The following is a 142856-nucleotide window of genomic DNA, read 5'->3' as shown; positions in this document are numbered from 1 at the left end:
AGTGAAATAATTCTCTTATGGCTAGTGGAATAGTTCTCTTAAATCCCACGCTATTCTATCATCGCTAGTGAAATAATTCTCTTATATCTCACGCTATTCTGTTATGGCTAGTGAAATAATTCTCTTAAATCTCACGCTATTCTGTCATGGCTAGTGGAATAATTCTCTTATATCTCACGCTATTCTATCATGGCTAGTGGAATAATTCTCTTAAATCTCACTCTATTCTGTCATGGCTAGTGAAATAATTCTCTTAAATCTCCCGCTATTCTGTCATGGCTAGTGAAATAATTCTCTTATGGCTAGTGAAATAATTCTCTTAAATCTCACTCTATTCTGTCATGGCTAGTGAAATAATTCTCTTAAATCTCCCGCTATTCTGTCATGGCTAGTGAAATAATTCTCTTATGGCTAGTGGAATAGTTCTCTTAAATCTCACGCTATTCTGTCATGGCTAGTGAAATAATTCTCTTAAATCTCACGCTATTCTGTCATGGCTAGTGAAATAATTCTCTTATCGCTAGTGGAATAGTTCTCTTAAATCTCACTCTATTCTGTCATGGCTAGTGAAATAATTCTCTTAAATCTCCCGCTATTCTGTCATGGCTAGTGAAATAATTCTCTTATGGCTAGTGGAATAGTTCTCTTAAATCTCACGCTATTCTGTCATGGCTAGTGAAATAATTCTCTTAAATCTCACGCTATTCTGTCATGGCTAGTGAAATAATTCTTTTATGGCTTGTGAAATAATTCTCATAAATCTCACGCTATTCTGTCATGGCTAGTGAAATAATTCTCTTATGGCTAGTAGAATAATTCTCTTATATCTCACGCTATTCTGTCATGGCTAGTGAAATAATTCTCTTAAATCTCACGCTATTCTGTTATGGCTAGTGAAATAATTCTCTTATATCTCACGCTATTCTGTCATCGCTAGTGAAATAATTCTCTTATATCTCACGCTATTCTATCATGGCTAGTGAAATAATTCTCTTATATCTCACGCTATTCTGTCATGGCTAGTGAAATAATTCTCTTATGGCTAGTGCAATGATTCTCTTATGGCTAGTGAAATAATTCTCTTATGGCTAGTGCAATAATTCTCTTATGGCTAGTGAAATAATTCTCTTATGGCTAGTGCAATAATTCTCTTATGGCTAGTGCAATGATTCTCTTATATCTCACGCTATTCTATCATCGCTAGTGAAATAATTCTCTTATGGCTAGTGCAATAATTCTCTTATGGCTAGTGCAATGATTCTCTTATATCTCACGCTATTCTATCATCGCTAGTGAAATAATTCTCTTATGGCTAGTGGAATAGTTCTCTTAAATCTCACGCTATTCTGTCATGGCTAGTGAAATAATTCTCTTAAATCTCACGCTATTCTGTCATGGCTAGTGAAATAATTCTCTTATGGCTAGTGGAATAATTCTCTTAAATCTCACTCTATTCTGTCATGGCTAGTGAAATAATTCTCTTATGGCTAGTGGAAAAATTCTCTTAAATCCCACTCTATTCTGTCATTGCTAGTGAAATAATTCTCTTAAATCTCACGCTATTCTGTCATGGCTAGTGAAATAATTCTCTTAAATCTCCCGCTATTCTGTCATGGCTAGTGAAATAATTCTCTTATGGCTAGTGGAATAGTTCTCTTAAATCTCCCGCTACTCTGTCATGGCTAGTGAAATAATTCTCTTATGGCTAGTGGAATAATTCTCTTAAATCTCACTCTATTCTGTCATGGCTAGTGAAATAATTCTCTTATGGCTAGTGGAATAATTCTCTTAAATCCCACTCTATTCTGTCATTGCTAGTGAAATAATTCTCTTAAATCTCACGCTATTCTGTCATGGCTAGTGAAATAATTCTCTTAAATCTCCCGCTATTCTGTCATGGCTAGTGAAATAATTCTCTTATGGCTAGTGGAATAGTTCTCTTAAATCTCCCGCTATTCTGTCATGGCTAGTGAAATAATTCTCTTATGGCTAGTGGAATAGTTCTCTTAAATCTCACGCTATTCTGTCATGGCTAGTGAAATAATTCTCTTATGGCTAGTGGAATAGTTCTCTTAAATCTCACGCTATTCTGTCATCGCTAGTGGAATAATTCTCTTAAATCTCACGCTATTCTGTCATGGCTAGTGAAATAATTCTCTTATGGCTAGTGGAATAGTTCTCTTAAATCTCACGCTATTCTGTCATCGCTAGTGGAATAATTCTCTTAAATCTCACGCTATTCTGTCATCGCTAGTGGAATAATTCTCTTAAATCTCACGCTATTCTGTCATGGCTAGTGGAATAATTCTCTTAAATCTCACGCTATTCTGTCATCGCTAGTGGAATAATTCTCTTATATCTCACGCTATTCTGTCATGGCTAGTGGAATAATTCTCTTAAATCTCACGCTATTCTGTCATGGCTAGTGAAATAATTCTCTTAAATCCCACGCTATTCTATCATCGCTAGTGAAATAATTCTCTTATATCTCACGCTATTCTGTTATGGCTAGTGAAATAATTCTCTTAAATCTCACGCTATTCTGTCATGGCTAGTGGAATAATTCTCTTAAATCTCCCGCTATTCTGTCATGGCTAGTGAAATAATTCTCTTATGGCTAGTGGAATAGTTCTCTTAAATCTCACGCTATTCTGTCATGGCTAGTGAAATAATTCTCTTAAATCTCACGCTATTCTGTCATGGCTAGTGAAATAATTCTCTTATCGCTAGTGGAATAGTTCTCTTAAATCTCACTCTATTCTGTCATGGCTAGTGAAATAATTCTCTTAAATCTCCCGCTATTCTGTCATGGCTAGTGAAATAATTCTCTTATGGCTAGTGGAATAGTTCTCTTTAATCTCACGCTATTCTGTCATGGCTAGTGAAATAATTCTCTTAAATCTCCCGCTATTCTGTCATGGCTAGTGAAATAATTCTTTTATGGCTTGTGAAATAATTCTCATAAATCTCACGCTATTCTGTCATGGCTAGTGAAATAATTCTCTTATGGCTAGTAGAATAATTCTCTTATATCTCACGCTATTCTGTCATGGCTAGTGAAATAATTCTCTTAAATCTCACGCTATTCTGTTATGGCTAGTGAAATAATTCTCTTATATCTCACGCTATTCTGTCATCGCTAGTGAAATAATTCTCTTATATCTCACGCTATTCTATCATGGCTAGTGAAATAATTCTCTTATATCTCACGCTATTCTGTCATGGCTAGTGAAATAATTCTCTTATGGCTAGTGCAATGATTCTCTTATGGCTAGTGAAATAATTCTCTTATGGCTAGTGCAATAATTCTCTTATGTCTAGTGAAATAATTCTCTTATGGCTAGTGCAATAATTCTCTTATGGCTAGTGCAATGATTCTCTTATATCTCACGCTATTCTATCATCGCTAGTGAAATAATTCTCTTATGGCTAGTGCAATAATTCTCTTATGGCTAGTGCAATGATTCTCTTATATCTCACGCTATTCTATCATCGCTAGTGAAATAATTCTCTTATGGCTAGTGGAATAGTTCTCTTAAATCTCACGCTATTCTGTCATGGCTAGTGAAATAATTCTCTTAAATCTCACGCTATTCTGTCATGGCTAGTGAAATAATTCTCTTATGGCTAGTGGAATAATTCTCTTAAATCTCACTCTATTCTGTCATGGCTAGTGAAATAATTCTCTTATGGCTAGTGGAATAATTCTCTTAAATCCCACTCTATTCTGTCATTGCTAGTGAAATAATTCTCTTAAATCTCACGCTATTCTGTCATGGCTAGTGAAATAATTCTCTTAAATCTCCCGCTATTCTGTCATGGCTAGTGAAATAATTCTCTTATGGCTAGTGGAATAGTTCTCTTAAATCTCCTGCTATTCTGTCATGGCTAGTGAAATAATTCTCTTATGGCTAGTGGAATAATTCTCTTAAATCTCACTCTATTCTGTCATGGCTAGTGAAATAATTCTCTTATGGCTAGTGGAATAATTCTCTTAAATCCCACTCTATTCTGTCATTGCTAGTGAAATAATTCTCTTAAATCTCACGCTATTCTGTCATGGCTAGTGAAATAATTCTCTTAAATCTCCCGCTATTCTGTCATGGCTAGTGAAATAATTCTCTTATGGCTAGTGGAATAGTTCTCTTAAATCTCCCGCTATTCTGTCATGGCTAGTGAAATAATTCTCTTAAGGCTAGTGGAATAGTTCTCTTAAATCTCACGCTATTCTGTCATGGCTAGTGAAATAATTCTCTTATGGCTAGTGGAATAGTTCTCTTAAATCTCACGCTATTCTGTCATCGCTAGTGGAATAATTCTCTTAAATCTCACGCTATTCTGTCATGGCTAGTGAAATAATTCTCTTAAATCTCACTCTATTCTGTCATGGCTAGTGGAATAATTCTCTTAAATCTCACGCTATTCTGTCATGGCTAGTGAAATAATTCTCTTATGGCTAGTGGAATAGTTCTCTTAAATCTCACGCTATTCTGTCATCGCTAGTGGAATAATTCTCTTAAATCTCACGCTATTCTGTCATCGCTAGTGGAATAATTCTCTTAAATCTCACGCTATTCTGTCATGGCTAGTGGAATAATTCTCTTAAATCTCACGCTATTCTGTCATCGCTAGTGGAATAATTCTCTTATATCTCACGCTATTCTGTCATGGCTAGTGGAATAATTCTCTTAAATCTCACGCTATTCTGTCATGGCTAGTGAAATAATTCTCTTAAATCCCACGCTATTCTATCATCGCTAGTGAAATAATTCTCTTATATCTCACGCTATTCTGTTATGGCTAGTGAAATAATTCTCTTAAATCTCACGCTATTCTGTCATGGCTAGTGGAATAATTCTCTTATATCTCACGCTATTCTATCATGGCTAGTGGAATAATTCTCTTAAATCTCACTCTATTCTGTCATGGCTAGTGAAATAATTCTCTTAAATCTCCCGCTATTCTGTCATGGCTAGTGAAATAATTCTCTTATGGCTAGTGAAATAATTCTCTTAAATCTCACTCTATTCTGTCATGGCTAGTGAAATAATTCTCTTAAATCTCCCGCTATTCTGTCATGGCTAGTGAAATAATTCTCTTATGGCTAGTGGAATAGTTCTCTTAAATCTCACGCTATTCTGTCATGGCTAGTGAAATAATTCTCTTAAATCTCACGCTATTCTGTCATGGCTAGTGAAATAATTCTCTTATCGCTAGTGGAATAGTTCTCTTAAATCTCACTCTATTCTGTCATGGCTAGTGAAATAATTCTCTTAAATCTCCCGCTATTCTGTCATGGCTAGTGAAATAATTCTCTTATGGCTAGTGGAATAGTTCTCTTAAATCTCACGCTATTCTGTCATGGCTAGTGAAATAATTCTCTTAAATCTCACGCTTTTCTGTCATGGCTAGTGAAATAATTCTCTTATGACTAGTAGAATAATTCTCTTAAATCCCACTCTATTCTGTCATGGCTAGTGAAATAATTCTCTTAAATCTCACGCTATTCTGTCATGGCTAGTGAAATAATTCTCTTAAATCTCCCGCGATTCTGTCATTGCTAGTGAAATAATTCTCTTATCGCTAGTGGAATAGTTCTCTTAAATCTCACGCTATTCTGTCATGGCTAGTGAAATAATTCTCTTATGGCTAGTGGAATAGTTCTCTTAAATCTCACGCTATTCTGTCATGGCTAGTGAAATAATTCTCTTATGGCTAGTGGAATAGTTCTCTTAAATCTCACGCTATTCTGTCATCGCTAGTGGAATAATTCTCTTAAATCTCACGCTATTCTGTCATGGCTAGTGAAATAATTCTCTTAAATCTCACTCTATTCTGTCATGGCTAGTGGAATAATTCTCTTAAATCTCACGCTATTCTGTCATGGCTAGTGAAATAATTCTCTTATGGCTAGTGGAATAGTTCTCTTAAATCTCACGCTATTCTGTCATCGCTAGTGGAATAATTCTCTTAAATCTCACGCTATTCTGTCATCGCTAGTGGAATAATTCTCTTAAATCTCACGCTATTCTGTCATGGCTAGTGGAATAATTCTCTTAAATCTCACGCTATTCTGTCATCGCTAGTGGAATAATTCTCTTATATCTCACGCTATTCTGTCATGGCTAGTGGAATAATTCTCTTAAATCTCACGCTATTCTGTCATGGCTAGTGAAATAATTCTCTTAAATCCCACGCTATTCTATCATCGCTAGTGAAATAATTCTCTTATATCTCACGCTATTCTGTTATGGCTAGTGAAATAATTCTCTTAAATCTCACGCTATTCTGTCATGGCTAGTGGAATAATTCTCTTAAATCTCCCGCTATTCTGTCATGGCTAGTGAAATAATTCTCTTATGGCTAGTGGAATAGTTCTCTTAAATCTCACGCTATTCTGTCATGGCTAGTGAAATAATTCTCTTAAATCTCACGCTATTCTGTCATGGCTAGTGAAATAATTCTCTTATCGCTAGTGGAATAGTTCTCTTAAATCTCACTCTATTCTGTCATGGCTAGTGAAATAATTCTCTTAAATCTCCCGCTATTCTGTCATGGCTAGTGAAATAATTCTCTTATGGCTAGTGGAATAGTTCTCTTTAATCTCACGCTATTCTGTCATGGCTAGTGAAATAATTCTCTTAAATCTCCCGCTATTCTGTCATGGCTAGTGAAATAATTCTTTTATGGCTTGTGAAATAATTCTCATAAATCTCACGCTATTCTGTCATGGCTAGTGAAATAATTCTCTTATGGCTAGTAGAATAATTCTCTTATATCTCACGCTATTCTGTCATGGCTAGTGAAATAATTCTCTTAAATCTCACGCTATTCTGTTATGGCTAGTGAAATAATTCTCTTATATCTCACGCTATTCTGTCATCGCTAGTGAAATAATTCTCTTATATCTCACGCTATTCTATCATGGCTAGTGAAATAATTCTCTTATATCTCACGCTATTCTGTCATGGCTAGTGAAATAATTCTCTTATGGCTAGTGCAATGATTCTCTTATGGCTAGTGAAATAATTCTCTTATGGCTAGTGCAATAATTCTCTTATGGCTAGTGAAATAATTCTCTTATGGCTAGTGCAATAATTCTCTTATGGCTAGTGCAATGATTCTCTTATATCTCACGCTATTCTATCATCGCTAGTGAAATAATTCTCTTATGGCTAGTGCAATAATTCTCTTATGGCTAGTGCAATGATTCTCTTATATCTCACGCTATTCTATCATCGCTAGTGAAATAATTCTCTTATGGCTAGTGGAATAGTTCTCTTAAATCTCACGCTATTCTGTCATGGCTAGTGAAATAATTCTCTTAAATCTCACGCTATTCTGTCATGGCTAGTGAAATAATTCTCTTATGGCTAGTGGAATAATTCTCTTAAATCTCACTCTATTCTGTCATGGCTAGTGAAATAATTCTCTTATGGCTAGTGGAATAATTCTCTTAAATCCCACTCTATTCTGTCATTGCTAGTGAAATAATTCTCTTAAATCTCACGCTATTCTGTCATGGCTAGTGAAATAATTCTCTTAAATCTCCCGCTATTCTGTCATGGCTAGTGAAATAATTCTCTTATGGCTAGTGGAATAGTTCTCTTAAATCTCCTGCTATTCTGTCATGGCTAGTGAAATAATTCTCTTATGGCTAGTGGAATAATTCTCTTAAATCTCACTCTATTCTGTCATGGCTAGTGAAATAATTCTCTTATGGCTAGTGGAATAATTCTCTTAAATCCCACTCTATTCTGTCATTGCTAGTGAAATAATTCTCTTAAATCTCACGCTATTCTGTCATGGCTAGTGAAATAATTCTCTTAAATCTCCCGCTATTCTGTCATGGCTAGTGAAATAATTCTCTTATGGCTAGTGGAATAGTTCTCTTAAATCTCCCGCTATTCTGTCATGGCTAGTGAAATAATTCTCTTAAGGCTAGTGGAATAGTTCTCTTAAATCTCACGCTATTCTGTCATGGCTAGTGAAATAATTCTCTTATGGCTAGTGGAATAGTTCTCTTAAATCTCACGCTATTCTGTCATCGCTAGTGGAATAATTCTCTTAAATCTCACGCTATTCTGTCATGGCTAGTGAAATAATTCTCTTAAATCTCACTCTATTCTGTCATGGCTAGTGGAATAATTCTCTTAAATCTCACGCTATTCTGTCATGGCTAGTGAAATAATTCTCTTATGGCTAGTGGAATAGTTCTCTTAAATCTCACGCTATTCTGTCATCGCTAGTGGAATAATTCTCTTAAATCTCACGCTATTCTGTCATCGCTAGTGGAATAATTCTCTTAAATCTCACGCTATTCTGTCATGGCTAGTGGAATAATTCTCTTAAATCTCACGCTATTCTGTCATCGCTAGTGGAATAATTCTCTTATATCTCACGCTATTCTGTCATGGCTAGTGGAATAATTCTCTTAAATCTCACGCTATTCTGTCATGGCTAGTGAAATAATTCTCTTAAATCCCACGCTATTCTATCATCGCTAGTGAAATAATTCTCTTATATCTCACGCTATTCTGTTATGGCTAGTGAAATAATTCTCTTAAATCTCACGCTATTCTGTCATGGCTAGTGGAATAATTCTCTTATATCTCACGCTATTCTATCATGGCTAGTGGAATAATTCTCTTAAATCTCACTCTATTCTGTCATGGCTAGTGAAATAATTCTCTTAAATCTCCCGCTATTCTGTCATGGCTAGTGAAATAATTCTCTTATGGCTAGTGAAATAATTCTCTTAAATCTCACTCTATTCTGTCATGGCTAGTGAAATAATTCTCTTAAATCTCCCGCTATTCTGTCATGGCTAGTGAAATAATTCTCTTATGGCTAGTGGAATAGTTCTCTTAAATCTCACGCTATTCTGTCATGGCTAGTGAAATAATTCTCTTAAATCTCACGCTATTCTGTCATGGCTAGTGAAATAATTCTCTTATCGCTAGTGGAATAGTTCTCTTAAATCTCACTCTATTCTGTCATGGCTAGTGAAATAATTCTCTTAAATCTCCCGCTATTCTGTCATGGCTAGTGAAATAATTCTCTTATGGCTAGTGGAATAGTTCTCTTAAATCTCACGCTATTCTGTCATGGCTAGTGAAATAATTCTCTTAAATCTCACGCTTTTCTGTCATGGCTAGTGAAATAATTCTCTTATGACTAGTAGAATAATTCTCTTAAATCCCACTCTATTCTGTCATGGCTAGTGAAATAATTCTCTTAAATCTCACGCTATTCTGTCATGGCTAGTGAAATAATTCTCTTAAATCTCCCGCGATTCTGTCATTGCTAGTGAAATAATTCTCTTATCGCTAGTGGAATAGTTCTCTTAAATCTCACGCTATTCTGTCATGGCTAGTGAAATAATTCTCTTATGGCTAGTGAAATAATTCTCTTAAATCTCACGCTATTCTGTCATGGCTAGTGGAATAATTCTCTTAAATCTCACGCTATTCTGTCATGGCTAGTGAAATAATTCTCTTAAATCTCCCGCTATTCTGTCATGGCTAGTGAAATAATTCTCTTATGGCTAGTGGAATAGTTCTCTTAAATCTCCCGCTATTCTGTCATGGCTAGTGAAATAATTCTCTTATGGCTAGTGGAATAGTTCTCTTAAATCTCACGCTATTCTGTCATGGCTAGTGAAATAATTCTCTTATGGCTAGTGGAATAGTTCTCTTAAATCTCACGCTATTCTGTCATCGCTAGTGGAATAATTCTCTTAAATCTCACGCTATTCTGTCATGGCTAGTGAAATAATTCTCTTAAATCTCACTCTATTCTGTCATGGCTAGTGGAATAATTCTCTTAAATCTCACGCTATTCTGTCATGGCTAGTGAAATAATTCTCTTATGGCTAGTGGAATAGTTCTCTTAAATCTCACGCTATTCTGTAATCGCTAGTGGAATAATTCTCTTAAATCTCACGCTATTCTGTCATCGCTAGTGGAATAATTCTCTTAAATCTCACACTATTCTGTCATGGCTAGTGGAATAATTCTCTTAAATCTCACGCTATTCTGTCATCGCTAGTGGAATAATTCTCTTATATCTCACGCTATTCTGTCATGGCTAGTGGAATAATTCTCTTAAATCTCACGCTATTCTGTCATGGCTAGTGAAATAATTCTCTTAAATCCCACGCTATTCTATCATCCCTAGTGAAATAATTCTCTTATATCTCACGCTATTCTGTTATGGCTAGTGAAATAATTCTCTTAAATCTCACGCTATTCTGTCATGGCTAGTGAAATAATTCTCTTATGGCTAGTGAAATAATTCTCTTAAATCTCACTCTATTCTGTCATGGCTAGTGAAATAATTCTCTTAAATCTCCCGCTATTCTGTCATGGCTAGTGAAATAATTCTCTTATGGCTAGTGGAATAGTTCTCTTAAATCTCACGCTATTCTGTCATGGCTAGTGAAATAATTCTCTTAAATCTCACGCTATTCTGTCATGGCTAGTGAAATAATTCTCTTATCGCTAGTGGAATAGTTCTCTTAAATCTCACTCTATTCTGTCATGGCTAGTGAAATAATTCTCTTAAATCTCCCGCTATTCTGTCATGGCTAGTGAAATAATTCTCTTATGGCTAGTGGAATAGTTCTCTTAAATCTCACGCTATTCTGTCATGGCTAGTGAAATAATTCTCTTAAATCTCACGCTATTCTGTCATGGCTAGTGAAATAATTCTTTTATGGCTTGTGAAATAATTCTCATAAATCTCACGCTATTCTGTCATGGCTAGTGAAATATTTCTCTTATGGCTAGTAGAATAATTCTCTTAAATCCCACTCTATTCTGTCATGGCTAGTGGAATAATTCTCTTAAATCTCACTCTATTCTGTCATGGCTAGTGAAATAATTCTCTTAAATCTCCCGCTATTCTGTCATGGCTAGTGAAATAATTCTCTTATGGCTAGTGAAATAATTCTCTTAAATCTCACTCTATTCTGTCATGGCTAGTGAAATAATTCTCTTAAATCTCCCGCTATTCTGTCATGGCTAGTGAAATAATTCTCTTATGGCTAGTGGAATAGTTCTCTTAAATCTCACGCTATTCTGTCATGGCTAGTGAAATAATTCTCTTAAATCTCACGCTATTCTGTCATGGCTAGTGAAATAATTCTTTTATGGCTAGTTGGAATAATTCTCTTAAATCTCACTCTATTCTGTCATGGCTAGTGAAATAATTCTCTTATGGCTAGTAGAATAATTCTCTTAAATCCCACTCTATTCTGTCATGGCTAGTGAAATAATTCTCTTAAATCTCACGCTATTCTGTCATGGCTAGTGAAATAATTCTCTTAAATCTCCCGCTATTCTGTCATGGCTAGTGAAATAATTCTCTTATCGCTAGTGGAATAGTTCTCTTAAATCTCACGCTATTCTGTCATGGCTAGTGAAATAATTCTCTTATGGCTAGTGAAATAATTCTCTTAAATCTCACGCTATTCTGTCATGGCTAGTGAAATAATTCTCTTATGGCTAGTGGAATAGTTCTCTTAAATCTCACGCTATTCTGTCATCGCTAGTGGAATAATTCTCTTAAATCTCACGCTATTCTGTCATGGCTAGTGAAATAATTCTCTTAAATCTCACTCTATTCTGTCATGGCTAGTGGAATAATTCTCTTAAATCTCACGCTATTCTGTCATGGCTAGTGAAATAATTCTCTTATGTCTAGTGGAATAGTTCTCTTAAATCTCACGCTATTCTGTAATCGCTAGTGGAATAATTCTCTTAAATCTCACGCTATTCTGTAATCGCTAGTGGAATAATTCTCTTAAATCTCACGCTATTCTGTCATCGCTAGTGGAATAATTCTCTTATATCTCACGCTATTCTGTCATGGCTAGTGGAATAATTCTCTTAAATCTCACGCTATTCTGTCATGGCTAGTGAAATAATTCTCTTAAATCCCACGCTATTCTATCATCGCTAGTGAAATAATTCTCTTATATCTCACGCTATTCTGTTATGGCTAGTGAAATAATTCTCTTAAATCTCACGCTATTCTGTCATGGCTAGTGGAATAATTCTCTTATATCTCACGCTATTCTATCATGGCTAGTGGAATAATTCTCTTAAATCTCACTCTATTCTGTCATAGCTAGTGAAATAATTCTCTTAAATCTCCCGCTATTCTGTCATGGCTAGTGAAATAATTCTCTTATGGCTAGTGAAATAATTCTCTTAAATCTCACTCTATTCTGTCATGGCTAGTGAAATAATTCTCTTAAATCTCCCGCTATTCTGTCATGGCTAGTGAAATAATTCTCTTATGGCTAGTGGAATAGTTCTCTTAAATCTCACGCTATTCTGTCATGGCTAGTGAAATAATTCTCTTAAATCTCACGCTATTCTGTCATGGCTAGTGAAATAATTCTCTTATGGCTAGTTGGAATAATTCTCTTAAATCTCACTCTATTCTGTCATGGCTAGTGAAATAATTCTCTTATGGCTAGTAGAATAATTCTCTTAAATCCCACTCTATTCTGTCATGGCTAGTGAAATAATTCTCTTAAATCTCACGCTATTCTGTCATGGCTAGTGAAATAATTCTCTTAAATCTCCCGCTATTCTGTCATGGCTAGTGAAATAATTCTCTTATGGCTAGTGGAATAGTTCTCTTAAATCTCACGCTATTCTGTCATGGCTAGTGAAATAATTCTCTTATGGCTAGTGAAATAATTCTCTTAAATCTCACGCTATTCTGTCATGGCTAGTGGAATAATTCTATTAAATCTCACGCTATTCTGTCATGGCTAGTGAAATAATTCTCTTAAATCTCACGCTATTCTGTCATGGCTAGTGAAATAATTCTCTTAAATCTCACGGTATTCTGTCATGGCTAGTGAAATAATTCTCTTATGGCTAGTGGAATAATTCTCTTAAATCTCACGCTATTCTGTCATGGCTAGTGAAATAATTCTCTTAAATCTCACGCTATTCTGTCATGGCTAGTGAAATAATTCTCTTAAATCTCACGCTATTCTGTTATGGCTAGTGGAATAATTCTCTTAAATCTCACGCTATTCTGTCATGGCTAGTGAAATAATTCTCTTAAATCTCACGCTATTCTGTCATGGCTAGTAAAATAATTCTCTTAAATCTCACGCTATTCTTTCATGGCTAGTGCAATAATTCGCTTATTTCTAACGCTAATTTGTCATTACTTCCCCTTCCAGACCTTGAGACCTAGATGGCAGATGATGTAAAGGTCATCTGTTTCTGTGGCACATAGTATGAGGATGCGATGCGGTTAGCACAACGACCAACCGATTTTACTTTGACTCAACTAATGCTAATAGCATTTACTTCTTGTATTAAACGCTAACCTGTTATCACTAGTTATATTGACCATATTTATCTCATTTCTACTGGTCTTTGCTAGTTACGTTGACCATATTTATCTCATTTCTATCGGTCATCGCTAGTTACATTGACCATATTTATCTCATTTCTATCAGTATTCGCTAGTTACATTGACCATATTTATCTCATTTCTATCTGTCTTCGCTAGTTACGTTGACCATATTTATCTCATTTCTATCAGTCTTCGCTAGCAACATTGACCATATTTATCTCATTTCAATCAGTCTTCGCTAGTTACATTGACCATATTTATCTTATTTCTATCTGTCTTCGCTAGTTACATTGACCATATTTATCTCATTTCTATCAGTCTTCGCTAGTTACATGGACCATATTTATCTCATTTCTATCTGTCTTCGCTAGCAACATTGACCATATTTATCTCATTTCTATCTGTCTTCGCTTGTTACATTGACCATATTTATCTCATTTCTATTGGTCTTTGCTAGTTACGTTGACCATATTTTTCTCATTTCTATCAGTCTTCCATAGCAACATTGACCATATTTATCTCATTTCTATCAGTCTTCGCTAGTTACATTGACCATATTTATCTCATTTCTATCAGTCTTCGCTAGTTACATTGACCATATTTATCTCATTTCTATCAGTCTTCGCTAGTTACATTGACCATATTTATCTCATTTCTATCTGTCTTCGCTAGTTACATTGACCATATTTATCTCATTTCTATCACTCTTCGCTAGTTACATTGACCATATTTATCTCATTTCTATCGGTCTTCGCTAGCAACATTGACCATATTTATCTCATTTCTATCAGTCTTCGCTAGCAACATTGACCATATTTATCTCATTTCTATCGGTCTTCGCTAGCAACATTGACCATATTTATCTCATTTCTATCAGTCTTCGCTAGTTACATGGACCATATTTATCTCATTTCTATCTGTCTTCGCTAGTTACATTGACCATATTTATCTCATTTCTATCTGTCTTCGCTTGTTACATTGACCATATTTATCTCATTTCTATCTGTCTTCGCTAGTTACATTGACCATATATATCTCATTTCTATCTGTCTTCGCTAGTTACATTGACCATATTTATCTCATTTCTATCGGTCTTCGCTAGCATCATTGACCATATTTATCTCATTTCTATCAGTCTTCGCTAGCAACATGGACCATATTTATCTCATTTCTATCAGTCTTCGCTAGCAACATTGACCATATTTATCTCATTTCTATCAGTCTTCGCTAGCAACATTGACCATATTTATCTCATTTCTATCAGAGTTCGCTAGCAACATTTACCATATTTATCTCATTTCTATCTGTCTTCGCTAGTTACATTGACCATATTTTTCTCATTTCTATCAGTCTTCCATAGCAACATTGACCATATTTATCTCATTTCTATCAGTCTTCGCTAGTTACATTGACCATATTTATCTCATTTCTATCAGTCTTCGCTAGTTACATTGACCATATTTATCTCATTTCTATCAGTCTTCGCTAGTTACATTGACCATATTTATCTCATTTCTATCTGTCTTCGCTAGTTACATTGACCATATTTATCTCATTTCTATCACTCTTCGCTAGTTACATTGACCATATTTATCTCATTTCTATCGGTCTTCGCTAGCAACATTGACCATATTTATCTCATTTCTATCAGTCTTCGCTAGCAACATTGACCATATTTATCTCATTTCTATCGGTCTTCGCTAGCAACATTGACCATATTTATCTCATTTCTATCAGTCTTCGCTAGTTACATGGACCATATTTATCTCATTTCTATCTGTCTTCGCTAGTTACATTGACCATATTTATCTCATTTCTATCTGTCTTCGCTTGTTACATTGACCATATTTATCTCATTTCTATCTGTCTTCGCTAGTTACATTGACCATATATATCTCATTTCTATATGTCTTCGATAGTTACATTGACCATATTTATCTCATTTCTATCGGTCTTCGCTAGCATCATTGACCATATTTATCTCATTTCTATCAGTCTTCGCTAGCAACATGGACCATATTTATCTCATTTCTATCAGTCTTCGCTAGCAACATTGACCATATTTATCTAATTTCTATCAGTCTTCGCTAGCAACATTGACCATATTTATCTCATTTCTATCAGAGTTCGCTAGCAACATTTACCATATTTATCTCATTTCTATCAGTCTTCGCTAGCAACATTGACCATATTTATCTCATTTCTATCAGTCTTCGCTAGCAACATTGACCATATTTATCTCATTTCTATCGGTCATCGTTAGTTACATTGACCATATTTATCTTATTTCTATCGGTCTTCGCTAGCAACATTGACCATATTTATCTCATTTCTATCGGTCATCGCTAGTTACATTGACCATATTTATCTCATTTCTATCGGTCATCGCTAGTTACATTGACCATATTTAGCTTTTTTATATCGGTTATCGCTTGTAACATTTATTCTAGTACTACACGCTAATATGTCATTGCAAGTAACATTGACCCCATTAATCTCATTTTCTCGGTTATCACAAGTAGATTTTAACTCTGGTATTACACGCTCATCTCTCGTCGCTAGCAGCATTTACCTCTTGAACATTAGTCGATAAAATTTGACATTTCCTCTAGTAAGAGTTTCATATCGTTATGTCCATTCTTATGGAATACACATGATTGAGTTGTTGTTTTGTTTTGGTAACTAATTCCAATCTTTCTATGTTTATTATCAAGTTTGTTTTTAATTCTTTGAGATAAGCCCGTTGTAGAAAGTGAAAATTTAAACAACAGACTGTGAATTCATTAAAACATAACATAGTTATGTATAGTCTCTTATATATGTCAATTATATTATTAGTGTGGAGGTAAACGCTTATAAATAACATGCAATCCTTAAACTGTACATTTAAATAAGAGAAGATGAACTATGTTGGTTTTGTGTATACAATTTAGGTTTAAGCAAGTGGGCCTATGTTTAGCATTTATTTTATGATATGCTTTCTTGGAGGTTGGGCGATGTCAGTAATTAATAGTTGAGTCTCTAGTTCTTTCAGTGGGTGGAATGAAGAACAAGATTTTAGTTACTTATAAAATACAAATATTTTTAAATGTTCCATTTCTTTAAGTATTTCAATTAGTAGGTACGAGGGGCTCATATTGGAAACGGTGAAGATGGCCGAGCAGTAATTACAAGTATTTCAAGAGAACAATGTCCTCTCTCTAGAGATATTTGAACACGATAGCTAACAAAAAGAAGTGCTAAAACTAGATCTATATATTTTTTTAATTTTCTGTTATTTTAATGGTGCTTATGATTATTAATAAAAACAAAAAAACATCTTTAAATACAAAATTAATTTAAACAGTTCAATTTATTTATTAAAAAACTAGAAAACAAATTAATTCTTCCTTAAATATTATTTTATTAACCATAACCCTAAACAGTAGCGTCACTATGACCGGTGTCACATAGATAGCTCACGGTGCCTCTTGTTCCTTGCAGCTATCACGATCAAAAAAGCCGGATACCTCTATTCCCTGTTGCCAAACTGGAATTACTCTTGAGTCTTCTATACATTTTGTTTTAGTATTGTTTGCCATTTTATCAAAAGTTATGTAAACTATTGTTAAACATTTATAGTTTTTTTAATATTAAAATTAAAAACAGATTTACCCACAAAAATAACTCTCTCCTTTTTAGATTGAAATATACAACGATTTGTTACATGAACATTCTACTGGTAAAATTGTAACAAGCATTGATCTTTTATCGCAAATAACATTTAGATCTTTATCTTATTCTAATCTGTTATCGCTTTTAGCATTTCTCTCTCATTACATGCCTGAAAGTGTCATCGGCATTAACATTCTCACGCTATTCTATCATGGCTAGTGCAATAACTCTCTTATGGCTAGTGAAATAATTCTCTTATATCTCACGCTATTCTATCATCGCTAGTGAAATAATTCTCTTATATCTAGTGAAATAATTCTCTTATATCTCACGCTATTCTATCATCGCTAGTGAAATAATTCTCTTATATCTCACGTTATTCTGTCATCGCTAGTGAAATAATTCTCTTATATCTCACGTTATTCTATCATCGCTAGTGAAATAATTCTCTTATATCTCACGTTATTCTGTCATCGCTAGTGAAATAATTCTCTTATATCTCACGTTATTCTATCATCGCTAGTGAAATAATTCTCTTATAGCTCACGTTATTCTATCATCGCTAGTGAAATAATTCTCTTATATCTCACGTTATTCTATCATCGCTAGTGAAATAATTCTCTTATATCTCACGTTATTCTATCATCGCTAGTGAAATAATTCTCTTATATCTTACGCTATTCTGTCATAGCTAGTGAAATAATTCTCTTATATCTTACGCTATTCTATCATCGCTAGTGAAATAATTCTCTTATATCTTACGCTATTCTATCATGGCTAGTGAAATAATTCTCTTATATCTCACGTTATTCTATCATGGCTAGTGAAATGGTTATGTTAAATCTCACGTTATTCTATCATGGCTAGTAAAATAAATCTCTTATATCTTACGCTATTCTGTCATAGCTAGTGAAATAATTCTCTTATATCTTACGCTATTCTATCATGGCTAGTGAAATAATTCTCTTATATCTCACGTTATTCTGTCATAGCTAGTGGAATAACTCTCTTATATCTCACGTTATTCTGTCATAGCTAGTGGAATAACTCTCTTATATCTCACGTTATTCTGTCATAGCTAGTGAAATAATTCTCTTATATCTCACGTTATTCTGTCATAGCTAGTGAAATAACTCTCTTATATCTCACGTTATTCTGTCATAGCTAGTGAAATAATTCTCTTATATCTCACGTTATTCTGTCATAGCTAGTGAAATAACTCTCTTATATCTCACGTTATTCTGTCATAGCTAGTGGAATAACTCTCTTATATCTCACGTTATTCTGTCATAGCTAGTGAAATAACTCTCTTATATCTCACGTTATTCTGTCATAGCTAGTGAAATAACTCTCTTATATCTCACGTTATTCTGTCATAGCTAGTGGAATAACTCTCTTATATCTCACGTTATTCTGTCATAGCTAGTGAAATAACTCTCTTTTATCTCACGTTATTCTGTCATAGCTAGTGAAATAATTCTCTTATATCTCACGTTATTCTGTCATAGCTAGTGAAATAACTCTCTTATATCTCACGTTATTCTGTCATAGCTAGTGAAATAATTCTCTTATATCTCACGTTATTCTGTCATAGCTAGTGAAATAATTCTCTTATATCTCACGTTATTCTGTCATGGCTAGTGAAATAATTCTCTTATATTCTGTTATGGCTAGTGAAATAATTCTCTTATATCTCACGTTATTCTGTCATAGCTAGTGAAATAATTCTCTTATATCTCACGCTATTCTATCATCGCTAGTGAAATGGTTATGTTAAATCTCACGCTATTCTATCATCGCTAGTGAAATAATTCTCTTATGGCTAGTGCAATGATTCTCTTAAATCTCACGCTATTCTGTTATGGCTAGTGCAATGTTTCTCTTAAATCTCACGCTATTCTGTTATGGCTAGTGCAATGATTCTCTTAAATCTCACGCTATTCTGTTATGGCTAGTGCAATGATTCTCTTAAATCTCACGCTATTCTGTTATGGCTAGTGCAATGATTCTCTTAAATCTCACGCTATTCTGTTATGGCTAGTGCAATGATTATCTTAAATCTCACGCTATTCTGTTATGGCTAGTGCAATGATTCTCTTAAATCTCACGCTATTCTGTTATGGCTAGTGCAATGATTCTCTTAAATCTCACGCTATTCTGTTATGGCTAGTGCAATGATTCTCTTAAATCTCACGCTATTCTGTTATGGCTAGTGCAATGATTCTCTTAAATCTCACGCTTTTCTGTCATTGCTAGTGCAATGATTCTCTTAAATCTTACGCTTATTTGTCATTACTTCCCCTTCCAGACCTTGAGACCTATAGGGCAGATGATGTAAAGGTCATCTGTTTCTGTGGCACACAGTTTACGAGGACGCGATGCGGTTAGCACAACGACCAATCGCTTTTACTTGTACTCAACTAATGTCCGGTACCCATTATAGCTAGGTGGACTATCTATTTTATCTCATTGCTATAAGTCATCGCTAATAGCATTTACTTCTTGTATTAAACGCTTACCTGTTATCGCTAGTTACATTGACCATATGTATCTCATTTCTATCGGTCTTCGCTAGTTACATTGACCATATTTATCTCATTTCTATCAGTCATCGCTAGTTACATTGACCATATTTAGCTCATTTCTATCAGTCTTCGTTAGTTACATTGACCATATTTAGCTTTTTTATATCGGTTATCGCTTGTAACATTTATTCTAGTACTACACGCTAATCTGTCATCGCTAGTAACATTGACCACATTAATCTCATTTTCATCTGTCATCGCTAGTAACATTGACCACATTAATCTCAATTTCATCAGTCATTGCTAGTAACATTGACCACATTAATCTCATTTTCATCAGTCATCGCTAGTAACATTGACCACATTAATCTCATTTTCATCAGTCATCGCTAGTAACATTGACCACATTAATCTCATTTTCATCTGTCATCGCTAGTAACATTGACCACATTAATCTCAATTTCATCAGTCATTGCTAGTAACATTGACCACATTAATCTCATTTTCATCAGTCATCGCTAGTAACATTGACCACATTAATCTCATTTTCATCAGTCATTGCTAGTAACATTGACCACATTAATCTCATTTTCATCAGTCATCGCTAGTAACATTGACCACATTAATCACATTTTCATCAGTCATCGCTAGTAACATTGACCACATTAATCACATTTTCATCAGTCATTGCTAGCAACACTGACATCTTTTCTCTGATTGCTATTGGTCATCGCTAGTAACGTTGACATTTTTTTATCTAATTTGTATCGGTCATTGCTAGTGGTATTATCTTTTGGATTACACGCTTATATGTCATTGCAAGTAATATTGACCCCATTTATTTCATTGTCTCGGTTATCACAAGTAGATGTTAACTCTGGTATTACACGCTCATCTCTCGTCGCTAGCAGCATTTACCTCTTGAACATCAGTCGATAAAATTTGACATTTCCTCTAGTAACAATTTCATATCGCTACGTCCATTCTTATGAAATACATATGATTGAGTTGTTGTTTTGTTTTGGTAACTAATTCCAATCTTTCTATGTTTATTATCAAGTTTGTTTTTAATTCTTTGAGATAAGCCCGTTGTAGAAAGTGAAATTTTAAATAACAGACTGTGAATTCATTAAAACATAACATAGTTATGTATAGTCTCTTATATATGTAAATTATATTATTAGTGTGGAGGTAAACGCATATAAATAACATGCAATTCTTAAACTGTACATTTAAATAAGAGAAGATGAACTATTTTGGTCTTGTTTATACAATTTTGGTTTAAGCAAGTTGGCCTATAATTAGCATTTATTTTATGATATGCTTTCTTGGAGGTTGGGCGATGTCAGTAATTAATAGTTGAGTCTCTAGTTATTTCGGTGGGTGGAATAAAGAACAAGATTTTAGTTACTTATAAAATACAAATATTTTTAAATGTTCCATTTCTTTAAGTATTTCAATTAGTAGGTACGAGGGGCTCATATTGGAAACGGTGAAGATGGCCGAGCAGTTATTACAAGTATTTCAAGAGAACAATGTCCTCTCTCTAGAGATATTTGAACACGATAGCTAACAAAAAGAAGTGCTAAAACTAGATCTATATATTTTTTTAATTTTCTGTTATTTTAATGGTGCTTATGATTATTAATAAAAACAAAAAAAACATCTTTAAATAAAAAATTAATTTAAACAGTTCAATTTATTTATTAAAAAACTAGAAAACAAATTAATTATTCCTTAAATATTATTTTATTAACTATAACCCAAAACAGTAGCGTCACTATGACCGGTGTCACATAGATAGCTCACGGTGCCTCTTGTTCCTTGTAGCTATCACGATCAAAAAGTCCGGATACCTCTAGTCCCTGTTGCCAAACTGGAATTACTCTTTGAGTCTTCTAAACATTTTGATTTTAGTATTGTTTGCCATTTTATCAAAAGTTATGTTTAACATTTTTAGTTTTTTTTTAATATTAAAATTAAAAACAGATTTACCCACAAAAAAAAATCTTTCCTTTTTAGATTGAAATATACAACGATTTGTTAAATGAACATTCTACTGGTAAAATTGTAACAAACATTGATCTTTTATCGCAAATAACATTTACATTTATATCTCACTCTAATCTGTTATCTCTTTTAGCATTTCTCTCTCATTACATGCCTGAAAGTGTCATCGGCATTAACACTCTCACGCTATTCTATCATGGCTAGTGAAATAATTCTCTTATGGCTAGTGAAATAATTCTCTTATATCTCACGATGTATTTATCTCTTTTCTATTGGTCTTCGCTAGTTACATTGACCATATTTATCTCTTTTCTATTGGTATTCGCTAGTTACATTGACCATATTTATCTCTTTTCTAATTGGTCTTCGCTAGTTACATTAACCATATTTATCTCATTTCTATCGGTCTTCGCTAGTTACATTGACCATATTTATCTCATTTCTATCGGTCTTCGCTAGTTACATTGACCATATTTATCTCTTTTCTAATTGGTCTTCGCTAGTTACATTGACCATATTTATCTCATTTCTATCGGTCTTCGCTAGTTACATTGACCATATTTATCTCATTTCTATCGGTCTTCGCTAGTTACATTGACCATATTTATCTCATTTCTATCGGTCTTCGCTAGTTACATTGACCATATTTATCTCATTTCTATCGGTCTTCGCTAGTTACATTGACCATATTTATCTCATTTCTATCGGTCTTCGCTAGTTACATTGACCATATTTATCTCATTTCTATCAGTCTTCGCTAGTTACATTGAACATATTTATCTCATTTCTATCGGTCTTCGCTAGTTACATTGACCGTATTTATCTCATTTCTATCGGTCTTCGCTTGTTACATTGACCATATTTATCTCATTTCTATCGGTCTTCGACAATTACATTGACCATATTTATCTCATTTCTATCGGTCTTCGCTAGTTACATTGACCGTATTTATCTCATTTCTATCTGTCTTCGCTTGTTACATTGTCCATATTTATCTCATTTCTATTTGTCTTCGACAATTACATTGACCATATTTATCTCATTTCTATCAGTCTTCGCTATTTACATTGACCATATTTATCTCATTTCTATCGGTCTTCGCTAGTTACATTGTCCATATTTATCTCATTTCTATCAGTCTTCGCTAGTTACATTGACCATATTTATCTCATTTCTATCGGTCTTCGCTAGTTACATTGACCATATTTATCTCATTTTTATCGGTCTTCGCTAGTTACATTGACCATATTTATCTCATTTCTATCGGTCTTCGCTAGTTACATTGACCATATTTATCTCATTTCTATCGGTCTTCGCTAGTTACATTAACCATATTTATCTCATTTCTATCGGTCTTCGCTAGTTACATTGACCATATTTATCTCATTTCTATCGGTCTTCGCTAGTTACATTGACCATATTTATCTCATTTCTATCGGTCTTCGCTAGTTACATTGACCATATTTATCTCATTTCTATCGGTCTTCGCTAGTTACATTGACCATATTTATCTCATTTCTATCGGTCTTCGCTAGTTACATTGACCATATTTATCTCATTTCTATCGGTCTTCGCTAGTTACATTGACCATATTTATCTCATTTCTATCGGTCTTCGCTAGTTACATTGACCATATTTATCTCATTTCTATCGGTCTTCGCTAGTTACATTGACCGTATTTATCTCATTTCTATCTGTCTTCGCTTGTTACATTGTCCATATTTATCTCATTTCTATTTGTCTTCGACAATTACATTGACCATATTTATCTCATTTCTATCAGTCTTCGCTATTTACATTGACCATATTTATCTCATTTCTATCGGTCTTCGCTAGTTACATTGTCCATATTTATCTCATTTCTATCAGTCTTCGCTAGTTACATTGACCATATTTATCTCATTTCTATCGGTCTTCGCTAGTTACATTGACCATATTTATCTCATTTTTATCGGTCTTCGCTAGTTACATTGACCATATTTATCTCATTTCTATCGGTCTTCGCTAGTTACATTGACCATATTTATCTCATTTCTATCGGTCTTCGCTAGTTACATTAACCATATTTATCTCATTTCTATCGGTCTTCGCTAGTTACATTGACCATATTTATCTCATTTCTATCGGTCTTCGCTAGTTACATTGACCATATTTATCTCATTTCTATCGGTCTTCGCTAGTTACATTGACCATATTTATCTCATTTCTATCGGTCTACGCTAGTTACATTGACCATATTTATCTCATTTCTATTGGTCTACGCTAGTTACATTGACCATATTTATCTCATTTCTATCGGTCTTCGCTAGTTACATTGTCCATATTTATCTCATTTCTATCAGTCTTCGCTAGTTACATTGACCATATTTATCTCATTTCTATCGGTCTTCGCTAGTTACATTGACCATATTTATCTCATTTTTATCGGTCTTCGCTAGTTACATTGACCATATTTATCTCATTTCTATCGGTCTTCGCTAGTTACATTGACCATATTTATCTCATTTCTATCGGTCTTCGCTAGTTACATTAACCATATTTATCTCATTTCTATCGGTCTTCGCTAGTTACATTGACCATATTTATCTCATTTCTATCGGTCTTCGCTAGTTACATTGACCATATTTATCTCATTTCTATCGGTCTTCGCTAGTTACATTGACCATATTTATCTCATTTCTATCGGTCTACGCTAGTTACATTGACCATATTTATCTCATTTCTATTGGTCTACGCTAGTTACATTGACCATATTTATCTCATTTCTATCGGTCTTCGCTAGTTACATTGACCATATTTATCTCATTTCTATCGGTCTTCGCTAGTTACATTGACCATATTTATCTCATTTCTATCGGTCTTCGCTAGTTACATTGACCATATTTATCTCATTTCTATCGGTCTTCGCTAGTTACATTGACCATATTTATCTCATTTCTATCGGTCTTCGCTAGTTACATTGACCATATTTATCTCATTTCTATCGGTCTTCGCTAGTTACATTGACCGTATTTATCTCATTTCTATCTGTCTTCGCTTGTTACATTGTCCATATTTATCTCATTTCTATTTGTCTTCGACAATTACATTGACCATATTTATCTCATTTCTATCAGTCTTCGCTATTTACATTGACCATATTTATCTCATTTCTATCGGTCTTCGCTAGTTACATTGTCCATATTTATCTCATTTCTATCAGTCTTCGCTAGTTACATTGACCATATTTATCTCATTTCTATCGGTCTTCGCTAGTTACATTGACCATATTTATCTCATTTTTATCGGTCTTCGCTAGTTACATTGACCATATTTATCTCATTTCTATCGGTCTTCGCTAGTTACATTGACCATATTTATCTCATTTCTATCGGTCTTCGCTAGTTACATTAACCATATTTATCTCATTTCTATCGGTCTTCGCTAGTTACATTGACCATATTTATCTCATTTCTATCGGTCTTCGCTAGTTACATTGACCATATTTATCTCATTTCTATCGGTCTTCGCTAGTTACATTGACCATATTTATCTCATTTCTATCGGTCTACGCTAGTTACATTGACCATATTTATCTCATTTCTATTGGTCTACGCTAGTTACATTGACCATATTTATCTCATTTCTATCGGTCTTCGCTAGTTACATTGACCATATTTATCTCATTTCTATCGGTCTTCGCTAGTTACATTGACCATATTTATCTCATTTCTATCAGTCTTCGCTAGTTACATTGACCATATTTATCTCATTTCTATCGGTCTTCGCTAGTTACATTGACCATATTTATCTCATTTCTATCGGTCTTCGCTAGTTACATTGACCATATTTATCTCATTTCTATCGGTCTTCGCTAGTTACATTGACCATATTTATCTCATTTCTATCGGTCTTCGCTAGTTACATTGACCATATTTATCTCATTTCTATCGGTCTTCGCTAGTTACATTGACCATATTTATCTCATTTCTATCGGTCTACGCTAGTTACATTGACCATATTTATCTCATTTCTATCGGTCTTCGCTAGTTACATTGACCATATTTATCTCATTTCTATTGGTCTTCGCTAGTTACATTGACCATATTTATCTCATTTCTATTGGTCTTCGCTAGTTACATTGACCATATTTATCTCATTTCTATTGGTCTTCGCTAGTTACATTGACCATATTTATCTCATTTCTATCGGTCTTCGCTAGTTACATTGACCATATTTATCTCATTTCTATCGGTCTTCGCTAGTTACATTGACCATATTTATCTCATTTCTATCGGTCTTCGCTAGTTACATTGACCATATTTATCTCATTTCTGTTGGTCTACGCTAGTTACATTGACCATATTTATCTCATTTCTATCGGTCTTCGCTAGTTACATTGACCATATTTATCTCATTTCTATCGGTCTTCGCTAGTTACATTGACCATATTTATCTCATTTCTATTGGTCTTCGCTAGTTACATTGACCATATTTATCTCATTTCTATCGGTCTTCGCTAGTTACATTGACCATATTTATCTCATTTCTATCGGTCTTCGCTAGTTACATTGACCATATTTATCTCATTTCTATCGGTCTTCGCTAGTTACATTGACCATATTTATCTCATTTCTATCAGTCTTCGCTAGTTACATTGACCATATTTATCTCATTTCTATTGGTCTTCGCTAGTTACATTGACCATATTTATCTCATTTCTATTGGTCTTCGCTAGTTACATTGACCATATTTATCTCATTTCTATTGGTCTTCGCTAGTTACATTGACCATATTTATCTCATTTCTATTGGTCTTCGCTAGTTACATTGACCATATTTATCTCATTTCTATCGGTCTTCGCTAGTTACATTGACCATATTTATCTCATTTCTATTGGTCTTCGACAATTACATTGGCCATATTTATCTCATTTCTATCGGTCTTCGCTAGTTACATTGACCATATTTATCTCATTTCTATCGGTCTTCGCTAGTTACATTGACCATATTTATCTCATTTCTATCAGTCTTCGCTAGTTACATTGACCATATTTATCTCATTTCTAGCGGTCTTCGCTAGTTACATTGACCATATTTATCTCATTTCTATCGGTCTTCGACAATTACATTGACCATATTTATCTCATTTCTATCGGTCTTCGCTAGTTACATTGACCGTATTTATCTTATTTCTATCGGTCTTCGCTTGTTACATTGACCATATTTATCTCATTTCTATCGGTCTTCGACAATTACATTGACCATATTTATCTCATTTCTATCGGTCTTCGCTAGTTACATTGACCGTATTTATCTCATTTCTATCGGTCTTCGCTTGTTACATTGACCATATTTATCTCATTTCTATCAGTCTTCGCTAGTTACATTGACCATAATTATCTCATTTCTATCAGTCTTCGCTAGTTACATTGACCATATTTATCTCATTTCTAGCGGTCTTCGCTAGTTACATTGACCATATTTATCTCATTTCTATCAGTCTTCGCTAGTTACATTGACCATAATTATCTCATTTCTATCAGTCTTCGCTAGTTACATTGACCATATTTATCTCATTTCTATCGGTCTTTGCTAGTTACATTGACCGTATTTATCTCATTTCTATCGGTCTTCGCTTGTTACATTGACCATATTTATCTCATTTCTATCAGTCTTCGCTAGTTACATTGACCATATTTATCTCATTTCTATCAGTCTTCGCTAGTTACATTGACCATATTTATCTCATTTCTATCGGTCTTCGACAATTACATTGACCATATTTATCTCATTTCTATCAGTCTTCGCTAGTTACATTGACCATATTTATCTCATTTCTATCGAATTACGTTGACCGTATTTATCTCATTTCTATCGGTCTTCGCTAGTTACATTGACCATATTTATCTCATTTCTATCAGTCTTCGCTAGTTACATTGACCATATTTATCTCATTTCTAGCGGTCTTCGCTAGTTACATTGACCATATTTATCTCATTTCTATCAGTCTTCGCTAGTTACATTGACCGTATTTATCTCATTTCTATCGAGTTACGTTGACCGTATTTATCTCATTTCTATCGGTCTTCGCTAGTTACATTGACCATATTTATCTCATTTCTATCAGTCTTCCCTAGTTACATTGACCGTATTTATCTCATTTCTATCAGTCTTCGCTAGTTACGTTGACCGTATTTATCTCTTTTCTATCAGTCTTCGCTAGTTACATTGACCGTATTTATCTCATTTCTATCAGTCTTCGCTAGTTACGTTGATCGTATTTATCTCTTTTCTATCAGTCTTCGCTAGTTACATTGACCGTATTTATCTCATTTCTATCGAATTACGTTGACCGTATTTATCTCATTGACCATATTTATCTCATTTCTATCGGTCTTCGCTAGTTACATTGACCATATTTATCTCATTTCTATCGGTCTTCGCTAGTTACATTGACCATATTTATCTCATTTCTATCAGTCTTCGCTAGTTACATTGACCATATTTATCTCATTTCTATCAGTCTTCGCTAGTTACATTGACCATATTTATCTCATTTCTATCGGTCTTCCCTAGTTACATTCACCATATTTATCTCATTTCTATCGGTCTTCGCTAGTTACATTGACCATACTTATCTCATTTCTATCGGTCTTCGCTAGTTACATTGACCATATTTATCTCATTTCTATCGGTCTTCGCTAGTTACATTGACCATATTTATTTCATTTCTATCGGTCTTCCCTAGTTACATTGACCATATTTATCTCATTTCTATCGGTCTTCGCTAGTTACATTGACCATATTTATCTCATTTCTTTCGGTCTTCGCTAGTTACATTGACCATATTTATCTCATTTTTATCGGTCTTCGCTAGCTACATTGACCATATTTATCTCATTTCTACCAAAAGTACTTTATATATTTTACTTGTTTGTTTATCGTATATAAAAATAGGTTTTAAGTAGATGCCAGAAAAAAGCTTCTGAGCGTTTATTTTTTGGTAGGCCTATGTGTGATTAGGGTGGTGCTGACACCATTACTAAGAGCAGCAGGTGACACCAACCTTAGCGACGCCTCTGCACTGGTCTAATCTACAGGTGGTAGCTTTTATTTTTTCTTTTTTAAATGTCGCAGGTCACTATGGTACATTAACTAGAACGAGTGCATGCAGGCATGTAGACATAAAATACTTGGTATTCTTTGCCATGAAGTAATTACAAACAGATTAGCCTAGAGACGACAGCCACTAACAATGATGCACTTTCTCTCAGCCAATATCCATTACCCTGGTGTTGCATTCGTCTCTTGTATCTTTGTAAACAACGCGGGGAGGGTAGGTTAAAGAGGCGAAGGAAAGTTGTTCTACTCTATCTCATAATTCATGATTTGTATAAAAGCAACACTAAAATACAAGAGCAATAAAAGAACATTTGGGGAAACATAGATAAGCTCCGGCGAGGACTCAAACAACTGACCCCCCGATGGCTGCCTGGTCGTGCGGTTTGCGCTCTGGACTGTCGTTCGGATTTATCGACGGTCGAGGGTTCAAACTCTGCCCGCTCCCATCCCTCGTCGTCCTGCGGGAGGTTTGGACTAGGAAGTAAACTATCTTCAACTCTGAAGGAACATCCGAAATATGTAAAACATTTTACAAACAAACAAACATTTTATTGCCTAGCTGCAAACCAGGTGCCAGGACAGCATCGAACTTGACCATCCAGGTTCATATTTTAGAATAACGACACTAGAGAGATGCGTATACACGTTTTTACAATTTAAAAAATTCCTATTCAAATTTCCAAACCTTTAACATTCTCACTCAATAGACTTACCACAACTGAAAATTCTATCGATTTTTTAATGGCATATATCCGAATGGCATGTGGATTTTAGAAAATCAAGCACTGAAGTTTTTAGCTTCTGCAAGATTCACTCTTTCCACCTAGAGACGTCTACTCAATGCTCATAGTTTAAATGACTTTGTTGATACATTGTTATTAATTGGTTTTATCTGAGTGTGCGGGCTCTCGTTCGAAACCCTATTCGAGCTGAGTTGTGGTTGCTAAGACTCTGGCTGATTGAATAGAGCACTTTACTCACCTTTAAAGAATAAAATCTTAACAAGAAAAATTTAAACAATACTTTAAAAAAAAAAAGAAAAATAAGTCTATGGTAATTGTAGTTATATCAATTAGTTTGGATAAATTTGGATCAGTCGTGTAATTAAATTTGTAATAGATGTAAAATCTAGACTATCAATAATAAATTTGTGCGATTAGAAATATTTTTACCAGCGCTATTTCATGCTTTTAGATTTCTCAATACGCTATCAACCTATCACTTGTCTGGACCAGTTGGGAAAAAATATAATATAATAAAAATATAATATAATAAAAATATAATATAATAAAAATATAATATAATAAAAAATATAATATAATAAAAAATATAATATATTGTTGTAACTCTCTAAGGCAGGACTCAACGAAAGACAGGTCGGCAACAGTAAACGATGTATTTATTTAATGTAACTAGCACAAGCATCAACAAATAGTAATAGTTACTAGTTAGACTTGGACGTCTGCTATAAAGTCACATGTCTTAAGTTCTAAGAGTCCTACTTCATACCAGAACACAGAACAGACCACTGACACACTTCCCAGTGTCGCTCCAGGTCTCCCACACAGTTTCCTAGTATCACACAGGACAGCACTCAGCACCAGACTGTTCAAACTCCCATGACTTCTAGCCGGCTCACAACAGTCCTTCTTCCTGTCTCAATATGTCTTTCACTAGTCGTGTTCAGTAGTGCTCAGACGCGCACCATTAGTGTAGCGCGGGAGCGTGGTTACAACATTGCCCCCTTTCAGATCTGTTCGTCCCGAACAGATTCAGGTGCCCTACAGGGTGGTGACGTTGGTCAGTACAGGTGGAGGTCGGTCTGTGTGAGCTACTGACGGCAGGGAGCGTGTTACCCACAAAGCGATCCACACAGCTCTCTGCAGGTGCCGTTTTCTCCTTCTCCAGTTGACCAAGTTTCTTTCGACACGATGTCGCAAACGTGGCCTCTCTATCCTGACGGTTGTCGCTGGCGTCAGACACCTGTCACATCGAGTGGTAGTGACAGCTCTTGTTGTTGTTAATGCAGTTGATTCAGAACTGCGCTTCATCAGACCCTTTCTAAGGATGACTTGTGAAAGAGCTGTAGACCCACATGAAGCCACGCTGTTTAACAAACTGTCAGCCTCAGCCGTCTCAGGGAGAATTGTCTGTAAGGCACCTTTACAACGTTTCAGGTGCAAAAGTCCATCAGCTGCAGGGTTCTTCTGACTACCTTCAGGGCCTCTCTCGCTGGTGAAAACAGAAGTATCAAAGTCCACTGGTTTCAGACCCTGTTGATGGGTTTCTTGACATTTGCACTCCCTTCGTGAAGCACCGCATGTACAGTTATTGCTTACCGCCTGAATGCAACAATCAAAATTCAAGTTCCCCTCGTAGGTAGATCGACAGGGGTCCTTAAGGTCCAAAGTGACAGGCTCTAACGCAGACTCAAAGTTGTCCTGCTCTGTCCAGGTCGTTGTGGCACTCAAAGCTGGTACAGCAAAAGTTTCAGTCGCGTAGCAGACTTCTTCTATTGCTTCAACTGTCTCTTTCTGTTCATCTGCGTTTTTCTTGTTAACATTGACGCATTCTTTGTAACTATCAGTACAGCCACAGTCTTGAATGAGTAACGGTTCATTGTTGTTGAATGATGGACTCCTCTCTCTTACTGGATTGACATGGCCTTGCACGTTACGTATCAGTTTGTCCATAGAATGATTCATCGAATCCTGGAAAGTACAAAGTTCACATAACCAGTTTTGCAGGGTGTTCAGCACCTCACCAATATCTGGTTCTATCTCAAACAGGTATGTTTCCGGATCCTCCCTTTCATCAATAAGGGCCTGCCAAAGACTGGCTCTCATTTTTTCTTTGTCACAGAAGATCCTCAGCTCCCTGTCTCGGAGCTCCTCTTTTAACTGTTTACAGCTAAGTTCGTCTAGCTTCCTAAGCGTTGTCATTCTTATCCTTTTGTTGAGCTGCCTAAATCCCACTTCTGACACCAGTTGTAACTCTCTAAGGCAGGCACTCAACGAAAGACAGGTCGGCAACAGTAAACGATGTATTTATTTAATCTAACTAGCACAAGCATCAACAAATAGTAATAGTTACTAGTTAGACTTGGACGTCTGCTATAAAGTCACAGTTAGTAATATGTCTTAAGTTCTAAGAGTCCTACTTCATACCAGAACACAGAACAGACCACCGACACACTTCCCAGTGTCGCTCCAGGTCTCCCACACAGTTTCCTAGTATCACACAGGACAGCACTCAGCACCAGACTGTTCAGACTCCCATGACTTCTAGCCGGCTCACAACAGTCCTTCTTCCTGTCTCCATATGTCTTCCACTAGTCGTGTTCAGTAGTGCTCAGATGCGCACCATTAGTGTAGCGCGGGAGCGTGGTTACAACAATACAATATAAAACAAAAAGTTGTACGACTTGAATTCTAACTAGAGGGATCAAGGCTTCTCAAGCCAACACACTAACCACCGTGGCAGCGAACTGCTTATGGGAACAGAAGGTTTCATAGCTATCTATAGTTAGTTTCAAACTTGACGACCTAATTATATACACAAAGCACACTTTTACCATCACATCTGTCAAGTACAATTTCATTGCCTTGTTTGATACCAAAAAAAAATAGTTATATACCAATATTACACATTTAATTAGATGACTGATCCAATCTAATTGATACAATTACACTTAATATAGGCCTAAGCTTTTTTTTTTTTTCACATTTTCTATGTTCTTCATTTCTATGGCCTCCTTCAGGCGCGAAGCGACTATGGATCATCTCATGGAAATGAGATGAATGCTGTGGTCGCTCACACATCAGTTCCCCCCTCTCCACGCAGCTGATGTATCCAAAGAAACGGCACTGCCGATACAGTTTGGGGTCTGAGCGTCGCAAGTTCTGCCAGGGGGTAGCACTGAATGCTGTAAACTGCCTTAGGATCGCCAGCTCCTGATTTTTCCTCCGGGTGGACTCCCGAAGCCTTTCACGTGATTGGGTTTAACTGCAAGGCAACATTTACTTCATTTACAGCAATGAATTTCAGTCAATAATTTTTTATATATTTTTTAGCCTGCTGCCAATGTTTGTTTTTTCTTTTGTCAAAGACTGTTAAATGTGCTCCAGACGTTTTATCATTTTTTAGCGACCTTCATAAGAGAAAAATCAGCCATTATCTTTGACTTGTCTGTCTGTCCTTCCAAGCGTCCGTACCGTTTATATCGCAGTAATTAGAAATTTATTTATTAAAATTTAAATTTGATATCATGATATATTATGTCTTGCAAAGCTCTGGGGCATAGGCTGCTTCTTATCTTCTAAAAACGAACAGTTTTTTCAAACATATTGAGAGGTTGTAAATGTTATCGCCTATCAAGAATGAACATAGGCCTATGTAATCTGTAAGATAGAAAGCCTAACAAACATTTTCATTTATGATTTCAAAGCAAGGAATTATGTAATTTATGAGATAAGAAAAAAAACGAAACAAATCCATTTGTATTTTTAAGCTGTTCGCTTTTAATCAACACCACTATGCCAAGTCTCTATTCGCACTCATGTAAATATTTCTATTTGGATATAACTGTTACTCATGAAATTTTCCCAAACTGGATGATTTGTTTTGTAAGGGAAACAAACCAAATATTTTCCATTGAGTTAACGTGAACTATTTTCTTACAATTCCCTCCCTTTGCAAACATATTTCTTTACTTGGGAGTGCGAGCTAGCGTCTAGCAAATTAAAGTTGATAAAGATTATCTAACGGATATGTGGCGTTGAGATAGACCGATGAAATTAAGACATAATATAATGTTAAGACAAAGACAGATTGGCATCAAGACCCGAAAGAAGCAAACGTCAAGGAGGTCTTAACTAAAGAAAATTCCCTCTGTCACGTAGCTCTCCCTGATGGGTTAGGTAGGTCGTAGGTTGTGGACTCTGTGTGTTTCCTAGGTGATATGGACAGGGAGTATTTATTGTTAGGTGAATAGAGAGAGCATTAATTTAATGTTAGTCTTGTAGAATCATGCAAGCTGTGTTATGTACGTTAGACGACTCTAGGGTGCCCCGGGTTCGAATCTCAGTGAAGACTGCGATTTTTGATTTCGGGATTTTGGGTCGTCACTGACTCCACCCACTCTAATATGTACCTGATCTTAATTGGGGAAAGTAAACTGGGTGGTCGTTGTGCTGGCCACATGGCAGTCTCGTTAACCGTCAGACATAAGAAACAGATAACCTTTATATCATTTATTGCACTATACTTCTGAAAGCAAAGACACAAAAAAAAAATACCGCCAGCTGCCAGAGGCATGCTTATCAAGTGCATTTAGTCCACTTAGGAAGAGACAGGTTATCCACTTTACTTCTAGGCCTGAAAGGTTTGACACTACTGGTTTACACATAGCCCTCTTCACTGTAAATTTGACTAATCCTGTTTCATCTAAAACAGAAAATAATTTGATTCTGAAACATGGACAATAATGCGGTGGTGTTGTGGTATGAATGTATTGAATTGATCTCACGCAACCTATGCGGCCCCGCACTTTCTTAGGCCCCGCGCTTATTCTAGGTGTAAATTCTAAAATTAAACCTTTATAACTTAAAACAGTGTTCTCGCAGACAAATCGAAAAAGTCCTTGAGATTTCTTATTAAAAATCTCTTGAAAACTCAAAAAAATCTCCTGAAAAATAGACAAAATCTTCATTTTGGAGATCTTATTCAATATGGAAATCGCCAATCCCACGAGCGACACAAAAGGCATTGTTAGCTTTCATTTAATAAAAAGGTAATGCCAAAACAAATATATTTTCAAATACTAATTCTTAATTATCCTTCTTCCCAAGTGCGTAATCCGTTTCACATAGGGCCCCTTAATTGTTAGGGCCGGCCCTGATACTTAAAAGTAAAGTAAAGTTCCCCTTTCAGACCTTGTAAATGATGTAAAGGTCATCTGTTTCTGTGGCTTACGGTTAACGAGGGAGAAACGTGGCCAGCGTAACGACCAACCGCCTTTACTTTTCCCCAACTAATGTCAGGTACCTATTATTAGAGCTGGGTGGTCCGAAGATCCCGAAATAAAAAATCCCAGTCTTCGCCAGGATTCAAACCCGGGACCTTCGGTACGGAAGCCAAGCGCTTTACCACTCAGCCACCCCGCCCTTTTATAGTCTAAAGAGACCAGTTAAATGATGATCTTTCCATGTCTAAGAGAGTTCATAAGAAAATAGGAAAACTCTTAGTTAGCCAATATTTTAATACTTAATATAATGCAGATATAATGTTTTCACAGGATTTAATTGTGAGATAAAATTTGAATAACATTTTTCATTAGGTATCAGGGCGGAGGTGTGGTGGCTGAGCGTTTTTTGAGTTCACCCAGCTCTAATGACATTAGTTGGGAAAAAGTAAAGGCGGTTGGTCGTTGTGCTGGCCACATGACACCCTCGTTAACCGTGGGCCGCAGAATCAGATGACCCTAATAGACCACAATGTCTGAAAGAGGAACTTTACTTACTTACTTTAGACTATAGACAATGACTATCTCTTGGTCACTTTCGATGATGACTTTCCTAAGTACTGTAACAGTTGGACCATAATGCAATGGTCTAAAATGATCAATTTTAAAGACGCTGTACTCGCCTTTACTTTTGAACGAAACAATCAGACAACAGGATTAATTATGTTAAGAAGAGAATCGACCATGTTTTTACAAAGCTTATATCCACTCTGTCTGTCTGGTTTGTACACGTTATTTCTCCCACACCCAAACTCGGATCAAGCTGAAATTTGGCAGTTATTTCTTCTACCTCCCAACACAAGAATCAATTAAAAAAAGAATAACAACTAGTCAATTAACTATTGGTAATTAATTATTTTGGTAGGTATCTCGAACAAGGGAAATTATACTTGACTGAAGTTAGTCCCCTTTATTGGTCGTCGCTTTAAAGTAGGTTTGAAGCCAACAATACATGACGAAACATTTTTTTTTAAATTTATAAGCACCTTACTAACAGAGTGGTTAACATGTCGGCTGGAGGAGGCTGAGCCATGAATTCGAATTCTGATGGTCGCCCTTTTTAAAAAAAAATGCTTTTAATAACCAATTACGGTAAAATTCATCCAGGTATCCCCTCTCTCTCCCCCCCCCCAATTTTTCCAACTACTCCAGATAAATGATAGGAGTACTGCTGTTGGTCCAAACTAATTGACACAATTACACTTCTTATAAGTATAAGCTTTTTTTTTAAAAAAAGGTATTTTTTGTTTTTCTTGCTAAGAATTTTTTTTAGCATTCTGGTTTATGAACATTGCTTAAAAGAAAAGAACAACAACTTTAAAATCAGCAAGGACTCTTACTTACTCCTGCCCGCTCCCTTCCCCCGTCGTCCTGCGGGAGGTTTGGACTAGGAAGTAAACTATCTTTAACTCTGAAGGAACATCCGAAACATGTATAACATTTTAAACATTTTAGACTTGATCTCTAACACTTTCATAGCACATTTTATTTTTATCTTGTGTCAATTGCTTTTGGCTTGTGTCGATCTAAGAGCTGTGTATACTTAGCTGTGTTACTGACACTAGCAGAACAATGAGCTGACTGTGTTGACAGACTAGCAGAACAATGAATCGACTGTGTTGACATAGTGTGTGATTCCAGCCTGTTCAAAGTGATTCCTGCTCTGACTGACACACTGGCGTATTAGTCCGCTCAAAAAAAAAGTAGTACTTAATTCGCTCGAGGCAAGAGTTAATTGAAATGATGTCACAGTTCAAGGTTACCATCAAGACCGGATTAAAAATCGATTTTATATTTTTAATTGAAACATTTTCGGTAACTTTGTTTTACGACTCGACGTTATTCCTGAGTGGTAGAGTGGCAGAGCCATTGCCTTATGAGATGAAAGTCTCGTGTTCTTTTTAGATTTTTAGTTTTTAAAGGAATGGAGGCGCGGTGGCTGAGTGGTAAAGGTCTTGGCTTTCGAACCGGGGGTCATGAGTTCGAATCTTGGTGTGAAGATTGGGGTTTGGAATTTCGGATCTTTAGGGCGCCTCTAAGTCCACCCTGACATTAGTTAGGGAAAAGTAAAGAAGGTTGGTCGTTGTGCTGGCCACATGACGACCTCGTTAACCGAGGTCCTTTACATCATCTGCTCGATAGATGTCGAGGTCTGAAAGGGGAACTTTACTATTAAAAAGAATATTCGATAATTTCTTTCACGGTCCTGAGACATTACTCTTTAATTATTAGGGCTGTATAAAGGGCAGTTACTCGTAAGAACTTTCCATATGAATACTTATGAATTTATGCAGTCATTTTCGCGAGTATTTGCTTGTGTGTTAGATTGCCAAGGCAAAGGCCAACCACTTTTGCTTTTAACTTTTATTCCCAAACTGAGTCCAATATTTTATCACTTGACGACATACTATTCAGGGAGTTTGAGAAAATCTGCAAGACATTTATTGGAAGAAAAAAAGGTTACTGTTATTTGAACGATTGTCAAGCGCTTACAATTTTATTCGCTTGTATGGTGGGTAAATCCTAATAAAGAAGTAACCTGTTCTGTACTCGATGGGAAACTGACCTCAATAGACATCTTCAAATTGATACCAAACCTCTCTCCTCCGCCTCTTTCTACCTCATCTTTTCCCTTTCACTTCCTCACATGATCCTTTCTGTCTCTCTCCATTCTCTCCAGTCTCCATCTCTCTCTTTCCCTCCTTTCCTCCTTATTATACTTTTCTCTGTTCCTTTTTTTTTTTTCTTTTTTTTTCTCTTTATAACATTCAGTAATCGAACGAAATAATTCTTCTAGGTTCCAGACATGCATTCCTTTTTTTTGGGGGGGGGAGGGTGGGGCGGAGTGGGCGTCATCCTCCCGATAGGCATTGGCCTAAAGTCTAAAGGATGAATAAGCCTGCGCTGTACTCAGTTATTTGCGTCAAGTCCATATTAGTCATCAATGAATTTGATCCTTCGTAGCTTTGAATACATAAAATCATTTATAAATAACATAAAACTAAGTTTTATGTTCAAAGCTCTTTTATTCCTATATTTAAGGCGGTTCAAGAGAAACGTTTGCTCACCAAACTCTGTGACTGTAGTTTGTGCAGTCTCGGTTTACCACTCTGCCACCTTGTCTCTCGCATAGGATGTTTGTTCATGAATAATTTGTTAACTTTAGATTTGTTTTTGTCCTCCTTTGTAAAGCTATTCCTCTCCTTATTGTCCTCCTACAGTCGTGTAGGGTTCTGGTAAATTTATCTAAGAAGATTCCAGCCTCAGTAGTCTAATCGTGGCGCCTCCATGGAAGCGTCTAGCAGTAGAACTGGATAGGTCAATGGCGGGTAGCGAACATGGCCTCCTTGGGGTTACCATGAGCGAGTTTCATCTCGCTGAGGGTGACGATGGAACAGAGACCCTGCAATCCAGTCCAACAAGTCCGCCACGCCATTACTCGCAGGGGACCGTCATCAGAGATCCGAGGCTGGAGTTGATGCCCCTACACGGAAATGTGGCGGTTACAGTATAGGAACATGAGGAAATTCTTCGTAGTTAGCACTGCTTTCGGCTGCTTTTAGGGAAAGGGTTTAGGACCGAGGTATGGTTCGCCATGTATACGGTACAACCAGACCCAGTAACGGTCAATTTAGTTAGTTACATTCTCTCTCGCAGTTTGGCGCATTGGGCGGCAAGCTATCTCCGCAAAGATCTGTTACTTGCAATGTCTGAAGCCTCTTTCCTTCTTGTTTCCACTGCTCTGGGGTCCACCATAAAAATGTGGCGCCAGAGTATACGAGGAGGTCAATGTTTGCGCTTTCCTCGTATTGGCTTCCATGTCATCGCAACTCTTGGTAAGCGTAATTCATTTGTCAGAGAAAATGTCCCGCAAACCTAATGCAATACTCCGTCACCTTGAGACAATACTTGAGATGAAGAAGCCTGGCAGTAGGATTAAATTCTTTCTAACGGCCAGTCGGGATAATGGAGCCCCACTGGACATTTTTTCAACGAAACCTTTACCAAACCGTATCAACAAATGGTTAATCAAAGTATTCTATATTTTAGTAGGCACGTATATTGTATCTTTCTGCTTCGAAATAAAACCAATTTACTCCCGAAATAGGTTGCCAGCTGCCATTAAGTTGGCAAGATGTTGGCCAATTTAAATCTTATTTCTTTTTCGGCGTACAGACGTAGGTGGCACCACGATGTACATACGTCATAAATAAAGTTCATTAATATTCTACTGAAGGGCCGCGCAGAGTTGAAAGTTTTGTTTCGATATTTTGCTCTCTCTTTTTTGTTTTTAGAAGACCGGTTCCCAGCAACGTCTCTCAGCATGTCACGTGATTCCCCCGGGATTAATGCGCATGACGGAACAAGGAGGCGGTGCCAACGTCCACGTGTTTATATATAGAGACAATCATTGGAGGGTTAATGCGGGGTTCAAAAATTGAAGGAACGAAACAAGTTTAAAAAAAAAAAAAAAGAAACTTTATAGATAGATATCTAAATAGATCTTTGTTTAGTCTAGGAATCATTATTTCAAACGTTTTGAATAAATATTTAGGTGAAAAAATATTTCGAACAATAAGGTAAGTTAAATAAATGATAATAATTTGAAATTGATATTTGTTCACCAGCAAAGATTTCTATTTTCTTTGAAGCTAAACTAGTACTACGTATGCGATCACTAAGACTTGATATAAAGCACCCTGTTAACGAATTTAATAACAATAATCTACTTTTCTTTTACATATTGATCTCTACATTCTTTAAGAAGTACAATGTAGTAACATAGAAAAAGAAGAGAAAGTGATAAGGCAAATTGTGGTGCAGATACAGATGTAATGGAACCTAAAGAAATATTTAGAAAATAGAAATCAGTAAGATTGAAAGAGATGTCGAAATAAACAATGTCAAGGACGATTTATTGAATAACCTTTGTTGCCAACTTAAAATCTGAAGAGTTGCAGTTAACCTAGGTATCTACTCTACTTTTTTCCTGCTAAGCCGCTTGGTAATTGCCATTTTGCTTTATAAATAAAGAAATCGTCAAATACTTTCCTCTTATTGATAGTGTGTGTGTGTGCTACAAGTGAAAGAGTTGATTCTGCAGTGCTAAAAGGTGCACCAAATTATCATGCACACCACAGACTTGTATATATTATACCTAGACTGGACATCGAGTTCTTTAACACTACAAACAAAGTCATGAAAAACTTCAAAAAAAAAAGCTGAAATAAGTCGTTGTTTTGTAAAGTAGTTATAAAAAGTAAATTATCTTTTTCAACCAAACATTATTATTATAATAGCTTTTATATAGCGCTACTTATATGCTTATAGCATGCTCAGAGCGCTTTTGGTCCAATCTCATTTGTGGACCAGTTGGGGGGGGGGGGGGGAGGGGGTTTTCCGTGTTGGTTTTCCGTGCTGCCTTTAGGCGCTCAGTAAACACAACTCAGCCTAAGTCGGGTGTCGAACCTCGAGCCCCCTTCTAGGTAGCCAAGCCAAGCACTTGGCCTCTCGACCACGCTTCCCACTAACATATAATTTAATGTTTAGATCTACATCTAGTAATTGAACTCTCGTCTCATGTTTATTATTTTGCAATTTCTAGATACTTAGTTCAAAAAGATCTAGATAATCAATATATTTAAATGTTCATAAGATGATTAAAATCAACAGACATGAATTATTTCCATCTAGGATTTTCAAAACATTATCTCAATGGAAACGAACAGAAAACAGCTTTATTCTATAGATTTGGCGTGATTAATAGCCCGTTTTTTTTTAAATCCGCAAAAATGATATTGTATTATTTCTAAACTTTGAAAACTAAAGATCATTACTTTTCTAAGACAGAAAAGATATATCTTCCTAGATTCGGAGCGACTTTCCTTACAGCTTGAAAATTAGCTACGTAGGCCTACATAACAATCTATATACATAGGTCTGTGATCTAATCATTATCGGATAATAATTTGTTTCTGGTTTCCAGTCTAGATAATATATATATATAGGTCTGTGCATGCACCTTTTAAAACACTTTGCTTATCAACCCTTCCTATATTTTTCACACCAGATGCACTAAAATGCTAGCTTTCTAGTTGTCAGCAATAGATAAAAATCTCCAATAGAGAATGCAAACTATTCTCACAGTTTTAAAGTAATGAAATGAAATTATACATTTAGTATTTGAGAATTAAAAAAAATGTATTTTTTTAAAATAGAAGAGAATGGTCGTTGGAAAGGTGAAGGATTTCATACATACACAGAAATGAAGTGCATTTCCTACCAGTTCATTCTAATATTTGTTCGTTTATTAGATTTCATTTTTTTTCCAAGGTATATTCCAAGTAGCAGATACTAGAATTCACGGGCTATTGTAGATTGGAGTAGTTTTAAAATGCAGGCCGTTTCATTGACAGTGAAAGACAAAGGATAGGGTTTTTCCGGCCACTATGTGAGAGAGCGTTACGAAGCTCAGGATACAATTTGTTTTTTTTTTACGTTTTTGTCCGTTTTATTGGAAGTGCAAATAAAAATGGGGGGGTGGGTTACTAGTTCAAATAAACGATAAATCCCTATTGACAATTTAACGTGCTCAGTAGGTGTTTAATACTAGAAGTTTGCAAAAATAGTGTTCAATATTTATATATAATTCATACTAATAGTTTTAACTTTGACATAGTCAAAACCACATGTTAAAAACTTAAAACCACAAGCTACAAACTCAAAATCACAAGTTACTAACTCAAAACCAAACGTGAAATTGGGGAGGACCCATGTCAGAGATTCTCAAAGTCTCAAACCTAAAATGCCAACTTTTAAAAGTCTCAAACCTAAAATGCCAACTTTTAAAAGTCTCAAACCTAAAATGCCAGCTTTTAAAAGTCTCAAACCTAAAATGCCAACTTTTAAAAGTCTCAAACCTAAAATGCCAACTTTTAAAAGCCGAAAACCCAGAGCACCACAAACTTCCGAAACCAGCAAAATAATAATAATAAGAAGAAACAGAAAATATTTTAGGATTTTTTAATTTTTTTTTTTCAATTTTACTTTTTTTTTGTTTAAATCTTATTTTTCCTGTTTTTTTCTCTCCCCCCCCTTTTTTTTTCTTTTTTTCTTACTTTTCTTTTTTTAATTGTATTTTTTTTAAAACTATAATTTATTAAACTAAAAGCTTTTCTGTTCAAAATATAAAATGCGACAAGATATTGAAAAAAAAAAAAGGATGCTAGAAATGATTTGTTCTTTATGGTGTTATTGTGAATTTTACCAACTGCTGGAGAGTTCATGTTATTTGGAGTTTGTTGCTTTCACAGGAAAATCTCTTCGAATGTCTTGGGTCCTTTTTGTTTGTGTAAGCTATTGTAAGCTCTTTTTCTCCTAACTGACGATACCAACGTTGATCCGATCCCACTAAATGAAATTAAATTTTGGATTTATAAACTTTAATTTGTGTCTAATAAAAGAGCATGCATTCTTCTAGAATTATATATATCTAACATAACATTTCCAGATCACATACAAAAAGTTATTGAAGTTGGATCATAACAGGGTAGTGAAACACAAAGAGGAAAATGAATAATTCTATAGGAATTTTGTAAATAATTACGGAAAGAAAGAGTTAAATTTCACTATTTAAATACCATTTGCATTTAGTTACATACTCGAACTTATTAATCACTTGTCTATTACGTACTCTTCACTTTAGTTCCTTTATGGCGCACTCTTTATTCATGCGTAAATGAATATTCTCAGTGGATACTTTAGAAAGTAGTCCGACAACCATATTCCTACTTCAGTAAACTTCAAGATTCTATGTTCCACCATTTGTTTTTTTGGGCTGTCTTTCTTGTTGTAACTTTCTAGATTTATTCGGAGCAGGTCGAGGTGACTTCTGGGAATGTAGTGGACCTTTACCAAGGCTATTGATTCTAGTCGGCCGTGACTTGATATGCATGTTGCATTCTAGGTCGCGGAAAGCCCAAAACGTGCTTCTGGTGACAAGCATATAGATCAACTTGTGTGGGATTTTAAACTCCCAGTAGAAAAAAAGTACACAAATATCTGGTATCACTATTCGGACATTTCATACACAAAAAGTTGGGTTAAAAATTCAATTATCTATATTTTCAGGGAAAAGCCGCTACGACTATTGTCATTTCATCCCCGGTCACTTCATCCCCGGTCACTTCATCCCCGGTCATTTCATCCCCGGTCACTTCATCCCCGGTCACTTCATCCCCGGTCATTTCATCCCCTGTTCACTTCATCCTCTGGTCACTTCATCCCCCGGTCACTTCATCCCCGGTCATTTCATCCCCTGGTCACTTCATCCCCGGTCATTTCATCCCCTGATATTTTCATCATCTGATAATTTTTATATAACAAATTGTAATTTAAAAAATCATGAAATGAGCAATATTTAATGTATTCATTTTTTATTTAAATGATAAAATTGTAACACGTTAATGTTTAAAAGGAATTAAAGCAAAACTTATACAGGCGACATGATATCACGAGGATGGGTGAACTCCGCCTTTATAAGAAAAAAATAAAACCTTATTTCAAGGCTAAAAATGAAAGTGAAACATATTCGTACTTTCACCACAGCTTGGCCTTTGTCGATAAGTTATCAGCGGCACGGTCACAATTATTATAATCGCACTTCTATCTCTCAAATGATTTCCACTACTTTCACCACACCTTGGCCTTTGATGATAAGTTATCAGCGGCATGATCATAATTATTGTAATCGCACTTCTATCTCTCAAATGATTTCCATTACTTTCACTACACCTTGGCCTTTGATAATAAGTTATCAGCGGCATGATCATAATTATTCTAATCGCACTTCTATCTCTCAAATGATTTTTTACTACTTCCACCAAACCTTGGCCTTCGATCCGGATAATATAATGATATTACAACCCCAACATTCAATAGAAGCGCTATAGCTAAGTACACACCCAGATTTACAATATAATATAAGATTTCTCATTAAGAATACAAACTGGAAGAGGAAACACTGTAAACGCATTAGTAACAAGTCATAAAATGTCAAAAAGCATTCTACGTAATCATATTTATTTATAAAATATTTAATTGGGGATGAAATGACCGGGGATGAAGTGACCGGGGGATGAAGTGACCAGAGGATGAAATGACCGGGGATGAAATGACCGGGGATGAAGTGACCGGGGATGAAGTGACCGGGGATGAAATGACCGGTCACCATTGTGTGGTCTGTCCATCCGTCCGTCACGTTTGATTCGCAAAAAGTAGAAAAGGTATTGAAAATCCGATATCATGATATTCTAGATCTTGCAAAGGTCTGGTGCAACGGCTACTTTCTACTTTTCTGAAATCGAAACGTTTAATTTTCAAATTAAAATACAAGCAGTTTTTTTTTTCATAATAGTACATCATTTTTATAACTATTCACTATAAAATATAAAAATAAAAATTAAAACAAAACCAGGAGGAGATTATATTAACAAGGTGGGAAATTTGTCCGTATAATATATAACATTTATGCAAAATTGTTTTTCTAAAATAATGTCATAACATATATTTGTATTGCCATTTTAAAATGTATTCTGTCATACACAATGCTAGCAATTAAGAAAAATATTTATTTTTGTTTTAAAAGAGATAGAATGCGTTTATTATGTAAAAGTAAAGTTACCCTTTCTGACCTGGCGGTCTATAGGTGTCATCAGTTTCTATGGCCAACGGTCGACAAAGTGATCACGTTATAATAGATCTAAAGTAACAATAATAAATGCGATCGCAAATATTTTAATGAATTGTTTTTGTTCTGCGAAATTTTCATGCTTAAAGCACTTTCTGTGCTTTTGTTGAGCATTTGGGGTGTGGGGGTGGGAAGTGGTATCTTGGAGTCCCATGCTGACTTTAAAAAAAATAAAATATTTTGACACAAAAACGTTGGTCGAGTCTGGATTCGAACTTGAGCTGTGGGGCCTCCATGATGGATGGTCACGAGAGCTATTCAAGCACATGCACTTATAGCGGGTTTTATAGTCTAATGTTAGTTTAAAATTGTTAGCGAACAACCCGATTCTCCACACAAGGCCTATCTCCCCTTAGCATAATACATTTTCTATTTAAACAAAATTAAGTAACTAATTAGTAAATTAGTTGATTCCTTTTTTTTTTAATGCTTCACGTGTTATCATTGACACTGAACCATTTCCCAACGTTTCACTTTGATCTGAGAACGGGAAGTGGGAGAAATAACGTGTTATAGATTCCAACCAGTGTAGTAAATCGTAAATCGAAACCTATTTAATAAACTTGACGTATTCCTGTGTAAACACAGGGGAGCGTGAGCCGCAATCATGCGTCTCCATCGAACTCTGTTCTGGGCAGCCTTCTTCACTGCTCCCATGTCATTCCAAGACTTTCCAGCCTCCTCAGGTCCAGCTCTATTGACTGGAGTTGGGGCTTTTTATTTCAAATACAATAGATGCCCTGATCGCTTTCCTGTCCCCGTCCATTAGAATAAAAACAATGTTTATCATTTTAAAATGTTATTTTGCTCATCTGTTTTTCTTAATTCAGTAGAAGAGATTACATTGCCAAACATACATCAGACAAAACCGTAAGTTCCATGTTTTTCACAACAATTCAGGTTGACAGCGTTCAGAGATTATCATTGTTTAGACTTAACAATTATTAGGTTCTCTATTGTCCTTTGTTGTAGACACGTACGTACACGAACGAGGTCCTTGATATTGGGATTCTTTGGAAAGGATATGTCTTTAGTTTCTATGGAAGCCAAAGGTTCCAAGAAACATAAATGTTTTTGTTGGTGCGTTTACCAGCCGAACCAGCTTGAATTCCTAGTGTAACTGTTTTTATGTACTTGGTTCATTTTTTGAACCATTGTAATTGTAACTGAATCCAAATACAAAAGGAAAAAAAAAAGTTCTATGATTGCTGGAATATATAAATCTGGGAAAATGCAAAAAATTGGTGATCATCTTTATGATTATTTCTCTCTTTTTTTTTTTTTTGCGAAATCAAGAAGCTATACAGTGTCTTACCCTTGTAGTGTGAGCCATATCTAGGTCGTCGACATTTCTTTACCTTTTTCTTTACCTATCCCTTAGTCTGTTGGACCGTTGGGGCACCATGCAAGACTCGTCGACCGTCTTTCTCCATTCCTCCCTGTCTTTTGCCTTAGTTAGAACCTCTTTCAATGGCAGGCCCGTCCATTCTTTTATATTGTCCTGCCATCGCTTTCTCTTTCTTCTTCTTTTTCCTGGTACTGTTCCCTGAGTAAATGCTTTCATTAATGTATCTCTATCGCAATCATGTACTGTACTGATACATCGATGAACTAAAGGTAGTCGAAGATTCTGTGTCAACATTGACTTTTTCTTTTTCAATAGAACAAGGAAAATAACAAGAAACATTTCTTTAAAGTTTTGAAAACATCTATCTCCCTTTATTAAATATCTTATCTTATGAAATACAGACGTTACTTCTTATCTTATAAAATACAGACGTTACTTTAAAAAAAAAAGAAAGATGATTACGTCCTACGCATGTTCCTAGGTCAAATTAGTCATGCATGTTAATGACCTAAATTCTGCCAAGTCATTGGTTTTCATGGCTGGCTCAGGCAACCCATTCCATGCTCTAATAGCACTAGGGTAGAAGGAGTATTTGTACAAATTTGTCCTAGCATATGGAACGAGGAATGTGCCTTTATCTTTGTGTCTTTCTGAGTATTTTATTAAATTTTGTTTTTGTATTTGAAAATTATTGTTTAATGTTTTATGTATAATTGCTGTAAATGGCTACTTTACTTTTAAGTCTTCTATCCTGAAGAGTTACTAAATTTACGGTGGGTTTCTAAATTTAGTAATTTTACTGAAGGTGTAACTCTAATCAAATGTGAATATTCGTTTGTTATGAATCTCACTGATCTATTTTATGTCTGTTCCAGTTTCTTAATGTTTTCTTGAGTTGAGGGGTCCCAATCAGAGGATGCATATTCTATGATTGGCGTAACCAAGGTTAAACTACATTTTAGTTTTATGTTCTTATTTGATTTGTAGACATTTTTTTTAATATGATGGTGGTCTATTATTTTTTATTCTATTTATTTCTTGTAATGCCTCACTATTGCAAGGCGTCTAACCAATGAGCTCTACGTAATCAAGTCCTATTAACAGCCTGGCTAATGAGTTCTACACAAGACGTTGCACAAATTGTTCATGTGCGTCTATTTCATCAGTCAACTTTCGACTGAATGCAAAGAAACATTTGAGTAGAATGCGGGGATTCCCGCTGAGCCGTGCTCAATACGTAATCCACATTTAATTATAAGAAGATTATATCTGAAAAACAGTTTATCAAAAATGTTCATTATTTGGCCCCGAACCCCACTGAAGAAGCTTACAGCGCTCTCCCAGACCCCCAAGCTTGCAAGAGAAAGACTGTTTTTTTTTCTGTTTTTTTCGCCGAAGATTGAGAAACAGTCTTATTTTATTCTCATATATCGAATATATATATATATATATAAAAACAACACAAGACACAGATATTTTACAAAGAGAATTAGATGAATTACAGAAATGGGAATCAAATTGGAGCATGTCTTTCCACCCAGAAAAATGTCAGTTGTTAAGAGTAACAAAAAAACTAAAACAAATTAATTCCACTTATCTTATTCATGGCAAACCAGTAACACAGACTAAAAACGCAAAATACCTAGGTGTTATAATAAATGAAAAACTGTCATGGAATCCACATATTTATGAAACTACAAAAAAATCAAACAAAGCATTAGGATTTATTAAAAGAAATTTCTATAAATCAAATAAGAACATAAAACTAAAATGTTATTTAACCTTGGTTAGGCCAATAATAGAATATGCATCCTCCGTTTGGGACCCCTCAACTCAAGAAAACATTAAGAAACTGGAACAGACACAAAATAGAGCAGTGAGATTCATAACAAACGAATATTCACATTTGACTAGAGTAACACCTTTAGTAAAATCACTAAATTTAGAAAGCCTTCAGGACAGAAGGCTCAAAAGTAAAGTAGCAATCATACATAAAACACTGAACCATAATCTTCTAATACAAAAACAAAATTTAATAAAATACTCAGAAAGACACAAAGATAAAGGCACATTCCTCGTACCATATGCTAGGACAAATTTGTACAAACACTCCTTCTTCCCTAGTGCTATTAGAGCATGGAATGGGTTGCCTGAGCTAGCCAGGAAAACCAGTGACTTGGCTGAATTTAAGTCATTGGTTAATATGCATGACTAAATGCATGACGCGTAGGATGTAATCATCTTCTTTTCTGAAGTAACGTCTGTATTATATAATTTAAGATATATATATATATATATATATATATATATATATATATATATATATATATATATATATATATATATATGCTGTACGCACGTTTATGCATAGGGTTAGGGTTTACTGGGCGTTAGGGTTAGGGTTTGGAAAAAAATCGCCCCCCCCCCACTCCAAAGTTCTGGATCCGCCAGTGTTTAAGAGACCTGCTTAACATTCTCTGCGGGTAACATCATCTTACACTTTGGTCTGTCAAATCAACGACAGAGATAAAAGTTCAAACCATGCAACGTAATACGGATGACGTAAAGTTATTTCTAAAAATAAAAACATGACATCATATACCTTGATACTGTTGACAGCCTTTTTTGTATACCCAGTTCACTAATATCTCTTAACTCCCTTAGCAAGCTAAAAATAAACTGGTCAAAAACTCAAACGCTCCAAACTCAGTGGCACGTGACACGATCATTAGCATGACGGATCGACCAACGGAATCAGACAACAGAATGTGTTGATGGAAAAAAATAAAACACCAAGAACGATGCGGTGGACCAATCGTGACGTGAAAGAGAAAAGATCGAATTAGGGATTGAACTAACCGCCAAATGGTGTTGAAAAGAAACACCCAAAATCAGCTTCTAAAAATATTTAAAGATAAAGAACCAACAAAAAATAAAATACTCATTTAAATATCATTGATGATCGCGTTGGTTCCCTGTACGCATACACTCAGGCCATCCAGACATTTTGAAATGCGACTCTTTGTAGCAGACGAGATGTCCGCACGGTGAAATCATTGAACAAAAAACTAAAACAAAATTTGAAAAGGGACAACAAAAAAAAAACACAGAAAAACTCAAAAGCAGCTAGGGCAGCGGGCATTAATGGTTTGATTTAATTTTGTTAGCACACTGAGTTGAACTGAATGTTTTACATGACAATAGAACGATACATTAGTCCACTGGCGTGGCGGGGGAGGGTGTGGCGGTGAAGCGGGGAGATGGGGGAGGCGCATTTATTTAAAACAGCAGTAAAAAAAAAGATAGATGAACTGCTAAATGGAAATAATGTTCACTTCTTCCATATTTGATAGTAAATTAAATCGTCGTAGTTGGCAACACGGTGACCTGCAGAGTTTATATAGTATTTTATTTTATTCCAAGCACTCGCGGTCATTTATTTTTAACTACTATCAAATCTATTGTATGTATATATGCGATTACTAACTCATTAAAATACTTTCCTAGTAACATGAGAGCATGTAACGGGTTGCCTGAATCAGCCTGGAGAAACCAATCACTTGGGTTATGTACGGCTAGGTATGCACATGGACACCACAAAGTTGAAGAAACGTCCGCCATTTTGAAGATTAAACAATGAGAAAATTGGAAAATTCTTCAACTTTATTTGTGTTTTTCTCACTGATTTCTAGGCCATTCATTGATGAAATTCAAATTAAAATGAAGCAAAATAAGATTTTATATGCATTATAGGAATTGACTGAAACGCCTATTGCAGTATTCCCTAAAGTTCGTTTATTATTTTCAACAATTATTCATTTTTTAAGGGGGGGGGGGAGGGGTACCTAGATTTACGAAAATTATTGAAGGGGTACGCATATTTGGTATATGTTGAAAGTTTGGGAAACACTGGCCTAGTGGATAGCAAGTTTGTATAATATTTCAACATTAGGGTTCAATTTAGTTAGATTTAATCTATCATAACTTTTCGATTAGATGATGTTGGTTTTAAATTTGAAAATTAGGAAATTTCATCCAATCTATTGTATGCTTCATTACTTAATCCTCACAAGAAACTTTGAGATTATGCCTTCGTTTTGATCAAGCCTTTCGACAACTATCATTCTTCATTGTGAAGGAGCAATTGATCAAAGTTTCAGGCAATGAGCAGTTCTTTATGGATTTCTTAATTCATAACAAAAAGAAAGCATGATAATAATAACACAATATTATCGGGCAAGGTTAACTAGTCCAGCTTTTTTTTTTTAGAAGTATGTCTTTGGAAATTAATTACATAAGAACCTTTCAGTTTCTTAACTCCTCTTACCATTACACCTTTGAACTGTATTGTTGTTTAGAGAAATGTTTACTATGATATCAGATGTGTGTGGCTTTTAATAGTGCAGTTTTCTGGATTTTGATATAGACCTAAGAAAAAATATTGTAAGACACTCACAAAACTCTTTTCTTTTAGGATCTTTAATCAAACATTTTGTTCTACTGTTCTGAACTAAAAGTGTTGAAAATAGGCTATTTCAAATCTCAATCTATTTTATCTTGTTGTCATTGTCTCAAATGATGTTCCAGGTTAGATAGTTTCATTGTAACATAGCTTAAAACTTTGTTACAGAAAAAGCACATATGAAATGACTTGTTCGACAAGGACGAATACAACAAATGACTAGTAACCAACACTGTACTTTCTACAGTTCTTTTTAACAAGGCCATGTACAATGTTACTTTCATGTATTTAAAATAAGATGTTAAAATTTTAAAATAAAAAAAAACTAATTAGACTAAGAGAGTTACAATTGAAAGGATTAACTAAGGTAAAATCATTAATCGGAAATGAAATTGAAAGTCATTACATGCTTAAATGAGATCCACTATAGTAGACCCCCATTTAGAGGTCATAGACCCCCAATTTATTTTTTCACTTCCGTAGACCCCTTGGAAGTCCTCGTAGATCCCTGGGGGTCTATATAGACCACTTTGGGAATCACTGCTCTAGACTAACGATAATAGGTCTGTGTGATTGGAAATATGTTTGTAATTGTTTTTGTTTGGCGCAACTTTCATAGTTTTATCATGATCAGTGGGCTTATGGTCCAGTCACTTTTGTGGACCGGTTGGAGGGGAGGGGGGATCTGGGTGAGGGTTTCCGTGCTGCCTTTTCAAAAGGAATTTTTAAAATAAGAGTAACAAATAAGAATAACAATTAACAAATAAGAATAACAAAATAAAGTTGCTTGAGTCTGATTCGAACTAGAGCCCCCACGATGTAAGGCCGGCGTGTTTGCTACTCAGCCATTCTAATAACTATACCACTCAGTGTTTCCCAAACTGTGTCTCGCGGAACCCTAGTGTTTGGCTGCGTAGCCACGGGACATACTGCGTTCCTCATTAATCTTCGGACTCGAAGACAAGCCTTATTATTTGTAATTCGCGAGGCCTGAATAAGTGTTCCACGAGCTACTGGAATAATTAACTAGTAGGCCACCACGTGAACTAATCTCCCTAAAAATAATCAAAGTATTCCGCTTAATACTCGGAATGTGCGAAGTGTTCCTTTGAGGAAAAAAGTTGGGGAAAAACTGACCTAAACAAATATTATTAGTCTACTTTTTAAAATGTATAGCGAACGACCTAATCCTCTAGGCTCTACACAAGGTTTATATTTCCTTAGCTTAGTACATGTTCTATATAAAAGAAAATTTATTCATTGCGACTAAATGATTAACAAATTCGTTAATTGTTTTTGATTCATGCGTTGCTTGACAAAGAATAATTGTGCAAAGTTTCAACTTGATCGGAGAAAGGGTAGACAAAATAACGTGTACAAGATTCCACCCAGAGAGGCAGTGAGTTGATAGAAGCTTGGTAAAAAAAAAAGAAATTTATATAAAAATACTTTAAAAAAAAACCACCAAAGCTTATGTAAGGGGGATAACTCCATATTTACAATATATCAATAATGTAGAATTATTTCCATTTTTGGAAATAAAAGAAAGTAAATAATTACCATCAATTAATGGCTAATTGGCTAATTTCTAATAGATACATGTTTTCTTAGCTACATAAATAGTCATGTAAAGTTTCAGCTTGATCTGATCATGAGTGTGGTTGAAGTAGCATGTTCAAAATGTGTACTAGACAGACAGTGTGTGTGTGTGTGTGGATATGAGCTTTGTAAAAAAAAAAAAAAGATCCCAATGTAATAGTATCCTCATACTCAATAACGACTTCATGATTCAAGCAAGAGTGTATTGAGTAATAACACTTAATACTTGAACGTCTGTCTAGTTAAAGGTAATAAACGAGTATCTTTCTTTGTGCCTCTGCTAGTTTCACTGTCTTGTTTGACATTGCCTGTTCACCTTGGGTCAAGACGGTGAAAAGCACGAGAAACCTCGGACACAGAAAGAGGAAGTAAGAATGACTAAATTGACTTTTGGTCAGTAGTCACTTTGGGCCATGGTAGCTACGAAACTGTTTTGCGAAATGTATTTTCTAGTGTATTCTATCTAGATGAGGTTTGACTGGCAAGCACTGTGTACAATCGTACGGCCTCTTTTATTTGAAATTAATTATTACGTTATGATTCAAGCAGTGGCGTAGCATGATACCTGTGGGCCCGGGTTCAAGAATATATTGGTGGGCCCCCTTCCCCAATAAGACGAATACAATGAATGACAAAACAATTGAGTAATCTAAAGTATTGGTACATTGACCAAAAGACAACCCAATGCAAGTAGAGTAGCTTCTTAATAATCTTATTACGTTTGAAGCAGGACTCCAACGTGAATTAAAAGTCAATGTTTGTACAATTTTTGAACAGAATGAAACGAGTTAACGGAGTTTCAAATATATACAGAAATGTTTTATGAGTCCACATTGACATTCCTAAAACACTTCTAGGTGTCACGCTTGGAAACATTGATACAAACTAGTATCTCGCTCTACCTCCATTATTTAACAGTAAATAGATCGAATATTTATTTACCAAACATTCCTCTGGCCTTCTAAGTAGCAAAGTAAGAACTGCATTGCCCAATAGATCTATTATCTCGTTTTGAATCTGTTGGGCTTTGATTCCCTGTCAAATTTGAATATTCATAGCGATTTTCTGATGTTTTTGTAGAAATATAAGGCGTTAAATTTCTTTAAGAGCTATTAACAAAGTTTCAAACAAATACTAAGCATTGATCAGAGAATGACACTATTCCATGATCCATTTAGTTATCTATCTTCTAGATCTTGTTCTAAAGCTGCTCCCCAAGTCGGTTTCCTCATTCATTGCAATAGCACAAACCTATTCAAATTTAACGATTCCTATGTTAACACTCTGATGTTTCTTTGGCCTGCTAAATCTATAATGTAATTTTTATTTTGTTTAGATCTCATCTCCTTTTTATTCTTATATAATGATTACGTATTGATTGAATGTCTTACACTATCTTACAATGTAAACTTCTTCGGATTCAATAGTTGTTTTTTTTATGTCAGACTAATTTTTTTTTAATGTCTGACTAATTTTTTTTTTTGTCAGACTACCAGATTATACTTTCACTTACAATAGCGCACAAGACAAACAGGTTAACGCATCCAGATTGAGCAGTCAAGGTTATTGAGAAGTTGTTTATAGTTTATGATCAAACACACTGTTCATTGTATTATACCCGATGGAGTTCATCAATTATAAGGTCATAGTCGCAGACATAGGAGCATTAGCGAGTGGTCAAAACATGATCAGTTTTTTTATGCTCGTTACAAAGAAGGGAAATCCAAAATTGTTCATAGTTAATGATTTTGTTGGTGCGTTTACCAGATGACAGATCAGTCTGAACGCTATGATTGGGAAAAAAACAACATGTTCAATTCGTATAAAAAAAAAGGATGATATTACATATTTTAAATACAAAACAAAATAAAAACATATTGAGCTTTGCAAAAATTGAATAATTTGTAGCTGTATCGAAATTTTAATTAGTGACAATCAGGACTATCCCTGTTTCTTAACCAAACTCTCCCCACCCCACCCCCCATTCCTGTACTACTACCAATTGTTTTATGATCAGACAAGAAAAAAAAAGAATGGGACGATATGGAAATGATTGTCACTTAGAGCTAACGATTAGGGCTAGCCCACCATTACAATGTACAAAACTTAACAGAAATCAAATCCGTACATTGAAGCATCAAACACTGGTTTTGTAGTTAACATACATTTGGATACAACGTTCAGGATATTTTAAGGGAGCTTTTTTTAAATTCAATTTTTTAAATCGGTTTTTACAAAAGTTAATTTATTTTTTCACATTGGTGTCACCCCCCAAGTTCTCAACAAGTCAAGAGTCATGGGCCCAAGCGCTGTGGGCCCCTAATGGTCGTGGGCCCGGGTTCATTGAGCCCCTTCGCGCCATGTATGCTACGCCACTGGATTCAAGTATGTTCAGACTAACGCGAATTCTATAGGACGATAAGAAATAGAAAACTTTTTAGCGGCCTCCGAAAGGGGAATAGCCACGATTAGTTTTGTGTTGTTTGTCCGTCCGTCCCGTTTCGATTGCAAAATACTAGAAAAAAATCCAAAAATTGGACATCATGATATTTGAAAGTTTTGATGGAAAGGCTACTTTTTTTTTTGAAAGCAAAACGTTTAATTTTAAAATTAAAATATACAAATTTTAAATGAAAATAAAAATTCACCATTTTTTACAACTATTCACTATTAATAGTAAAGAATAAGGGAGACCACATTTGCAAAGGATGAAACTTTCGATGTATTTTAAAAATGTATTTGAAAACTTAAAAAAAAAATGAAGTTGGTTGTTGTGCTGGCCACATCGCACCCTGCTCGTTAACAGTTGGCATGAGAATCAGATGACCTTAACATCACCTGACCTAGAAATTGCAAGGTCTGAAAGGGAAACTTTTATTGACGACACGCAATGAAATAATCCAGAAAATGTATTATGTAGTAAAAAAAAAAAAGTAAAATCTTTGTTACATGATACCAACATTTGCTATTGTCACCAGCGGTAACTTTAAATATGTTGCGCACCTGTAGATAATACTTTTAGTGGAATTACCATTGCGCTCAATTCAAATTGATTACCAATCTTCCAAGCGATTGCGCATGTCTAAACGAGATCTCGTTTTGGTTATACAGATAAACACGAGAATCCTGGACACGCCTTTAACTAAGCCATGGATACCACGTGATATCACGTGACACAATTGCTGTTTAGAAGACATCTAAACAGAAAGTAAGAAATAGAAAAAAGATTTATTTCTTTTTTTTTTTTTACTACACTATCTATTATGTATGCTTCTTGAGAGCTTCTTGCCCCGAAATCCCAGATGGCCCATTTACTGTAGACTTAATTCAATGAATGAAATCAACACTCTTAACAATTTCTTCTCAGACTTGTAGAAACTCATCACAAGCAATATCTGTCGATTATTTATTCATAAAGAAATTGATACATGCGTTCTCAAACAACTTACATTATCTTTTTGTCATCAGAGTTTCTCTCCCTTGCATTTAGTTTAACACCATGTACTTTGTCTTCTTACAAATGTTTTGCTTGCGTCTAGAGTGGATCCAGAGTCCCTGGGTGCGTGTGTAGGAGGGAGGAGGGGTGTAGGAAGCTGATTAAAAAAAAACAACCTAACCTTCTATATTCCAATTATATCGACGTACACAGGGCCGGACTTAAGCCACTGCAACCTATGCGGTCGCAGTGGGCACCGCATTTTCATGGGCCTCACATTATTTCTTGGAGTAAATTTTTAATTTAAACCATTATAACATAAATAATAACAGGGTTTCCGCTGCCTCCTGATTTTCCATGTCCTACTGGAAATCTCTGTAAATTGCACAATAAAAAAAAAAAGTCCTGGAAATCTCCTGAAATTATTAAAATCTCAATTGTCATTTCGGAGTTCTAATCCTATCATTTGATACAAATTTATTGCAAATACGAATGTATTTTCTAATACAATATCTTAATTTTGAGGTTATGCTTATACCTACTCAGACTGGGCCCCGCGCAATCCCTTTCGCATAGGGACCCGCAATTGTTAGGACCGGCCCTGGACGTATATATACAATGTTCAATATCTATTTTAAAATTCTCATTTTCTTAGTGGAGATTTTCACGAGAAACTAAGCAATGTCAAGGACGCTGAATAGAACTGCACTATTGCCAACTAAATCAAGATGAATTGAGCTCAAATGTTAACACTATCTCTATGCCTGGCAGTTGATCATTGTATCAAATCTTCTTAATTACCTCTAGTCAGCTGACCATTTCTTTTAAAACGTGTACACCTATTCCTTCTTCCTTAGTGCAATTAGAACATGGAATGGGTTTGCCTGAATCAGCCATGAAAACTAATGACTTGGCGGAGTCGTTGATTAATATGCAGGACTAGATTGACCTAAGGACACTCGTGGGACATAATCATTTTCTTTTTGATGTAATGTCTTTACTTTTATAAGAAGATTAGTCTCAAATCCTAGAGTGATCGTTCTTTGATTCCTCCACGTTTACATTCTTTTGTGCTATACATTAAAGAAAACATTTGATGCACAAAAATAATCTCGTACCTTTTAAAAATACTTCCTTTATTTCGTACTCCGGATACACCAGAAAGTTATCTATTTATAGTGCTTGGAGAAAGTTATTTTTAAAACATCTACTGAAAGAAGTCGAAACACGTCTTGACCCGCACCAGTTCGCTTACAAACCGTCAAGAAGGTGCAATACTATTCATGCTGAATTGTCTATACCACCATCTTGATACTCAGAGACACTACGCCAGAGTATTATTCGTAGATTTTTCATCCGCATTTAACACCATCCAACCACATCGCATGATACAAAAACTATCTGAAATGAACGTTAGCAAAAACATACAAGCCTGGATTTTAAACTTTCTTTTCAAACGCCCACAATATATAAAAGTGAGCGGGCATGTGTCAGGCACGAGAGAGCTTAGCACTGGAGCGCCGCAGGGGTGCGTCCTGTCACCAGTGGTGTATGCCTTATACACAAATGACATTCAGAGCCTATCAGCTGACACTCTCATCATAAAATTTGCTGACGACACAGCAATCATTTCCTTATTGCAGGTGACGAAAATCTGTACCATTCAACAATTAACACTTTTTACCAATGGTGTATAGATAACTTTCTAATTTTAAGTATTCAGAAAACTAAAGAAATGATAATTGATTTTAGGAAACATTAAGGCCATCTTGCAGAAATTCAGATAAACAATCAAACCATAGAACAAGTCCAAGAATATAAATATCTAGGAACAACCATCAACAACAAACTGAAATGGAGTGAACACTGTCAAAACCATTATATCAAAATTCACCAACGACTATTCTATCTTAGAAAGCTAAGGAAATTGAACATCGACAAAACAATCATTAAACCATCAGCAGTCTAATTAACTTTGCCATTACCTGCTGTTATGGTAACACTTCACTGGCACAAAGGCTTAGACTAAATAGACTAATTAAAAAAGCATCGTATATCACTCGAACACAGCTATCATCTCTTGAAGAGCTTTTTCATGAAAGATGCCTTTCCAAAACACTCACGATTCTTAAAGATAAAATCACTGCTACATAAGATCTGAACAAAGTGGTCGTCTCCTTTCCATTAGAACTAAAACAGAAAGATTTAAAAACTCCTCCGTCCAACTTTCGGTCAGAATGTTACAAGATCATCTGCCGTCATCGAGAAGTACATAGAAGTCTAATTTATAAAGCGCTGGTTATGAATGTGTATGTGTTACATGTGTGAATGTTGTTCGTATTTGCATCTATATTGTTATTGTACAGTAGTTAGGCTGCGGTTGTCAATTGTAGTCAAACTGAATTTCCATTTGATTGGATCAATAAAAATTATCTTATCTTATCTTTTTCCGCCATGTATGAAAATCTCATAAAATGTTTTGTACTAAGAAGATAAAAGAACTGGAATTCGTGCATTCAGAGTATAAAAAAAAATTAGACTTTCAGATTCATGTACAGTTAAGTTTTTACAAAGATTTTATCAATTACTTTGTTTGTCTGTCTGTCTGGTAAAAAGTTTGAGAATGTTATTTCTCCCACCGCTATTCACGGATCAAGTTGAAACTTTGCACAATTATTCATTTTCTGTAGCAACATAAAATCAATCAATAAAATAACCAATTATTTAATCAATTAGTCGTAACGAATTAACTTTATTTTTAATATAAATGTACTAAACTAAGGGGAGATAAGCCATGTGCAGAGAATTAGGACGTTCGCTAAAAATGTTAAACAATAGACTTTTTAGACTATAAAGCCTTCTATTTTTATAAGTAGTTGAATGGCTCAGTTGCTATCGCGTTGGGCCTTTTTTCATGGAGGCTCGAGACCTGGAGCTCGATTTTAGACTCGAGAAGCATTTTTTTTAAATGTTTGGACCAAGGCTCATTGAGCGCTCTATAAGCACTCAACAAAAAAAAACAAAAAAAAAGATTTAATATAAATATTTCCAATTATACAATAGTATTACTGTTAGTCTAGATCTATTTTAAAAAAAAATAATTACATGATAATTTTTAAAAAATCGATGCAATTTTACTCAAAAAAAAAAGTATTTTTTTTTAAAGTATGTTTATAGTTAACTTGTATTGTTCTCTATTTTATAGTGTTATTATATGATTAAATTAGAAAAATGATTGGAGTCAATGAAGTGTTATCCTACATCTATTTACACCTATACAATCCGTACACACTTACACACTTAATACACACCTTCACACCCCCTACACACCTACACATTTTATACACACCTACACTGTTTACTTCTACACGCTCCAAACACATTTCATACGCACTTACTGACTTCGTACACATCTACACACTTCGTACACACCTACACATTTTATAGATACCTACACACTCTGTACACACTTACACACTCCCTAGACACTAAAAAAGACACCTACAAATTTTATACAAACCTACACACTTTATTCACACCTTCACAGTTCATACACACCTACAAACTTTAAACACATCTCATACACACCTACACACTTCATACACACCTACAAACTTTATACACACTTCGTACACACCTACACACTTTATGCACACTTGCACACTTTCTATCAATCAATCAATCAATCAATCTATCTATCTATATATCTATCTATCTATCTATCATCTATTTATTTATCTGACAATATTTTTACATTTTTTGTTGATCATTGAATAATTTACAAAACTCGGAAGCTAATACTTCCATGTTTGTGTCACGAGAAGTCGATGCTATATACAAAATAAATTACTGATTTAAATACTTCGTACATTGTCACCAACACTACGATGGTTGCCTGTCGTGCGGTCTGCGCGCTGGACTATCGTTTGGATTTATCGATGGTCCCAGTTTCAAACCCTGCCCGCTCCCATCCCCCGTCGTCCTGTGGGAGGTTTGGACTAGGAAGTAAACTATCTTCAGCTCTGAAGGAACATCCGAAACATGTAAAACATTTTACAAACAAACAAAACAACATCAAATTGTATTTAAATAATCCATATAAAATACATAATAAAAGGAATTACTGGTACACACAAACTCACAGGAAGCACTGAGGGTCTGACGTATTTCCGTAATTGTCAAAAATAATATTTGAACAAAATATGTTCTCAAGTATCTCTTAAAAAAAAAGATAATAAAATTAGTTTGTGTTACACACTAAACTCAAATGAAGCCCTGTGAGTCAGTCATATTCAAACATTACGGTACAAACATACACACACGTTGTCTTTCATTTGGCAAATGGAATTATTGTATTATTATGTGTGTTTGCTGAAGAAGATAAAATAATTTAAAATAATTCACACTTGAGAAGGTCTCCATGACCATCAAACAGTTTTGTTGCTACTGGAGATTTCATAAAATGGAGGCCAAACAAGTTGTTTAGTGTGTGTGTGTGTGAGGGGGTGTACAGAATAGGGAAGTGTTGATAAAGTTTTAAAAGCATGTAATAATTTGTTACCCCCTGCTCCACCCCTTTTTTTTTTTTTTGCTCTGCAGAATCAAATAAAAATAAAAATGTAAAATTTGTCTTTCCTACATGTCATTAGAGTGAAAATTCCCCAATATTTGACAATTCACTTGTTTTAAAAATGGTTTTAGTGTATGAAAAAGCATTGGCATATTTTATTTATAAAAAAAATAGCACTATATAGGTGAGGGTAAAATGAGATTTTCCAATAGCGCTGTTAGCTTTTGACATTTAAACGTGACAGACAAAAAAAAATAAATAAAACTAAAAGCCGCTGTAGGACTGCTAAAATATCTGCATAGTAAATTAGATTACACTTTTCAGTAATGATAATAATAGTATTGGCATTAGATTCGGCTCCAACGATTAAGGATGGTGCAATGTTTCACATGACTACGCAAACCCAGTTGTGCCCTACATATTTTGTCTCATGTTGACAGAGCCGTTGTCCGCCGTGAATCTAATAAAGTATTCTTATCGCCTTCTGCGCCTGTCTTTGGTAAGAGCTATTGTTTGGTCCACATATGTGTGGTGTTAAAAAATATTGCATTTTCAGTAGAAGGAGATTTTTGTTTTTTTTCTAAGGCGATGCTCTAAGGCAGCGGTTCTCAACCTTTTAGGCTCGGCTACCCCTTTTTACAATCCCCCACTCTGACGCGACCCCCCACCCCACAGAAATAGAAGAATAGACCAAAAAAATCCATTTTTTCGATGTTCTTAGGCGACCCCTGGCAAATCGTCAATCGACCCCCAAAGGGGTCGCGACCCACAGGTTGAGAACCCCTGCTCTAAGGCGATGCTCCTCTTTCCATGGGTGAAGATGTTGTACAGTCCATGTGTTTCTATGGGCAACGGTTAACGTGTTTAAAAACAAATTGACAAACGAGCTAGAGGTTATAAAGCAAAGCTGATAGAATTAGAACACGACAATTATCTATAGATTATGGCCCCTGTAACACTTGAACCAATATGTATGTATATATTTATATATAGAGCAATTATTTTGCTTTTCATAACAAATGAATGAAAATCCTTTAAAAAACAAACAGAGCTTATCTAAAGGGGGAAGAGCTCTGACCTTAAAACTAGATCTACTAGTAATGTAATGTTTTTTCCTTTATTCGATATCAAGCAAAATAATTAATTACCAATAATTAATTGACTAATCGAGTATTTTTTGTTTATTGATTCATACTCTGTTTGGTACAATAAATAATTGTTTAAAGTATCACTTTGATCGGAGAATGCGTGAGGGAGAAATAATGTTAGCAATCATTTAGGGGGAATAAACCCCCAAAAATTTAGCCATATCTGTAAATGCTGGAGTATTAGTTTCCCTTGTTGCTATTAAACATAATAATGAATTTCCAGTAATTAATTGTCTAATTGCTTACTTTTTTTTTTAATCATTTCTTGTCTATGTCAATGAATAATTGTGCGAAGTTTCATCATGATCCGAGAATGGGTGTGGGAGAAATAACGTGTACACTTTTTTTTTTACCAGACAGACAGACAGACAGACAGAGTGAGTTGATATAAGCCTTGTAAAAATGAACATTTTTGACCCCATTCCATGACATGAGGGAACCGGGGAGGAAGAAGTCATGTTCAGAGAATTTGCAAACATAACTTTTAGAGTCGGCTCTCAACTGGAAACTTTGGAAGGGCATCATCGTCAAGAGAGAAACATTTTAACAGAGACCACGAGAAGCATATGTCAGCAGATATATTGGACTTTATAATATTCCCATCATAGGCCTCTATGTCTAGACTTAGAAGACGATGCGCAAATTGTTATTGAACATTAATTTATTAAACTCTTGAATAAATAGGGCCTACATGCGGAAATACCCGAAGACGCAAACTGTTCAAGATAAATATTGTGTAATCCTCTAGCCAAATTTAATTTCATTTTTTTTTCAATACTTTGACAATTATAACGATCAAACGAGTTTTTTCAGTGCGGCCAATGAGCTAGTATAGCTTTTCCCAACTATATACATCAACTGTCAAATATTTTTGGAAAGTCGTTAGAGCATTTTTCGAGAATCATGTCCACCTAACTTTTTTAAGCCCATGAATGTGCGACCTGAATAGAGGAATTGTAAAAAAAAGGGTGATCTGCCACTTGTGCAAATGTTCCGCAAACCATGTCCTCTACATAACAGCAAGAGCTTAGTTTAATATAAGCCTACATCTGTCGAGATTTTAGATCTGGGTATTACCTACATTAAATCTCCGACCGAGACTTACCAAGCTTAAGAATAACCCTCGGATTTTAAACTGCTAAAACCTAATGCTGAAATAATCTTCTTGCCTCTAATTTAACACAGTTTGAAAGCACATATATATATATATATAATTTTCACTTGGACAAACTCCTAAGAGCATCATTTTCAATTTTTGATTTCTATCTGTGAGTGCGTTTGAGTATGTGAGTGTGTGTGTATTTCTTGTTTATAATAAAATGAAATCAACTTTGCGAGCTTGTATCTGGCCAATCACTGTACGCTTGTCAACTTTGACTTCAACATGTAATCCATTAAAAGGGGGGAGAGGGTTTCTGATTTCTTTTTTTTTTTTCTTTTCGGCTAGCAGGACAATAAATGGGGGGAGGTGGGCGTGGGGCTTTAATTGCAATTTCATTTAACTCCATCTTGTGTTTTCACTTTTCTTAAAGCAATATTTTTTCTCTCTCTCCGCACGATATGAGAGTTCCTACAAAGGGGGATCACCCTCACTTAACCCCGGGGTATCAGTTGTCAACTCAGCTTATAGACAGGGCTCACATTTGTGCTAAGTTTATTGTGACCGCTGCTCTGACGTTTCAAATGAGTCATAATTTTATATTGACGAGAGGGCGTGTAGAGGAAAAGAAAAATTCAAGCGTGTCTCGATTTTATTTTCTTTCGTTTCAAATTGATTTTTTAAGTTTGACTTTTTTGAAGTAAATATAAAACTTGCAAGTTTAAGAAAACAAAACTTTAATTTGATGGATATTTCTTTATTTTTATCCACTAACATTTAGCACAAGGACAAAAAGATTTGATTTATTCTTTTTGTTTTTTTTAATTGTGTTTTTGAAATGAAGGAGAAAGTATGACTTGAGTTGGGGAAAGTAAAGACGGTTGGTAGTGACACCCTCGTTAACCTTGGGCCACAGAAACAGATGACATTTACATCATCTGCCCTATAGATCGCAGGGTCTGAAAGGGGGACTATGCTCTTTTTACCTCGTATTTCAACTTATTTAATCTTAGTGTTGTTACATTAAACTGCAGAGAATATATAAGTTAGCTCTGTCAGTATATAGAGTCAATTCCTTATGTAAACTTCACTTCTGTAATTTATTAAATTTGGCTCTTTCGTTTAATGAATTTGACAACCACTGGTGTGTCCATTTACCCATGTCAATTGTTATACACTTATAAATAATTAAATCTTGTTGTTATGGTCAAGAATGGCTTAGAAAATACTTTAAATATTATAAAGATATTTTTTTTTAACCCCAAGTAATTTTAACCCCAAGTAATCGTTCATATTTTTAATGCAATTGTTATGCTCTTTTGTTCTTGTCCTTTGAGTTATGTACTTGTCGAAAACTAACCTTGTTAACCAAAACGGCGTCATATTAAGCATCACACTTCTAGGTTACACCTAACTTACACCTCTACCTAGTATTTGTTCCTGACCCTATTAGCTTTAACCAATAATAATGTTGTATCTTCCGTTGCTTTCAGTAAACAAAAAATGGTTAGCATCACACACATGGAAAAGATGGTCATTCTCCTCAGCATGTTTTGCTGGACTAGCTACGCCGTCTTCTACTACAAACACGAGCCAGACTACCCCAGGCTGGGAAAGCGTACCTCCTACTCAGACGACAAGCTGCAGGGCGAGGGCAGTAACCCGCAGCTCATGCTCCCCGACCCTGCGTTCTCGAATCTCAACAGGAGAGGCATCTTCACGCAGGGTTCATCGGGAGTCCCGCGGCTAGGCAGAAGAAACCTGGACACTGACAAAAGAGGCGTGTTCACGCAAGCGAACGGGGGGTACATCCGGATGGGGAAGAGGGACGATCCGTGGAACGACAAGAGAGGGGTGTTCACTCAGGGTCAGATCGGCTCCCCTCGAATAGGGCGTCAGGGCGCCAGCGATATGTGGAGCGATGGCGTCAACCAGGTGCTGCAGAAGATGGCGGAGTTCAAGGAAGACAACGACGAGGAGAAAGCAGGTCAAGGACAGATGGACGTGGGAAATGACGTCTTACTGCAGCCGACATCAATTCCATACCTATTCATCGAGATGGACACGGACAGTAAGTTCTAGAAACTTATAGGCGAATTCATATCTTGTATACTACAGTGTTTTCCAAACTGTTTCCTTAAAACACTTCCCACATTCGGAGTATTTTTTTAGAGAGATTATTTCACGTGGTTGCCTACTAGTTAAATTAATCACGCAGTTTGTGACACCAACACTTATTCAGGCCTCGCGGAACACCAAGTTTCCGCGGAACGCAGTTGGGAAACACTGGAATATCTTATCTTATCTTATATAATACAGACGTTACTTCAAAAAAGAAGAGGATTACGTCCTACGCGTCATGCATTCAGTCATGCATATTAACCAATGACTTAAATTCTGCCAAGTCACTGGTTTTCCTGGCTAGCTCAGGCAACCCATTCCATGCTCTAATAGCACTAGGGAAGAAGGAGTATTTGTACAAATTTGTCCTATTTGGCCTACAAGTTATTAGTCCCATTTAAACATTATCCGTCTCTCGAGATTCTGCTCCATCAGATATTAACATAATTAATTACTGGTAGGCTGTAGATCTGATCAAGCAATACGTCGTCTTGGTCAGTCAAATTTTCCAAAACATCTGTTTGAGCCAAGCTTCTCTGAAATATACCTGTTTATTTTCTCCCCTGCTCACTCATTGCGTTAGCAGTGACTTTAACTAGTCTGGCTCCAGAAATTCATTAACCTGGTGTCTAAAGCGGGCTATTTCACCGAGTAAATTGGCTGTAAGTCAAATAAAGTTAGAAAGAGAAAACAAGCAAAATTTTTAAAAAATACATTTAAAAAAATCCATGGAGAAATGTACATTTATAACTACATATCTCAATGATGTAAAATTTATTTCCCTTTCGATTTCAAACAAAATAATTAAATTAACAATAATTAATTAACTGATTGGTTAATATTTTAATTTATTCATGTTTTTAAGTGCAATAAATAATTGTGGAAAGTTTTAAAGAGCTCCGAGAATGGGTGTAGCAGAAAGAAGGTGTACAGTTCTCTAAGGGACAAAATCCACATATTTAGCCATATCTGTTAATACTGAAGGGTTAATTACCAGTGATTAATTGATCAATTGATTTTTAAATCAATTAATGTTTAATTAGGTACAATAAATAATAGTGGAAAGTTTCAACTTGATCTCAGAATGAGTGTGGGAGAAATAACTTGTACAGACAAACGGAGTGAGTTGATATAAGCTTTGTAAAAAAAAAAAAAGTTTACATTTTCATTGTCAACTTTGCTCGAAAAACAAATTATTTTGTTGATTAGTAACACGATGTTTTGTTTTCTTAAAAATATCTATTTTATTCTAGTAATAAAAAAAAAAAACTAAGGCTAAAGCATATTACTTAATACGTATACATTTTAATTAAATATGAAATTACCTGGAAAACAAGCAACATCTATATTTAAACATACGGGATCAAACTCATTCCGTCAGTCTGTTTGGATATAAACTTATAAAACCTCTCATTCTCGGATTAAGGTAGACATTATAAGTCAGTCTGTTTGGATATAAACGTAAAAAACCTCTCATTCTCGGATTAAGCTAGACATTATAAGTCAGTCTGTTTGGATATAAACGTAAAAAACCTCTCATTCTCGGATTAAGGTAGACATTATAAGTCAGTCTGTTTGGATATAAACGTAAAAAACCTCTCATTCTCGGATTCAGCTAGACATTATAAGTCAGTCTGTTTGGATATAAACTTATAAAACCTCTCATTCTCGGATTCAGCTAGACATTATAAGTCAGTCTGTTTGGATATAAACTTATAAAACCTCTCATTCTCGGATTCAGCTAGACATTATAAGTCAGTCTGTTTGGATATAAACGTAAAAAACCTCTCATTCTCGGATTAAGGTAGACATTATAAGTCAGTCTGTTTGGATATAAACGTAAAAAACCTCTCATTCTCGGATTCAGCTAGACATTATAAGTCAGTCTGTTTGGATATAAACTTATAAAACCTCTCATTCTCGGATTCAGCTAGACATTATAAGTCAGTCTGTTTGGATATAAACTTATAAAACCTCTCATTCTCGGATTAAGGTAGACATTATAAGTCAGTCTGTTTGGATATAAACTTATAAAACCTCTCATTCTCGGATTAAGGTAGACATTATAAGTCAGTCTGTTTGGATATAAACTTATAAAACCTCTCATTCTCGGATTAAGGTAGACATTATAAGTCAGTCTGTTTGGATATAAACTTATAAAACCTCTCATTCTCGGATTAAGCTAGACATTATAAGTCAGTCTGTTTGGATATAAACGTAAAAAACCTCTCATTCTCGGATTAACGTAGACATTATAAGTCAGTCTGTTTGGATATAAACTTATAAAACCTCTCATCCTCGGATTAACGTAGACATTATAAGTCAGTCTGTTTGGATATAAACGTAAAAAACCTCTCATCCTCGGATTAACGTAGCCATTATAAGTCAGTCTGTTTGGATATAAACTTATAAAACCTCTCATCCTCGGATTAACGTAGACATTATAAGTCAGTCTGTTTGGATATAAACGTAAAAAACCTCTCATCCTCGGATTAACGTAGACATTATAAGTCAGTCTGTTTGGATATAAACTTATAAAACCTCTCATCCTCGGATTAACGTAGACATTATAAGTCAGTCTGTTTGGATATAAACTTATAAAACCTCTCATCCTCGGATTAACGTAGACATTATAAGTCAGTCTGTTTGGATATAAACGTAAAAAACCTCTCATCCTCGGATTAACGTAGACATTATAAGTCAGTCTGTTTGGATATAAACGTAAAAAACCTCTCATCCTCGGATTAACGTAGACATTATAAGTCAGTCTGTTTGGATATAAACTTATAAAACCTCTCATCCTCGGATTAACGTAGACATTATAAGTCAGTCTGTTTGGATATAAACTTATAAAACCTCTCATCCTCGGATTAACGTAGACATTATAAGTCAGTCTGTTTGGATATAAACTTATAAAACCTCTCATCCTCGGATTAACGTAGACATTATAAGTCAGTCTGTTTGGATATAAACTTATAAAACCTCTCATCCTCGGATTAAGGTAGACATTATAAGTCAGTCTGTTTGGATATAAACTTATAAAACCTCTCATCCTCGGATTAACGTAGACATTATAAGTCAGTCTGTTTGGATATAAACTTATAAAACCTCTCATCCTCGGATTAACGTAGACATTATAAGTCAGTCTGTTTGGATATAAACTTATAAAACCTCTCATCCTCGGATTAACGTAGACATTATAAGTCAGTCTGTTTGGATATAAACTTATAAAACCTCTCATTCTCGGATTAAGGTAGACATTATAAGTCAGTCTGTTTGGATATAAACTTATAAAACCTCTCATCCTCGGATTAACGTAGACATTATAAGTCAGTCTGTTTGGATATAAACTTATAAAACCTCTCATCCTCGGATTAACGTAGACATTATAAGTCAGTCTGTTTGGATATAAACTTATAAAACCTCTCATCCTCGGATTAAGGTTAGACAGTATAAGTCAGTCTGTTTGGATATAAACTTATAAAACCTCTCATTCTCGGATTAAGGTAGACATTATAAGTCAGTCTGTTTGGATATAAACTTATAAAACCTCTCATTCTCGGATTAAGGTAGACATTATAAGTCAGTCTGTTTGGATATAAACTTATAAAACCTCTCATTCTCGGATTAAGGTAGACATTATAAGTCAGTCTGTTTGGATATAAACTTATAAAACCTCTCATTCTCGGATTAAGGTAGACATTATAAGTCAGTCTGTTTGGATATAAACTTATAAAACCTCTCATTCTCGGATTAAGGTAGACATTATAAGTCAGTCTGTTTGGATATAAACTTATAAAACCTCTCATTCTCGGATTAAGGTAGACATTATAAGTCAGTCTGTTTGGATATAAACTTATAAAACCTCTCATTCTCGGATTCAGCTAGACATTATAAGTCAGTCTGTTTGGATATAAACTTATAAAACCTCTCATTCTCGGATTAAGGTAGACATTATAAGTCAGTCTGTTTGGATATAAACTTATAAAACCTCTCATCCTCGGATTAACGTAGACATTATAAGTCAGTCTGTTTGGATATAAACTTATAAAACCTCTCATCCTCGGATTAACGTAGACATTATAAGTCAGTCTGTTTGGATATAAACTTATAAAACCTCTCATCCTCGGATTAACGTAGACATTATAAGTCAGTCTGTTTGGATATAAACTTATAAAACCTCTCATCCTCGGATTAACGTAGACATTATAAGTCAGTCTGTTTGGATATAAACTTATAAAACCTCTCATCCTCGGATTAACGTAGACATTATAAGTCAGTCTGTTTGGATATAAACTTATAAAACCTCTCATTCTCGGATTAAGGTAGACATTATAAGTCAGTCTGTTTGGATATAAACTTATAAAACCTCTCATCCTCGGATTAACGTAGACATTATAAGTCAGTCTGTTTGGATATAAACTTATAAAACCTCTCATCCTCGGATTAACGTAGACATTATAAGTCAGTCTGTTTGGATATAAACTTATAAAACCTCTCATCCTCGGATTAACGTAGACATTATAAGTCAGTCTGTTTGGATATAAACTTATAAAACCTCTCATCCTCGGATTAACGTAGACATTATAAGTCAGTCTGTTTGGATATAAACTTATAAAACCTCTCATCCTCGGATTAACGTAGACATTATAAGTCAGTCTGTTTGGATATAAACTTATAAAACCTCTCATTCTCGGATTAAGGTAGACATTATAAGTCAGTCTGTTTGGATATAAACTTATAAAACCTCTCATCCTCGGATTAACGTAGACATTATAAGTCAGTCTGTTTGGATATAAACTTATAAAACCTCTCATCCTCGGATTAACGTAGACATTATAAGTCAGTCTGTTTGGATATAAACTTATAAAACCTCTCATCCTCGGATTAACGTAGACATTATAAGTCAGTCTGTTTGGATATAAACTTATAAAACCTCTCATTCTCGGATTAAGGTAGACATTATAAGTCAGTCTGTTTGGATATAAACTTATAAAACCTCTCATTCTCGGATTAACGTAGACATTATAAGTCAGTCTGTTTGGATATAAACTTATAAAACCTCTCATTCTCGGATTAAGGTAGACATTATAAGTCAGTCTGTTTGGATATAAACTTATAAAACCTCTCATTCTCGGATTAAGGTAGACATTATAAGTCAGTATTATACATTTTCGACGACAACACAAACAACTTTGATAAAAAAAATTAATAAATCAATTGTCATATTTAATTTGGAGGCGCGGTGGCTGAGCGGTACAGCGCTTGGCTTCCGAACCGGGGAGGTCTCGGGTTTGAATCCTGGTGAAGACTAGGCTTTTTTAATTTCAAGATCTTTGGGCGCCTCTAAGTCCACCCAGCTCTAATGGGTACTTGACATTAGTTGGGGAAAAGTAAAGGCGGTTGGTCGTTGTGCTGGCCAATGACACCCTCGTTAACCGTAGGCCACAGAAACAGATGGCCTTTACATCATCTGCCCTATAGGCCACAAGGTCTGAAAGGGGAACTTCACTTCTTTACTTTCATAGTTAATTGAATTTATTTTATATAGGAGACTTACTAACCGAAGGGGAGTTCAGCCTTTTGTAATTAATTAGGTCGTTTGCTAAAATTGATAAACTAACAATAGACTATAAGACCTTCTATTTTTAGAAGCACCTAAATAGCTCAGTGTCAACGCGTCGGCATTCAACCGTGGAGGCCCGAGTTCGAATTAACTCTGGAGCAACTTTTTTTTTTTTTTTTGCTTTTGAAAGGCCAGCAGGAAAAGTTTCTCCAATTTCCCCCCTCCCCCCAACTGGTCCACAAATGTGATTGGACCACAAAGTGCACCGAGCATTCTAGAAACATGAAAGTCTCGCTAAACAAAAACATTTTATAAAAATATTTTCAGTCGCACAAATGTATTATTCTTAGTCTAGATATACTCAAAATTAACGACAGGATTCCTTCATTACACTTGAGTCTATTTCACTCAATATAATTTATGTTTTTAACCCTTTAGACGCGTGTGGTCGTTTAGCCTCTACATACTAGAATTGTAATTCCATTTTGTATGAATTCATTGTAAAAAAGCTCAGCACTTTAAGGGTTAAAAAAGTATTTTTTTTTATTTTACTTGTTTGTCTTTCACTTTACAGACGATGGAAAGTTATCAAAAGAGGAATTTGTTTCCGGCATCCAGATTCTGAAATCCCAGACGTCGTATTGGTAACATCAACAAGAATGACTTTTGCCAAACGTGGGGGGAATTTTCCAACTAGTTTTACGCTCTGGAATATAACAAGATCTTTGGAAGTTTATCAGCAGGCAGAAGAAACGATGCACAACAAAAACTTAAACTGGGATTTACCACAACCGAAACAAAACGCCAACCCAGTTTTCTATCAGAATTATCTAACCATTTGAAATTATATAATGTATTGTGATCTTTCTTGATTCTTTATCAAATAAACATCGATAATAAATTATCAAATTTTATTTATGTATAAAAACAACTGGTTTGAATTCTTTCCTTGAGTCAATTATTTGTTCTGAAATTGTTTACATTTCTTTAATGTTGAAAATGTGCATGGACGAACAAGCTAAATAAAAAAAAATACTTAAAAAAAAAAAAAGCTTATATTAAGTGCGTCAATTAGTTTGGACCAGTCATGTAATAAATTTGTAATAAGCCTCAATCAATAAAGGGGACTAATTCAGCTTATACCACCACTTCAAACAAGTACTATTTCTTTCCCTTGTTTGAGATATCAACCAAAATAATTTTTTACAAATAGTTAATTAACTAATTGGTTAATTTGTTTAAAATTGATTATTTTGTTGTCAGGTAAAAGAAAAAATTGTGTAAAAATTTCATCTTGGCCAGACAGACAAACAGAGTAAATATAAGCTTTGTAACAATAGCATGTTTCTCGATCACCAAAACAAAATGCCACCTTTACTTGATTGCTGTTGTTGTTTTTTTTCACATCTGGTCAAATGTAGAAGAATGCGCAGGTCACAACTAGGTTTGCAATAGTCACGTGAAACACTACACTTATCCTTAAGCTTTAGAATCGAAGACATTACCTGATTACCATTATTATCCTTATGTGGACTGGAATCTCTTTCCAGAATAGGGTGCTACAGTCACAGGAGAATGTGAGATGAACCATAGTCGTTCTACGACTGAAGGAGACCTACGATGATGATGAATAAAGTACAGTTCCTCTTTCAGACCTTGCGATCTATAGGGCAGATGATGTAAAGGGCATCTGTTTCTGTGGCTCACTATTAACGAGGGTGACCAACCGCCCTTACGTTTCCTCAACTAATGTCAGGTACCGGTACCAATTAGAGCTGGGTGGAATCAGAGTTGTCCAAAGATCCCGAAATTAAAAGCCCCCATCTTCACAAGGATTCGAACCCGGGACCCCCGTTCTGAAGCCAAGCGCCTTATCACTCAGCCACCGCGCCTCCAAGCTTACCAATGAAGGTTTCTGAAACTGTAAAAAGCCTAATGAGGCTTTGAATGCTACATTAAAGTATTAGTGTTTTCAAATGAAGAAATGATGGCCACTCTATGAAGACGGAGCCAAGCAAGGCGAACATCTCTCACTTGTCTCGCGTGCACAGGATTGTTTCCAGACTAAGATGTCACAAGACTCTTATCTAAAAGATTAAAGAACTAAGACGTTCTTACAATTAAGAAGGTAATTACGCACCGCTCGCAGCCGCGTCCATGTGTTAACCAAGTCACGTATTTTATTAGAGCCTTAAAATCTGTTAATTTGTTAATCACGGCTGATTCAGGCAACCAGTTCCACGCTCGAATGGCACTTTTCAGTAGAAATAATGTACAAGAAAATCACATTTCTCAATAAAAGAGACAGTAGATAAGATTTTTTAAAAAAATATATATATATATATATATAAAACGATGTCAGGTTTGATAGTATCTTCCATAAAGCACTAAACATACAATTTACACAGGCTTCTAAATTGGCCCCAGACAAAGACAAAATAGTTTGAAAAAATAGCTATAATGATAAGTTCAGGCAGTTTTGGTGGTAAGTCAAAATAGTCGAATGTTTCGTGTGTGAATGTTGTTCGTATTTGCATCTATATTGTTATTGTACAGTAGTTACGCTGAGGTGGTCAATTGTAGTCAAACTGAATTTCCATTTAATTGGACCAATAAAAATTATCTTATCTTATTATAAATTTATATTAGCTGATATATATATATATATATATATATATATATATATATATATATATATATATATATATATATATATATATATATATATATATATATATATATATATATATATATATATATAAATTGACCAGTGAGTTATTCCACTTGGTGAGGGTTGCCTGGTCGTGCGGCTTGCGCTCTGGACTTTTCGATGGTCCAGGGTTCAAACCCTGCCCGCTCTCAGCCCCCGTCTTCCTGTTGGAGGTTTGGACTAGGAAGTAAATTATTTTCAACTCTGAAGGAACATCTGAAACATGTAAAATAACAAACAGCCCATAGAGATTGTGCGTCACTGAATTCAACCATCAACAAACAAAAATCTTTCCAAGATACTTTAAAAAAAAAAATATTTCGTACTTTAAAATTCTAAGAACAAATAATATTAAAGAATTAGCATCTTGAAGAAATGTGTTGATCTGTGTTTGTGATTGTCGTTATTTTGTCGGTATTGATACACGGTCGTTGGGTAATAACTCCAAGCAGCTAGTCCAACTAAACCGTTGTTGGTTTATTCATTTCTTAATTCTGATCTTGAATAAAACTTGAACAAAATTCTTTAAAAAAATGAACACAACTTTTTATTTACAAAGCTTATATCAATTTACTCTGTCTGTCTGGTAAAAAGTTTGTACACGTTATTTCTCCCACACCCAATCTCGGATCAAGCTGAAATTCTGCACAATTATTTCTTTTACCTGACAACACAAGAATCAATCAAAAAGTTTATCAGTTAGATAATTAACTATTGGTTATTAATTATTCTGTTTCGTATCAAACAAAGGAAAGAAATTGTAGTTGACAGATTTGGCAGTATAAGTAAAAATTAGTCCCATTTATGCTTGAGAATTAGGTCGTCGCTTAAAAGTTTGAAACTAAGAATAGATAATTATAAAACCTTCCATTTTTATAAACACTTTGTTAGCACAGTGGTTAGTGTGTAGGTTTGAAGAATATGAGCCCTTGAGTTCAGATTCAAGTTGTACATTTTTTTTATATAAAATACATTTAAAAGCTACCACGTTATTCTTCACAGAAATACCCCTTTCTTCCCCCCCCCCCCCACCTCTTTCCCAACTGGTCCTGAAAAGTGATTAGGAAAGCTAAAAGCATGAAATATTTTAAATATTAGGGTAATTATACAGCTTTTCACCTCACTGTAGAAACACAAGTGAAATAATGTTACCAATAGATGATAATATCATCAAAATACAGCCTGCTCCAAAAACAACACGTGTTTCTATCACTCGACTCTTGTTTGTTCTCCCACTTCCACTCTATTTTTTTCACTTCATCTAAGACAGACTTTTGATTACACCAGGGTCTATTCAGCCAATACAAACGCATTATCTTTTATTTCTGCGAGTCGGACTAGAGTTACCCCACGTAATTTTCGAAGCCACAGAGAGCACGGCTCAGAAAAAAAGAGCAGGAACAAGTAAAATTTCTCTTTATACATTTTCTATAATTGACTACATTTATGTGTGTATTGCTTTTTTACAAACGTCAATATATGTTGTTATTAAAATAGTTGCATGTTTTTTTTCTGTAGCTTTGTTTTGATTTTGCCCCTTCGTATTGCCCTTCATTTCCTAACCATGGCCACCGCTTCACATAAATTTCATGGAGTCAACAGGTCTTTCAATGCAGTCGAAATTCCTACACCAGGTTAACTGTTTATTTCTATCAGTCGCATATTTCTGGAAAAATGTCATCGACGAAACTGTTGCTCTCGAACTTCGCAAGATGGCTGTAAGCTTTGTTTGCGCCCTGTCTGTTGTTCATGGAAGCACAGTCTTGCACTCTTCTCGATAATACGCTGCCGACATGAATACTTCCGGTAAATAGTGGCGTATGCTACGCCGTGGGTAGACTAGTCAATTAAAAAAAATATATAAAAATTAGTAATTTTACTTATGTTAATAAATTACTTTGTTTTGGTATGTCAGACAAGGGAAAGAAATAGTACTTGACTGAAGTGGTGGTAGAAGTTGAATTAGTTCCCTTTATGTTAGGCTGCCGTCTCAAGCTTAGTGAACACAAACATGAAATAGAAACAATAGATAACTCTACAATCTTCCATGTTCATAGACTCTTCGATAGCAAAGTGATTACCGCTTTGGCTTGAGAGGCCTGAGAAGGATTTTTTCTCACAAGTTCAAAGTCAGGTCGTTCCTTTTTTTTTTTTTTTTGAAATACATTAAAATGCGATCTTCCTGATACCCCGTGCTGTCTCCCCCTTTCCAACTGGCTCAGACAAGTGATAGGATCATAGCGTATTGAGAACGCTAAAAGCATGAAATTGCGCTAAACATAAACGAATGGAAAAAGACATTCCTAATCGCACTTATTTATTATTGTTAGTCTGGGACTCTAGATCTATTACACATAGTTTAATTACATGACTGATACAAGCTAATTAATACACACTAATAACACATTCGTTCTTTTAAAGTTTTTCTTTTTTATTTTTGTATTTTGCTTGTTTTTATAAATGATTTTAAAGCTATTTTGGGTAAAATTTTCAGGCAGAAGTTTATAACATTAGGCAGAAGTGTATTACATTTAGCCGGAAGTTTATAACATTAGGCAGAAGTGTATTACATTTAGCCGGAAGTGTATAACATTAGGCAGAAGTGTATTACATTAGCCGGAAGTGTATAACATTAGGCAGAAGTGTATTACATTAGCCGGAAGTGTATAACATTAGGCAGAAGTGTATTACATTAGCCGGAAGTGTATAACATTAGGCAGAAGTGTATAACATTAGCCGGAAGTGTATAACATTAGGCAGAAGCCGGAAGTGTATAACGTTAGGCAGAAGTATTGGTATTACATTATCAGAAGTGTTTAACGTTAGGCAGAAGTGTATTACATTAGTCGGAAGTGTATAACATTAGCAGAAGTGTATAACATTAGCCGGAAGTGTATAACAGTAGGCAGAAGCCGGAAGTGTATAACAGTAGGCAGAAGCCGGAAGTGTATAACGTTAGGCAGAAGTGTATAAAATTAGTGTATAAGAAGTGTATAAGAAGTGTATAACACCTGGGGATCATTGTATATAACATGAACAATATAATAATTCGTTGGGGCAAGATTTTAATTCACCTTGGCAACATTACACAACATCTTGACAACGGTGTATAACATCTGTCCTCGCATTGCAACATGAAACATGTCTTTTCGCAATGGCGCAATCGGGGGGGGGGGGGGGGGGGAGGGGGGAGGACACAAAATAAATCAAAGGTTCAATAATTAACCCACGAAACACTTAGGCGAACGTACTTGACATCACTGGCTAGGCTAGACAAACAGTCAATGGCTGAATCTACGGCACGTGACTCGTGACCAATGGGATTGCTCGTTATTGACTTTACAATGTTTAATTTATCTCCCCGACCCTCTGATTAGATATTCCAGCGTTAAAAAAACCCTGATTGTTCGTCCCTTTGACACAATGCTTGATATGACACATACTAATTGAACGGGTTCTTGACTTAATAGAGATTTTTATTGCAAGGATTCTTACATTATTCAATAACTGATTAAACTGGTTTTCAATATGAACGTACATTAATTAGGCCTATTGTCAGGGGACACGCTACAACAACTCAAGAGGAAAGTGTCTCATCGCCGCCTTTTCAATGTAAAGTTTTACTCGACCAAATGTCTTGGATAACACGACGAACAGTTCTAATAATTCAGATAATGCTCATGTAACAAGAACGCTATTAAATAAATCTAAAAACTTTGATTATTAAAAAGAATGGTGTTTACATAGACATAAATAAATATAGACTGGAAGTAGGAAGTTATTTTTATTTGGGGGAAGTCAAATATGTTTTATGTACTCTATCTATGTGAAAAAAAAATGGCGGCAATTGAGCTATAAATTCTAGGACTAACATTTCAGCCAATATATAATTATGATCTTTAGTTTTGAAAAGTACAAAACTGCCATATTCCCAATATTTTGCCTTTGTTTCATAATCATAGACATAGGCAAATATATATATAGGATTGTGATGTGGATCTATGTTTGTTGACATGGCTTCTTTATTAATGTATGGCGGTCGTCTTATCGATTCAAATTGTTAGAATTAGTTTTTAGTCAAAAAAGTAAAAGAAAATGAGCAGAACTTGCTCTAATGTTCGTAGTACGATAGGCCAAGGATAAATTCTAAAGGTTGAAAAAAAAATTGAATATTATAAACATTAACTTTTAGTTTCAGTAAGTCAGAATAATTCAGTATCACTGTGACTGTGACTAATTTAATATTGATAGATCTAAATCTAATAAATATGACTAATATTTGTAATAACTAGGTCTAATACTTTTCATACTTTTTACTACTAACTATTAAACTAGTCAGTCTATCATCTATGCATGCAGACTATAGACCAGATCTAGTATAAGTATAGATTATAGATCTAGTGACAATCTTGAATCTAGTCCTAGACTATTTATATACTATAATATAACTATAGACTAGACTATACAGATTACAATTATAGTTTATAGTATAGTATAGTAGTATAGTACTAGTAAAAGTATTATTTTTTTACTATAGTATCTATATAGACTAGATCTAAATCTAGTATTTAAAACTATTTATAATTAGGCACGATTAGAGATATAATAATACAGAAGGGGTTCTATCAATTATATAGGTTATGACAGAAAAAAAAACAACTATAAATACTTTTAATTTTACACTGCTCATAACTGCTGTATAACTCATACAAAGTTATCTTTTCCCAAATGTTTCCCATAATAATTTTTACTTTATCGTCCAGTCTATATATATATATATATGTCTATGGGTGTTTATTTTGTTTTAAGAACAATACCAAAAATAAAATAAAAATTTATACCAGTTTTCCTATTCTCGAAAGACCAAAGTCCACACTACACAAGTTTATAATTGGCCTCCTTCAGTATTGAAACGACAAAGTCTGTCATGTAATAGTGAAACAATGACGTTCACTTGGAAAGTCTCTTCTTCATCATGAATTTGTTCTTCACAGTAGTCAGTGGTAGGCTCATCAAACTGTTTCTGTTTGTCGCCTTTTTTTTTTCTGTCCTAATCATGAACCAGGTACTAAGCATCTCGTAGAGAATTTTTTTTTTTTGTTATGACTTATTTCAATACTGTGTGAATAAGCTCCCTTTTTCTATATTAAAGCAAAATAAATGTATTACCACTAATTTGTAAGCCTTCATACACTAAGGCTCCGTACTGGGATTAATCCCTTACAGCAGGGCCGGTCTTAGGCCACTGAAACCTATGCGGTCGCAGTTGGCCCGGCGCTTTCATAGGCCCCGCGCTAATTCTATATGTAATTATTAAATTGCAAAATATATACGAAAAATTCATGGAAATATCCTGCATTTATTAAAATCTTCTGAAAACTCATAAAAATCTCCTGAAGAATTGACAAAATTGTCATCTGTGGGGGTCATTTATTACAGAAAACGCCAATCCGATGGTGCGATAAAAAAAAAAGGGAATCGTCAGTTTTCATGCAATAAAATGTAATAATCGGACGAGTTTTCACCTAAACCGAAAGTTTTAATACCTTATTTACTTTTATAGTCAATGGCATATAAATATAATAAATATTCCATAGGTTGCTAGGTTCGTAAAGTAACGTTAATTTGATCGCAATTTTGTTCTTAGTAAAGAATGAATAAAATGCAAAGTCGAATTTTTTTTCTAATACAAAATCTTAATTTTCACTTATTATCCTTAGTCCCACCCATACTAGGCCCCGCGCAATCAGTTTCGCATAGGGCCCCGCAATTGCTAGGACCGGCCCTGCCTTACAGCACGGTCCAGGTATTCTGAAGGGTCTGCCTTTCTCCGTACAAAGCCAGACCCCCGCATGCACCAGTTCTGTTTCAAGACTAGTCGTATCTTTGAATGTGTTTCTGAGCACACTGCAGTCGTAGAGGATGTGCTCCACGGTCTCGTCTTCAGCGAGACAGTTTCGATATCTGGGATCGTGATTCTCCTGGATCCAAGCAAAATAGGCTCCTATCGGACAGTTTCGATATCTGGGATCGTGATTCTCCTGGATCCAAGCAAAATAGGCTCCTATCGGACAGTTTCGATATCTGGGATCGTGATTCTCCCGGATCCAAGCAAAATAAGCTCCTATCGGACAGTTTCGATATCTGGGATCGTGATTCTCACGGATCCAAGCAAAATAGGCTCCTATCGGACAGTTTCGATATCTGGGATCGTGATTCTCCTGGATCCAAGCAAAATAGGCTCCTATCGGACAGTTTCGATATCTGGGATCGTGATTCTCCCGGATCCAAGCAAAATAGGCTCCTATCGGACAGTTTCGATATCTGGGATCGTGATTCTCCCGGATCCAAGCAAAATAGGCTCCTATCGGACAGTTTCGATATCTGGGATCGTGATTCTCCCGGATCCAAGCAAAATAGGCTCCTATCGGACAGTTTCGATATCTGGGATCGTGATTCTCCTGGATCCAAGCAAAATAGGCTCCTATCGGACAGTTTCGATATCTGGGATCGTGATTCTCCCGGATCCAAGCAAAATAAGCTCCTATCGGACAGTTTCGATATCTGGGATCGTGATTCTCCCGGATCCAAGCAAAATAGGCTCCTATCGGACAGTTTCGATATCTGGGATCGTGATTCTCCTGGATCCAAGCAAAATAGGCTCCTATCGGACAGTTTCGATATCTGGGATCGTGATTCTCCCGGATCCAAGCAAAATAGGCTCCTATCGGACAGTTTCGATATCTGGGATCGTGATTCTCCCGGATCCAAGCAAAATAGGCTCCTATCGGACAGTTTCGATATCTGGGATCGTGATTCTCCCGGATCCAAGCAAAGTAGGCTCCTATCGGACAGTTTCGATATCTGGGATCGTGTTTCTCCTGGATCCAAGCAAAATAGGCTCCTATCGGACAGTTTCGATATCTGGGATCGTGATTCTCCCGGATCCAAGCAAAATAGGCTCCTATCGGACAGTTTCGATATCTGGGATCGTGATTCTCCCGGATCCAAGCAAAATAGGCTCCTATCGGACAGTTTCGATATCTGGGATCGTGATTCTCCCGGATCCAAGCAAAATAGGCTCCTATCGGACAGTTTCGATATCTGGGATCGTGATTCTCCCGGATCCAAGCAAAATAGGCTCCTATCGGACAGTTTCGATATCTGGGATCGTGATTCTCCCGGATCCAAGCAAAATAGGCTCCTATCGGACAGTTTCGATATCTGGGATCGTGATTCTCCCGGATCCAAGCAAAATAGGCTCCTATCGGACAGTTTCGATATCTGGGATCGTGGTTCTCCCGGATCCAAGCAAAATAGGCTCCTATCGGACAGTTTCGATATCTGGGATCGTGGTTCTCCCGGATCCAAGCAAAATAGGCTCCTATCGGACAGTTTCGATATCTGGGATCGTGGTTCTCTCGGATCCAAGCAAAATAGGCTCCTATCGGACAGTTTCGATATCTGGGATCGTGATTCTCCCGGATCCAAGCAAAATAGGCTCCTATCGGACAGTTTCGATATCTGGGATCGTGATTCTCCCGGATCCAAGCAAAATAGGCTCCTATCGGACAGTTTCGACATCTGGGATCGTGATTCTCCCGGATCCAAGCAAAATAGGCTCCTATCGGACAGAGTCCAGTGCAAAATGGTGCAAAGATTGCTTGCTCCTTTCTGTCTAGTTGCCACCATTCGTCTTTTCTGTTTGGTCGTTTGAGAACTTTCCAGACTTCCCGCCCCGTGCTACAAAGGTCCCAGCTATCGTACCACTTGGACTTGATCCATTCACAAATCCTGGCTTTGGCACGCTCGTATGTTTGCGGCTCCTCTGGTGGATATAAAAGCTTTCCTAGCTTTGCCAAACTGTCGGCCCTCTGGTTTCCTCTGATTCCACAGTGTAATGGAACAGATTGCATCACCATACGTACCTGATATTTTCTTTCGAGGGGCTCCACGCACAGCATAGTTTTAGCGGCTAATTGATTAACTAGTTGGTTTAATTTTGTCTATTTATGTCTTGTCGTCGATTATAAAAAAAATGATGCAAAATTTCAACTTGATCCGAAAACGTGAAGTGAGTGAATGAACGTGTACAAAACGTAATAAGGGAAATAACTCCACATATACAGCCACCTCAATCAATAAGTAGCATTTTGTTCCCATTTTTTCGATAACTTACAAAATAGTTAAGCACCAATAATTAATTAACGAATTGGCTTTTTTTTTTTTATTTCTTTTTTTTTTTTACTGATTCGTGTTTTGTTAGGCATAACAAATAATTGTGTTAAGTCTCAACTTGATCCGAAAATGGGTGTGGGTGTAATATACCAGACAGACGGTTTTCCTACTAATTTGACTTAAAAAAAAAAATCATTAGTTATTAAGAGCAAAATTGACGTATAGTTTATTAACGATACATATTTTCTATTTCTCTAGCCTAATTTATTTCAATTTCATTATTTTAATTTCTACTTCACTATTACATCGGGTAATCGAAAATAAAAACCTACAAAATGTGAGGAACAAAAATATTTGGTCTATATTCACAATTTGAGCCATTGGGTGCTGGTCGGAGCTTGATCGCCCGCACTCAAATGTTTTTAGCATGTTGTTTGTTTTAAAATGTATTTTCCTCAGATTCTTGCACACCCTGACCAAAGTACATCCCATGATTCCCATCCCTCCGCTGATCCAAAAAAATCTTAGACGTTCGGAAAAGCATCAACTTTCTGTTTCACCTTTTTCTTTATGACATTATCTATGCATGCCATTGGTGTGTGTGTGTGCAGAGAGAGAGAGAGAGAGAGAGAGAGAGATTGATATAGATAGATAGATAGATAGATAGATAGATAGATAGATAGATAGATAGACAGACAGACAGACAGACAGACAGACAGACAGACAGACATATAGATAGATAGATAGATAGATAGATAGATAGATAGATAGATAGATAGATAGATAGATAGATAGATAGATTGACGTATGTTTAGGTTCACAAATATAATTATAAAGCTTGTCTTCGAGTCCGAAGATTAATGAGCAGTATTTCACGTGGCTACGCAGCCCCACCTACGACCTACATATTTTGCCACATAAAGTACCATGGAATTAAGGAGCTAAGCTATATATATATATATATATATATATATATATATATATATATATATATATATATATATATATATATATATATCATGGGCGTAGCATGGATTTTTTTTCGGGGGGGGGGGGTTTGGGGGGGTGAATTTTTTTCTCCCCCCCCCCCCCCCGCTGGCGAAAAAACAATTATATCTATTTATGTGTGTGTGTGTGTGTGTGCGTGACAACCTTTAAGGTTGTCATGGCCAGGGGTGTCAATGGGGTTAAGCTCCCATTGTCTATAAAGTACTCCTAATGGCATGCGTCTCAAATAGCCTCTGACAACTAAGTCCAGCACCTGGCCTGCTCGTGTGGCTTAGATATTAAGCCCGGCGAAACTGCTCTTACTAACAGGTGAAGGGGTGAAGGCGGATACCTGGCGCCACAAAACCGGGAGCTTCGGGCAGATGGAGCTCGTCAGCCTAGTAAGGCAGTTCATCTAGGAGAGGGGTACTCTGACTTCAAACCCCCGCTGCCTTGCGGTACTGAGGCTTCAGGAGACAACCTCGAGGAGAAATCAGGAGTGAAGCCCCTTAGGCGTTGGGAGTATCAGCTATGAAATTCCCTCCGGCAGCTTCTGCAACTGAGTTGGTGCCAAATGTAATGCGATGCGTTCCTTTGGATCACATCAGCAAGGTCGAGAGAGGGATCATGACGCATGGGCCACCCATGACCCCTTTATCCAAGGCCCAGGAATGCGCCCCGGAGAGGAAACTCTGGTGCTGCTGCAAAGCGGCTAAAACAACACGGGAGACAACAGTGTGTGTGCGTACAAAATCTTTATTACATTCTGACCCTTCATTCTTTCGGAAGACGTTTATTGTGCCCTAGAATAGGTTCTTCCATGAGTTAGTGGAAAAATTGTAGATTCTCCGCCCTTAATAGCAAAGGGGTCTGGGGGAGCGCTAGGACCTCCCCCAGCGCGGGGCGAAGCCCCGCCGCCAAGCACTATTTCTGATATTAAAAACCAACAAAATGCATATTCTGAGGTATCTACAGTGCATTTTCCTGCTATTAAAAAGTTTTATTTCAAAAACCTAATGTGATATTCTTACTGACTTAGACCCTCCTACGCCGTTCGGAGCATTTGACGTCAAGCTGTTTCCATAAAAATCTGTCACTGGTAATGTCTGAAGCCTCTTCCCACCTACTATGAGGACCTCCATGAATGAGTGGCGTCAAGTTGTACTAGGATATCATTGTAACTCTTCTTATGCTTAATTCATTTTGTCGGAGAACATGTTCCGCAAACCTCTCACAATCTTACCAAGGGGTCGACTCCCAGTTCGGCATAGGATTTCCTTGATTTAGACCCGATCTCTATAACTGACTCCTAAAATCTGTCTTAGCCATCTTTGTTGAGCTACATTTAGTGTTTTTCGATTTCGGTAGATGACTATTCACTGCAGTTTATTAATGGAGCCCCGCCACTGGTAAAAATGTGTAACCTCTCTTGAATACGCTCTTGGAATTAAGTGACTGTAGTTTGCTTTAGATTTCATATCGAAAAGAGAAGTTTTAACGTCAAAATCTTCTGTTGGGGGTTTTCCACCTCAAAATGCTCTGTAGGGGGATCTTAAACTCAAAACCATCTGGAGGGGTTTTAAACTTAAAAAAAAAGCCATCTGTAGAAGAAGGGTTTAAACTCAAAACCCCCGATTGGCTTGGCTACACTCAAATAATTTTAGTGTGTAATTTGCTTTTTTTTATATTGAAGATGTATTTTTAGCACCAAACCCCGCTGAATGGGGGTTTAAACTCAAAACCCCTTTCGCAACGTTCATAGCATTTTGAGTGCGTAATTTGCTTTTTTTCTTACACTGAAGATGTATTTAAATTTATCCTCAAACCCCACTGGAGGGGAGTTTAAACTCAAAACCCCTTTGACTACACTCATAACATTTTTAGTGTATAATTTGCTTTGTTTTTATTATTAAAGAGATATTTTTTACCTTCAAACCCCGATGAAGTGGGGTTTAAACTCAAAACTGAGTCAAAACAATTTAGCCACGCTCATAACATTTTGAGTGAGTAATTAGCTGCTTTTTTTTTATATTAAAGAGGGGGTTTATCGTACATTTTAGACGGGGTTTTAAAATCAAAATCTTCCTTAACTGTGCTCTTGGAATTTAGGGATTTTCGTTTGCATTTTTTTTTGTTTTGTTTTATAGAAGTGGGGGGGGGGGTAACTGCTAAAACCCCAGGTAGGGGGTTTAAAACTCAAAACCCCTGGTAGGGGGTTTTAAACTCAAAACCCCTAGTAGGTTTTTTTTTAACTCGAACCCCTCTGGTAGGGGTTTTAAACTCGAACCCCCCTGGTAGGGGGTTTTAAACTCAAAACCCCCTGGTAGCAAAACCCTTTGGTTGTACTGGGGCAAGTGATGGTTTAGTATTAAAATCTCACCTAAAATAAACAAAATCAAAGCAAAAAATCAGTCACTAAATTCCGACTCCCCCCCCCCCCGGTGGGGGGAGGGATTTCATTTCGGGGGGGGGTTTGAACCCCAAACCCCCCCCCCTGGCTACGCCCATGATATATATATATATATATAACAGTAATAAGATTATGAACAAGATGCTTATCAAAAGTGTACTTGTATTCGTTTGAAGGGGAGGTGATGCATTACAAATAGGGCCTATCTTGATCAAGTGAACTTAATCGCTGTTGTTGTTCTTGGTGCTTACAAAGAAACATACAGAAATAAAAACAACTTTGTTTAAGTTAGGCCTACTTTTTACTAGTTACATTTATAAAAAAGTTACAATCGACTCTTTCCAACCCACAGAAAAAAAGTTACAACTCCGCAATCACATCGTTAAGTTGTGCTGAGTACATCTCGAGCGCACCTCTCTCTTTTCAGAGCATAAAAACCTTTTCCTTGATTGTAGTCACCGCTGGGTCTCATGGGAAATATACAGCTGCTGGGGCGGACCAGGAGAATGAGGATACTAATGCGTAGTATTATCGCTCAACAAACACTAAATGAAGTTTAACTTTGGTGGGTAAATACTTTGGCATTGAGTTCGTGGAGCTACTTTACATAGGCAGCAACAAAACCTCGTTGTGGCTTTGTTTTCTTTTGTCTTTCCTAAACTTCAGCTTAGAGAGCTGCGCATAGTCTATAATTCAAAACACAACATGTAATAAACAGAAATCTAGTTAATACTTTTGGATCAAAATACTCAATTTAATTTACTAGATACTTAATATTTTATTTTTCATAATTATCATTACCAGTGGTTTGCGTTGGGATTTATCACCAAGGACCAGTGCAGTGGTTCTTAAACTGTGGCCAGTGGACCCTTAGGAGTGCTCGAGACGACCGTAAACTGGCGTTGAGGGTCCGCAGTGAGTTGAAATTTGTATAGGCCTACAATTAATATAACTTCATCGCTAAAAGTCAGTTTATCCGATTAGAAAATTTTAAAACTAATCAAGTCGGCCTTACTATTGTTAAAATCAATTAAATTCAATTCTATGACGACTTAAACCAAAATAATTTCAAACATTCTTCACTTGGATATGGGGCGCGGTGGCTGAGTGGTTAAGCGCTTGGCTTACGAACCTGTGCTCATGGGCTCGAATCTCGGTGAAGACTGGAACTCTAAAGGGTACCTGACTTTAGTTGGGGAAAGAAAAGGCGGTTCACACCCTGATCGTTAACAGTTAGCCATAGAAACGACCTTAACATCATCTGACCCATAGATCGCAAGGTCTGAAAGGGGAACCTTAACTTCTCTTGGATATTGTCTACTGGGTTTAACTATTTTGGGTGATCCCAATAAAGTAATAAATCCAAACTAATACAGGAGCAGCTTATTGAAATTTCCACAAACGAGCAATTAAAACCAGTGTCTGATCAAGGAGACCACAAATTCTGGTTAGAAAAAAAAATTCAATTTTATATCTTGTATATCTTGCATTGACCGGAAGTTGTTGACTGGTTTCCCGTCTTCTTACGTAGTATAACGTGGATTCACTGCCGTAATAAACCATATTACCAATAAAAGAAGCGGCCTGAAATTAGTGCTCGTTAAGATTTTCGGTTGCTACTCACAAACATTAAGCCGGACACTCATGAAATCAATTTTTTAAATTTATTTTAAACTAAAATTGTAATCTCAATGGACAATCATTAAACAAGATTTTTTTAAAATTAAGTGTAGCTTATACTATACATTTATCTAGCTTTTTTACCGGTGGTCGATTTGGATTTTATTTTAGCCGTCTACGTCTGTTTCTGCAGTGGATTTTCTTTTCGGCCTCAAATGTGTATCCCGCTGGATCTCCAGCAGTCTCGTTCCGAAGCCGCCTGCAACCAGATGCTCTCAGTTAAAGCTAGTTGGCGCCTAAGCTGGTCTTTTAAGCGTTTCCGTGAGGCACCTCGATCCCCTTTCAGCTCCCCCATACGGGATACGTGCCCTGCCCAGCGCGAGAGTTTGGTGGAATAAATCGCTTCGCCTGCCAACAAAAATCAGTGCCTACTTATCAGTGGTTCTCTCTACCCTTCTGTATGGCTCTGAGACATGGGTATTATACAGAAAGCAACTAAGACTACTTGAACGCTTTCACCAAAGTTTCTTGGGCTCCATCATGGACTTACGGTGGCATTATAATACCAATGCAGAACTTAAAGGTCTTGAAAACCGATAGGGACTTTATTCCCCTTCCGCTAAAAAGTGCTAAAAAGTGCTCAGGAAAAGTCCAGGCTTGCCTGTATAAAAATTCCTATGATCAAATGCATTGTGCTGAAATTGTATTCTTTAACATTAAGAAATGATTATTTTCTTTGTTCCTGGCCTCTACTGAATGCTATCATTAGGGCCTGCCAAATTGAGCTCGGGTCTGGTCGCCAAAACAATTCAAACAGAAAATAAAAGCGATGAATCGATTGAAGATTTATATCAATATATTTCCCATCTGAACATCGTGGCTCAAATTTAATGGTGCATTAATCTACAGAGTGAAAACAAAAAGAAGCTTAGTTTACATTTTCATACATGGCGGGAAAACTAAAAATAGCAAGCCTGTTGGTGTATCCGGTGTACAAAATAGATCACGTGTTGACAAACTTTGTTTTTTATAAGGTAAATGATAAGTTTTAAGCACTTTTTAGCCCTGTATAGAATAAGGTCAATATGAAGCTTTAGATTGATGGCTTACAAAGTTATTTAAAAACAAAGGGGCAACTAACAAGCGGTAATTGGGATTTGATACAAAGAACAACTGCCACGAATTGAGATAGTGTTAACCTTAGAGGTCATTTCTTTTTATTTCGTTGGCAAAAGTGAAGCTAAGTTAGCGTCCTTGACATTGTTTAGTATGGTAGACCATGAATAATTGTTCAGGGGACACAACCATACAATAAACAAGTTAGGTCTGTACTTTCCCCGTTATCTACACTCACACTAAAAGTGAAGTACCCATTTTAGACCTTGAGATCTGAAGGGCAGATGATGTAAAGGTCATTTATTTCGACGGAAGACGGTCATCGAGGGTGCTATGTGGCCAGCACAGCGTTCAATTTTGGGATTTTTAGGACCGGAACCCCCCCCCCCCCCGAGTCTTCACAAAGATAGGTTGCATACTTTAAAACATTTTGACTTTAACTTGAAGACAGAAAGATGATACTTTGTAATAATGTCCATTAAACAATGGTTTGTGTAGTCAAGGCTGTTCTTGTGAAACCTGTCAATTACAGCTCCTCTGGATCTGTGAATTTTTCTTTTGAAAAAGCGTTTTCGCCCAAGCACAGTGGATAAAAGAAACAGAATCTCGAATCAGAGAGAGGTATGCTAACAACATGCGATCAGTAGAAACTATTTGCTCTAAGAATTGTGATAAGATGTAGCCAATGTTTTACCATGTTTTAACTATTACATTTTAAGATACGTTTGGACAATTTACCGAGGTACCGGTATTTTTTTTTTTTTTAGTCCTTAATTGAGCATCCAATTTTTATGATAAGTAACCCTATTTGGTGGGAGTGAACCTTAAAGACTTCCTCACGAGATGAAACCATGTAAAGGTGCCCCAGTAGTCTTGTTCAACTACTTACTCGCACTATTTCTAGTCTCCTACTTAAGCTGATATATAAATCTACCCAGTACATATCCAAACCTTGCAAGTTAGGTTGTCAACTGTTGCAACTATTGTTTTTTTTTTTAATATTAAATGGTCTTGATCTGATGGGATACAATAAGCAATTACAGATACTAATTTCATTATCCATTGATTCTTTCTGCTCTTTGTTCCTGGGAGTGTGTTCCTGTGACACATTTGTCAAAGTTTGGAGGAACTTGTGACATAAAGATGACATATTTCTAAGCCAAGTAGTAACACTAAAAGACCAGCCTGTTTTTTAATCTAGTTAAATACTCCATTCCAATGATGCCCACTTGGTACATGGTTGAAACCCACCAATCAAGAATTTAATTAAATAGGACTAAAAGACAGTAATCAAAACACATGACTAGAACCCACCAATCAAGTACTCAATCACTTGACTGAAACCCACCAATGAAGTACTCAATCACTTGACTGAAACACACCAATCAAGTACTCAATCACTTGACTGAAACCCACCAATGAAGTACTCAATCACTTGACTGAAACCCACCAATGAAGTACTCAATCACTTGACTGAAACCCACCAATGAAGTACTCAATCACTTGACTGAAACCCACCAATGAAGTACTCAATCACTTGACTGAAACCCACCAATGAAGTACTCAATCACTTGACTGAAACACACCAATCAAGTACTCAATCACTTGACTGAAACACACTGACACCACATAAGCCACAGACAATGTAAACATTAACTTTCAAACAATTTCTATTAGAAAGTATTTTTAATGTGTTGAAAAAAAAACTTATTGTAAGCTAATCAAGTTTACAGTGTATTATATAGATTATTGAAATGTTATCAAATACATGAGCAAATATTGAACAAAGCATTGGACACAATTTGAACAAAGCCAGCAAAGTTCACAATTAACTTCCTCACTACATGCATAGGAGTGGCTAGACAAACAAAAAACAAACACAAAATAGAGAGATGGAGGCACTGAACATCTTTCCTGGTAGCCAAGGATAAATTAAACAAAAACCAAAACTTCTAAATTATCACAAGACTAAATTGTTTCTAGACACAAGGACAAAAAAAAAAATCTGGGAACGGAAAAATGACTAAATAAATAGTGATGACCTTATGGTGGGGATAGCAAAAAATAGACATTTTTATAAAATTATAAAAAGACAAAAAGATTAATTTCTTATTCTGGAAAGATTTTCCTAAGTGGAAGGAAAAAAAACACAAATGAACCATAACAAGTGTGTTTGTGTGTGTGTGTGAGAGTGAATTCTGTAATCAGGCATACATTCATTACCCATGACCCTAGGTTGACACACACAGAAGCATTCTTAAAAGCTAGCATTAAAATCTTAGCAACTGTTTCTGTTTGGAAAGACAAGTTGTATTGTATTGTCAATTTGTTTTGGATTGCATTGGGTGTGTGCTGGGGGGGGGGGGGGGGCACAGATTCCGTTTGCCCCCAATTCCTTTGTAAGGCTTGTATTTCCCCCCCCAATCAAAGAGCTTTACAAACAGATTTTCCAAATAAGAAGTTCGTACCCAGACATTAAGGAAGTCACCATAATACTAATAAGCCATGTCAGAAAAGAATACAATAATTTAGATATGAAAGAGTGAGGAGAGAAAGTGTGTAACAAACAGAATTGCTATGCAAGGTTTAACATCTTGTTCATACATCATTAACTAATGGCTTCTACGAAAAAAAACCCAAAAACTTCTCAAGCAGACATCTGCTTACATGGGAAAAAAAATATCAATCCATTCTATACACACAGAAAAAAAAAAAAAAAAACATGATAAAGAATTACCAAGTTAACCCCAATGTATAATAAAAGACATGAATAGAATGCAACTGAATTATCCCTAAGTGAAATGACCTGAACAATACTAGAGTTTGTATTTTTTTTTTTTTTCAATTTGTAAAACATCAGCTAGCAATGAATGATTAAAACAAAGGCATAGATTAATAGCCAACAGATTTTAAGTAATCTTTGACTCCTTCTACTCCTTCACGTACTTGAGCTGTCTTCACATCTGGGTCTGGGTTAAATCCAATAATGACAGCTTGGGCTGCAAGAAAATGGAGGTGCAATTATATGCAAGATCAAAGACATGGACACAACTGTAACTACAATACTAATTACATTGTATTTTTTTAAATTATATAATCCGATACATGTAACAACATAGTTATCAAATCACTGATAAACAACCGAATATCAAAATGACATGCTAACACAAACATATTTTATTTTCCGCAAGCCAGATAATCGCCTTCCAAACTATTTCTGTATGGGGAGCTTTTGCAGGTAAGCAATCAGAGGGGTCAATACAAGTGCTATAAAGAAACCCTTAAGAAGTGTGATGTTGACATTAACGGCTGGGAAGCACAAGCTGTCGATCACTCCTCATGGCATGAAACTGTGAGTGTCGGAGTCACAAGATACCAAGCAAGAAAAGTGGCCAGCATGAAAGAGCACTGAACCAACAAAAAGCTGAGAGAAGAAGCGGGCCTATCTGCAACAGATCAAACCTACCCATGCCACGTATGTGGCCGGCTTTTTAAAGCAAGGATTGGACTTTACAGTCTTCTTCGAGTTTATAGGATATGAGAAATAATGAAGAAAGAGCTACCGGTATATATTATTTTATTTTCACCCCAACTATTTTACAGAATTAAGAGTAATATTTACGAAAAATTATTTTTTTTGTTTCAAAATATTTTTTTTCTAAAATGTCCAAAATTGTTTAAATGTAATTTTGACACTTAGAACAATTGGCAGCTTCTCTGACATATTATATTCCAATATAAAATAATTATAAAGAAAACATAAAGGTACTGGTAGTTATGTTATTTAAAAAGTGTTCAAAGTTCTTAAAAACATGTAGAAATATTATATATTTTTTTAAACAACTTAATGAGGTGTGATGAAAAAAAGGTTACTTTATTTCTCTGCAAGATTATATAATAAATGCTACCAATCATAATAGTTTTTGTTCCAATAACTGGCTGGTCCAATTATGACAGATCTCAAACTATTTGATAAAAAGATACACATCTGAAGTCATTTTTCAATCCCGCTGCTGGTGCTGTAAATAAAATGGACTTTCAGGATACTCTACAAGTAATAGTCAAAGTCCAATCATGCTTGCGTGAAGGGCATTTAACCCTCAAAATGCGTGGGGCCACGATCGTGGCTTGATGTAAACAGAAATTATAAGGCGTAGGGCCACGATCGTGGCTTCGTTTATATACGGTCGTTTCTTTCGTATTTTCTCGGTAATTAGTTGCAAAACCGTACATATCCGTTTACTTCCTTCACTTCCGACTTTGAATTTGCAAAGGACGCCAAGTTAATTTCTTTCTATACGTTTTTAATCAATCAAAAATGAGTAGTGACAGTGAAGTTGATTTTCCAAATCTGAATAAAGACAACCTAACTGATGAGGAATTTATGGATTCTGATTTAGATGCAGATTTATCTGGTAAGTACAAATTATACGGTTAATTAGGTCTAGGTCTAAATATAGGCAATATCCTTCACGTGTATCGATCTTTTTTTTTTTTTAAACAAATGTTTTTATCCATAGATTATTTTAATTTGGGGTGACCAAAAGTAACTAAAAAGGTCGTGGCACCTCAAATTGTTTGTTTACATTATTAGATTAGATCAATATTTGAAAATTAGTAAGCTTTAATTTAAAATATGATATTACTAATATTAGATCTAATAATCTAATAGATCTATCTAGGACAATCTAGGTCCTAAGTCAATCTGTAATATAATAATTTCAGTATAATTAGTCTAGATCTATATCTTATGATAATTTTTTTTCTTTATTTTCAGAATCAGATGAGGCAGAATCTTTTACACCCTCTGCTGAAGAATGGAGACCTGTTGATGATCATGATTGTGGTCCCAGGCCAGTTTTATTTACAGCCCACCCAGGCCCAAAACATGCACCAGCTCCAGATGCAAAGCCTGTGGACTATGTCAACCTTTTTTTGACAGATGACATTGTCAATTTGGTTGTCAACGAAACCAATAAATACGCCAGGCAGTTCATCGAAGATAACCACGAAAACCTGGAAACCACGCCAAGATCTCGTGTCCACAAGTGGACACCTATCTCAAATGAAGAGTTTAGGGCATTTTTAGGTGTGACAATGAACATGGGATTAAATAAAAAGCCCAACTACAACGCATATTGGGACTCCTGCAATCTGAGCCAAGAAACACCTTGGTTCCCTGTTCACATGAACCGAGATCGCTATCAGATTATTCTAAAATTTCTTCACTTCGCTGACAACACGCTGTTACCAGATAGAAATGATATTGGTTTCAAGCTTTTCAAGGTCCAAGAACTTATAAAGCATTTCAATGCTAAATTCAAATACTTTTACCACCCCACTCAAAATGTCAGCATTGATGAAAGTATGATTGGGTTCAAAGGAAAAACCCCTCATATCCGCCAGTTTATGCCTAACAAGAGGCATGCCAGATTCGGCATTAAGATGTGGTGTTTGTCAGACAGTGCTAATGGCTATCTTTGCCAGTTTGAAATATATGAGGGCAGTCAAGGAAGAAGAATCGGCAATGGCAGGTCATATACACATGAGCTTATTATTAGGCTTATGACTGCAGCCGGTCTGTTAAACAGAGGACACCATTTGGGGATAGACAATTTTTTTACCTCCATTGAATTATTGGAAGAACCTTTCACTGAAAACACTACAGCTACAGGAACTGTTAGATCTAACAGAAAAGGGCTACCAGATGTTTGCGTCAAAACAAAATTGAAAAACAAGGAGCTCATCGCAGCCAGAAAAGGTAATCTGCTTTGCTTGGCTTACCAGGATAATAGCAGAAAGCCAATCTTGCTGTCTACTGCTAGTAAAGCTGGTCTCATTGATACAGTAAACAGCAGGAAACAACCTGTAACAAGACCTGCTGTGATTCATGCCTATAACCAGGCCATGGGTGGTGTTGACTTGGGCGACGAAAAACTTTACATGTATATGGCTGAGCGCCGAAGCTTGAAATGGACAAATAAAGTTTTTTTTTCCCTATTTGGAAGAGCTATTCTAAATAGCTATATAATATACCATAGCAACACATCAGACAGACCAAAGCTCTCAAGGTACAATTTCATCGTGTCTGCACTAGAGACTGAGAGCATGACATCAAACTTTGTACCCCAAAAAGTGATACGTAGAAAACGCACTAGAACAGAGATGGAGGCTGCAAGAATGGGTCCAACACCACTAACCCAGACTGTAGCAGGTCATCCACTTGATGGACATGATCTGAGCAAACTGCCAGTGGGGAAAAAACGACAGTGTGTTGCTGGTCATCCAACTCGTGTCAGAACTGGGTGGGAGTGCACAGGATGCAAAGTTGGACTGTGTCCTGAGTGTTTTGCTAAATATCACAGACAGTTGTGAATAATCATTCTTTCTACTTTTACAACTCTTGTATATATGAGTGTATATATATTTTTCTTAAAATTTTCTAAATGTGGTGGTTTTTTTCAAGTTTTATTAGTTGTGATTCTCACGGATTAAATTTTTATTGTGCTTTTTTAAAAAATGGTTTGTATTATTTTTAAAAATAATTTTTTATTTTTTTATAAATATATGTTAATTGTCTGGACTTAATTAAATTCCTTATTCAATTAGCTTTTCAAAAATGTATAGGTTCAATAGGCTACTATGCATAGTTTAGCTACTAAAAGAAAAATAAGCAAGTGGGTATCCAATGTTTGTAAACACAAGAATTTTAATCCCACTTTTCAATGCACTCTCTATAAAATAGCTGAGCACTTGAAGGGTTAAAGAAATGTCATTATATTGTTTAATAGACCTAGAGTTATGAGATGCAGCAAACTGGATTGAACGTGACATAAAATGTGGTGTATTTGGACTAAGGCTATGATGGGAACTTACAATAAAATAGGTTACTGCCTAGCCTTTCAAAGAGTATCATTATATCTTAGCCAGGGATAGAAAACTCAGGCTTGTGCATTAAGCATCACAGAACAAAGATGCTGATCTCTGTTATTACGAGTTACCAAACATCTTGTGATGTTAGTTTACTCCAGCCTTATTCAACGATGGCCTTGTAATACAACTATACACAAACACCCAAACATTAAGACAAACATGACAATCACAAAATACTCTTTCAATTGAAATTTTTTGTTAATAAACTTTTTTAAAAACTTTACTCGTATGTCTAATAACTAATTACCAGTACCTAAATGAAATGAAATTTCCTGGTAAAAAAAAACATAAAACACATGTATTACAAAATATAGTTAAGATGCACAGCAGATTAAAGGCAAAATTTCAACTTACTTGAAACTGCTATAACTAGACTATGATCTTTGTTGTCCCCTTTGCCTTGACAAATCAAAATTTCTGGTTCCATACGCAAGCAGGTAAATTTGTTCTTTGCAATCTGCAGATTGGAACAGAGTATGTAGTGAATTATTCACAATGTCATTACAAACACAAGTGTACAACAAAATATAAGTATATATATATATACTGCCTTGCCTTAGTATAACCTTAATTTAATCAAGTGAACTATTTTCTCGCTAACTTTATTTTGTGGTGACAAATGCTGTCCCCATTAGGAAAAAAAAAGGTTATCACTTACTGTTAAACCTGTTCCCATAACATTTTGATCTTGGTTAACTACGGCCCGTGTAGCTACAGCGACATCCTCTGCAGAGATTGGAAACTGAGACTTATCTGGAGACTCTGCCCACACACCACCTTGCTTGCCCCAAATGCCAGCATATTTGCATCTACCTTTGCCTCCTTCAAGATTTGTGACATATGCAGCCCAAGACATTTTGGAATAATCTGAAGAGAAAAAAAATAATTGTTTGTGATGCCAGCATTAGAAAAAGAAGTTGCTTCAGAGTTACTTTAATGTTTCCTTTCCATTACAAAGTTTTTATTCAGATACCTCTTGTTGATGATTGACCTGTACCATAGTATAAAATGAAAAAGAAATCTTGTATGTAAGGGTTACTTTCTATAGTAAAATTTCATTTTGCATAACGCACAAATCATTATGGATAATAAAGATTGGAGGTGCAATGGCCGAGTGGTAAAGCGCTGAGCTTCCAAGCAGGGGTCCCCAGTTGGGATTATTTATTTCGGGATCTTTGAGCACCCGAGTCAACCCAGCTCTAATGGGTACATGGCGTTTATTGGGGAAAGTAAAGGAGGTTGGTCGTTGTGACCCTTGTTAACCGTGGGCAACAGAAACAGATGTCCTTTACATCATCTGCCCTATAGATCACAAGGTCTGAGAGGGGAACTTTAATTACTTTTACACCAGCACAACTCGCATAATTAAAACATAATATGCTTAAAATATACTGCATATTACCTGAAGTTACTGAATATTGGGCCAGCTAAGTAGACTTGCTTCAAACAACTGACTTTAGAAACATTTTTATGACAAAGTGATCTTGTCTTCAAAATTTAACCACAAGGTCAAATACCGGTAAGTATGTAAAATTGTAAATACCATGTCAGATTACTGTGCATAGAATATAAGTGTCAATCATTACATGACCTCAAGTAAGTCCTTTTTTAAACATGATTTTTTTTTCAGTAAAAATGTACAGTGTGTAGCATTATTTTTTTAATAAATAAAAGTTAGAAACATAACTTATTCACTGCATGACCAATTCTTTAAAATTTCATGTCACAGTAGTTGACTATTGAGGTTTAACGTTTAAGTTATAATGTTTTTTTCCACACCTTAAAATTACTTTTCATTTTCACTCTATAAACAATAATTCAGCTTGTTTTGTTTTGTTTTAAGAATTAAGATAATTTTTTTTTCCAGAAGGAATTTAAAAACAAATATCAAGAAATGCTGAAACATTGTCAACAGCTGGAAAAGAAAGTATTTTGAGACACCCAACCATTTATTATTTTAATTTTAAATTCATAACAAGGATGTCAAATATGAAAAAGCTTGTAACAAGTTACAAATAAATGCTGCTTCTTGAAATAGGATTCAAATGATAAAACAAGCAAAGCTTCTCAACAACTTCAGCTGCAAGGAGTTCAAGACAAAGCACTCCCCCTTCTCCTCCCTTCAGTCTAGACTTATCTGTGAAAGTGAGCAGTGCTTATTATAGGACTCACACCACAGGAGGCTTCCACACCTTTCAACCTGACATTCCAGTCTAAAAATAGCACCAGCTGAGTACATTGATAAAACTCCAGGCTAGGCCAAATTGCCGGTAGTGAATTTGAAACATTCCTTCATGTCCCTTATAGCCAGGCTAAACTGATCTTAAAACTTAAGGATGCTTAATGTTAAATCATTTTCTTAATTTAAAGTTGTGTAAATTTAATAATTATTTTTTAATCTATGTTGTGGAGCAATACAGATATAAAACAATTCTGAAATTTAAGGCCAATACTGCAGTTTTAGAAACGAAAAAATAGTAAGTTTGGACATGTAAGTAAATTTGATAGGAAAGTGAAAAACAAGTACCAGTAATAATAATTTTTTCTAAAATTAAATTCTTACATTCCTACTTGTATTTAAATAATTTAGTAAACTATATTTTGTCACTGACAAATTAAGAGAACCATTGGACAAAGAAACATGACCGTAACATCATATGCTCTATAGATCGCAAGGTCTGAAATGGGAAATTACTATCATCTTAGCTAAACAGCCATACTATGATCAAAATTCCAACATTAAATAAATTATTTTTGTTACTTGTGTCTTAGACCAAATCACACATTTGGACTATGAAGAAAGTGTGAGCTATTGTTAGGGATGGAAAAAAAAAAAGTTAAAAGGGGAATATGAAGTAAATTTTTTCTTATCATAATTGTGGGAAATATCCCTTAAAAAAAAAAAAATAATATTTTTTCAGACCCAAAATTCTACAGTTATCCACATATTATTGATAAAGAGCATTAAATAGATCATATCATAATGCCATTAAAAACTATGATAGGCTATGCTTTTGTTAAAGAATTGTTTATCAAAAAAAAAAAAAAAAAAAAAAATGAATACTAAAAATAATGAAACTAAAAAAAAATGAAAGGAAAGTAGAACAAATTTCATAACGAAAAAGAAGCTCCACTCATACTAGATTCAACTCTAAACACCACTCAGAAAACAAACAACACTTTCTAGCTTCCCCTTGTTCCCATGAAAAGATTTGAGTTAACACATTTCTAATATTTCATTCAAATAATCAATCTCTGTGGATTCAAAGGGTAATTAAAAACCATTTTATTGAACACTTTAAAAGAAAAGAAGATAAAAGTGAAGGAGTATCATGAATTTTATTTAATTATTAATTTCATAAAAAAAAAAAAAAAAGAAATTAGAATATTCACACATCACATATTTGAACAAAATGGTTTAAAAAAATAGAGGCTAAATACATGTAGCCATTTTAATCACAATGATAGCACTAATGGAACAAGTTAATAAAGGCAAGTACATTTGACAAAGCAATAGTAAACTTTTGTTCACAGTACAAGAGACAGATGAATTAATTTACCCAAGACAAGAGAGTCAACTTACCCATATGTGACATCTACACAGAAAGTAGATTTGAACACTAGCATGCCCACTGTCATTACTAAATGCCAATGACAGGTCATTAAACAAATATATGTAATGGGAATGAACTGTAAGTAGTGTCAAATATAAATTTATTTTTTTTAAATCACCATCACCACCCCATTGTAAATTTTTCTTTATGTTTACATTCAGGCTATGTTAACAATTAATTTCAATATAAAAAATGTGTATTTAGACAACAAATTAATAGCTAGAAGAAACAGAAATATGATTCTTAACTAGAACTGTGTCCTATACACACCATTAATACAGTAGCTGAAATATACAACAGAAATATTTTAATAAGAAATTACTTCTACTCAGTTATAACAGAGTGTTAGTGTGCCAGAGACAGGGTTTGAAGGCATTTAAAACAAATGTCAGTTTTACTTCATTTAATCAATGGCTTGGGGACTAGGATTAGAACATGACAAAAAAACACACTGAAATTGATCAAATTACAATGTTACAAATTCTTTAGTAGTTACTCTTCACTAAATAATCTCTAATATCTTCTACTAATTTAGTGGTGTCTCGTTCTGCTGGGCCAAACATTCCACCAATGATAACACAGGTCTTGGCCAGAGCTGCGTGCAGAAGGTAATTTTCTTCTTCTTTGGCAGCACCTCTGCACTTGGCTGTCACGGTGTCAGGAAACAGGCGAATGACTGTGTATCTGACTCCTCCAATGTGCAAGCCATTAGGGAAATTCTGTGACTGTATACCAGCGACAATGGCAGCCACTTCCTGTTGAGAAGCTCTCATCTCCGCAGACTGAGCCCAAGGACCACCCTCAAGTCCATAAATGCCACAAATTTGAAGACCAGAACTCTTCATATTTGTAATGTAGGCGTCCCAGGCACTCATGGCTAATATAAAGTTCTTTGACAATTAGAAGCCTTGAAATCTGTAAATAAATGATTTTGAAGTAATTATTAACTTTCACATTTCTTTCTTAATAAGTATTAACTAATGGCTATGGCATCAATTTGAATAAAACAAAGACCAGAGTTTAATTTTAAACCAAAACATTTTTTTTTTCAAAATTAGAATACTTAATACAAATAATCAATTTAATTTACTTTGTAACTATCTAAAAATAAATATAACTTAATGCACGTGCAAAGCAATGAGGCAAAGTGCACATCTAACTATGACAGCATGTAGGCATATTTTAATTAGAATGATTTTTTAAATTCCAAATGAATATTGTCACTCTGGATACTGGGCGTTCTATAGTCACACAGAATAATTGTATCCTTAATCATCTGTAGGATAAAGATTGTTAATTCAATGTAGCAGGTTGTGATGCTCTAAGTAGCACCCTGTTAACTTATAATTTCATTTTTACATTTTCAAAGAAAAGCATGCTTTATCACTCAATAGTTTACCCTTTTTTTATATCTGTGGGGTGGTTGTTTTTTTTGCTTGCTGCTAGATGTATTGTAATAAATTGAAATAAAATGTGTACATTTCTTTTAAGTTTGCATAAGCACCTTCCCTCTGATGACCCTATTATTGAACCAAAGTCTTTGCAATATATACAAAACAGTTATAAAAGCCAGTGACAACCAAATATTATACACATGCTTAGTGTCTAGAAACAGAAAAACTCAAAGTAATACAAAAGTGCATTAAAATGTCAAAGCTTAAAAAAAAAGATGTAAATAAATTAATTAATTAAAAAAAAAAAACACACCAATTTCTACAATTATAGCATGTGTTACATTTGTAAGCATTGTTACACTAAAAGAATAAAGAGAGATAAATGTGAGTTACCGTGTTAAAATAAACATGCACAACAACAATTAAAAAGAAAATGTTTTAAGGTGTTACAATGTAATAGTTAATCTTGAAATGGCTGACATGTGACAGGTGTTCTACAAGAGATCTAAGGAAACTAAGACTACTGAGCAGTACATAAAAATAAAAATCAGAAACTTGAAACGATAAATGTCAAATACAGAAGAGATCATGCAATTATTTTGTCCCGTTAGTCCCACACACAAATGAGCAAGCAAGCAAGAAGAATCAAATTACCTCATCAACAGACGACTGTATTTTCAGCATTCTCTTCTTTCTTATGGGTTTAATGTTTTTGCACAAGGAAATGGGAACCAAAAAGTGTCCGAAAGAAAGCTTTTAAAAATTACAATCCATCAGTTTGAAAGTGTCTAGACAACGATTGCTTTAACAGTAGAAGAAAATCACTTTGACATCAAACCAGCAGAAGGATAACTGCTTAGTGCTATACACATATTACAAGTACAATAGAAAGTATATCTTTAAAATACACTTTTATCTAATGTACAAAAAAAAAAGGGAAAATAAAAAGCACTCAAAGGCCATTCAAAAAGTAAATTCCAAGCTCAGTTCTCCAAACTTTATAGTTTATAATACAATTTATTTATCCTTTAAAATATTTTTGTTTGATACTGTTTATTCTTAGCAGAATTAGACAATGTCATGGAATATATATATATGTATATATAAATATTTTTTTTTCATTGAGCATGCACATTCTTTTTTTCCACATAGTTTACAATAATGGAAGAAATATCTATGACACTAGTTGTACACACTAGTCTCTTTCTTGATGTGGGTTCAAATCCTACTGTTTCCTGAAATTTGTACTTTTTTTCAAAACAATCCATATTCGATAGAATCAAGTTAAATAGAAGTATCTAAAACATCATTCAATTTTTAAAAGTGTAAATTCCAATGAGAAAAGTCTAGGAAGTAGCACAATTGTTTTTTTATGTAAATTAGTAGCTCTAATGTGTATATGGGAACAGAGCTAGATGATCATTAGCTATAGAATTGGTGACCATGACATCACCAATTCATGAACATGAATTCATATCATGTTAGAAACTTGTTTTCTCTTTAATATTCCTTTAACAAAAATTATGTTCCCAGTATACCAAACACTGCATCATGTATGATGCTTAGTACTTGAAAACATCAAATGCAATGTTCATTTTCTTTAAAAATGTTATGAAATAAATAAAAATGATTCTTAATCATGTTTTCACACCTTGCGATCTATAGGGAAAATGATGTAAAGATCATCTGTTTCAGTAGCCCACGATTAACGCTTTTACTATGTGAGGTACCCAATAGAGTTGATGGACTCGGGGGCACCATAAAAATTCCGAAATTCAAATACCTAACTTAAACTGGATTCTAACCAGAGACCCCTCAGTTCGTTATCCACGCCCCCCGATGTCTAAAGCTTCCTTTCTTTCCCTATTTAAATGATTCTCTAAAGCTAAGAGTGCTTAAATCATAGGAGGAATCAAAAACATCTTTAAACAATCAAGAATAATTATTTCACTTCCTAATTACTTAAAAAGTGAGTACCAAGTTCAAATAGTTATTAAAACTTGACAAAGCTTTCTTACATTAAGTTTGAGGCAATAAACAGCCACCACTAGCAAATTTAAGAAGCAATTCAGTAAAATTTAGTTGAACTAGGTTCATATCTCATTGCTTAGTAACCAAAAAAAAAAGTCCTCTCTCCAACAACCCCCAAACACAAATCTGCTTGAGACCGGAAGATATTTTTAAAAATATGTTTTTTTTTAAAAAGGGAGAGGGGGCATTGCTTACTATGTTACAAGTCTGCTGTAAATAAATTAGGAACCAATGTTAAACAAATAATCCATTCAGTAAATTTTTAGTCAAACCAGGATAATTTCTTATTTCTTTGACCGAGAATAAGTTAAAAAGGTCCCCCCCCCCCAAAATCCCAGACCAAAGAGATTTTTATCTATAAAAAAAACAAACAAAAAGGAGAGGGGGCCATTACTTACTAAGTCTAAGTTACAAGCCTGCTGTAAACATATTAGGAACCAATGTTAATAAAATTATTTGTATTGTACTTTTATTATTCTACAACTTGTACCTTTATAAAAAAGATACTGAGATACTGTTATATGTTAAGAAGGAAGTATATTGTGTAAAAGATTAATTGAACAATAATTAACTTCCTGCAAAAATATTTCTCCAGCACCCAAAATAAAAAAAAAATGTATAGGTCTAAGAAATAGATGTGTGGAGTTAAAATCAAATTTTGAATGAGCATTTTTTCAACAAATAAAGATTTAACAAAACAAAAAAAAATATTTCATTGAAAAAAACAAAACAAAAACAAGTTAAGCAACAGAATACACACACACAAAGTTGGCTATAAATGACAGAAACAATTTTTACTTCTTTACATTCTGTCTCAAAGAAACCGTGTTTAAAAAAAATGTCCTTTTCAACACTTGTATTTAGTAAAAAAATTAAGTTCTTTAAAATACTGTTGTTTTGTTAATTTGTAACACATCTTCAACAGAGTCTTAAGATATGAGGAAAAATGAATGCAAAAAAAAAAAGTCTGAGATTTGCACCTTTCAGGTACCATAATGCCATATTATAGCAAACAAAATATTAAAATCTTATATCAATGTTGTTTTTTTTTAAGTTTATTGTAACATGCCTTTATTTTTCAAAATAATTTATCATTCTGCCTTTTCATTCCCACTCTACTTAATTAAAACTAGAATATAGATCCAGCCTATTTGAAATTATCATTATATGATCTAGGCTTAGCTACCTTAATGGCAGTCAAGTCTCTGCTTTAGCTTTAGTCAAGGCAAGCTTTGAGATTTTAAATGAAATGAGTGAAAATCTAAAATGTTAACTTATTTTGAACTTATGACCAATAATTCTATTGACATTGTCAAGAAGAAGTGTGGTCAAGAGGCTAAGGAAGCTTGAACTTGGGCTGTCTTGGTTACCTATGAAGGGGCTCGAAGTTCGACACCAGACTCGAGCAGAGTTATGTTTACTGAGGGCCTAAAGGCAGCACGGAAAACCTCCTAGCCTAGGACCTAGGTCCTAGATACACCATCCCCCCACCTCCCACTGGTCCATAAATGAGATTGGACCATGGCGCTCTGAGCATGCTATAAGCATGAAAGTAGTGCTATATAAAAGCTATAATTATTATTAAGAAGCATGAGTCTCATCACTCATGTCATGAGAGGGGCTTGATCCTTGTTTAAAGTATATAGTCACAGAGTAGAGTTACTAGAGTTTACTTTACATCTAGAAAAAATTTAGATTAATGATCATCATAAAAGGAAGAATTAGATTACTAAAATTATAAATTGAATTTTGATATCTAGACTCTAGATTAGTCTAGATCTATAATCTAGAGAGAGATCTTAATTCAATTTTTTTTTTGCCACTAACCTAGGCTATGATTATAACTAAAAAAATATATAAATATATTATAATTAATAAAATAGATCTAATCTAGATTATATCTCTATAATGTATAATCCAGTAGATTAAAGTGACTAGAGAGATCTATATGTAGAGATCAGACTAGACGTCACTAGATCTAGACTAGATCCTAGATCTAGATATAATGATATATCTACTAGAATTCGTTTGCTTCCGGATTCTCCATTCACATTCTTTAAAAAAAAATTACCTTCCGGACAGTACTCAGTAGGCTCCCTATAATTAACGTTTGAGTAACTTTTAGTTGACTACTTTGGTTAAGGTTGATGAGATTTTAAATTGAAAACTTACATTTTGTAGATATTTAAGGGTAAAAAAAATGGAATAAAGAAGAAAAGACAGTAAAGAATGTCTAAAACATGATGACTCAGTCGTGGCAAACCGGAACAAATGTGTCAAGACACTCACAAGTTGAAGTTCAGGTTCTCCAATTTATTTTACAATTCATTTCGTCGGTATTTACACTTTAAATAAATTAAATTATTCTAATACAAAACAAGAGCATAATAAACAAAAGAATTAACCAAAAATAGCAGATTAATTTGTTTTTCTCACCTCAATAACACAGAAAGCTTGAAAAACAAACTTGACGGTCTCAGTTCGTGCAGACCTTCGACGGGCGGCTGTAAAATGTTTTTTTTTCCAAGATGGATGCCCTCATATCAGGCAGCAAATGCAAGAAGTGAGTTAATGGTAGAATAATATCCAATCAAAAGAACGAAACTATTTCGCCCTGAGAGATAGGAAAACGGAGGCTAGGTTTTGAGATTTAGTTTTTTTTTCCTTGTCTTAAAAAAAAATTTATGGTCTTCAAAAAAAATTCACTCAAGTGTTCCTCTGAATATTAGTATCATAAAAAATAAATGTTTACTTTAACGGTTATAATTTGAAAGAAATGATAAATTACAATTAAGATTGTCATTCGACTACAGACATGCCGACAAAAGTATGCGATTCATCTTGCTCCGCCCCCCTCCTACACCGTTTTGACTACACAGTTCGCATTTTTTTTTACACATGATTTTAACATTCATAGAGCTAACTTTCTAGATTATATTGCACGCTATGGCTATATTCATATCATTATAACGAGAAACACAAGGCTTGCTTTCTGTTAGATAAGGGCCCACCCATCTATTTGATTTTTTTTCCTTGCGATTTTTTTTCTTGCCTATACACTTTGGGTATTAAAAAAAATCGGGTATTAAAACTGTATAAGAATGGTATTTAAGCCTTTGAATTAATGTTGCTATCGCTTTTTTCCCCCATATTTTCTTGTATTGATCCTGTGTCCAGTTCTCTAGTTGTAGATCTTTTTTTTTTTATTCGTATAGATCTCTAAATGAGAAAACAAATAAACACTGTGTTGACTAAGCTTACTTTGAACAGCTCCGTTCGCCACGCCTACTAAATCTAACGATACATTGCATCACTGTGGACTGTGGTGGACACATTATTAACTAAGATAAGCGTGTGTTTTTTTTCTCGCGTGACCCACTTAGAATTAGTTAGAGAGGTCAGATCCGGCACGTTCGGCAGTGGTGACAGCTGACTGCCTAGATGTAGCTCACTTGTCTATATAGATCTAATATAAAATTAGAATGCAGCTTTCACCCTCATCACGTGATGCAGAAAAAGTTTTGAGAAATTTAAGGAAAAGCTGTATAGATCCAGATCTATATATATGATGGGATTTAAGAGAGGACAGGACAGTGATCAATAGATCGCTAAAATCATATAGTAGGGGAAGGTGGGGCTAGTTGTCACAGTTTTCAGATTTTGATGTTTTAAACATATTTAGAATTCATTGATTCTCACCAAACTTTCCGAACAGTCAAAAACAATGAATCGTGATAATTTTAAAATGCGAAAAGGTATCGACTTCATTTTATAACTATTTGTAAATGTTTCCGTAAACATCTCAGCTGTAGTTTCACATTTTTGATAGCGCATCACATTATATCGATATAGTGTTTGTGACAACTTACCCTTGTGACATTTCACCCCACCTTCCCCTATGTTAACTAACTTTTTACAAAACGTATATCAACTGACTCTGTCTTTCTGTCTGTCTGATAAAAAAAAGTTTGTAGAGGGGAAAGTGGGGTAATATGAGATACCTAGTTATAAAATATAATTGATACATTTGTACCAACTGATAATTTAAAATGGATTCAGTATAAATCAAATAGCGCGTTATTTTTCCCACACCCAATCTCGGATCAAGTTGAAATTGTGCACAATTATATTTGTACCTGGCAGAACGAGAACCATTTTAAAAAATAAAACACAATGAACTGTTGGTAATTAATTATGTTGTTTGGTATCGAACAAGGGAAAGAAATAGTACTTTACTGTGGTGATATAGGTTGAATTATCCCCCTTTATCCTTTGTATAGAGATTTAGGTAGTTTGAAACTAAAAAAAGAAAACTATAAAAACTTCTATTTTCATAAGCACTTCGCAGACACAGTGTTTAACATATTAGCTTGAGCCCTCGAGTTCGACTTCTAGTCATACAACCTTTTCTTTTTGTATGAAATGCATTTAAAAAGCGATCATGGTAACATTCACACAAATACTCCCCCCCCCCCCTTTTTTCCCCAACTGGTCCAAACTAGTGTTAGGATCATTACATAGCGAAAGATAAAAACATGAAATTGCGCTAAACAAAAACAATTAGATCTAGTAAAAAATACTTCTAATCGCACAGATTTATTATTGTTAGGCTAGAAAGCCGCTAGATCTATTACAAATTTAATTAGGCCTACATGACTGATCCAAACTAATTGATAGGTTACAATTATTATTTATATAAGCTTTTTTTTTAAAAGTATTTTTTAAACACAAATTATTTTTGTTATGTAACTTCTTGATCTAGGAGTCTGGTATGAACATATTAGGAACCATATGTTAGGCCCTATGTGATTGTTTTTTTAAGCTGAAGTATACTTATCGAATTGCTTTTTTAAGCTGAAGCATACTTATGTGATTGCTTTTTTAAGCTGAAGCATACTTATGTGATTGTTTTTTTAAGCTGAAGCATACTTACGTGATTGTGTTTTTAAGCTGAAGCATACTTATGTGATTGTTTTTTAAGCTGAAGTATACTGAGACACGACTTTAATACAGGTGAGTAGGCCTAGCTTACACTTGAAAACAAACTAATATAGGCGATGGACAGTGGACTGATCCGGGGTGGGGTGTGTGTGACAAAATGCGATATTATAATTATTGTTTCTTCTTCCTGACGATCCAAAACATGGGATAAAGAATCCTCAAAAACCTGGACACGGATCTCGAAAACGATTTTCTTATGTTATATAAGACGTTACTTCAAAAAAAGAAGATGATTACGTCCTACGCGTTTTGGCACTGTAGCTTATATACATCTTTAGGGGAAAAAATTGCCACACAGATAAAACTACGGGTTAACCGTTAAAATTTTTTGTTCCAAATATAATTATGTTAAACTTAACTTTGGTGTGGAGAGCTATATCTTGAACACCTCAGTTGAAACTCCCGCTTATCTTCACCACAGTGTACAAGAAAGAAATAGACGTTGTGGAACGTTTCAGTCTAAACACTCTAGACCATGGGCGTAGCCAGGATTTTTTTTCGGGGAGGGTATTGGGGGGGGGGGGGGGAAATCCCCCCCCCCCGAACCCCCCCCCCGCGGAAAAAAATTATATGTATATATATATATATATGTGTGTGTGTGTGTGTGTGTGTGTGTACATAATTAATCTTTATTACATTCTGACCCTTTCGGTAGACGTTTATTGTTTATTGTAGACTCCCCGCCCTTGCTAGCAAGGGGGTCTAGGGGAGTTCGCAGCGCTCCCCCAGCGCGGGACGAAGCCCCGCCACCGAGCACTATTTCTGGTATTGAAAGCCAACAAAATGCATATTCTGAGGTATCTACAGTGCATTATCTTGCTATTAAAAAGTTTTATTTCAAAAACCTAATGTGCTATTCTTACTGACTTAGACCCTCTCGCGCCGTTCGGCGCATTTTCCGGCAAGCTGTTTCCGCAACTCTCATTTTGCGTAATTCATTTTGTGTGAGAACATGTCCCGCAAAACCTCATGCGACGCTCTGTCACAACCTTACTAAATATTCGACTCCCAGTTCGGCATAGGATTTCTTTGATTTAGACCCGATCTCTATGACTGACTCCTAAAATCTGTCTTAGCCATCTTTGTTGAGACACATTTAATGATTTTCAATTTCTGCAAAAGACTATTCACACTTTATTAATGGAGCCCAAGCCACTGGTAGAAATTTGTAACCTTTCTTGACTACGCTCTTGGAATTACATGCCTGTATTTCGCATTAGATTTTATATCGAAAAGTAAAGTTTTTTCGTCAAATCATCTGTTGAGGGGTTTTAAACTAAGAAATCTCTGGAGTTTTTTTGTTTTGTTTTTAATTCAAAACCCCATTTAGCTACGATCTTAGAATTTGGTGACTGTAGTTTGCTTTAAAATAATATTGAAGAGAGAGGTTTTCAACTCTAAACGCTCTGTATGGGAATTTTAAACTCAAAACCATCTGGAGGGGTTTTAAACTTTAAAGAAAAAGCCATCTGGAGGAGGGGGATTTAAACTCAAAACCCCTTTGGCTACGCTCATAGATTTTATAGTGTGTAATTTGCTTTTTTTTTAAATTGAAGAAGTACTTTTTAGCTTCAAACCCCAACTGGAGGGGGGGGGGGGTTAAACTCAAAACCCCTTTGGCTACGCTCATAGAATTTTGAGTGTGTAATTTGCTTTTTTTATATTGAAGATGGGGTTTATCGTAAATTTTGGAGGGGGGTTTAAAATCAAAATCTTCCTCAACTGTGCTGTTGGAATTTGGGGATTGTTGTTTGCATTTTTTTTTTTGTTTTGTTTTATAGAAGAGGGGGATTTAACTGCAAAAACCTCTGGTAGGGGGGTTAAAATTCAAAGCCCCATGGTAGAGGGATTAGTATCTCAAAACCCCCTGATAGGGGTTTTTTAAATCTCAAAAACCCTGGTGATTTAAACTCAAAACCCCCTGGTAGAGGGTTTTTAAATCAAAACTGCCTCGGCTGTGCTGTGGTAAGTGATGATTTAGTATTAAAATCTCACCTAAAATAAACAAAATGAAAGCAAAAATCAGTCACTTAATTCCGTACCCCCCCCCCTGCGGGAGGGGGGGATTTCATTTCGGGGGGGGGGGGGTTTGAACCCCAAGAACCCCCCCCCCCTGGCTACGCCCATGCTCTAGACTACTGTCTTCTGATGTGTCTGGACATATATCATCAAACTAGACTTTGATATACTCCGAGTTGATGTATACACGGGCGTAACAAGTATTTTTTTTTTTTGGAGGGGGGATGAATAGTGGCTGGTTAATAAATGTTACTTTTAAAATCTCTAATTCATTAGTTATTAAGAGAAAAGGTGACCCGACAAAATATCGCGGACTAAATAGCGCGGATAAAATAGCGCGAAATTACCCAACAAAATAGCGCAAAACAAAATAGCGCATACATATATATGATGTTTATAAAAGTACCTGATTTTAGTAAATGAATAACCTGGGCAGCCTTTTTTGTTGAGGTCTCTATCTGCTTCAATATTAATAGATCAAAAAGTATGCCATATTTCACAGAAAGAGAGTAGCATATTTTAAAACTTTATCTCATTCTCCTTTTTTTTTTACCAATGTTTAAAATACATAACTTGCTAAAAAAATATGTCTTTGAAATGTGGTGACCCTGTTCAAGGTTTAGGTATAAGATGATGTGTGTGCTACACATGTGTGTTATAGTATAATCAGAAATCTTGATTATGTGACGCAAAGCATGACGTCTCTTGCCGCAACATTGACAATTTTAGGTGTGTCAGGATTAGTTAAGATGGTGATCACATTTCAAATACCGCCAAATGTTTGTTTCATCTCAGGCAGTGACTGGCTAATTCAATCATTCATTTTGTTATTTCCTGTCCGTCTTTGTCTAGCACAATCACGTAGATATCAAAGTTCAGGAGTGTCCCCCCCCCCCCCCCGCCTTCCTCTCGTTATGGTATATTCTTTGCCATGACAAAAATCAGCATTTTTTTTTCTTTAACGGTTTGCAAAATCTGAGAAGCATGGAAGTAGGGCCTATCTTTGTTTTGTTTTTTTTGAAGTGCACTTTTGGAATTTAAATAAATGATATATTTTGAAAGTATTCACTTTAGCTTATTAAAATTCTAGCATAATGTTTTGCATTTTTATATTTTAAGATATTCCAAAGTATTTCTTGCAAAATGACTGAAAAATATTTTGTCCACGCTATTTTGTTCGCGCTTTTTTGTCGGCGCTATTTTGTCGGGGAACCAAGAGTAAATTTAAGTAGGCCTAATCGCTCTTACAACAAGTCATCAGCTCCGTAAAGAAGGAATTTTCTTTAAAAAAAAAAGGTTAAAAAAATTGAATGTTACTTGTTTATTCTGCAAGTTAAATTCTGCAAATTCTGCAAGATGAAAATAGCAAATAGATAGTTTTGATTGGTGAATCTTCTATTGCCTTTCAAGGTACACTGTCGCCATCTGTCTCGCCTCTGTCGCCGATACCATTAGGTCACAGTCCCTGACGCTCTGTATCATCTCTGGTTGCTCATGAATGGTTGCGTTCACAAACCATCAGGAATGTTTTCCATTCACTGTTTCTCGAACACATTCCTGACTTGACAACCCACACAGAACACCGTGTGATTTTCAAAAGAGTTGAGCCGAAGGCTCTTCGAACTCTAGGCGTGTAAGCCTGGTTGAACAAACCGTTCTGTCTGGAAGAGATCCAAGTCAATGCCTATGTAAAACATTGCTATTTCCGATAAATCTGGCACTCCGGGCGCATGGACTAGAATACATGGCCGAAGGCCGTCCACACTGGGAACCCCCGCCATCTCCCTTTGTTTTACCAAGCTAACCGTCTGTTGTTTGTTTATTGCTGACTGTGAACCTAGATCATAATTAACACTAACCGTGCAGGATTTGCCATTATTGTAACGGTCCCTTGAGGAACGGCGCATGGATTATCGACAGGGATGTGGAAGCTCTCTTTCAACTCTGCATCGTGCAATGGGAAAGCTCTCGCATTCCCTTAGACACTCCCACAGGAGTTTTGTTTTGCTGTTCATTTAGCCTAATTACTTCTTCTAGCTATAGTTTCCACCTGAGTGCCACGTTGAGGCCGAATAGCGTACCCGGGACACAGAACACCTACACTGCTTCTCACTCCGCTGGCCCGAATACTGGCGATGATTCTTTTCGTTACTCTAGGGCCCTAGGCGGAGCGACCTAAGCAAGGAGATCAATTCATTGAGTATCCGTTGTACAGAATACAAAAGTCTTGATATGCGAAGTATTTAAGTTCATCATGTTCCTTTTTCAGCACTGCAGGCCTACGTGTAGTCAAATTTTTAAGCGCTTTCGCTTGCAGCACAAAGTAATCTGTATTATTTAGTTTAGAAAAAGTTGATTGTATCTATTTCAATATTATTTCTCTCACAATCTTTTTGTTTCATTTTATTAGTTTATCTTTAGGTTCCATTATTTTGCCACCACGTCTCTCTATAACTCTTTCCCTTCTTTTTCTCTTGAAATACTTATTTTATTGCTTAAAGAGCTTAAACGGGTTTTAAAAATAAAAAAATAACAATAAAAAACAGCTGATTAGCCTACTGTGATTAACTTTTAGTATGTAGCCTAAATATAAATTTAATTTAATACCATTAATGAGTTATCTATACAAATTATGTAACTTCTCCACAAAAACATCTCGTGGGAGGTTTTCTTTATGTGTTATTTTCGGGAGGTGGATTTGGTATATCCTTAGATCCGCAAGATCCTCTTTTGTCCTAGATCCGCTATTGATCTGTAGATATCACACGCAGTCCTGAATCATTTGCAACTTTTATTTACAACTAGGAAGTTGAAGCTAAAAAAGCAAAAGTAAAATAACATTGTAAAGTTTTAGCAGCAGCTTTTCCATAAAAAAAACAACAACAAGACAATCAACAATGACTCGTGACATGGGCTCAGTCGACAATTTGTTTTGACGGGATCATTGCCAAAAGTTCACAGACACCTGGCTGAACGACAATGCGGACACGACAATTGGTTCATCAGAAAATTGGTTCACATCGACACACGATCACTGATTCCCCAGAAAATTGGTTCACCCGACTATTGGTTCACCGGAAAATTGATTCACCCGACTATTGGTTCAACAGACAAATGGTTCAACAGAAAACTGGTTCACCCAACTATTGGTTCACCAGGCAAATGGTTCATCAGACTATTGGTTCAAAATACAAATGGTTCACCCGACTATTGGTTCACCAGACTATTGGTTACTGTCACAGGTTTCTTGTTTTTTGAAGGTGCTAATTCGTTGATGGTGCTGAGAAGTGCTGAAATTGTAGACTCTTTCTTGAGATGTCAGATTTTACAAGAAATTTCTGGGACGTCCCGAGGATTCTATAGATGTGTATAAAAATGCGAATATATTAAAATAATATCTATATAAGTTATTGAAACTGTCTCATTATAAAAAGTTCCATGTAACCATGTAATGAGGTTGTGACAGAGCGTCGCATGAGGTTTGCGAGACAAAATGAACTACGCATACCAAGAGTAGCGATGGCATGGAAGCCAATACGTGGAAAGCGCAAACAAGGACAGCCTCGTATAACTTGGCGCCACACCTTCATGAAGGACCTCAGAACAGTGGACACCAGGTGGGAGAAGGGACAGATCTTTGTGGAGACAGCTTGCCGTCGAATGCGCCGAAAAGCGCGGGATGCCCTAAGTAAGTAACAATGATACATTTGTGCTTTTGGAAATGTATGTATTAATTGGTTTTGGTTTTATTAAGCGCAACTTTCATGTTTATAGAATGTTCTGTGCGCCATGGTTCAATCACTTTTGTGAAGTTTGTGGACTAGTTGGGAAAAAAGGGGGGTTAGGGAGAGTATCTGGAAGAAGATTTCCGTGCTGTCTTTTTAAAGGCTTTTTTTTTTACTTGCTCGTGTCTGAGCACGAACTCGAGCCTCAACAATGGAAGCCCAACGCGATTGCCACTGAACTATACAAATACTTATAAAAATAGAAGGCTTTATAGTCTATTAGTAGTTTTTTTTTTTTTTTAGCAAACTAACTAATTCTCAACAAGGTTTTAAATTATCTCCTCCCCTATTTAGCCTTGTACATTTTCTCTATACAACTAAATTAATTAGTTACTACTAATTAATAAACTAATTGATTAATTTATTGGTTGATTCATGTTGCTGTCATCGACAATGAATAATAGTGAAAAGTTTTAACTTGATCCGAGAATGGGTGGTGGGAGAGCAACGTTTAGGCCTACACAATTTTTACCAGAAAGAGAGAAAGAGTGAGTTGATAAAAGCGTTGTAAATTAGTTTGTGCTACAGAGGTAAGAAATCTGATTTTACGGTTTTAATTAGTGCACAAAATTAACTTTAAAAAAACAACATTTAGCTTATCAACATTTCGTATATTATCTACCAGGGCCGGCCCTAACAATTGCGGGGCCCTATGCGAAACGGATTGCGCGGGGTCCAGTCTGGGGTAGGGATAAGCATAATGTCAAACTTATAATTTTGTATTAGAAAATACGTTCGTCTTTGCAATAAATTTTCATTAAATGAAATCTGACAATGTCGTTTTTTTTTCATCGCGCGTATGATTGGCACCCCAAAAAAATGTCAATTTTCTCTATTTTCAGGAGATTTCCAGGATTTTTTCGTATATTTTGCAATTATATGAGATTTCCAGGATCCCCTGGAAAATCAGGAAGCCGCAGAAACCCTGTTATTATATATAAGTATATTGAATTTCTATAGAATTAGCGCGGGGCCTATGAAGGTGTGGGGCCCACTGCGACCGCATAGGTTGCAGTGGCCTAAGTCCGGCCCTGTTCTCTACAACGGATACACCTTATATCTAGCTATTTATTGTTATCCGTCATGACATGAAAATGTATAGCGATAGACTGATTGCACTATCTCTTACTAATTCACTTTGTAAATGGCCCAGGTCTCAACTTGACAGTTTCACTTGTATTTTACACAATAAAACGTCTTTGTGTTGGCCTGTTAGATTGTTTTACTTCCTCTTTAGCAAGGAAGATAAGAATGGTCAACCTTTTATTATTAAAAAATGCTACGGTATGATTGTTTGAGCTTTTTATAACTATTTCTATTATTGAAAAAAAAAAAAGATAAAGCGACCTTATAAGCAATTGTTGTCAAAGCTGAAGAAAGCAAAATGAAATAATTTGTATCTTCGTTTGTTATATTGGGGATTTTTAAAATAAACGAAACAATGTCAAGGATGCTAAATGGAACATTAATGTTGCCAACTTTATTTTAAAAATAAAAAGCTACAAACGGAAGAGATTAGAAAATTAAATTAAGCAGTGCTTAGAAGTGCGCAACAAATGTGTTTAAGCCTACAAAAAAAAAAAACATAACTTATCAAAACTCCTTTTTTGAGCATACCAGATATACCAAAAAGCTAGCTATTAAAGTTTTTAATGCAATATGTGAAAATTTCTAATAGAAATTATGCTATTACTTTGTATACATGGATTATATTAGTTTTAGTGATATGGTGGCCGAGCGATAAAGCAATGGATTGACGAATCAAGTGACTTGGGCTCAAATTATGTATATAAGGATTAGTGGACTTTTGGTTATGAGTCTACCCAGTCTCAATGAGTATCTAATCCCCTAGCTGCGCCAGCCTTCGGGAAAAATCCGCATGGGAATGGAAATGCTCTTGTCACCCGCTTATCCCGTTGACCGTTAGGAAGGATTTCTCCTAGCGGACAGGAGTAGAGTGGGAGCTCCTCACCGCTTATCACGGGGAATTTCTTCATATTCCCAGTCTGTTACCGCCACAATACCATTCAAGAAACGCCATTTCAGCCCACAGGACACTTATGACGACCGCCTTGGGGAACGTTCTGATATTACGTATCACCTAAAATCACATTTTTTCCCATGCCATATATCCCCCCCCCCCATATAACAAATCGTAATAAAATTCACCCCCCCCCCCCCAAGAGTAACATAACGAGAAAATTTCGAATTTTACAAATGACTTATTTGTTAATTATGTTAATTACAATATTCCCAAATTTAATTTTCATCATGGTATCTATAGAAATAAAGGGGAAGTCTCGACTACTATCGGCTCTTCGATGACGTATTCAATTTTTCCCCAATAGTGTAGCCTACATATACATCGGGCGGCCGCCGAATAACCCGTCGGAAAACTCGTACTGTAAAAAAAAAAAGGGGGTATTTTTTCCTTTAATATTTTTTTTGAAAACCTGTTTGTGATGACTTTCTAATTGTTATTGAATCATAAACATCTAATCAAAGTAAGAAACATATGAATAGGTATATTTAATATCAATCTGCAGCACTTTATTCACTACTAATTTTCTATCTCACAATCTACACCGACAAGCCTAGTCGTTCAATTGTCGTTCTGCAGTGCTGACCTCACTTTACCCTAGCTAGGCTGACTCATTTAGCCACTGGGCAGGTACAGGACATTAGAAATTAAATAAATCGCTATCAGTATAACTCGTTAAACATTAGAGCTCATACATTAATTAAATTGTAAAAAGCGAAATCTAGAGTTGGCAACACCGGTTAACCAGCAGAAAGTTCAGATAACTGCCTCTTGTGAAATTGAAAACACAATAAGTATTTCGCGATTCGAAACATTTCACTATGGGACTCTTATTTTCGAGATTTAAGGTCAGAATTGTTGATTAATATAGAAGTGAAACTTTCGTTGATTACAAAAATACTGTAACTTAGTAAGATTAAAAGTCTAGATTTAGATATTTTGATGTTGATTATAGACCTAGGACCTAGATTTAATCTAGATCTAGTTTAGTAGTTATCTTTTTACCAACCACCCAGGACCCAGCAGTGGCCAGTCCCATGCCCATAGCCATAGCATATATGACGATCATTTTAGAATCTGAATCTAGTCTAAGGCTAAGGACTAAGTCATTTGATTTTGAGTGATTTATAAATCATCTTATAGATCTAGATCTACTTATGATGATATCATGATATTCTCAAATATTCTGTCATTATTCATTATATAATTATATATTATAAAAATTTATATCATATCAATATCATTGATATGATCATTATCATCATGAATATCAAAAATATCATCATCATTCTGTGACATGTCATTCATCATAATTCATGTCAATCATGATGATCTTCTTTATCTTCACTTCAGTCTTCAGTTCAATCTTGCAGATGATAGAAGCTGAGAAACCACATTTTAAAAAATTAAATCAGTGAAAATAATGAGGTGGAAAGTGTCAGTGACATCTTAATCTTAATCTTATTCTAAAATTGTTTAGCAAGAATGCATTTTTAAAAAGTGTAATTTAATTTGTTTCAGCACCCTCAGACAACTATAGAAGTTTTGGAGCAGATAGACAAGGTAATTCTACTTCTACTTAATTGAGACCAGATGCCTTAAATTGTTCATGGGCATGGTTAGGTGATTGTCTACTGAAAATAGTTTTTTTTAATCAATACATTTATTATAGCTTCAATGGGTCGGGGAAATTATAAGTGGTTGTGATGGCTACATGAACCAGTAGTTAACAGTTGGTCTCATTTATTTCAATTAAATATGAATATATTCCCTCTATTATTTAATATTTATATATAATAAATTTATAATATATTATTCTACTCATAACATTATTCAATTCATTGACTAGCTAAACTTGTTTATTCTTTCACATTACATAAACAGCCTACATGTAGATAACTATATTTCAGTTTTGTTGCATAGTTTGGGCATTGGCATTATAATAGGAAACAAATAGAGCTATTAATAAAAAAAACCTTTGCAATCCGAACTTGTGTTTGAAAAATATACAAATCATTTTTTTTGCTAGTGCCTTGTCCTAATGGATAAAACAAATCTGACATGTATGTAGTTTAGATTTTGCTTTAATTTGTTGGGTGATGTGAGATGTAAATGTAATCCTATCTTCATTTGCCTGTTGCTAGATATTCTGGCATAGTTTTTTCATTCTGAGATGATACTTTGTCATTTTATGTTTTATATTGAGTCTTTAAGCTGCACTTCCTTAAAGTTTTTAACCTATTTGTAGTTAGTTATTTTAATTAGTCTACTGAGGTTTAATGTAACACAATTCAATTATATGCAATGCATTGTTTCAAGAGTTTATATTATTATAAATGTGATAATTTCTTCTGCCCTATGGGGCATATAAGGAAAGGCTTTGTGTAATTTGATATCTGGACCTAACAGATCTAAGGTTTTTTTTTTAAATCATGGATTTTAAGTTTGTATTTAATGTATATATATAGTTTTTATTGTTTAAAATGCTTTAGTTTTTCATCTAATTCAGGACATCTCGCGTCTGCAAAGGAATCGTAAAGCAAATCAAGATAAACAGAAGAAGCTTGTGGCCACTTTCCTGATTTATTCTGTGATCGTCTACATCCTAGCAGCTGTGATTTTCTTTTTGCTCTACTTCCCAGAGCAATGGGCTGCAAGATTTATCTACTCCCTCCCTCTTTTGCTGTTTCCTTTCTTGTAAGTTACTATTTTTCACTGCATCTGTTTTATCTACATGTACTGTCAGATTTGTTGCGATAGTTCTTTTCATTCTGTTGATCTAATGTTAATGGTGATGGGGTTTTAAAGTGTATGAAGCAAGTCAATTTAAACGATTGCAGGGATGACAATGAGTGATGCTCTAGCTGTTTTTAGGGTTAGGGTTAGGCTTGGGCATTAACTATGGTCAGAACAATGAGCCTACACATTGATTAGTTCCCCCCCCCCCCCCCTATGCAGGGGATGTATGCAAAGGAACGACAGTTTGGGGTCAGCGGCATCACAGGTTCTGCCAGGTTGTAGTACTGGATACTGCTAACTGTCTTAGGGTAGTCAGCTCCTGATTTTTCCTCAGGATTGGGGTTAGGGCGAAGGAAAAATCAAATGATGCTACTTTCAGTGTACTTCCTTTTTTTACTTTCTGTTCCCCTTCTTCCCCCCCCCCCCCCCCCCTATTTTTTAAAGAATTCTTATTCTAAGTAGTTATTCACTACAATCATTTTTTTCTTTGTTCTAGGATTTGGGGATTGAAAAAACTCTTGCACTGGTACTTTGTAAAAAGAATCCACTCCAACGGTATTGTAACAAACATTTTGCAAGGCATAGCTTTCTTTTTTTTTTTTTAATCTGTATGTCAATCATTTGTCATTATGATGTTGTAAAGATTACTTTTAATTCTGTTGAGCTATTTATAATAAGTATCACTTTCTGTCCCTCTCCACACCTTACTGTTGAATCTAGCAAAACACTGATTACATCTCATCCCTGCCTGTACTCCGTCTGGGGCAATAAAACATTTAAACTTCATAATAGAAGTAAAACATTTAAACTCTATAGTAGCAGTGAAACATTCAATTTTTATAATAGCAGTAAAACATTTAAACTTTATATTAGGAATAAATTATTCAAACTTTATATTAGCAATAAATTATTCAAACTTTATAATAGCAGTAAAAGATTTATAATAGCAATAAAACATTCAAACTTTATTATAGCATTTGAACATTCAAACTTTACAATAGCTGTGAAACATTCAAACTTTACAATAGCAGTAAAACATTTAATTTTTATAAAAACAGTTAAACATTCAAACTTTACATAAACAGTGACAAATTACAACTTTGTAATAGTGGTGAAACATTTAAACTTTATAATAACTGTGAAACATTCAAGCTTTAGGATAGCAGTAAACATTCAAACTATATAACACCAGTTAAACATTTGTTCTTAATAAAAGCAGTAAATCCAGTTCTATTTTACTTGACTAGATCCTCAGCCACTACGCTGCTAAAAAAAAATAATTATACTATTCATGGTTTAACTTTCAAATTCAATTCTTGCCTTATGATTGAAACATAGATTTTATAGATCAAATATAGTTTATATTAAAAAAATAATTAATGAAATAGATTTCCATTGAAACATTTAATTGATAGTGTGTAATTGTATTTGAATTTTTAAAATAAATTTTAATCATTTCCAATATTTAAGAGAAGGAATATATATATATATATATATATATATATATATATATATATATATATATATATATATATATATATATATATATATATACTTTCAATTAACATGATTAACAATGTTAAGATCTATTAGATTTTATGAAAACATGCCGGATTTTCAATTAATCCAATATTGGATTTTTGGTATAGCCAATATAATCAGTTTACATGTACTTTTTGTTCCCCTAAACCAGTCAGTTAGAGTGCATTTGTTATTAGCTAAAATAAGTTGTGTAAATTTTATACTTATGAAAGGAAGCCAATGTCTAATAATAAAATTATAGTTTAAAATTGTTCTTTTAAATGTTTCTTCTTATATTTTTACTATATGTATACTTAGTGTTTTTTCTAGTTCTAAAATTGAATATATTCTCCTGGAAATCTCCTGAAATACTAGTCTCAGAAAGGTCGGGGAACCCTAGTAGAATCTATTTCAATGATAGGCAATCCTTTATTTGATATTGTCTTCCCCATTGCTTTCACTGCCTGCCTCTTCTTCTTTTCCCTGGTACTGTTCCATGCAGAAAGGTCTTTGCGTCCCTGAGGCTCCCCTAGTTTGGCTGTACAGTATTCTTAAAAAGGATACTTGTTTACATATAAATACTCTTGTATTACAGACATACATTATGACATCTGATTTGGAATGTTCTTTGAAATGAATGTGACATTTAAGAATAAGTCAGATAGTGTACAAATATATTTTATGTATAAATAATTATGTCTACATTGTTTTCAGATCTTGCTCTGCAAAGCTTAAGGGAAAGGAAAAAGCAAATTGTGAGTGCAGAAAATGTTTCATATCGTTCTGTAGTGTACATCCTGTTGTCTGCCTCTGTGAAGTCAAATCTTCATTGTTCTGCTAGATGAATTTACTTAATCACTCATTTCCTCTGTAATGTCTCTGCTGATTCTACTTCACTGCTCTTCTTGAATGTCTCCTCTGACGTCACATCATTCCTCCTCTAGAATTACTTCACTGCTCCTCATAATTGGCTCTAATGACATCACTTCATTGCTCCTCTTGAATGACTGTAGTGACATCTTTTAACTGCTCATCAAGAATGGCTCTAGTGACATCACTTCATTGCTCCTCTTGAATGACTGTAGTGACATCTTTTAACTGCTCATCAAGAATGGCTCTAGTGACATCACTTAACTGCTCCTCTTGAATGACTGTAGTGACATCTTTTAACTGCTCCTCAAGAATAGCTCTAGTGACATCAGTTAACTGCTCCTCTTGAATGACTGTAGTGACATCTTTTAACTGCTCCTCAAGAATAGCTCTAGTGACATCACTTAACTGCTCCTCTTGAATGACTGTAGTGACATCACTTCACTGCTCCTCAAGAATGGGTCTAGTGACATCACTTCACTGCATCTCTTGAGTGACTCTTACTTTAGTGATGTTACTTCACAGCTCCTGTTGAATTACTCTGACCCTAGAGACATCACTTCACTTCCCTTCTTTAATGACCTAACTGATGTCACTTCAGTGGTCCTCTTGAATGACATCAGAAGTATCACTTCATCAATTCTCTCTCTCTCTCTCTCTCTCTCCCATCATACATAACCTCACCTTTCCAATTGTATGACTTCATTGATATCATGCCGGCTTACTACAATTTACCAGCTAGAATGATCTGTTCTTGTTTAAGAAAATGGATGAACCAGAAGACATTAAAAAAAATTTTCTTGCTTGTACACAGTTTTTTAACATTAAACTTATATTTCTTTTTTAGCTATGTATGACAAATCTAATGACTTTCTGTTTATCTACAGTTGGAAGATGTCATGGAAACAGAGACTTATAAAAAAGCTAGGGAAATTTTAGAGAAGTTTGACCCTTCCAGATTACGACAGCTTGAGGTAAAGTTTAAAAGTTGTCATTCATCTTTTTATCCTTTGGTTCAAAAGTGTAACGTAGGAATTTTTTTTGTTATGATATTTGAACGATTTGTTTTAAATGAAAAATTCATTTATGTTTGTTAACAAAGAGAATGCTAACTTCAAGTCTTAGACTTACTTATAATTTCCATGTTATTGGGCGCAGAGGCTTGTTGTCTCCACAGAGATTGGTTCTCAACAATGTTTTTATATCTTCTGTCCATTTCTTTAAGTTCTTAATATGTCAATATGTTGATGTGATCTTTGAGCTCAGTTAACTTGATAATAGTAATATTTGGATAACTACATCACGTGACAGCATCACGATACAGGCCACCATCATCTTAAAAAAAAAGGGCAACCAGTTTATTTATTGCTGTTGTTCCGCTGTAAATTGTTATGATTCTCATAATTTTGTTCTTTCCCCCTCCCCACCCCCAAACTTTTGTTGGTAGGTTTTTGAGTTCTTGTTGCATGATCATACTGACTGACTTAACTATTGACATTAATCATAAGGATCACTAAGGTTCCTGTTACCTCTTCTTTGGAGATGGAATCTCTATATCATATGTGATGTCAGTAGTTTCCTAAGACATGTTATTGTCTTGGTTTTAATATTTCTCTGTTTAGCCTTGATGAATAATAACAAGTGAAAAGGTTTTAAGTTGTTAATAATAATATTCAAAAAGCTTTCATGTCAGTAGCTTTCATTTGTTTTCCCACTTTTGCATTTGTTCAGGGAACTGTAGAAAGTCCAGCACGAGGAGGAGCTGGTCCTTCATCTATGGGAATGGGAACTGGTAAGTTTCTTGGAAAGTAAACTAATTGCAATACTTAACTTTTTTTTTATACTGCTAAATGGTTTAACTATGTTGACTTGCTCAGTCTCTCTTTGACTCAATACTTAACTTTTTTTATACTGCTAAATGGTTTAACTATGTTGACTTGCTCAGTCTCTCTTTGACTCAATACTTAACTTTTTTTATACTGCTGAATGGTTTAACTATGTTGACTTGCTCAGTCTCTCTTTGACTCAATACTTAACTTTTTTTATACTGCTGAATGGTTTAACTATTTTGACTTGCTCAGTCTCTCTTTGACTCAATACTAAACTTTTTTCATACTGCTAAATGGTTTAACTATGTTGACTTGCTCAGTCTCTCTCTGACTCAATACTTAATTTTTTTCATACTGCTAAATGGTTTAACTATGTTGACTTGCTCAGTCTCTCTTTGACTCAACACTTAACTTTTTTTATACTGCTGAATGGTTTAACTATGTTGACTTGCTCAGTCTTTCTCTGTCTCTTTGGTTCTGTCTAATAATTAATAACTCAAAAGCTTCAAATTTGCATGGCGTATTGATAGATAAACTAAAACATCAAAGAAAAAAAAAAGAAATATAGATTTCACCTATCCCCTAGTCTGTTGAACTGTTGGGGCATTACGCAAGATCTGTCAACCGCTTTCTCCATTCCTCTCTGTCCTATAGCTGTATTAATCCTGTTTCTAATCTTTTCATTTGTGTCGTGGCTTTGTAAGTGACACCTAGGATCTTTCTGTAGCCTCTTAGCTCCATTACATTACATCCATTAGAGCTTACAGATAACAACACCTCACCAGCTTTGGTCTACTTAAAAAAAAAATGTTTTGTGTGTATGTAGACTGTTAAACAAATATTTCAGTTCAGTTCTTTCTAGCTGTCTAATGGTTCATGTTTCCACAAATTTAATTATATCTAATGACTTATCATTTGTTGTAAATGTTAGAATGTTCTGATTTCTTTTGTTGTTTAGAATTATAATTGACAAGAGGTTTACTCTGTCAATTTTTTAAGAAAATATTTTATGTCATCTGAAACTCAAACTAGTTTCTGGTTATCATTTTTTTCTAGTGTAATCTTGCCATCTTATGCAAGCATTGGAGCTCAGTAATTATGTATGGAACGATTCAATACTTATAATTTATTTAATTAATTTAACTTAATTAATCTCATCTCACCTCTGCCTGTGGTCATGTCTGAGGCATGGCCACCAACTAGCTTTCTCCAGATATCTGGGTTCTGTGCGAACCTCTCCAACTGTCCCCATATTTTGACCATCTGCTTGGCACCTGCTTGCAAATTGTGGCGTTGTTTATGTCTGGGCCTGATAAGCACTTGTGTTGGATGCTGGCTTGCAATGGGTGTGGACTATCCATCACCAGCGTCTCTGAAGGAGATCTTCTTCAATGGGCTGCCTCTTTGTTCTTTGTCACAATTCCTCATTCAAGATCTACTTTAAGTGGCAAAGAAAAAATCAACTTAATTTTTTATTATTTACTATATAGCACCCAAGTCATGGAGTCATACAAATTAAACATGGTTTATATATATAATCTAATATTTTGATTTTTTTATAGGCTTACACCAAAGAAATGTCCAAGCCTCACCATCACAATTGCAAGGTAACTTTAACCCCAGGATGGCTGTGTCCACACCTCAGAGGCAGAGGCTTCCACCAGGCACCCCAATTCCTATGCAGAGACCTTTGCTGAGACCACAGAACAATGTTATAATGAGACCCAGTGCGCCTCCTGGCCCTGGATATGGTAAGTCTTTCTTTTTAACTTTTCAAGACTAAGACTGCTTTATTGATCCTTTTGGAAATTAGTTGTGATTACAAGGACTCTTTTCTCATATAAAGACAACACAACAGAAACATACACATAAATACGACAGACACAACATAAAGAGTTCATTCAGCGACTACACACAGACATCTTGGACCTTTTCATGTTTTCCTGATCAATGAGTGGAGTTAATATAGTCTGACCGAGTGAGGTACGAACGAGTTTTTGTACCACTTTGTTCTTGTTTTGATTGACAGTAGTTACTCACTCCGCGACAACCTGACATAGTTCTGATGGAGCGGGTGGCCGTTGTCTTCCAAGATTTTTTCAATTTTCCTTAGGTCAACAAAATCTTCTTTATTGAAACGAGAATAAAAATCATTTAGTTCGTTGGCGAATTCAAGCCAACAAGGATAGCCATTCAAGAAAGGGGAGAGGAGCCTAAAGTTTTATGAAGCATAAATAAGGTATAGTTTAATACAGGAATGTGTGGCAGAGAGGCTAAGTGCACTTGAACTTGGCTTGGCTACCTATCAAGGCGGCGTCGAAGCTTGACACCCAACTTAAGCATAACTAAGCATGGAAAACCTTTGAGATACACCCAACCTGTCCACAAATGAGATTGGACTATAGCGCTCTGAGCATGCTATAATGAAAGTATCTCTATATAAAAGATATTTTAAAAAATACAGTGATATGTGTTGAATTGGACCACATCAGGACATGATTGTTTTGGCCCTAATAACTGGCTGGTCCAAATTAACTGGATTCTGTTACATATCATTCTCAAGATCATTAAACTTATCTGTGAACACACACACACACAAAGAGATGAATATTTCAAACACAATATGGGAGTATCATAATGCTTTGCTATTCAACAGAGTTGTAACTTTGATTCTTGTTGGAAGACATTGGGTTATGAGTCTCCCTTATGGATACCTTCCTAAGTGCATCCAACCATAAAAAAAGTACTTTACATCTGTTGGTCTATGTGCTGGCGATAGAAAACAGAATACTTTGACCTTTAAACCTACTGTGCTATGTTTCAAGGGGAAATCTTACTTGACAACAAATAAAGATGTATCTATAATAGTGTCCCTGTATTTTATGTTCAGCTGTGCATTATTTAGTAAGTAGTATTCCCCTGTCGACTCTGGGGTTTATGGTTAGGTTGAAGTAAAGTTCACTTCTTTCTTTGACTGAAAGAGGGGGACACCATGACTAATAACTATTGCTTTCAACCAATATATATCAAGCTCCAATTGATGCTGAGTTTATTCAGGGAAATCCTAAAATTGCAGTATTATCTGTATTTGAAGTCTATTGCCATCTTTGCATTACTCAGGTACTTCTTTAGCACTCTATCAGTGACACTCTGTAGACTGCATATTAGAATTATTTTTTGTACACCTGTCACATTCCACCCTAAATCAAAGGTAACCAGACAAGGGGGAACTGACAAGGTTATTAGGTGTATGTGTAAAATTCTGATTTAAAATATAGGTCCAAATTTTGGGTTCGTGTCAGACCAAAATACCTGGAAGGCCTTAAAGAGATATTTATGTATATAACTATGCGGGTCATTGAATTAAAGACATTTCTACTTAAGGTTAAGAATTATGTAACAATCCAGTAATGCCAATTAAGGAGACTAGCTAGCTATCAGTCCTTGTTCTTTGGTCAGTAGTTATTGAATGTCAGTATTTTCACTGTGCTTCATTTAGTTCACAAAAGTATTATTTCTCTGTCAAGTTATTCTAGTAAAGTAAAAAGTTCCCCTTTTAGACCTTGTGGTCTATAGGGCAGATGATGTAAAGGTCATCTGTTTCTGTGGCCTACGGTTAATGAGGGTGTCATGTTTCCAGCACAACGACCAACTGCCTTTACTTTTCCCCAACAAATGTCAGGTACCCATTAGAGCTGGGTGGACTCAGAGGCGCCCGAAGATCCTGAAATTAAAAACCCAGGATTCGAACCCTGGACCCTGGTTCGTAAGCCAAGCGCTAAACTGCTCAGCCAGTGCGCCTCCTAAGTTATTCTACTATTCATATAATTTGTACACAAGATTTACTTTGTGAATTTGTTTGTCACTGAATTCATTTTTTATTGATTTTAGTTTGAAGATATTACAAATATATGATACACCATGTTTCTTCTGTGTGTCTAAACAGAGGCTTCTCTGAACTGGCATATGCTATGTTGAGAGACACCACTACTCTCCAAGTGTTGACAATCTGGATACTAAATTGTATTAATGAATTTTTCAGAGATTTAAGTTTAGCTTACTCATGGAACAAGGCATTAAATTAAAGTCTCTTTCTAGTTCTGTTCTACAGCTCAGATTGTATTACAGCTGGGAAAGAATTCTTTTTTGCATTTAACATCGTTAACATTTAGTATTTAACTTAAACTCCATGCTGTCTCTGTCTATTCAGCTGTTCCACCAGGACCTCCCATGCCAAGGACAATACTGTCCAGAGACAGGGGTGTAATGGACCGTATGATGGACTACTTGGTTGGGGATGGTCCTGAGAATAGATACGCCTTGATCTGCCAGTACTGCCACTCCCACAATGGCATGGCCCTGAGAGAAGAGTTTGAATATTTAAGTAAGTCTCAACTTGTTACCAGTGCACTGTAAAACTTTTGAAAGTTAGTCCAATTTTACAAATATATATATATATTTTGGTAGTAAAAAAATGTGTGATTCTAGTCTAGATTGTAAAGAATAATACTATAAAGGAATAGTATAAATCATTTAGAGAAACACAGTTAAATTACTTGAGTCTTGATAGTTGTTATGCATAATTTTTCAAACAAAATTTTTATAACCATGAGCAAAAAAAATGGGAATTTGATTTAGATGTCTCACAAGCATTTCATTATTTAATCTTTAATTTAGATTCAACACTTCACCCTTTTTTTAATTAGGGACTGATCTTAGTCAATTAACATGGCTTCATAAACATTGTTTGCATTAAGTACAAATAAAAAAAAAAATTTTATGTAATGTCATAGATTTAAGACTTGTGTTCATATAATGGTCTAAATGTCATAATTTTGTAAATTTAATGGTCCAAATTATAGAATTTTGTTCATGTAATGGTCTAGATGCAGGAATTTTTGTTCATAAGATGGTCTAGATGTTTGCAATGCAACTAATGTTTAAATGTATTTTACTATTTTATCCCTTAAAGGTTTTCGATGCTGTTATTGTTTTAGCTTGAACCCAGCCAGGAAGCAGAGACCTATTGCTCCTCGTTTGGAATTTTTCGCTCCACGAGGTGTGAACCAGATGTCTGGTGAGTTTTCTAGAATTTTAGTTCTGAGATTTTATTGTGCGTACATTGTAGTTAATGTAGTGCCTGGAAGTCAAAAGAAAGTCTTATTGAGAAAAACACTGAAATTAAATCTAGAAAGTCATTAGTAAAACTACCCCCAAGTTCTTTTGTTGTTTTTCACCATCACCAAATGACCTCGCACGTTTTTAATACCTTCAAAGCAAAAAAAAAAGAGGAAAGTTCCCCTTTCAAACCTTGCGATCTATAGGGCAGTTGATTTAAAGGTCAACTGTTTCTGTTGGCTGTGGTTAATGAGGGTGTCATGTGGCCAGCACTACGACTAACCACTTTTACTTTTCCCCAACTAATGTCAGGTCATTAGAGCTGGGTGGACTCAGAGGCACCCTAAAGATCCCAAAATTAAAAATACTAGTCTTCGCCAGGATTTAAAAAAATAAATTTGGTGAAATCCTGGCTAGCATAAAAAAATTTGGTGAGGCCCTGGCTAGCATACAAAATGTTTTGAAGACATTTCAATGTATTTTTTGTTTGTTTTGCAGGGCGACTGTCAGGCAGTGAAGAGAGTATCCACAACAAAGTCGTCAAAGATGAATCAGAGAGCAGTGAGGAAGAAGTGGAGGACGATGGTGACAATGATAGCCCCAAGATAGACAACTCTGTCCTCTCAGGAGATATAGAGAGGAAAGAGAGTGTAACATCAGACAATGGCATTGGAGACAAAGGTTTGTGCATTAACAGTCTTTGATCCTCTCCTTGACACATTGTTCATTTTACAGTTACTTCTATTAAATTGCAAACTCTTCGTGGGTTCAAAAAATAAAAAAACAACAACTGGAAACTGGACAGGTATTTCTTAAACAGCTCTATTAATTTCCTAGAAACTGGACAATTTACAACATATCTTTACAACATAACTAAAATTACATAATAGGTATCACAGTGAAAACTCTGGTTTTAGTGTTATAATTTTTCAAAATATGATCATCTTAAAATTAATTTGGCTTATGCTATTCTTCTTCTTATTATTATTGATCTTGGACAGCTCTAGCTGTGTTTACTGCACTCAACTCAAAATGTTTATGTGCATCTAGTAAAAAGTTTGACTACATGAACATTTTGTTCACAATCTTATTTAGAAATCTATTGGTTGAGTTAGTAGAAGAACTTTAGTGTGCAAAGTGTGCTGGAAAAACTACATACAATAAGGAAGCAAGAAATAAATAAAATGAGAAATTATAGACCATTACCTGATTCATTTTTTTGTTACTTGATTTCTGTTCATATAGGATGATTGCCCTCCATAAACGGTAATGAAAACACTTTACTCTAGTGCGTCTATTTGATGTATCATGGTTTATTCATTCATCATTAGCATCAGCACTAAATCCTCAAACTCCACTTATTTTTTATTAGTTGAATTACTACAACTTCTGAAGCTATCTATAAGTAAAGATGTATTTATGTCCCCTTGTTATACTGCTTTAGAGAGAGAGAGAGAGAGAGGGGCAATTTACTGGGTCTCTATTTTCTTCAGGCTACAAGTGTTGACCCTGTTATAGTATTGTTTGTAAAACCATTTGATTTAGGGTAGTAAGTACAGGTCCAGAAAACTCTACTGACTTGAAAGGCTTTTTTTAAGGGGTTTAACTAGCATAATGGTCATTGCAGACTTCATTTGGTTCCTGTGTCGTCTGGGGTTTGAGTCCTCATTGGAACTTACCTTTGTTTCAACATATTTTCTTCACCTTTTAAAAATCATTCAGTTACATATCATGCTTTTTTTTTTTTAAATTGTTTATTTGAGTTTCTGACTTATTTAATGTGTAAATGATATTAACAAAATCAGATTGTTTTGTTGAGAGTATATTTGAAATGTTTTTATGTAGATTTTGAATATGGAGCCATCCATAACAAAGTTTGGTTACAAAGTTTTCAACAAAAACATCTGATTTTATACGTTTCTGATTTTTTAAAATCAGTAATGAAGGTTATTAAATGCTAGTCTAAACCTGTTGTAAGGGCCGCAGGAAATGGCAGTGGACATGGTTTGAATCTGTTACCATCATGATGAAAATGAAGAAAATTTCTGTAAGAAAGTTCCTCGCCAAGCATTTAGTTACATAGCCCAATAAAATTTAAGATAATAAAAAGAAGACACACAACTGCATAGTGATATTAGATGCACTCTGCACTGTTGTCTCAATGGTTGCTGGTTTGAATCCTGCCTGCCACCATCCACCACTCTCCTGCGGGAGGTTTGGGCTAGAATGTAAGAGAGATTTTTTTTTTAACCCTTCAAGAGATCCGTTACAGTCTGACATTTCAACTTAATCGGTTCAGTCTACATATTTTATGGTTGGGCCTAGCAGATGATTCAGATTTTATGCTGCTTTTTGTGTGTGTGACACAGCTGGTGAGAACAAGGGGCACAACAATGCACTGTTCTACAAAAGACATACAATGAGAGTTGGTTCATCAAATTGTTGCATTTGTCAACTTGGAGATGATTCTTCATTTGAAGAAGTTAAAAACATCCTTAATTGTTCTTATTTAATAGAATAATTCTATTTGGGTCACACAAGGAGACAACAAAAAGCTTGGACTTTAGGATGTTAAGTTTATGGAGATTAAAGGCTCATGTGGTCTCATTGAAACACGTTTTTTTTATTGGTTAGATATAAGGTTCTTCATTTATGCATATCCAAACAATTCTAAGTAATTACCTTCTGGGTACTTTCTTTCAGACAAGCAGATGCAGCCCCAGGCTGAGGAAGAACCTGCAGAAAAGGAATCAGAAGAATTAAAACCAGCAAAAGAAGAACCAGCTAGTGAAAACAGTGTAGGGGAGAGAATCCAAGAGATCCAGGAAGCTTTGACCCAATAGTATTTAATATCTACTTAGCTGCATATGACTGTCAAATGGTACCAGTTGAAAGTATGATTAATTTATAATAATGCCAATTTCTATGTTCTTAAGTCTAGACAATTTCAAATACTAAATGATCTCTTTTATATTGATTAATATTATAATTATTATATATCTTTTGTTTATTTTGTTGAAGAGTGTCCATATTTCTAACCAAAAGTTGATAAAAAAAAAATTCCATAGGTTCAGTAATAGTATGAAAACAAAAACCTCACTAAAAAAAATCTGGCTACTAATTAACTCTTTTTTAAACCTGGCAAGTGTGTGTCCAGGGTTTCAAAACATTTCATTTTTTTAAAATGTGCAATTAGCTTTATCTGTTTATGCCTTATTGGGCTGGTATTATTGAAGCATCTCCCTCCTCCTCCTCTCCCCCCCCCCCCAATCATTGCATTTATTGAAAGCATTACCTTAGGATAGCGTTGAGGTTTCATGAATCCAGTCCAGCTTATTTGTATGTCTCTATTTTCAAGCACTGTTTTATTTCTTGTCTGGCCAACTTTCCTAGTCACATTCCTGGAGAATCAATGTGAGACAGTGTTAAAAAAAACTTGTGTCTGCTGCTATAGAGTGTTTCCTTGGCTGTTTTTTTTTTTTTTTTTTTTTTTTTGCAACATTAGTAAGATTTTGTGTATGTGTGTATAGGTCACAACAATAGCCATGTTTGAAAATGTTGATAAACAAATCTTTTTTTTGTTTCGATAAAGTTTTGTTAACAATGGAATGATATCAATGGTATAGAAAACAACTTGGAAGCATGTCAGTCATAACTTAAGGAAACCACTTTTTAAATATGTTTTTGTATTCCCCAGCAGACTTCAGAATGAATGTGTGATGGCTTCCCCTTACCTAATGCTTCAATTAGATATTTAATTACTTAGATAATTTATGTGCCAAACAATAAGGTCACTGCCTGGGAGAGGAGAGGGTCTACTTGGCCAGAAAAATACACCCTTCTTTCCTCATATATTAGTACACTTTATAGGTCAATTTTTTAAATATTTTTTTTCACCTTGTTCCCAATAGATTTGTTGGAACAATCGAGCCATCTTTTCAACAATGACAATACACTCTCTTCTCACTCTCTTTCTTTTGTAAGGCTTCTTTTTCCTTTAGCTGATAATATCATTGGGTTACTTGATGTGTTGTTTTTTTTTCCATAAATCTTTTTTATTTTTTTGCAAGACATCAAATAACTTAGCATGAAAACATTTATTTTCTGAGTCTTTATCTCTGTCAAGGATTTTTTTGTGCACCATACATTATTAACAGCCTAAATTTGATTATAAAAAAAAAAATATTATTTTTTGTTAGATTCTCTTACGTGATTCATAGTCTGTGATGAGGTGGCAGTACTTTTTTATATTTCTTTCTCCTTTTATTTTGCACAAAACTGAGGTGGAAACTTTGAGTTATTTTTTGCATGGCCTCAACTACACATTTTAGTTTATATTTTATATCCGACTACACATCATAGTTTATATTTTATATCCAGTCTCAATTATTAAAGCCTTTAACTAGTAATTTAATTTTTGAAGCAACATTTGCTACTCACAAGATAGGAAACTAGAAAAATATAAGAGACCTTGCAACTACTCTTTGTTTTAGTACTGTAGTTGTTTCTTTACGTTGTGTGCTGGGCCCGAAGGCTTGATTGTTAGATGATTAATCTGAAAGATTGTCATGGTTAAAACATGTTGCCTGCTATTTAGTCACCCCATTTAGTCTCTTCTTGGTGCATAGTGTGGACCTTCTCAAGTGATTCAGAACAATTCCTTCAGAAAATTTCTTCTTTTGAGTTATAAAAATACCATCAACAAAGCTTTGATTTTCATTGTTTGAAACATAGATGGAAAAAAAAACAACAGATTTGTGTGTTTGTATCTTGCTACTTTATGAATCAAAATATCAAGGTATTATAGTAAGTTTTAAAAATCTAATCTACCACTTGTTCTTCTGAAGGACTATACTTGAATTATTTCAAGGTGCTATTAATGAGATTATTTATGTGTTAATAGATTAAATATGCATGAGTTTGTTTATTTGCTTTGTCCTTTAAAAGGACACTTGGATGGGTTGCTACAGTCTTTCAAAATGGTCCTTCATTGTGCACTCTTAACTGATCAGAAATTTTAAAAATAAAAAAAAAAAAAAAAACTTTGATCTAATTACTTGAATAAGTATCTCATTGTACTGTCTCTGCCAAGGCCTGTATTGATACCAAAAAGTTATCTTGATAAGACTGCTCTAGGCATCACCAATTTAATAAATAGATGAAAGGTTGTCTAGATAAGACTGCTCTAGGGATCACCAATTTAAAAAAACATAGATGAATGGTAGCCTTGCACTTTGCCTTTTGTTTTCAAGATTTTGTTGAAACTTAAAATCAACAAATTTATCTACAATTTAAATCTGTGTGAAGGCTAGTGTTGACATGCCAACTCAGATTTGGCTTAAAGATATACTTTACATATTCTAGTTCTCAAGAAAAACCCAGATAAAAAAGAAAAAGCATTGCTTGTCCATATTTTTATATATGTATTTTAGATGAATGGTAGCCTTGCACTTTGCCTTTTGTTTTCAAGATTTTGTTGAAACTTAAAATCAACAAATTTATCTACAATTTAAATCTGTGTGAAGGCTAGTGTTGACATGCCAACTCAGATTTGGCTTAAAGATATACTTTACATATTCTAGTTCTCAAGAAAAACCCAGATAAAAAAGAAAAAGCATTGCTTGTCCATATTTTTCCACATTGCCATTTTTTGAAATTCCCAGGTTTCCAGGGGCAGAGAATGCTGTCTTAAATAATTTTCTTAAGTACTGGTGTCTGCTGCATTTGCCATGTTTACTATTTGTTTGTTTACTATATGTTTACTATTTTGTTGTTTTGATATTTCACTGATCAGATATTGTCACCATGACGAACCACATTCACATTTGTATTCAATGTTATTTATACTGGTACGTGTTGCTTCTCATATGTCCAAGTCTGCATGGTTGACAAGTGTCTGGTACATGAGAAAATGTATGAAATGTACAACTGTGCTGCATGTGAAGGCTTTGAATCACACCAGTGATCTAGAGGCATGGACAAGATAGTAACTTCATCACAGCTTTGTACAAGAGAGCTGTCAATATCCAACTTTTGTTTTTAAAAATAATGACTTTCACAGTGTTAGAATTTATGAGAAAACAATATCTCTCCTTCCTACCAAAATAAGAATTTTTTTGTAGCTGAGAAGAATCAGAGGACTGAATCCATGCTTGACGCATTAAAAAAAAATGTATTATAAGATTATTTTGTGAATGTTGCAAGTAAAAAAACCTCTAATTGACTGTTTATATTACGATGACGAAACATTATTTTTATGTGGATTAAAATAGCTTTTAAATGTTTAAATGGCCTAAAAAATAAAAATGCAAAATACACCTCCATCTTTATTAAGGAATTTTGTTAAGTAGATGACCAAAGTAAATTAGTATTAAGATACTACTGTGATTAGTATAAGCTATACATGTAGCATTGAATTACATGATGTACCTCATGAAATCAATGTTGATTTTCTGTCTGCGCATATTTAAATAATGGTACATAATAGTTGTTAACTTTCTTCTTTCTGTATTCTTGTTTAAGTATAGGAAACTTTAGACTGAATTACCAAAAATCTGTTGGGAAATCCTCAAATGTGACTCAACTTGACTCAGTAATTTTCTTTATGATGTAAAATTTTAGTCAGACAAATTATTTATTCTTGATTTTATTTACTTTGGTATAAAAGTTTCAAGTCTTTATTATTTAGGTGGACAGATTTTTTTTTTACAAACTTGTTAATATTATGTTTGTGATTTTAAAAAAATAATGACATGTATTAGCAGGGCTGGCATTATGCAGATTTTACCGATTGCTCCAAATTGGGCCCCAAGCTTGGCAGGGGACCCTCAGATTACATTTACACTATCAGGCATGGCTCTTGCCCCAGCTTTTATAGGTGTAGAACGTAAAAGGTTGACATATTTAGTGTATCGTAGGATTGACGTAACTTTAATGAACCCACTGGCCCTGTTACATTTGAGTTACTTCCTATGCATGTTGTATAATTAATGCTGATAAAATTATCTAATTAATAGTAATAGTAATATTGCAAAAATAAAAAATTAGAAGAGGGGCGTCGCAAACATCCATTAAATTGGGCCCTGCAATTTGTAAGGCCGGCCCTGGTATTTAGTAGCCTATTGTTAAATGAGGATAGTTTTTTTTTGTTTGGTATTGTAGGGTGTCAAATTAGTTCTGTAGACCAGATTTCAATATAAATGGAGAGGGCTAGAGAAGGAGGTTTATTCCAACGTTTTGGTGTATGAATGTTGGCAAAAATGGATTGAACTTTTACTGTGAACTAAATTAATTTTGGTCATATGGAATGTGTGTGAAGCTTGGAGACTATTTTAAGAATTAGGGTGGAAGCATAGACTAGCAAAGTGTTGACTCTAATACTAGTACTGGTGTGGTGTGTGCTGTGACATTTTATTATTTTGAGACATTGTCAGGGGAGGGGTTATTATTTTCTAGTATTAGTTTCAGTTCTGACACCAAATGTTATACCTGCTTGCAGCCACACACACACACAAAATTAACCTGTTGTTGTTTTGTTTTCCATTGAAGACATTCTCTCTTGTTCTCATGTTGTATACCATTAAAATGTATGATGATACTTGCTTGCATGTTTGGTTTGGACTTATTTTTAAAAAAGAATATTTTCAATTTAACAAACTTCATTTTGTTCCTGAAACGGAACTTTAAAATTATAAGATTACAGCCATAGACAGAAATAAATATAGACTGGCAGATAAAAGAGTTTTATGAAACGAAATTTGGTGTACTTTATTATACAGCAGTGTAGTTTTGTTTAATCTCTGAGACTGAAGATCATGCAACTTTTCAGAATTCGGAAATCCGACAACAATAGATATAAATGTTTTCAAGTTACATGAAGTTATTTCCTTTTTTCTAGTCTATATTTATTTATGTCTATGATTTTTTTATGAAAATATGATCATATTAAAATATTGAAATGAATTGAACAAAGAAATGGCTCAAATATCTCTATGTATGTTCCCCCCCCCCCCATCTTACACACACACACTTCTGTAATTAGAGACAATGTTCATAAGATTGGAAAGAACTAATGAATACATCACAAAATGAGTCCTGAGTCGGTCTAATGACCTAAAATATGTGTTTCTCAAACTTTTCTGGGTGGCGCACCCTTAGCAGCTGTGGACGGTGGACCAAGAGGAGCCTCCCACAGTGAGGTCCTTGGGGAGGGGGGTTTTAAGAGTTTAGTCAGAATCATAACACAATTTTCAGACTTTATTTTTCATTTGTATTAAGTTACACTATGTTAAGAATCCAAATTTACGTCATGAACTTTCACTAAAAGCGAGTCCGGAAAAAAAGTGTTGCCTACGTAATGTTTAAAGTGTTTCTGATATTAGGAAAAGTTTTTCCCGTCGGTTAGAATTTGAGATGCTGCAGGTTTGCCCTCAAGCAAGGCGGAGCCCCAGCGTTCTCAGCTTCAGAAATTCGTTCTCCTGGCGTCTACAAACCTTTTTCTCGTCGTAAGAAGAATGTGACAATGGCCATTGTTGTTATTTTCTTCCAGAGCGCACTAATCATCGAGGCCTACTAATAAACGGGCAGCACTAGCCAATAATATTTTGCGAGGGACACTTAGTGCACTAACGTATGTGATGGGCTTGGTCTTTTTTTTTTTTCCATGTTAACTGGAAGACGTAACTGTCGCAAACTTTTTTTTTTCGCACACAAAAAGTCATTTTAATGAAATGAAATAGACGGAAGAAACTCCACAATTTTGAGACTAGACAAAGGTCCAAAAGAAGCACATCAGCGGAGATGTTTTGAAATGTCTTCTTTAAAAGTTACGAGTCAATATTATTGCATAAAGCTCTAACGCAAAAGGTATGCATTTTAAAAGGTTTTATTAGAAGATATCAGCGAAGTTTTCACTAGTATTAAAACATGTTTATCTTGAAAAAAATTTTTAACATGGGTAATTATGTAATTTTATGTGTTACTGCAATCATTGTGTGTGTGTCGGGGCCTCAAGGGGGCGTGCCCCATATAAGCATTTGTATAGCACGCGCACACGGGTGTCACTGTATTCTATAAATAGCCCAAATGTCATAGAGTCTGTCGTCTGCTTTCTTGTCATTGGAACAAGTTCTCGAGACTGTCTCAGACGTGGACCTTACCGTTCGGAACAAATGACATGGAGATGACTAGACATACGAACATACACAAAACCACATTTCTCTAGTAGTGTTACTAGTACACAAACCCAAGCGGGAAAATGTGTGCAATATAGACAGGCAGTGACTCTCCCTTGTACCCCCCCCCCCACCCCTTGTGGAGTGTCACCAGAAAATGCCGAACAAGTCAAAGCTGTAGATCAAGATACTGGTTCCACCGCTTTATTGGGCAAACTCTGGACAGGGGAACTGGTTGATCTGAAAACCTTGCTTTTTAAAAATTTACATCATTGAGATGGCTAGTTATCGGTTGGTGGTATTTTTAAGGTGTCTTTTTTTTTTCTTCTAAATTTCCTCGAGGCTATAGTGCGCCACCCTGGGCTACAGATGTTGACAGAGGTGTTATAAGAAAAAAGATCAAATGAATAATACTTGAAACTGCCTGTACCTATACTTGCTCTAAGACTTTTGTTGTGTTCTCATTATCGTCTGACAAACATCTCACTCCATTGTCTTCATTTGTTTAGTTGTGTGCAATGATGTAGCTCGTGTTCAAAAATGTCTGTCTCCAGGAAGATAAATGTTGGTCCCCAACTGAATCTACATGAAGTAAATGACTAAATGAAGCTAAGGTTGGTCACCAACTGAATCTACATGAAGTAAAGGACTAAATGAAGCTAAGGTTGGTCACCAACTGAATCTACATGAAGTAAAGGACTAAATGAAGCTACGGTTGGTCACCAACTGAATCTACATGAAGTAAAGGACTAAATGAAGCTAAGGTTGGTCACCAACTGAATCTACATGAAGTAAAGGACTAAATGAAGCTAAGGTTGGTCACCAACTGAATCTACGTGAAGTAAAGGACTAAATGAAGCTAAGGTTGGTCACCAACTGAATCTACATGAAGTAAAGGACTAAATGAAGCTAAGGTTGGACACCAACTGAATCTACATGAAGTAAAGGACTAAATGAAGCTAAGGTTGGTCACCAACTGAATCTACGTGAAGTAAAGGACTAAATGAAGCTAAGGTTGGTCACCAACTGAATCTACATGAAGTAAAGGACTAAATGAAGCTAAGGTTGGTCACCAACTGAATCTACATGAAGTAAAGGACTAAATGAAGCTAAGGTTGGTCACCAACTGAATCTACGTGAAGTAAAGGACTAAATGAAGCTAAGGTTGGTCACCAACTGAATCTACATGAAGTAAAGGACTAAATGAAGCTAAGGTTGGTCACCAACTGAATCTACATGAAGTAAAGGACTAAATGAAGCTAAGGTTGGTCACCAACTGAATCTACATGAAGTAAAGGACTAAATGAAGCTAAGGTTGGTCACCAACTGAATCTACGTGAAGTAAAGGACTAAATGAAGCTAAGGTTGGTCACCAACTGAATCTACATGAAGTAAAGGACTAAATGAAGCTAAGGTTGGTCACCAACTGAATCTACATGAAGTAAAGGACTAAATGAAGCTAAGGTTGGTCACCAACTGAATCTACATGAAGTAAAGGACTAAATGAAGCTAAGGTTGGACACCAACTGAATCTACATGAAGTAAAGGACTAAATGAAGCTAAGGTTGGTCACCAACTGAATCTACGTGAAGTAAAGGACTAAATGAAGCTAAGGTTGGTCACCAACTGAATCTACGTGAAGTAAATGACTAAATGAAGCTAAGGTTGGTCACCAACTGAATCTACGTGAAGTAAAAGACTAAATGAAGCTAAAGTTGGTCACCAACTGAATCTACATGAAGTAAAGGACTAAATGAAGCTAAGGTTGGTCACCAACTGAATCTACGTGAAGTAAAAGACTAAATGAAGCTAAGGTTGGTCACCAACTGAATCTACGTGAAGTAAAAGACTAAATGAAGCTAAGGTTGGTCACCAACTGAATCTACATGAAGTAAATGACTAAATGAAGCTAAGGTTGGTCACCAACTGAATCTACGTGAAGTAAAGGACTAAATGAAGCTAAGGTTGGTCACCAACTGAATCTACGTGAAGTAAAGGACTAAATGAAGCTAAGGTTGGTCACCAACTGAATCTACATGAAGTAAAGGACTAAATGAAGCTAAGGTTGGTCACCAACTGAATCTACATGAAGTAAAGGACTAAATGAAGCTAAGGTTGGTCACCAACTGAATCTACATGAAGTAAAGGACTAAATGAAGCTAAGGTTGGTCACCAACTGAATCTACGTGAAGTAAAGGACTAAATGAAGCTAAGGTTGGTCACCAACTGAATCTACATGAAGTAAAGGACTAAATGAAGCTAAAGTTGGTCACCAACTGAATCTACGTGAAGTAAAAGACTAAATGAAGCCACGTCTGAGACGACAGATTTAATATTCAGAATGCCACGTGTTTACGGTGACACATTCTGCCTTCATTCTGTTTCTCCACTCCCCACCCAATTGTATGTGTAGGTCTGGTGTTTGACCGCACCTCTTAAAAACATCCGGTTAAGTTAGTAACTATAATTGCACAAAGATGAATACATCAACAGCGTAAATGCTTAAAATAAAAAACTTAAAAGACTAAAAATCTTTTTTTTTTTCTCAATCAGTGACTTCTTCTAGTCAGCTTTTTTGCTTCTGAGCTGATCTCTTTTGCAGACTGTGCCAAGGAAAAATAGTGTGCTGTTCTCTTCAGTTGATCGGCACTTCCGTACAGGGTGTTGGTTACGTTGGGCTGTAGTGGTAGTAGGGTCTGCCTAAGGTGGATTAAAAGGAACACTTTTGTTATAAAATTTACAGTGTATAATTTTGTAAATTACAAGCTAATTGATTTGAACACTTAACAGGTGGGTAATAATGACTAACATTCGAGTGCGTGGTTTTTCTGTTCTCCACAGAAAGTTACTTCTTAACGAATCATACGAATCGACAGGTAGGGCCTGAATGTCTACAAAAGGAACACAGGGCCGTAGCTAGAAATTTTCCATCGTTTGGTGGCTCGGGGGGGGGGGGCTTGATCTCTTTGGGGGCACCTGCATTTTTGCGTAATATTTAATTTTTTATGTAAAATCACTCATTTTGGGTGTAAGTTTTCCTATTCCTAAGGCGGGCCCTGATTCATCTCGTTTCATGAGAAGATCCATTGTCGCTTCGCACTTCTCGCTACTCTCCTGGCACATGGCCACGCCTTCAAAAGGGGCCTCCACATTTCAAAAGTATAACATTTTAACAATTCATTTAAGAAAACATGTGCAATTATGTTCGATATAGAAGTACTATATTTCTTTCATTCCTTCACACATAGGACATGCTTTAAGATTTACTTCAATTATTCATGTGCATACACATAAAAGCTTAGGGAGGGTATGTCTGGGCTTCCATAAAATCTCAGCCAAGGGACTCCATTCGCTAAAAGCCAGCACGGGAGGCAATTCCTGTAGTTTACAGATTCTAAGACATAATGCATGACCTGATGTATAGCCAAATGTAAGAAAAGCAGGACCAGATGTATGATTTAATGAATGACAATGGCTAATGAATGACCTAATATATGAATTAATGTGTAACCGAAATGTAAGACCTAATGTATGCCATAGAGTATGACAAAAAAATGTGTGACTTAAGTTATGACCAAATGTATGACTTAGTGTAATACCAAATGTGTGGGTAAATGTATGACTAAATGTAGGACTTAATGAAATATCAAATGTAATACCAAATGTATGACCAAATGTATGACTTAATGTATGACCAAATATATGTCCAAATGTATGACTTAATGTAATACCGAATGTATGACCAAATGTTTGACCTAATGTATGACCAAGTTTAAGACCAATAGATTTCTAAAGAAACAGTCATGATGTTCATATCTCCCCTCCCCCCCCCCCACATAACCTACCACCACCACCACCACCACCACCAAGAACAATGCACACGGGGGGCTTACCCCGCCCTCCCCCATTTACCCTAACAACGCCACCTACGGTGGGGAGCTGTGTGCCACAGTTTTATTCCCACCCCGCTACCACATTTTCGTCCAAAATTATGACACCTAAAAAAAAAAAAGAAGTGGGGGAGGGAACGGGAGTGTCAGTACTTATAACGCTATGTGGGGGAGGGGGTGGGTTTAAAAGTGGGTCGTGGGAGTAACAAGTTGAAGAGCCCTGGCCTATATACATTCAGTCGACATGAAGACTGTAGAGGGCTGACTTGGTGTGAACCAAACACTGACGATCTCATTGGCGGATGATCTCAAACTCCACGAGACCTCAGGACTTGGATCAATGCAGACTTCTTTTCATTATGACTAGGCAGGATTCGCGTTTGAAAAAATGTTACACATATTTTTTTTTGTGTGCAGTCCGGGCGAAAATAGCGTGTAAGCATGGTCGAGTGCTATGGTCCAGGGTTCGAAACCTTCTTGTGGCTATCCCCCCCCCCCCGTCTTCCAGCGGGAGGTTTGGGCTAGGATGTAAGAACGTCGCGCGGGAGGTTTGGGCTAGGATGTAAGAACGTCCTGTGGGAGGTTTGGGCTAGGATGTAAGAACGTCCTGTGGGAGGTTTGGGCTAGGATGTAAGAACGTCCTGTGGGAGGTTTGGGCTAGGATGTAAGAACGTCCCGGGGGAGGTTTGGGCTAGGATGTAAGAACGCCCCGCTGAAGGTTTGGGCTAGGATGTAAGAACGTCCTGCGGGAGGTTTGGGCTAGGATGTAAGAACATCCTGCGGGAGGTTTGGGCTAGGATGTAAGAACGTCCTGTGGGAGGTTTGGGCTAGGATGTAAGAACGTCCTGTGGGAGGTTTGGGCTAGGATGTAAGAACGTCATGTGGGAGGTTTGGGCTAGGATGTAAGAACGTCCTGCGGGAGGTTTGGGCTAGGATGTAAGAACATCCTGCGGGAGGTTTGGGCTAGGATGTAAGAACGTCCTGTGGGAGGTTTGGGCTAGGATGTAAGAACGTCCTGTGGGAGGTTTGGGCTAGGATGTAAGAACGTCATGTGGGAGGTTTGGGCTAGGATGTAAGAACGTTCCGGGGTAGGCTTGGGCTAGGGTGTAAGAACGCCCCGCTGAAGGTTTGGGCTAGGATGTAAGAACGTCCTGCGGGAGGTTTGGGCTAGGATGTAAGAACATCCTGCGGGAGGTTTGGGCTAGGATGTAAGAACGTCCTGTGGGAGGTTTGGGCTAGGATGTAAGAACGTTCCGGGGGAGGTTTGGGCTAGGGTGTAAGAACGTCCTGTGGGAGGTTTGGGCTAGGATGTAAGAACGTCCTGTGGGAGGTTTGGGCTAGGATGTAAGAACGTCATGTGGGAGGTTTGGGCTAGGATGTAAGAACGTTCCGGGGGAGGCTTGGGCTAGGGTGTAAGAACGTCCCTCTGGAGATTTGGGCTAGGATGTAAGAACGTCCTGCGGGAGGTTTGGGGTAAGATGTAAAAACGTCCTGCGGGGGGTTTGGGGTAAGATGTTAGAACGTCCTGTGGGAGGTTTGTGCTATGATGTAAGAACGTCCCGGGGGAGGCTTGGGCTAGGATGTAAGAACGTCCCTCTGGAGATTTAAGCTAGGATGTAAGAACGTCCCGAGGGAGGTTTGGGCTAGGATGTAAGAACGTCATGTGGGAGGTTTGGGCTAGGATGTAAGAACGTCCTGCGGGAGGTTTGGGCTAGGATGTAAGAACGTCCCGAGGGAGGTTTGGGCTAGGATGTAAGAACGTCCCGAGGGAGGTTTGGGCTAGGATGTAAGAACGTCCCGAGGGAGGTTTGGGCTAGGATGTAAGAACGTCCTGCTGGAGGTTTGGGCTAGGATGTAAGAACGTCCTGTGGGAGGTTTGGGCTAGGATGTAAGAACGTCCCGAGGGAGGTTTGGGCTAGGATGTAAAAACGTCCTGCGGGAGGTTTGGGGTAAGATGTAAGAACGTCCTGTGGGAGGTTTGGGCTAGGATGTAAGAACGTCCGAAATTTGGAAAACAAAAGAAAAGAACAGCGACTAGGCTTAAACATATTCAGTATTTAATACATTAAGTGATTAAGGGGCGCGGTGGCTGAGTGGTTAAGCGATTGGCTTCCAAACATGGGGTCCTGGGTTCGAATCTCGGTGAAGACTGGGGATTCGAATTTTTCGGGATTTTTAGGGCGCCCCTGAGTCCAAATCTAATGGGTACCTGACTTTAGTTGGTCGTTGTGCTGGTCACATAACACCCTGCTAGTTAACCGTTGGCCAAAGTAAACCTTAACATCATCTGCCCCCATGGGTCGCAAGGTCTAAAAGGGAAACGTTACTTCTTGACTTACATAGTGATAAAGATACTACAACAAACAAGTAGGCCTACAATTTAGAACCAGAAATGTGCTTACATATGAACAAGTATGTAAAATAAGGCAGAATTTAAGTCTTTGGTTAATATGCATGACTAAATGCAAGACGCGTAGGACGTAATCATCTTCTTTTTTGAAGTAACGTTTGTATTATATAAGATAAGATAATATGTCTTCGATTCCGAAGATTAATGAGGAGTTCAGTATTTCACGTGGTCCCACCTGCCCCCCCCCCCCTATATTTTGCCACAACCAGCGCAGGGATAACCATTGTCTGCCGATGGTCGATTTCGATTCTGTTTTCGCCGTCTACGTCTGTCCTCGGCAGAGGATTGATTCTCTTTCGGTCTCCAAAGTGTATCCCGCGGCCTTCGTATGTGACTGCCAGCTGTCTCGTTCTAAAGCCGCTAGCAGCCAGGCGCTCTCTTCTATGTCAGTTCAAGAATGTTAGCGCCTAAGCTGGACTTATCAAACGTTTGGGGTACCGCTGTTACGTCGACCAGCTTTCTGCTCACCAAAAAATGGCTGCCTCTGGCTTACGTTCGTCCTCTGCACAGTGTAACAGTCAAACTATAAGAAGTATGTAATACGCCAACACAATCATCTCGAAATGTAATGCCACGCAAGTTTGTATTAGTCTCCACGCAGTAGAAGTAAAGCTCAATTTTCAGATCTATCTATCTATCTATCTATCTATCTATCTATCTATCTATCTATCTATCTATCTATCTATCTATCTATCTATCTATCTGTCTGTCTGTCTGTCTGTCTGTCTGTCTATCTATCTATCTATCTATCTATCTATCTATCTATCTATCCATCCATCCATCCATCTATCTATCTACCTATCCACCTATCTATCTATCTATCTATCTATCTATCTATCTATCTATCTATCTATCTATCTATCTATCCATCCATCCATTTATCTATCTACCTATCCACCTATCCACCTATCTATCTATCTATCTATCTATCTATCTATCTATCTATCTATCCACGATGACCTGCTAACTATTGTAAAAATCTATGTCCATATTATAAAGTCTTCGGGCTTGCAAAGACTTTCCTTCGGAGAACAGTAGCAGGGGGAAAAAAAGGCAAACAGAGAAAGCTATATGAAGACAACATAAAAGAATGGACGGGCCAGTCAGTGAAATAGGTACTATGCAAGGCAAAAGAGAAATATGAATGGAGAAAGACGGTTTACAAATCTTGAGTTGTGCCCAAACGGTCCAACAGACTAAGGAATAGGTGAAGGCGGTTATCTATCTATCTATCTATCTATCTATCTATCTATCTATCTATCTATCTATCTATCTATCTATCTATCTATCTATCTATCTATCTGTCAGTCTATCTGTCTGTCTGTCTGTCTGTATCTATAATGTATATAATGCAACTATATAGCCTAATTATAATGCAACAATATGGCACGATTTTTTCCCGGTTTGTATTTAAGAAGAAATTAAAAAATTAACTATGTCTAGAGATGTGCGCGATATTTTGTTCTTATTAAGTATAAGGCACCAGCGACTGAAACCAGTCGGTGGCTCACCCCTCTCGAGGCGTATCCGGCTAGACTCACTCACCATCAGTCCTAGCACAGGCCACTTGTTGGACAGGATGGCGGGAACCTGTGACGTGAGTGTGTGTGCGTGTCCCCTCTCTTCCCCATGTGTGTGTTTACTTTGAGCGTGTATAGTTGTGTGTG

General features: G+C 35.6%; 3 protein-coding genes across 4 annotated transcripts; 2 read left to right on the top strand and 1 right to left on the bottom strand.

Annotated features, from left to right (window-relative positions):
- Positions 1-39094: 39094 nt before the first annotated feature.
- On the top strand, positions 39095-70701 carry LOC106062015 (HCS2 neuropeptides-like). Its single transcript, XM_056045792.1, has 3 exons — positions 39095-39283; positions 63607-64184; positions 70375-70701. The coding sequence occupies exons 2-3, from the start codon at positions 63617-63619 to the stop codon at positions 70446-70448; spliced, it is 642 nt and encodes a 213-aa protein (XP_055901767.1). The 5' UTR covers positions 39095-39283; positions 63607-63616; the 3' UTR covers positions 70449-70701.
- A 17787-nt stretch (positions 70702-88488) lies between these two features.
- Positions 88489-103403, bottom strand: LOC106074238 (profilin-1-like). 2 transcript variants are annotated; one of them, XM_013234983.2, is made up of 4 exons: positions 103230-103386; positions 94413-94621; positions 94109-94211; positions 88489-89820 (listed from the first exon to the last, which is right to left on the bottom strand). In XM_013234983.2, the coding sequence occupies exons 2-4, from the start codon at positions 94608-94610 to the stop codon at positions 89714-89716; spliced, it is 408 nt and encodes a 135-aa protein (XP_013090437.1). In that variant the 5' UTR covers positions 94611-94621; positions 103230-103386; the 3' UTR covers positions 88489-89713. The 2 variants fall into 2 exon arrangements, with proteins under 2 accessions (XP_013090437.1, XP_013090439.1); XM_013234985.2 differs by lacking the exons at positions 88489-89820; positions 94109-94211; positions 94413-94621 and adding an exon at positions 97075-98283 and having other exon boundaries at positions 103230-103403.
- Positions 103404-114335: 10932 nt separating this feature from the next.
- On the top strand, positions 114336-133321 carry LOC106068310 (endoplasmic reticulum junction formation protein lunapark-B-like). The gene is made up of 12 exons (XM_056045791.1): positions 114336-114487; positions 115161-115202; positions 116149-116336; positions 116875-116933; positions 118614-118654; positions 119657-119743; positions 120501-120561; positions 122161-122349; positions 124809-124982; positions 125571-125675; positions 126215-126397; positions 128420-133321. The coding sequence occupies exons 1-12, from the start codon at positions 114461-114463 to the stop codon at positions 128557-128559; spliced, it is 1296 nt and encodes a 431-aa protein (XP_055901766.1). The 5' UTR covers positions 114336-114460; the 3' UTR covers positions 128560-133321.
- The last annotated feature ends 9535 nt before the right edge of the window (positions 133322-142856 follow it).

Source organism: Biomphalaria glabrata, chromosome 11 (genome assembly GCF_947242115.1).
Source record: "Biomphalaria glabrata chromosome 11, xgBioGlab47.1, whole genome shotgun sequence".
Classification (NCBI taxonomy): domain Eukaryota; kingdom Metazoa; phylum Mollusca; class Gastropoda; family Planorbidae; genus Biomphalaria; species Biomphalaria glabrata.
This window is presented reverse-complemented; position numbering and strand designations above follow the sequence as displayed.

Excerpts from the sequence above, each read along its gene's own strand:
- LOC106068310 (XM_056045791.1), top strand. The coding sequence starts at position 114,461 with ATGGGACTCTTATTTTCGAGATTTAAG. Across the intron at positions 115,203-116,148 it reads TTTTGGAGCAGATAGACAAG|GACATCTCGCGTCTGCAAAG; the intron begins GTAATTCTACTT and ends CATCTAATTCAG. Across the intron at positions 125,676-126,214 it reads AGGTGTGAACCAGATGTCTG|GGCGACTGTCAGGCAGTGAA; the intron begins GTGAGTTTTCTA and ends TTTGTTTTGCAG.
- LOC106062015 (XM_056045792.1), top strand. The coding sequence starts at position 63,617 with ATGGTTAGCATCACACACATGGAAAAGATGGTCATTCTCCTCAGCATG. Across the intron at positions 64,185-70,374 it reads CATCGAGATGGACACGGACA|ACGATGGAAAGTTATCAAAA; the intron begins GTAAGTTCTAGA and ends TTCACTTTACAG.
- LOC106074238 (XM_013234983.2), bottom strand. The coding sequence starts at position 94,610 with ATGTCTTGGGCTGCATATGTCACAAATCTTGAAGGAGGCAAAGGTAGA. Across the intron at positions 94,212-94,412 it reads TTATGGGAACAGGTTTAACA|ATTGCAAAGAACAAATTTAC; the intron begins GTAAGTGATAAC and ends TCCAATCTGCAG. Across the intron at positions 89,821-94,108 it reads TCTAGTTATAGCAGTTTCAA|CCCAAGCTGTCATTATTGGA; the intron begins GTAAGTTGAAAT and ends ATTTTCTTGCAG.